The following is a 144179-nucleotide window of genomic DNA, read 5'->3' as shown; positions in this document are numbered from 1 at the left end:
TGTGCATTCATAACTGGACCATATTTTAAATAAATGGTTATGGAACTGATTATCATTTTATCATAAACAATATCCATTATGAGATAATAAATGTGAATTAGTGCCCTGCTTTCACAGAAACCATCATTATTGTTGGGAGCATGGCCAGCTGATCAGAGAATACCAAGGGCACTGACTGACACCCCTGAACACACCAATTCCAAACATACATTTTTAAAGTATCATACGAAATACTGTTTCCACAGACATGTTTTCATTAAATGTAGAGCTGTAATATTATGAAATGTTTATGCAGGGACACATGGAAAAGAGGTGAGATGATGTTGTTTGTCTTGAGGGCACCCTGATCCTGGTCTTGTGACTTCGGAATGTTCCATGGAAAGAACAATGTTGTGTGTGCTAATACAGTCCTTTGCACAACTTTAAAATACAATATTTTTGTCATTCCAAACAGCTTATTAAGTTTCTTTATCCCTCCACAGCTCAGTACTTTGTGACCTAATTTTACATTCCTGACTTCCGGCAATAAAAAAAAACAAACATCTGGGAGTCTTTCTGGGGAGTAGGGAGTAGAGAGAGAGGGAGAGAAAGATAGAGAGAGAGAGGGAGAGAGAGAGAGCATCCACATGCCACCCTCTGTCACTTCTTACTTCCATGAGCTGCATACTGCATAATCAACCAGCATTTTATTTCTCAGTAAATGGCTGAGAGACTACATTACATCAATCATATGCTGCCTCAAATTCTACATCAAGACTATTTACAGTACTTTTCTCCCAAAGCTACAACAGAGCCCTGGAACAGGCCAATCCTGCACCAAAGGGCACTAATACTGCACATGAGCAGTAACCTCCAGTAGTTCATTACAACATTGGGATTATTAACAGCAATCCTACTTATTCATGTGATTATCTAATGAGCCAATTATGTGGCAGCTATGGAATGCATACAATCATGCAGATACGGGTCAGGAGGGGGAGTATTTCTATAGCTCCTGGGGTTTTCATACATAGCAGTCTCTAGAGTATACCCAGAATTGTGTGAAAAACTAAAAACATCCAGTGAATGGCAGTTCTGCAGATGGAAACTCCTTGTTGATGAGAGAGATCAATAGGGAAGGGTTAGACTGGTTGAAGCTGACAGGAAGGTGACAGTAACGCAAATAACCACATATTACAGCAGTGGTATGCAGAAGAGCATCTCTGAATATACAATGTGTCAAACCTCTAAGAAGATTGAATAAGTCTAAAAAATAAGTCTAATAAATACCTAATAAAGTGCTCACTTAGTGTATTTATACATATGGCTTTTATGACTTGTGAACTTCGGAAAAACTATTGGCAAAATTATAGAAGCTTAACAAGCTTGGAGAAGAGGAATGACACAACAGTTCTTAATAATGAAAGTCACCATTTTATCATATACCCTGTAGTGCAGGGGTGTCAAACTGAATTCCCAGGGGGCTGCAGTGTCTGCGGGTTTTTGTGGTTGCCTTTCAATCAGCTGTCAATTAAGGCATTAAGAACAAGGTGTGTGGATTATTTAGCCAATTAAAGACTTAAATGAACCACAGGTGCCGGGAACAACCTGAAAACCAGCAGACACTGCGGCCCTCCAGGACTGGAGTTTGACACCTGTGCTGTAGTGTATTTGGAATTTTGCATCAATCGAAGATAAATAATGGATTGTAGTTGTTACATGGATTGTCAGCCTGCCTAGGGTGCATTTCTGCATGTCGCCCAATGTAAGCAGGTTAGATAATGGATGGACCTGGTTAACCATGGACTGATAAAATGATACAATCACTTGGTAATTAAGGAACTGTATACAATTAGTATTTTCATTGTTTTATATTTTATTCTAAACTGATTTACATACAGATTAATTATGTTGCTAAAATTCAACTTCAGGCAAATAATTCAAGTTTGTACTAATTACAGGTGTTAACTTAACTGTGAAACATTGATTGTTTGTTTGTCATTCATCTCTTCATAGTGCTATTTACACATTCTGTCTCATGCCTGACAGTGTATATAATTAAACGGGTTGCTTGCCTCCATAACATATGATTCTGTCTCTTTGTGTAATTTGTGAAACAGTTCATCTACGGTATTTTGATTGTAACAAACTTATTACAGATAAAGATGTCCATCTCTTACAGGCAGGAAAAAGAGGTGTTGGCCTACTGTCCACTGTAAGCCAGTGGCGACCGGTGAATGGGGGCACTTAGGGTGCCGCCCCACCCCTGATCTGCCAGCAGGAAAGACAGAAACCGGACAGAAAATGACGTCCATACATACACAATATTTAAAATCTAATAATGTTTTCTTCTTTCTCTCATTTCTGTCACTTCTGGCTGGGCACGCCTGTTGCTTCCCACCGTGTGCCCAGATGGGTGTTCAATTGCAGGGGCGTGTGTGTTGTCTCTTTCACATGATGTATTTGTGTATGTGGGGCACACATTTCGGCGCCCAAAGGCCATAGATATGCTATGCGCTGAGCCTTTACTCGAGCGGAGACTTCAAGCAGTTGGTCTCAAACTGTGCGTTTCTTCCAGTTTGACTGCTATTCTAAGATGCTCTGCCAGTATCTCTGGCAAAGAACATAAAGCTTCTCCATAGTCTCGGCACACTTCTGGACAGTCGGGGGAAGGAGGAAAGGTGGCGAGGAGTGAAGAGTATTTTGTTTACTGAAATTGCTTATAGAATTTTTCGGCCTTTTCCTTCGACATTGATTCTTATCTAACTTGTTTGCCGAGTAGGCTGACTCCAGTTATTTTGAGTGATTCCAGCTGGATTGCAAAATCCTTCCATCCGGACAGTAATTTGTCATTTTTCTGTGTTACGTTTCCTTTATTGCGTAGACGGTGACTCTGGGTGAATTTTAAATCTTTGTGGGTTTGGTTAGGCAGCCATTTAGAGATGTTTTTGGCAATTTCATTAGCCATTTCCGTTACCCATGTTGTTTTATTTCCATTTTCCTTATTTCCCGGTCAGTGGGTTCAGGATACCACGAAGCACTGGTTTTATAAGTTCACTGAGTAGACTACAACCCAGAACAGCTGTTTTTACTTCAGTCCATGTTCCAGTTTTGGAAAGGTTCGGGTTTTAGTCGGTGAACTTATCCAGCCTTTCCTTGGCTGATTCTTTTTATTTAAAGTGACAGCTGATTCGACTAAGGAGGGGGCAAATGCCCCTTGGAGCAATGTGGAGGTTAAAGGCCCAGCAGCCGCACAGACGTTACTGTGGCTACACCAGGGCTTGAACCACCGATGCTCCCGGTCACCTTAGCCACTAGGCTATAGCACAGTATTATCTTGTGGGGGTGTAGCATGAATAACATTACTCAGATTTCTCGCTAAATTGGGATCGTTCAATGAGGCCTGTGAGTTCTTGTCAATTTCATTCTGCAGCAGCATCTGTCTATTACAACATGTGCAACAGATTCACTGTATATGAGGTTACCGATCATATCTTCGATCATGACAATGATATGGAGAGGTAACACACACACACACACACACACACACACACACAAAACCCAGAAATTAGAAATGCACTGTATCACCATTATATTGATAATCACAACAAACAGTAAGTGCATTAGTAAAGCAACACTTCTCAGAAGCACTACCTTTAGGGTTGTTGTTACAAAGAGGCTGAAAAAATGAAAAGACTCCATCTGGCACAATGAAAATGTCCTTGTACATACTGTAAGCTTGTCTTGTTACCAAAGGGGAAAATGACACAAGATCATGAAAATAAGATGCACTCACTTGTTTTAGGTTATTCATACAAATATTTAAAAAATGATTAAAAACTGGCCAGAGTCATGTGCCCTTGATTCCACAAATCGCTCTCATTACCTGATGTTTTTGTCTGCCTTAATTAAGGGGTCAGTGCTCCTCATTGTCCCGTGCCATGATTCACACAGGCAAGGTGATCCTCTTATCTCTCAGAACATGTGCCACGGTATTATACATACAGTACTGTACCTTCTGCTCTGCTGAAACACAGTGAACCTTGACTCCCTGAACACATCACAAACATTTGCATTTGGCCAGTGACAGCCTGAATGTGTACATGCCCAGGCACTGGGGAACATTCAGTTTAGGCTCTGATGTCTTTCTTTTGGATTCACGCAGGTGATACGGCCACAGTAAAGAGTCTGTTCAGCATGCAGGGAAACGCTGCCACTTGAGATGACTCAGTAAGATTCATAAGCACAACCATGGTGTCACAAGCGGTGTCACAAGCGGGTCCAGAATACATGAAATTGAACACATCTGAATGAAAATATGATGCACACCAAACGGTCATATTACCCAAACCATTGCAGTTTCTATGTAAACCAAACAGCTTATTGTCTTCCATCTTGGCTTTAGGTAATGCTCATAACTCATGCTGTCTCTGTTTTTTGACTCATGGTGCCAATGATAGGTGGACTTGAAAACTGCCATGATTACATTATATCTTATTTGCACATCTGAAAGGCATTATATGATGTATGGCAGGTAGAATCAATTTTCCTCTGTCCATAGAGTTTGTCAGCTGTCGCCTGTTCTGTGTCTAGTTGCCGTATTTTACAGTCAAAACATATTGCTGTCATCGTCCTTGGTAATTCCAGACAGCAGCATCTCTCCTATAATTTTTTTATTTTGCCTCCAGTTTTATGTCAAATCATTTTTGTTTTGCACATCTCAGAGTTCACAGAGTAAACAGCAATATCTCTAGCAGCACGTAGAACGGCCCATCACATTTTACACAAACTCTTTTGTATTTATTCCGGTGTTATGTGGCGCATACATAGCTTATATAGCCTATATAAACAAAAGTAGGCTTATTAGCAACAAACTATGTTTAGATGTTAGTTTGGCACATCGCTTTATGTTTCTCCACCTGGACAATCAGCTTTTCCTCGTCCATTTCTGAACAGAATAAAAAATGAACAATAAAGCTGAGTTCACGTTTATTAGAAGATAACATCATGGCATAGAAGACGTTAACTCCTAAATAAGTTGTAATGTTCACTGTTACAAAGTAGCTGTAGCGCACATATAATAATAAAAAAATCAGATCATGTGTAGGCTACACAGCAAAAAGCAAAGTTTTTTTTTAATCCTTTCTCTGCCATCTCTTTAACTTGCCTGAATTTGAATTCCATGGTCCTTAGAAGGTAGTTTAGGGGGCATCAATATATGCCAATCATATGTTTTTTGCACACGCTTCTTGTTTATGTTTCATTGGTGGATGCAAAAAAAGCTGTATGCCTATTAGATAAATCCGGCTTAATATGTTCTAAAGAACGCAAATGTCATTTTGAATATTCATACCTAAAAAGTCTAAACCGGAAAATTACCTCAGCAGAAATCACAGAAAATAGCTATTTAATTTTCAAGGTAGTGCTTCTAGTGTTTGAGGAATGTACAGTGTAACAACTTACCCTGCTCTCCCCTACTGACCTTACATGGTAATATGGACTGAAAGTGCCAGGGGAGTCAAATTATTTTTTGTGTTTTTGAGGAGAGCATTTGTATTACTTTATCTGATTCTGACCATTGTTTATTTGAAGCCCAACCACGCAGAACCACTAACAAAAAGTATCACGCACAAACTTGTCAACACTATGAAGCGTACAGATCAGTCAAGCTAATTCGATTGCAACAATTCTCTGAATTTGTGGCCATTTCATGCATTTTCTAGCTGTGCATCGTGTACATTCTGACAATCGGAACCATATGCAACCACAGAGCAGGCCTGACAACAAGCATCATTATTTCCCTGGAGGAAAATATTCTGTCCATTAGTGTCCTTTGGCCTGGCGTTCAGAAACATACCATAGTATGTGCTCGCTTGCAAGTTACAGTGACTGAGAGTATATATTTGCATGCTTTTGGAGATGCCTAGTCATCTTATTGAGAAAAGCTGAATAAGAACACTCCAATCAGTTGTTTGACTAAGCTCCAGCCCTGGTGAGCTCCACCATCTCATTTTCTATTTTCAAGCAATTATTCCCCTTTCTCTTCGGCTTATTTGGAAGCACCCAGCATGTATCTCAAGTCAGTGCATTGCCACCTGATCCTGCCCAGCAAGAATTGCAGCATATTTACACCTCCAATGTTTTTTTCCTGTGCGAAGGTAACCATTTTCTACACTTTAAATCACTCAAAATAGCCAAGAGCACCGGTTTGAAGTGATTTGGGAGTTGCTAATGCAGTGTAGTTTTCTTTAAACAAACAAATTTTAAATGCATAGTTATCAAAACCAACTGGAGCATGTAAAACAAACATTAAACTGGACATTAACAGTTGTGCCTGTTAGATAATTCCCAAACCACACTTGCATGCAAAACATGAAAATCACCAGCCTCTTCGTTTCGCTGTTCTGGGACCAACATTCTTGAAAAATCTTTTGGTAAGGCAAATGCGTTATTCCAATGAATCCTGATGAATCTCATAAAAATATTTTTGGTAGTTTTTATTAAAAAGATGAGGTTTTTTTTGCACTCTTCTACAAACTTTTAAAAGTTTGCTGTGTCTCACCCAATTAGAACATGTCCTACTTTTAAACAGATGAGTGCCTTTTCCAAAAAGCCGGTTTCCGTGTGCTACGGTTGTTATTAAAATTTATATTCCTGAGAACGATGCCCTGTTGAAAATGAATGGTGAAAAGTCAGCTTGTCTGTTAGCCAGTGACTCTATAATGCAACTGCAAGCAGAACAGATGAGATTGCACATTGCCAGAGCCATATTGCCAGAGCCATATGGAGCCAAAATGGTGGAACGGAAGTGACGTCACTCCACAAAGAACTTAACGGCTCTGCTGCCTCCAGACATCCAGGAATAGCAGGCAGTGTTTTCCTTTTTTTATTTATTACCACCCACCTCTTGGGAGGTCAGGTTCTTTTTAATAATACAAAAACAAACATATTACATTGGTAATTTTGAGAGAGAGAGAGCGAGAGAGAGAGAGAGAGAGAGAGTGGAGGAAGAAACAGTATGAAGGGGACGGTAAAACAAAACAGAAAGAGTTACTCAAAATAACGATAAATGAAAATAAAAAAAATATTAAAAAATAAAAAGAATAATAAAGTGTGGAAAGAGTGACTTGTGTACACATATGGACACGCAGACCAACGGGCAGGAGGAGGAACAGACAAACAGACAGGTGGACACGTGGGTGGTTGTTGATTGGAGCCTTGAATGGATAGTATGGAAAAAGGGAGATAAGAGGAAAAGAGTAATAATAATAAAAGTAACGATGGGGAAAAAATGAAATAAAAAAAGAACATGATGAATATGAATAACACATTCTGAAATACAAAATAAAAAATATGTACAAAATAAATAAATGAAATAAAAAAATCAAATCAAAAAGCACAAAAAAAAGGAACAGTAAAAGGAAAATTTGCATGATTATGGATGGGCTGGATTGGGATATGGTATTGCATGGATAGTGTTTCTGGAATATGTGAGTATATGTTGGTTAGGGTGGGGTTGGGGGATTTGTCCACAGGCAAATTGGCAGTGTTTTCTAATCCCAGAATCCCAATGTCTCCAATGTGAACACCGTGTACTGTAATAGTTTTATGTTGTCGGCTTTTGTCAGTTGCATCTCACATACGATAATTCAGAAACATTTATGCAGTGAAATGTAGCCTATACTTGGCCCGGGAAGGTTGGTGGTTCAAGCCCCAGTGTAGGAGCAATAAGATTAGTGTGGCTAGTGTAGCTGTTGGGCCCTTGAGCAAGGCCCGTAGCCCACTGCTTAGTCTAATAAACTGTAAGTGCCAGCTAAATAACTGCAATGCCAAAGACCATGCAATACCATGTAATGTTTCGTGTTATTGTGAACACTGCATCGGATTTAATGCATTAGCAATGCAGTCACAATAGTGGACAGATTGAATGCTCACCCATATAATAGGGAAAAACACATTTGATGTCATTGGATTTCTGATTCTTCTGAGATAAATAAAATTTTCTCAGTCAAGGTTTGCTGAGCTGTCAGGAAATAACTGCTTTGAGTGTCCCATGTCTGTGCATGGACGATTTTGGGCATATTTGGTTGAATTCTCTGTGACTTTTCAATGTCACTTGTTTATTTTATGCTCTGGGAGGCTCCAGGAAAACATTAATTTAGAATGTACTGCCCTCCTCCCAATGCCTTAAGTGCACCCCAAAAACGAAGACAATGTATTTTTTGAAGAATGATTACACCTGTCGATATAAATGCTCCCTCAGTTGAACCATTGAGGTTATTGCTCTGTAAGTCTTTGACTTCAGCCATTCATTTTATTTTCAGAAATCCCTCAGCTAAAGACAGCCGGCACAACTACAGAGCTGATGGGCTGAAATGTAGAAATAATAGCTTACTACTTATTGGTCACAGATTTTGAAAGATAAATTTGTTAAATGGCAGTGCTTATTTTAAGATGACATTGAAACATTCAAAAAAACTATTATGTATTTAACAGTACTCACACTGGCTCAATTCTGCAAGTAGCAAACACTACCTGACATTATTAACATGCCAGTTAATAATAACCACAACCACTAACACTAATTGTTTTTAGATAATCAGTAACTTGACATGAAATTTTGATAGCTATATGGAAACAAATAACATGGAACCAAAGTCTGTCTGTCAAAATGAAGAAAAAAATGTTCCACATTCCATTCCATTGTGTTCATGAAATCTAGTTTAATCTAATTGATGAACTGAATGCAAGCAGTGCGAGAGAGCAGGGAGTGTTTACAGCAGCGTGGCATTCCTCAGAGTGAGCAGGGAGTGTTTACAGCAAGGTGGCATTCCTCAGAGCGAGCAGGGAGTTTTTACAGCAGGGTGGCAGCTCTCAGAGTGAGCAGGGAGTGTTTACAGCAAGGTGGCAGTCCTCAGAGTCAGTAGGGAGTGTTTACAGCAGGGTGGCAGCTCTCAGAGTGAGCTGGGAGTATTTACAGCAGGGTGGCAGCTCTCAGAGTGAGCAGGGAGTGTTTACAGTCATCTGAAAGTCCTCAGAGTGAGCTGGGAGTGTTTACAGTAGTGTGGCATTCTTCAGGGTGAGCAGGGAGTGTTTACAGTCGTCTGAAAGTCCTCAGAGTGAGCTGGGAGTGTTTACAGTAGTGTGGCATTCTTCAGGGTGAGCAGGGAGTGTTTACAGTCGTCTGAAAGTCCTCAGAGTGAGCAGGGAGTGTTTACAGCAGCGTGGCAGCTCTCAGAGTGAGCAGGGAGTGTATACAGCAGTGTGGCATTCCTCAGAGTGAGCAGGAAGTGTTAACAGTTGTCTGAAAGTCCTCAGAGTGAGCAGGGAGTGTTTACAGTAGTCTGGCATTCCTCAGAGTGAGCAGGGAGAGTTTATAGTAGTGTGACAGATTTCAGGGTGAGCAGGGAGTGTTTACAGCAGCATAGCAGCTCTCAGAGTGAGCAGGGAGCGTTTACAGTCGTCTGAAAGTCCTCAGAGTGAGCAGGGAGTGTATACAGCAGTGTGGCATTCCTCAGAGTGAGCAGGGAGTGTTTACAGTAGTGTGACAGCTCTCAGAGTGAGCAGGGCGTGTTTACAGTAGTGTGACAGCTTTCAGGGTGAGCTGGTAGTGTTTACAGTAGTGTGACAGCTTTCAGGGTGAGCTGGTAGTGTGTCCTCAGAGGAGTGATCACGCTATGTATACAGTCATAGCGTACGGGGTGTTTTCACAAAGCAAAAATATATTGGAGCTGCAAAATAGAGTGCCATCTGACAATGTATGGTAACAATTGTACCCTGTTCTGATGCAGTCATATGCATTACCATATCAAACAGTTTGACCCTGCTATTTTAATAATTATACCCCACTCAGGTACGCACTTCAGTTTGATTAATGTGCTTAGCTTTTTTTCCCCTTTGAAAAAAAAAATAAAACCCTCATAGGCGTGTACTTATCGTATGCATATATAGATTTCCAAGTGCAATATTCTGAAGAGGGATATTCCATGAGGGAATAGTGTGGGCTCGTTTTAGCATGTGTTTTAAGGCCTACAGTTTCGCTGTTGAGACTCTAGTGTTGTAGACCTGAACCAGGTAGGTGTATCTATTCTTCAAAAAAGGTTTAGTTTAGTGACACAAAGGCTAATGCCAGATAAGGGCATTCCAATTCATGGATTGCTTTTTCATTTAAATGTTACCACTTTTGTGTTGTTTCTTATGTGAAACAACTTGCATTCTCGAAAATTAGATACCGGTATTTACATATTCTGCAATACACACACTTGCAAACATTGATTGTAATCAGACCTGTTAGCGATCCTGTGTCTGCAGGAGGGCTGGACAGCGAGTCTGTCCACTATTTCCCTGAGGTGGCATGAATACAACAGAGCTGTTATCATTCATTTTGTATATTTAGTGGCGCTGCCAAACACTCAGAGAGATTTAAATGAGCCTTAATTGTCAGGGATTTACACAAGCTGATGATTCAGGAAATATCTTTGAAAGTTCTTATTGAGATCATTACTCTTAGGCTTTTCTTCATTGCATTCATTTTCTATGGTGCAAACAGCTGCAGAAAAGAGCAGAAAATAAGTCATCAAGTTAAAAGTTTTAACTGGTAAACATCTATTGCTTCAATCTAGGGTGAGCATGCTGGTTTCTGAAAATTTGGTCAGGATGAGCCACAGGGAACTTGCAGGAACCAATGAAACTTTCTGACAGTCAATCCTGCTTCCATGAGTCATTGCTGAGAACAACAAATGGAAGAAAACAGAAATGTTCTTGAAGAGGAAAATACTGAGTAAGATTATGAAATACAAAAATGATGAATAAATACACAAAACAATTGTAGTAACCCTGAGGTTACAAGAAAGCATTAAAACGGCACATACTGTAAGGAACCCAATTTTGTTGTCTTCAAAATTATGAAGACAACAACAAACCTCCATAAAACTACTATGTCCTTATTGTGAGCATAATCTTAACATTTTAGCAGATTAACTATCTCCAATTCAATGGAAATTAAAACAGGCTAGCCTTATTTAGCCGGACCCTGAGGTAGCTAAGGGGGAGAACACTCACCCAATTTTTACTTTATTACACCTACTTATTGATGTGATTATCTAATCAGCCAATTGTGTGGTAGCAGTGCAATGCATATATTTAATGTTCAAACATAGGGGAAAACTGGACACTTTTATTTAAATTTAATTTACTCTCATGTTTTTTATTAAGTAATTTATTTATTTATTTATTTATTTATTTATTTATTTATTTATTTATTTATTTATTTATTTATTTATTTATTTTCCTTAGGTGTCAAAATTATTGACACCCCAAACAGCAGGACACAGACTCCAAACATACATCGAAATCCACACAATAATGGTAAAGTGAAAACAACTTCCAAGTTCTGCAATGGCCATTTCAGTCTCCGGACATAATCAAAATGATCCCATCAAAACTCTTTGGTGGTGAATGGAGTGGGATCCATCAGCGCAAAACCCAAGAATATAAATTAATCTATGCTGTTCTGCATGGAGGCAGGGGCAGAGCTGAGGGTGGGACTGCCGGTGCAATTGCACTGGGGGTGGAGTGGGGAGGGCCCGTGCCTTATGTTTTGCGTCGATGACAAAAACACTACTGTTTTTAGAGATGATCTTTGCTCATGCTAAAAATACTACAGGAAATACTTCAGGAAAGAAATCACCACCTTGCATTAAACAAATATATATTTTTATCCTTCTGAGCCTGTCTTACAGAGATCACAAAGCAATGTTTTGGCTTGTGCTAATGCTTTCAATTGGAGACTCTCTCTGTATGCTCATAATCAGATCAATTTCTGTTGTGAAGTGAGCAAAGTTGGAAAGGCTCCTTGAAATTTTCAGTCATGTCCAGCTGTCATTTTCTCTCATTTGATTTCCAAAATGGGTCAATAAAGAGGTAAAATGAGATATAAAGAGCAATGGAGATGAAAGGCTGGCCTTGTTTGACCACTGTCGAGATTTGGAACACGATGAAGGCCTCGTAAATTAAGGTGACCACACCTTTGAGCCCCGTGAGCCAAAATTAAATGAGCTTCAGTCTTTCCGGAGACCCGGCAGGCTGTAAGAGCATGAAACCAGTTTTACAGGGAAACGGATGGGATTTAACACACAATAATTCCTCTTTTGGTAACCTCTCTCAGCACAGAAAGCAGTATTTATCTGAAAGCACCATAGCCAAGATCTGGCCCCAATCACACACATCTAGAAATACAAACAAAACAACAAAAACAACAGTAAAAACAGAACATATTTCAGATAAAAAGAGGAAGAGATTTGCAAAGATCCGAGAGGAAATAGACTTAGCCAGATGCTACGTACAAATTGATGATTAGCTTGTTATAAAATGAACATGCCAAACTTTAGCCTTTCGGCGAAGCTCGTGGCAGTGAAAACAGACGAGAAGGAGGAGATGATAGAGGATTGTTCACATGTGCAGACTGCATGATTGTTTGTTGCAGCTTCAGAACAGAAGTGGTCTGAACACCACAACCTGACTGATGAAAAGCACAGTTTCTGCCATCTTGCTGCGTTATGCCATCTGTTGAGATCGCTTTGCAATGTTTTCCAAAACCCAATGCGATTTTTATCCCTGGCAGTGGGATGAAATTAATTGCACAGTTTTAATAGAACATTAATTATGCGGTGTAAACGGATGCCAGCAGTGAGACCGTTTGTTTTGCTCCACATTTTCTGTCACAACCATAAAAATAACACATGTAAACAATGCGATTTACAGTTATGCCCTTCTATCTGCACAGCTGAGGACATAATGGCACTATAATTGGTTTGATTATGGGCACACACACACACACACACACAAGTCCATATAAACATGCAGTTATTATGAATATTATTATTTTAAGTCTCAAACATATTGAGTGAGAATGAACAGAGAGATTGTTCTCATGCAAATTTGTTGCTGATACTTAAGAATAAGCATTAAATCGGTAAGATTAAGTGCCCCTTTGGCATTCAGATTCTATTTAGTATTCCTTCCAACAGAAGTGCTTATAAGCTTTAAAAACAGCATTACTTCACTTATAATAATGGCATATATTTTCTTAGTTCTTCCTGTACTATGTCAAAGGTTGCTGTGATTGCAGTCCACCTTCTTGCTTATTTGTAAACTGAAGCATCATTTCGTTTTATTATAAGAGTTTAATTCTGTAGTTTTAGTTGTGATGTAAATTTCTGTGCAACCTTTTGAACTGTATGCTGTAAAAAGTCGTACACCAATTCAGGCAATCACTGAATAGCTAATATATTCACTCAGTGAGCACTTTATAAGGTATTAATTAGACTTATTTTTACTGTCACCTTTCTGTCAGCTTCGACCAGTCTGGCCCCCGGTCGACCAGGCTACATTTCCAGTCGACCAGGCTACATTTTTCCAGCTGTCTTCAGCTGTCCACCTGTGCCGACTGCAGCCTCAGCTTTCTGTTCTTGGCAGGCAGACGAGGAACTCGACATGGTCTTCTGCTGTTGTAGCCCATCCACCTCAAGGTTCGATGTGTTGTGCATTCTGAGATGCTTTTCAGTTCACCACAATTGTACAGTGAGTGGTTATCTGAGCTACTGTAGCCTTTCTGTCAGCTTGAATCAGTCTGGCCATTCTCTGTTGACCTCTCATTGACAATGCATTTCTGCCTACAGAACTGCTGCTCACAGGATTGTTTTCTCTGCTGTTGTGTGTGAAAATCCCAGATCAGCCGTTTCTTTTTTTGTGTGATTTTTTTTTTCCTTTTTAAAGAAACATCAACAAGGACGATGACATGAAATGAGAAAGAAAAGAACGATAATAATACAAATAGATAAGATTTAAAAAATGTATACATAAAAATAAAAAGAGTATATTAACTGCTATCTGGCAGATTATGTTGCTACATATACATTCCTTAATAAAAATAAATATATTGGTTGAAGCTCTGTTCAATTTTGCAGTGCTGTATTCCAAATTGACCATCTATTGATCTGTCTATCTATCTATCTATCTATCTATCTATCTATCTATCTATCATTGAGCAGCAGTTCTGCAGACAGAAACACCTTGTTAATAAAAGACGTCAAGGAGATTGGCCAGACTGGTCAAAGCTGACAGGAAGGTGTCAGTTACGCAAATAGCCACACAACAGTGGTATGCAAAAGAGCATCTCTGAACACACAACATGTCAAAACTCTTAAGTAGATAGGCTACAGTAGCAGAAGACCAAAATAAGTCTAATAAATACCTCACTGAGTGTATATTGAAAGACACACGTTTCACAGTTTCAAATATATGTCTGAAGTAGACTTGAGTCATTGTCAAACATAGTGCCTCCAGAGCTAATTATTGATTCAGGATTATCGATTAAATCATTATAGTGCAAAGTCATGCATTGACTGCCATTAAACTGAGTAATTAGGTGAGTTGTTAATAATGTCAGACACGTGCCACAACCCTGTACATGTGATACAGTCTCTTAAACTGAGTTGATCATCATGTGCTGAAATTAGCACACATTAACCAGACCTGGGGAGCTCTTGTAGGATTACAGACCAGGGGTGGGTTTCCAAATATTGATCGATCTTAGGTTCTATGGACATTTAATTACGTTTTTGTAAGTGAACCATTTCCAAATATTAGCAGAACTTAATGGTTTGACAGCTTCAATCTAAAAACTTTGAGACAACAGCGCAAAGGGCGCATATTATAACACTTTTCCAGTGTACACATACAGTCATCCGCATATGAAGAGTGAATATATGGAGTGACATGGCTCAGGCAGTAAGAGCAGTCGTCTGGCAGTCGGATGGTTGCCAGTTTGATCCCCCGCCCGGGCTGTGTAGAAGTGTCCCTGAGAAAGACACCTAACCCCTAAATGCTCCTGACGAGCTGGTCGGTGCCTTGAATGGCAGCCAATCGCCGTCGGTGTGTGAGTGTGTGTATGAATCGGTGAATGAGAAGCATCAATTGTACAGCGCTTTGGATAAAGGCGCTATATAAACGCCAGCCATTGGCGATAAATGCCAATCTGATGATAACATTGTCAAAACAACTATGCTTGATGGAGCTATCAGGCTCTGAATATACGTATAACATAATAAAGATATCCCACAGTCACAGGTACATGAATACAGTCTTTCATTACAAACCGTGATAAAGACCACTTTTGTTTTATTGCATAATGCCTTATATTTGTTTGGCCAAACTGTGATAATTAACCATTTCGACAGTATCCATTTCCGTTAACCAATTAAATTGTCCGTTGCTCATACTCGGAAGTGGGCGTGACGCAACCCGGAAGTGGTGTTGTTTAAACAGTCCCCAGTACCACATTGTGATTTGCAGTACATCGAAACAAAGACTTTCACCTGAAGCACAACTACTACAGTTTTGCACTCTGTTATGCAGGTAAAATCGCTATCAAATATTTATCTGGTTACTCTTAACATTAGTTAAAAACTGAAACCGTCTATATAAAATGACGTGTGTACGTGTGTGAATAATTTTACAAGGAACACCTTTGGCTGAGCCGCCTGCCCGTTCTTTTCAGAACTGTTGCCATTACGCTTGTCTCTTTAAACACACACCCACATTTTCTTAAAGCACTATACTCTTAAGCAACACATGCATCACAATTTGTTACAGAAACTAACTAATGCGGATAAAAAATCACTCAAATAACATACCGCTTCACTTTAAAAATGAGGCACAGCTTTGCTGATATTTTCCTTCAACAATAACAACAACATCTGAACATGGGTACAAAGACAGAACATTTTGCAACACTTCCACAGCACTGTCGGAAAATGCTATGGAGGATATATTTTGCATACTACCCATTTATTGAGCTAAACAGTGTGCATTGTGCTTCGTAGACAGCAGACACTGTAGACAGCAGACACTGTAGACAGCGCATAAGGGCACAGTAGTTAACAGGCTGATCCATGTGCGACCACCCATGGGCGATCTGGTGCCCATAGCCTGTTTGCATAAGCTATACATGAAGTGTCTTCCTCTGACTCATGTCTGTGCAAGCTCAGCTTGTGGATTCTGGTGTTAACAGAAGCAGCGCGACTGCATGTGCTTATTTGCTCATTCCTGGCAGCAGTTGGAGCAATGAGCGACACTGGTGAATAGCATCACACGTCGTTTTGACGTCCTTTGGTTCTGAAAACCCAGGTAGATACCATACAAAGATAATCGGTTGCTGATATTGTGTCAAATAAACAAATGGAAAAAAGCGGAACTATAGTCTTTTTGAGGACAGACCAGCTGAGAATGAGGAAGTCAGGCAAGCTCAACAAATGGCAGGATATTCTCCTGGGGAGCATTTGAGAGCACAATTTGTTCTCCCTGGCATGCCAGCTCCACAGGGCATGGTGTTGTATCACACTGATGTCTCTTTGTGGCAGATTTGCCTGTGAGCCCCAGCAGACACACTCGCACACACACACCTGTGATATCATGAGTCTCACTCAGTGAAACCCTCTCCTGTAACAGGCACTTCTTTTTTTTCCAATTCTGCCTGCCGCCAATGCTGCCCTCCTCTAATGGAAAATCCAGCACATTCATCCATTTGTTTGCGTCCCTTTGTCTATCTGTGGGCTTCCAGGAATTGTCTGTTTACCATTGCAGAGTGTTTCAGAGCAGCCCATTTTCCCTCTTATGAAGGTCATCCTGTTTTTCGTCACATCAGCTCAGTTATCTAAACTTCTTATTATGAAATTACCCATCAGGCATACATTCTTGAAACAATATTTAGATGGTAACTCTATTTTGATGCATGGCGTTTTCCTTGGTGCTTCCCATTTCTAATATGATTTCCTTTATTCCTCTGGAAGGTATTTCAAATAATGTTGATGGTTCCAAAATGGAATTAATCTTTCTCATCTCTTCACTCTGTTTTATATTTAGCCACAGCAATGAATAAAGTAATGAAGTAAAAGTTGTCACCTATAGTGGTTTCCTGTTTCATTTGGCACTACCCCCTCGGGAGATCCGCTGGGCAGTGGAAAATGTGCGCGCATATATATATATATATATATATAATTTTTCTCTTTTTTTCTTAATTTTTTTTTTTCCCCACAGTAATTGCTTGTTGTTTGCACAACCACAACCACATGGCAAATGTGAGCACTCTAATCCATAGCGGTCTGAAATACTTGCAGGTTCCGACAGTAGGGGAGCAGCAGTGCTAACACTGTGCCACCCTGAACCACAATGAACTCAGGTGGCATGGGCATGTTATTCGTATTCCTAGCCATAGAATCCCACGCAGTCCTCTATAGTCCTCTATAGCCAACGACTGTACATCATAGCCAGTGCACTCCTGGTGGCCAGAGGAAGCAGTTCATGGACGAAATGAAGACCACACGGAAGAGATACTGTCACTCCTCAGAGGGAGTGCAGTTTATGGAGAACCAGCATACACAGCATAGGCATGGTATAGACAATGTCCCTCACAGTGAGCAATCACCTAAAGTATAACTTCTACTCACCTTACAGCCAGTTAGGTATGTGATGACTGAGTAGCATTTTAGCTGACAAAATTATGTTTTCAATGGTTTATTGTTTGGGCTTGTATAAAACAGCACAGATTTTTTTCCCAGAGATTTTATTGAAACACACTCATTGTTTTTTTTTGTTACCAGATTACCCACAGCAACAGAAAAACACCTGGTTTTCCTTTCTTTTCAATTTGCATTGAGAAACAGAAAAATCAATGGCCCGTTCCTCACTTCGCTCTTGTGCATGTAAAGAGACTGTTGTGTGCACTTCCACTCGTGTATTAAGGATATAACTACTTAACTAGTATCCTGTCGTAGTGTGCGTTCAAGATCGCGAATGTAAGCAAACATATTCAACATTTTTCTGTTCACCACGAACGTTAACTATTTGAAAGAGTTGTGCGCCAGAAACAGAAATGGCTGCCGACTGGGAAGACGCAGAAAGAACAAAAGTTGACAATTATTTAGCTGCTATAATACACTTTAATCAATGTAATATTTGTTCTTACCTTAAGAAATAAATTACAGATGAGCAAAGAATCAGCTAGCTGGCATTGTTAGATTTAAGTTGCATCCATTTGTATTCAAAATGCGTTGGTGGCGAACTAAATGGAGTGTTCATTTAAAATCATTCAACAGTAACTGTTTGCTGCAAACATAGTTTGCTGTCTCGAATGCACCTCTGGACTATAGTCACTGGATGTTCCTGACCGAACCTTATCAGGTGTATGTTCCAGGTTTCTACCGATAGGTATATTATATAGACACACCACAAACATTTCAAAGCATGGATGGCGACACTTTGTATGGAGTGAGCTCTTTACCTGGGTCAGATTTACTGCATTGTCCAGTCAGGGTTGGAAATCATTTGTACTTGTAAGTACAATATTTTAATGATCATGTCAATTAATACATTAGCTCCTAAAATGGTGTAGTAGCTGAACTGAAATAAGCATGTTTATTGTAACCTTAGTGGTTGGTAGCCTCGCTTGCTACTTTAGGCTGACTGTACTGTAGTGTGGGTGATGGATAGACTTCACCCGATAGCAAGGTATAGGGCAGTTTTCTTCCAACGTTACTTATTTTGAAACATACCGATAATCCGATAATCAGTGTATCGAATGAGGTGTATTGCCTCTGTCACAGATTTATGTGAGAGTTAGTGGTCCGGGGATCTGGACGGGTGTTTGGTTGCTGGTTACACAAGTGTTTGTGATTTACGGTATGTTATTTGAGTGATTTTTTAGCTGCATTAGTTAGTTTCTGTAACAAATTGTGATGCATGTGTTGCTTAAGAGTATAGTGCTTTAAGAAAACGTGGGTGTGTTTAAAGAGACGAGTGTGATGGCAACGGTTCTGATAAGAACGGCGGCTCAGCCAAAGGTGTTCCTTGTAAAATTGTTCACGCATGTACACACATCATTTTATATAGACGGTTTCAGTTTTTAACTAATGTTAAGATTAACCAGATAAAGATTTAATAGAGATTTACCTGCACAACAGAGTGCAAAACTGTGGTAGTTGTGCTTAAAGTGAAAGTCTGTGTCAATGTACTGCAAATCACAATGTGGTACTGGGGACTGTTTAAACAAAACCACTTCCGGGTTATGTCATGTCCACTTCCAAGTACGAGTAGCCCGGATACCGCTAATTTAATTGGTTGAATGGATACGGATACAGATACAAGTGATGCTGTACTACACAAAACCACTGTACCATCCATTCACTATGCTGTATCTTTGTTACTTTCAGATGTACCCAACACATGTGTGACGTATAGCTTCTCAGTGCATTGGAAAGGAAGCAATGAAACTTTTAAGGACACCGAGAACATGGCAAAAGTATTGTCCTAAATAACAATTTAAACATACTTTATGACATGTTTATGTAAATGGTTCATCAATCAATCGTTTTCAGACCACAACACTAGTCCTTGGTGGTTTGATCCCCAGTGTAGCCACAATAACAGCCATTGGGCCCTTGAGCAAGGCCCTTAACCCTGCGTTGCCTACATTGCCAGGGGATGATTGTCTCCTGCTTAGTCTAATCAACTGTAAGTTGCTTTGGATAAAAGTGTCTGCAAAATGACATGTAAAAGATTGTTACTTGAATAACCTTCAGCTGGGCTCACAGTTATATTACGTGAATTTATGTGTTCATACATACTGGCAGCTAATCTTCTCAGAAACTGACTGATTTGGTTCCAACTGCAGCACATGTAAGTAATAATGCATAAGATCCATTAAGATTAGCAACACATTCATCAAAACTGTGGAAAATGGAACATATGAAAAATAACTTTTTTGTATTATTTTACCTACCAACACTTTTTCAGGGGGGAGGCTGACAGACCAGCATAAATTAAAATGACCTTCCATCTCCTTTGCTATTTACTTATTATTGGAGGGCTTTTTGAAGATTGCCATTGCTGAGAAGGGAGACCTGCACAGCCACTTCACATGCGTTTTTTATGTGAATATAAAGCGTGGTCTGTAAGTATTTGGACAGTGACATAATTTTAGTTTTTTTGGGTCTGTGCTCCAGCACATTGCATTTCAAATGAAATAATGAACATGTGCCGACTGGCAGAAATTTTTATATCCACTTTGGGTGATTCGTGTCAGAATTACTGCACTTTTTACAAACTTTTTATGCTTTTTTCCCTACAAGATTGAGGTTTATCAATATTTCACATTTTTTGATAAATAATTATTATCAACAGAATTAAAAATCATCAGGTGAAGAAAATCTATTAAAAACATGGTTCTGAAGCACACAATATTTGCCAGTGGGCCTAAAAGTGAGAATTTACACTGCCGACTGCAAAGGGGACATTTCTTGCTATTAAATGCCCTTCAGCTAAACAAAATGAGAATATACCAGTCTTGAAAGCAAGATAATTCTAAACGTGTATTATTGCTGTTTCACTTGAATCTTTATTTTTTTAATGTTTTTTAATGTCAATGTGATATTCACAGCAGTATAATGAAGCCCTCCACTGCAGATGTCATGCCTCATGGAGTTGGTCGGCAATGTTCAAAAATTAAGCCATAACTGTAATATTTTGCAGATCAGTTTTGAAGCAGGAGTAAGGAGGTGGTGACAATGAGTGACACTTTCTATTTTGGGGAACATTTCAGGGACTTCTAAATCGGAAAATCTGCTATAGGAGCAATCAGATGTGTAATATATCTTGCAATGATTACATTAATATGTGTATGCTTATTTTTCTATGTCTGCGTCTATGCTCAATATTTATGTCTTCACCCCATTGTTATCGGTTGAAGAGTTACCTCCTGAATTACTAAATTTATTCACATCCTTATGAAGCATTATAGAAATGTGATTTGCAGTAAATTCTATCGCTGCACCGCTGGAGTCCTGAAAATCATGGCAACCTTGCCCACAAGGTGAACAGCACTTCTACAGCCATTGCGGTTTATCCTACTTCAGTGCAGGCTTAGCTTAGGCAAAGGTGGAGCTTTAAATGAGAGGATTATTACATTGTTCCATTGTGTTATTTATTGATTCTGGCTTTGCTCTTTGGACCGTCATGAATCAATCTGATACGGTAAGTGGGAGGATAACCTTAATAAAATGCACCAGCCGTGGAATTTAATAACACATCCAGTTCCACTTTTGTGTGATGTTGTGAACTTATATCTGTTATCTTTCACTTTATTTCATCGTTGAACTAGAATACAAATCTCTCTCTCTCTCTCTCTCTCTCTCTCTCTCTCTCTCTCGCTGTGTGTGTGTGTGTGTGTGTGTCTGTCATAACCACATAACCATGCAGGCTCGAATTCTATGAGGGGTTTATTGTCACTGTCAATGAGACAGACCCTGTTCATAACACATTAATTGTCATACATTGCCTCAGGTGCCTAGGACTGTTATATCCTGCTGAACTGGGCAAAACCATGCAGCTGTGCTCTGCCTCAGTGTCAAGTTCCCCGAACTTCTACTGAAAGCTCCTATTTTTAACTCAAACAGAAGGCTCATGAAATTCAGCTATACAGTATATAACAACTAACCATGACAATGAAATGGGGTAATATGCATCAAAATATACTTTATGTATGTATTGATGTATTTATTTATTCATTGTAAAATTATATTACATGGCTACAATTTAATTTGATGCAGTTATATACCAGCATGTCAAAATAGTTGGGTCCAAAGAGTTTCTAAAATTGGCATATCGACTCACAGAAACAAATGGCAACAAGGCAAACCTGCATTGCATTATGTTTGAGGAAATTATTGTAGAGCTTAGACACATGTTTTCAATGATCATGATTTATCAAGGGATTTGTTATGACAAAAACAATCATAAGCAAAGTGTCCCCAGGACTGAGTTTGGGAGCATTGCTTCATCGTCCTCCTTCAAATAAAAACAGGAGGGTGGGGGACAAGTATGTATATAACTCACAAGATGGAGATGATCGACTGGATTTGCAGTCGTATGGCATGAACACCATTCATATGGTTAAGCGACTGAAAAGGAAAAAAATAATTACATTTTCTGTGAAAAAAATATATTGTGCAAGGTTATGATATATTAAATATTAAGGAACGGCTGTATGTTTACATTCAATATCGTGGGCAAAGATGTCACCTTGCAAAGCCAGGACTTCAATTACTTTTCCTGGAGACATATAGCCTAGTCTCATGTGGGCACGTCATCTGGCTATAAATTTTATGGGTTCTATAATGTGAGAAGTTACATTATAAATGTATAAATGAATACACTGTAGTAGTGCTGAGAAGTGACGCGGACACATTGTCCTGACCTTCAAGGTGCTAAATCCTGAATTTCAGGAAAGGAATAGCCTGGTTAACTTCTTTTTTTTATGTTTTATAATCATCCTATCCTGAAATGGAGTGCATTTGGTACTACTACTGTTTTGTAAAACCCTTGTTGTTAAACCCAGAAGTGTGCCTACTCCTGTACGTATGAGTGCGTGAGTGAATGGTGTGTGTGCCCTGTCCAGGGTGCCCTGTCCTGCCTCTTGCTGAATCCGTGTTAGAATAGGCTCCAGAAATCACAATTTGTGTGAAGCAAGGGTTAGGGAAGTAGCCCTGTAGAAAGGCATCACAAATCAAATCCATAGGGGCAAAATGGCTGGGATTTAATCAACATTTTTCCTTCAGCTTACATACAAAATCAAATTCAAGTTTTCTTCATGCTCTGTGTGTACGTTTTAACACCTAACAAAGCTAATGGAAGTTCTATTTGCATGAAAATACATTCATATTATTTGCTCATATTTGTGCAAGTTTATTATAAATATAAATGAGAGTCTGGGTCAGTGGATCATTGGTGCCATTGTGAGTAGTAGAGAGACAGTGTACCACAGTGAGAGTAGAAATAAAGTATCCAATTGTTGGTTTAAATATAGATGATCCCAGTCGATGGTACCTGTCCATGCCTGAAATTGGGTATTTCTATACCTAGTATGCATGTATGAATATTGTTTGTGTATTTTTATAAGCGAACTACCCGCTGGGTTTCTGCAAATATGCTGGTTCTGTGCATCATTTAACAATGCTGAAAAAAAATCCCTGAGAAGCACATTTCCAAGTGCCCCGGGGCATAATTCTTTCCCCAATTACCACAGTCATCGTTGTCACTGTCATTACAATATTGCACATTATTAACATAAGCTCAAATCACTTTTTGAGAGCACATAGATTAAGATGTATTTCCATAAGAAATACATTCATAGATTGAACATGCTATTAAAAACAATACCAATTATACAAAAACCTTAACCTTTTATTTCAATAGTAATGTTATGTTTTACAGTCTTTTATGGAAAACCCAAGATTAATTTCAGGGCTTCAATTAAATTCAGAAAGTGCATTGACACTACAACAAAACACTTGTGTATGTTATAGACCAGGGACGGGAACTCCTGGAGAGCCAGTGTGTATGCAGGATTTTGCTGGTAAATGCCTTAAATCAGACCACAATAAAATGCTAGAAGACAGGAACATTTATCAACTGATTATATATTGGAATGTGACTATAAATGACAGATCATATAAATGATTGGGATAATTCAATAATTAAGAGCAGAAGTTGGTCTGAAATCTAGAAACTGAGATGGCCCACCTTGACCATCCTTGTTTTAGACTGAGGAAAAAAGAAAATGGGCGTGAACTCTGTTATGCATATTTCTTCAGGAACAAAATTAACTTTCCAAGAAGTTGAGCATGCTGTGTGTGGATGGGGAGTCTGAGGGCGGGGGGGGGGGGGCGGGGGGGGGGGGGTATGGTATGAAATTGGGCTCATTTCGTCATGTCATACAACAGCTTTGTTTAATTCATTAGCACCTGGGTCAGACCAGGTTTCCTGAAATCCATCATGCCCTGCTTTAATTCTGCATGTGTTATCAATGATGGATATTCTTTGTCTTCCTAATGGTTATAAATGCATTACTGCCCTTAATCACCCGCACACTCTGATGGCCGCTGTGCCAGAAATTATTAGTCTAGAAGTCGAAAGGTCACCTCGTGCTTTCCGTTCCATTTCTGTGATTGAAAATCTAAATATCTTTCACCAAACAAAAGATGAATAAATGAAATCTCAATTCATACATGGTGCTTGTTTCATACATGGGGCTGTGCTGATAACAGCTCAGTTAGTCCAGGAGCCAGGGGGGTGGTAATGCCCACTTGGAGGGATGATGTCTCATTATGTTTTTTTGGATGGTGTATGTCCCCAGTATTGGAAAATGGATGATAGCATTGCCGCAAGTGTAGCTTCTATGTGCTATGTGCTATGTGCTTGTTTTGTCATCCCTCCATTGTTGTTTGTTATTTGATAATGTAACTACTGATAGCAGCAGCAGAATGAATTCTGAAGAGTGCAGAAGCATCTTCTCTGCTCAGGTTCAAAGGTTCAATCAAATGCCTCCAAACTCATGAACGGCACTTCATCCCACAGCAAGGCAATGAACCCAAACATGTAGCAGTGCTCTCTTTCTTCTTATTGATATTCCAAACAGTTTATTTTGGTAAGCCTATTGTTTGGACTACAGATATGTCTCAATGTTTTTTCTTATTTCTGTGTCTCATCATAGCTTCATTGACTTTCATGTGCACACCTATGGTCCTCATGTTGACAAACGGCAACAACAGACTCCAAAGGCAATCAAAAGCCTAGAATCAAGACTAGATAGTGAAAGATTTTTTTATACCTGCACTAAGGAAGCAATTGAATACACCTGACCAATCCAAAACAGCTGAGAAGCCAACTGTCCAGTTACTTTTGGTTTAAAAAAATGGGTCTGTAGAAAAGGCATGTACACTGTTTCTACACTGATCGCCCAATGTGGATGTAAATACCCTCAAATTAAAGATGACTGCCTGTCTTTAACCTCACATTAATTGTTTAATTTCAAATCAAACTTGCTGGAGTACAGCGCCAAAATAGCAGAAACTGTACCACTGTACCACACTGCTCTGTATATATATCATTTTACATAACATCCTAGCCTATGTACACTTTCATCAGCTGAAAAATGTATAATAGAAATAATAAGGACGCTTTAGTCAGTGATGAAACATAATAGTTCACCTCATAAACTGCTTGTAAAATGTTATCACTATGGGGGCATAAAATGTTACATGCAAACATGCATGCACTAACAATAAAGCTATAAAGCTATATATAAATGGCCACATTTGGAAAACAAAGGCTGGTTTTATGTGTGGTGCATAACCACCAGTCTGTTGAAGAACACAGATTCCTCTGTCATTATGTTTTATTATGGTGAAACCTAGAGGAAATTTCTTATAGAACCTGCAAAGAGCTTTACAGGACCTTGTAAATTAAGTTGCTCTCTCGATTACAGCAATCCGGCAGTCATGGCAGCTGTGACTGATACCGGATAGATTTTTCATTATGAACGTAATTACACCACAGGCATACGGATGAGGTCGGTGTTCTCTGTGCTCGCAAGCTTGTAAACCAGCGGGCAACTCATTCTGATTGTTTTCAGATGGAATGATCAAGAATTCATTTCATATTTTTATATTTATAAATACATACCTAGTTTGACTTATTAATTTGGTTGCTAATCTCACCTGGACTGTCGTGCAATACTGACATTGTCTCAGGAGCAAAAGAGACAACAGCTACGAGTGAAAAAGTGGTTAACACTGTGATACAGCAATCAAGCCGTTTTACAAGAAACGACTCTGTACCTTTTTACCTTCAGTCTGTGAAGAACTATGCCTGTCATTCTTGACTGACTCCACGGCTTAATCAGGTTCATTTGCAATGAGAGGAAAAGTGAAGTGGGAACAGATTGCTGCTGTTGCAGACTAATCAAGTCCTAGTGTCCACTGAGGCCTTCATGACAAAGAGGGGGGACCAGACTTGGCCCAAAAAGTTTCACCTCACCGCTTTCATCAGCCTAGTGGGGACCTGGTGGCTGTGTGTAACCTTCTGAGCACATGTCTTTTTTTCAATTAATTTGGTAGCAAATGAGCAGGCATTAGAAGGCTCTCAAATACTTTGAAGCAGAAGAAATATATGACATCTGTTAAAGGTCATAAACTTGTGAGCAGAACTTTTTTGTGGTCAGTAGATTCTGACTATGGGTGTTAAAAACTGACTAGAAAAAGCAGTCTATAGCACATTTTATTCAAAACAGCATTGTGCAGATTTTCACAAACGTAACAGGTGTCTAGGAATAAAGTCAGCTCTTGCATCCCTACTGTACATTGGCTTACTCGTGAAATAAAGGATAGATTTGGCATCTGGGTTTTGAAGCATTAGCACACCCTAGCCTCTACATTTTTGTAAGTAAGCCCAGGTTTTCAAATACAGACATAAGGACACAGACCATGGCTGTCCCTGAGACTAGAACTAACATAATGATGGATATGTTCTTGTTCTTGTCATCTCTGGAATACCATCTCCAATCGTTGAAAAATATCTAGTTTCCTTTGGCATCCATCTTGTTTTAGAAGCACTGAGCTTCATGATATGTAATATACTAATTTCATTGCTAACGCTTTTATTCTGCTTTCTTCTCTCCCCAAACTAAATAACTTGTCTCAGATTGTAAACTTTATTTCAATTAATTTCTCTGCACTGGCTGAGAAACACTTCCGCTGAAGATGCATTGTACCGGGTTATTTATTTGTATTCAGGCTTGTATTGTCCTTTCATGTTGTTGCATTCCAGCAATGGAAAGTGCTTTGTGATTATTGTACAATAGATTATACATGAATAACATATTTTATAATGCTGTACTTTGCAGCAAAATCATCCAATAATTTAACATTTATATTCAGCTACATTGGACATATTAAAGGTTATTTCCCTGGACTTTATAAAATAAGCTTTCTAAGAAGCCTCAAGGCACAAGTTTATGTTAACAAAAAAAAGGCAGAGAACAAAAAAAAAGTTGAGGTTAAAGGATACAATTATCTAAATGGGGACTCTTTTGAAGCGTTGTTAAAGAACCTTCTGAATATATTTTTCAGAAAGTAAATAAAGCATTTAGAAAAGGCATTAAGTGTAGTAAATGCTTGATAGAATCCCAGCACATTATCATTTCCCTCAAGGTGGAACACGGTGTAATTGCAATGGCTGATGGGTACCAGGGAATTGACTACAAAGCAGTTGAAAGAAACAAAATGTTTTTGTCAGTCAAATTATGGATCTATTAGTTCCTAGGCTGAATTAATGACTGTATTCTATCAAATGGATCAGGTTTCCTGAAAGTCCACAATGCATGTAAGACTACTGAAATTGTACAGTAGAGTAAGAGCATAAAAATCCAGTGTTGCACTTGAATCTGTATTTTATCATCAAGTAAAATAAAGTCTACCCTAGAATAAATTTAATTGAGCATAGGCTGAATAAAATATTCTATCATATTCTGGCTTGGATGCCAAATCACTCATGAGTCGATTTGTTAATTAAATGGCATGAATTGAAACATTACAAAATTGTATGTGTCAACATAGATATTGGGCCAGAAGGAAAATAATATCAGAATGTTCATTATGCAGATGAGGCTTTTTATTTGTGAAATTAATGTATTTTTCATTTTTATTGTTTAAAAAAACAAGAAGGGAATCTTCTTACCTCAAGCAATAAACATTGTTTCCTATCACAGAATAGGTGGGCAATAGCTGGCTAGTACAATGTTTGTAGGTTTAATGCTTATTGCACACTCAGTGACAGGTGTTAGGAAGCAAGGTCTCCTCTGTATTGACTTGTATTCTGATCGCTTGGAGAGTCTGAGTGTCTGCTTGTGTGCATTGTTCCGGAGCCCTTAGATGATTATTAGCAGGAAGTCAGGATTTAAGCTGGTTGTCACTGAGCTCTGACAGCAAATGAAGCAAACTTGTATTTGTATTCTCACCATACAGTATATTGCCATTAACATGATCTCACATTTGGTTGACAGCAATGCCTTCTCCCTGATATCTCATCTGTCACTTTTAATGTGAGCTGCCTGGGTTCTGCAAAAGCTACTGTTAGATGGAATTTAATATTCAAACACACACACACAGACACACAGACACAGACACACACAGACACACAGACACAGACACACACACACACACACACACACACACACACAGACACACACAGACACAGATACACAGAGACACACATACACACACAGACACACACACACACACACACACACACATACACACACAGACACACACACACACACACACACACACACACACACACACAGACACACACACAGACACATTATTATTATTAGGGGGCCCAGCACCCAGTATTATTTTTCTGCTGCTTCAGGCATAACTGTCCAGTCAATTTGTACAGAACTTGGCAGGACGGTCAGTCTAAATGGCCACAAAACAAAGATGACACTGATAAGCCAAAAGGTGGCGCTATAGCAATCGATTGAAATAGCAACATGATTTCAATCCTCTCGCGCTAGAGTCATGACATCGTGTTCCATATATGCCCCTCCTCACAAGCAATTTTGCCTCAAGAACCCATACTTAAATTTTCCACCATTTAGAATTTTCTGAAAAACACTCGAAATCCTACTCCTCCTAGACAATGTGTTGGATATGCATGAAACGTGGTATATGTAATCTCTGGATCAATATCTAAAATCTTTATGCAGGAATTGTTGCATCGTCAAAAGATGGCCGAAGGACGGGCCAATATATTTTTGGGGGGCGTGGCCAATTTGATTAAAACAGCAGGAGTGCTTTGTTCAATCCTTTTTTTTATTTTTATTTTTCAGATTTTTCCCCCCAATTCGGTAGCCAATTGTACCCCATCTAATTCAATTACAGCTAGTATTAGATACTCCGCCCACACCCCGTCCCTTGGTGGCCCTACAAGAGCGACACACCTTCTTAAAGCCATGTCGCCACATGCTGGTAACCATGATTCCGAGGCACCCGAGGTGCTTTTTGTGCGGCAATCTACTAACCCTGCCAAGTCCCTCCCCCTGGAGCAGTGAGCCAATTATGCTGCTCCACGTGAGCCGGCCAAACTTGGCTTTTGGCAGGACTGAGAATCGAACTGCAGCGAACTGCAACCGCAAGTCTGCTGCGTCTTAGCCTGTTGCGCCACCACGGCCCTTGCTTTGTTCAATCCTAACAAAATGTGGTCTGGTTTCTGTGGAAGCCCTCAAAATATGGCAACATTGGGTCCATAGGTGGCACCTATGTATAACAATCAAAAATGCCTAAGTGACTCTCGAACCATTTGACCAATCATGTTGAAATTCTGTGTACTCCATCTGTGCACTACCCACGCACACACACTGCCCTGAGTGGAATGAGCTCACCACGGCAATCAAAACAGCACTGTCTGTGTTCTGCTACAGGCAAGATACACTGATTTAATACTGTCACCAACTGCGGACCTGTGGATGTTTCCATGGCTTTACTAGTGTCACATCTAAAACTATGTCCTAGATTCAGTCAACATTTATCTTTTACTTAACAAAACTATTTACTCAAACCCCTTTGGCCCTATGGCACTAACCATGTTGTTTATATTTGTATGCATGACTTCTACAGAAAGTTATGTATTGGTTGTGACCCTAAGGACTCAGCATTCTGAACTTTTTTGGCTGAATCTTTTCTGTGCACTTATGTACAAGTGGATAAGAGTGTCGGCAAAATGCAAAAATGCAAATAATATGCATATTTTCTCAAATGTATTTTTGTTTATCGAGATTTCTCCCTGTATCTCACAATTTGTAGGGGTTCATTGAGTGGCTTTTAAAGGTGCAGGGAATATAAGTTTCCCCCTTAACCTTTGAGAGACAAATGTCCTGTGGGTTTGGGATCATTTTGAATAAATTACATTTTGTACAATGTTCACAACAAGATGTCAATTGTCTTTGAAAATCTGTCAGAGATCTGCAAGTGTGCAAGTGTTCGCATTTCTTTGGCATTAATGAGATAAAGTATATTTCAAGAAACCAGTCTGACCTAGGTGTGATCTTAACAAGCACCAGAGCCAAATATTAAAGAGTAAAACTACAGGGCTTCTGTAAAGCAGCATTTTTTTATTCTGCATATTCAACGAAGAGATTTGCATTTGCAGATTCATGCCATTTCCAGATTCACGCCTCGATTCAATGAAGAGTTAATTTAATTGAAGTATTCAGAAAGGTTTGGCAAGTTCAGCTATCGCCATTAAATGAACTTCCCAGACTTGAGTTTGCAAATTAAAAGTAAAACCATTGCTTCTAACTCTTGCATCTAGCTAAGCCAAAGTTAAGAACACATGTTGATTGAATCTAAGCCTGAGCATCCCTGAGGTGCATTCTACTAAAAATGGGGAGATAGGAAGATGAATGAGACGTTGCAGAATGTTTAACGAAGTTGCAGAATTCATTTACTTGCATTTACTTGCACAAATTGCTGTTGTTAACAGCCTGCTGCGATTTGCCATCAGAACACTGTCAGTCACAGGTACGTGCAATGAGAGTCTGGATTCAGATTGCCAGAGTTAGTGCGTGTGGTGCTCTGTAGAGAATTAGAAATGAAGGACTCCAAAAAGTCATCCTTTGTAGTATGTTTCAGCTTCCTCTGCGGTTTCAGTTATAGTACTTTTCACAACTGAGATTTTAAACGATTGACTTATTCCTACACATCTGATAGCCATGGAAAAAGAGAACGTTTAACAGTAAACATTCTCTCTCTCTCTCTCTGTCTGTTTCTCTCTCTCTCCCGCTCTCTGCGGTCCCAGAGGTTTAGTGATTAAGGAGGTCGGAAAACAAAGGAAACTGCAGTGACTGGCGAGGGAGAGAGAAAGAAATGTTCATGTCTCACGCTGTTCTGCTGTGTTTGGATGAGAAAGCTGACAACCCGTTTTACAATTTTTTTTTTCTGTGGATTTGCTCTTGTTTGTGACTAGAATCCAAGGTCTACATGAGCGCCAAATTTACAGAACACACACATGCATGCACACACGCACACATACACACACATACAAGTGTGTTTGTGTGTGCATGTGATCATATCATGTGTGTGATTATGTGTATCAAAGGCCTGTACATTTATTTTGCATAAAATGTCTATTTCCACTGTAACTGTTCCCCTTTTACATTGGACTTGCAATGAAATGAGATCTATTACCCTGGTCAGTGCGTGAGTTTGAGTCCTAGTCTTCTTGTTTCCTGCATGTTTCCCTCCAGAATGCACAGTATGCATTTCTGGAGCCTCCCGCTTGCCAGATTAATTTCATCAAACGTAAAACATATTTTCTTTATCCAGTTAGAAACAATCCAATGGAAACATTGATTCAGTAACAGATCATTATAGTGTCATTTGCACAAAATCCATTCTGCTATGAGCCGAGTACATTTTTGCTCTTACCCAAAGCAACAAAAACACAAATAAACATCCATCTCATGTATAGTTAATATAAAGGAAATCGCCTCAATGTTTCAAAGCTCACATATATTCCAGATAATGAAATATTTAGATTTCTTAGGAGGTTATAATGATCTCTACTATACCGTCACTCCAATAGTTTGGTTTTCTTTCAGGCAAAGATAATAGCATTGTGTAGCAATGACTGCACAATAATTTAGTAAACTACAGAATAACCTGACATGTTCCAGTGCTTGCAGTCAAAAGCAATGATAACAGAGAGACATGTAATTGCATTTGTAGAGTGCAGAACACAGTGAATATAATTAATTGTGTTTAATAACTTATAATAATTCCATCATATGAGGACAGAGTATATTGTAACTTTATAATTAAATTTGCGGACCATGACCACCAACGGTACAGTAAAAAATAAACTCCATTATGAAAGGGATATTGCATTAAAGTACTACTGCATGATTCAAACACAAACAGGATTCAGAACGATGGTCTATTGTGCACTGATGATGAAGATGGCAGTTATCAATCCTGTCTTCTGTTCTGTTCCTCAGAATAGAACAAAACTTAGTATGTGTGCATGCATGCACACACACACACACACACACACACACACACACACACACACACACACACACACACACAAGCACACACACGTGCACACACACACAAGCACACACACGTGCACACACACACACACACACACACACACAAAACATATGGAAACATATGGAAGTAATCTCTTTGTATTATAATATGGTATTTTTATAAGTGATATGTGAGGTCTGTTATGTCCAATGCATATAGCTATGTGATGTAAAACACAGCAGGCCAAAAATAATGACACTGACATTTTTAGGCTTGTATTGTAATGTGCCACCTGACTGTCCAAACATCTGAAACACATTTTTAACATTCCAAAGTTCATTCAATCATCTGCTAAACACACAATCAAAAGGAAGTTGCCATTCTATTCTGGGCTCAATGTTCATAGGGAGTTCTTTCTGTCATTCAAGTAACTTGCGCAATGAACTCTATACAGTTGCATTGCCTAAATAGCTGGTATTGGACTGCGGAACTGAACACAGCTTGCACGGTGATGCAGACCACGAAGCTACCAAACCTGGTAAAGGTGCAAAATATTTTGTTCGCACTTGTAATTCCACTTGCATTCAGGTGTGTTTGGGCTTGTGGTTTCACCAAAATCTGACCCTTTATGTGTTTTACATTATTTTCAGTTATGATGGCCATCAATATGTGATGATTGTCTCTGTAAAAATATTATATTTAGTATTCACAGAACAATAGAAACATTGTGTTAAGTGAAGATGCACCAGCTGAGCGAATAATACAAATGGGTGTGTTGAGGCATGTTTCTGAAAATTTGAATTGTGTGGCTATAATTACTTTGCGGTGATACCCATTCCCTGCTGTATAAATCATTTAAAACACAGTTTTTGATGGTGACAAGCTGGCATTTTCAAATTTGTTTGTGGCAATGTGATGAGATTAGAGCTAATATGTTGGAACAAATTGCGTTTCCTGCAATAGATTAAGTGAGCATGTGCTTTATACATCTCTGATACAGAACTGTGCAGTGTTATAAACAGAATCATACTCCCTCTTTAAGCATTCACACACATACACACACACACAGACATACACATGCTGGTTAGGGTAAACAGAGTCTAAATTCCCTCCAGGTGTAAGCAAATGATGCATATGCCCTGCGATGGGTTAGCGGCCTGTTCAGGGTGCATCCCTACCTCTCACCAAATGCATGCTGGTATAGGCTCCAGTAACCCCCGTGACCCTGAATAGGAATAAGCAGATTTGATAATGGACGGATGGACATAATCTATATGCATCAGCAAATATACTTACAGATTGAATGTACATTCGCTCAATTACTCAAAGTGTAATTTGCATCATGTGAATGATGTATTTCTTATAATCACTGTCACCCTGAATGTGATATGATGCAAAGCAAATTATTATTATAGAAACATGAAAAGCTAATCTTTACATCCCACGTATCTCTGCATTATTTTCTATGGGAAACCTCAGTTCAGATTGGTTCAAAATATATCTTTGTATTCACTGACAATTTATTTCTTCACACATATTGAGTAGGTATAGGGGTTTAGGTCTGAGACCAGCTGGTCTCTACTTGAGTTCACAGACCTGCCATTATACACTTGAGTAAAGGACAATGTCTGATTAAAGGATGCATTTTTTGTTTTGCATTCTGTTCTCTTGGTGAGGAGCTTCATCCTTGTCAAGAAACCCTCTGCTCTTTCTTTTTCACTGCAGTGGTGCTTACAGCCCAGAAAGCACTTCACAGTGTGACTGCAAATGTCACATTGTTCAAACCTACTGTGATTTGTATGGTGTGCAATCAGTCTCTTACCTATCGCAAGTGTCATTTTGACAAGCATTTTTTAAACAGGCTCTTTCCTGACCTCTTGCTCCCTTCTCCACAGACAGAAAAATACATTTTACCCACTGATTTCTATCAAGAAATGACGTATGTGTGGTTGTCTGCAAGTAAAGGCCGAATTCAGGTTTGTGTCTAGCTAACAGCTCAGAGAAAGTATACTGTATCAATGAAGAGCAGTTGGGTTGAATGTAGACAGGGCATAATTCATATGATAGAGCAAAAATAAATAAAAAATACATTGTACCCTCAGTGAATAAAACAAACTCTACTTTTGGAAAAAATAAGAAGTGAAGTTTGTGGAAGTTGTGCATATTGTTGTAATATGCCTTTGGCATAACATTTGAATGCCAGATCATGATGCGGTTGCACATTTCTGACTGAAAAATCTGCAGGGTAGAGGCTAAAGGATACAGTGTGTCTGTTCCGAATATGTACTGTGCATATAGTTATTTTAGCCATTAGCAATAGAACATTTTCCATCAAGGTCACCATTCAAAGTAAATGTTTACAGTGAAAGGAAACATGCTGCTTTTTTCCTGTCTATAAACAATCTTTGATTCGTTTGAAAAATAAAAAATTAAATTACATTTAAATGAAGACCAGTATAGAATACTATAATGTTGGTGTGAACAAATAAACCAAAAAAGGGCGTGGCGAAGGGCACTAAAATAAAGAAGGAAGCTTTGTGAACCAGGTTAACAATAACGACGTCCTACAGTATCAACCAGGCAAAGTAACATGGCTGGTCCTGTGCATCCTCACCATTGACCTGGTCCAATTAACTCTATAAAGTCACGGGGTGGAGCAAAGCCTGAGAAACAATCAAAGAGGACCACCAGGGACAGACTCTGTCTAGCGAATCAAGGAGGGCCTGCAGAACAGAAAGTTAATTAATTGTACGTACATTCCTGCTGGACCAGGGCTGCTGTCCATTTGGCTAAATGTCTTTGCAAACTTCGCTTGGGAGTTTATGACACAACAGAACACACTCATTAATCAATGAAAAAAGGAGGGAGTGCACTTATTTGAATTGGGCTGCTCTTTGCACTGGGAAATGAGTCCTAATCTCGAAACGATGGAGATGCCTGTTGCAGTTTCATGTGTTTGCCGACACACAGGTACACGTGTATGCGTGCACACAGGCACACACACATACACATGCACCTTTGTTTAGTTTAAGGGTACAAAATATAACTCTTTGTGTGTTTGCTTTACAGTATCTAGTTTACATCAACTGCAACATGCTGGAGTTTCTAGTCTCAAATAATGTAAAACAGATTTTGAAGTATCATTTTGTCATATCATATTCTTCGGCAGTCCATTTTAAAATGGATTCCAGCCACAAAATCAAACTTTGTGTTTTCTTAATTAATAATATTTGAATAATTTTTGCTTTGGCAAATTCATTTTCACAGGTTTTTACAAATATAGTATTAACTTCCAAACGGGAACTAGCAATTTCAAAGAAGCAGGGGGATGTAGGGGCTCATTTCACACATGTCCTTTGACTGTGAAAGGACAGAACTGCACTCAATATGGACTCACCTTCCAGTAAACGGATTCCCTCAAGTGCAAGTGGCGTGTAAATGCGCCAGGGTGTCTTTTAGCAGATTGGACTGCAGCCCAGGAAGGTAATTAAATGTTTTTTCAACCAGTCAATACAAGGTTGTTGTGCCAAAAAGGAGAAGAAATAATAGACATAACAAAATGTCTTCTAATCTTCCATATAATTAATGGACAATGAGAACAGTTCTTTAGAGAAAAGATGACAACTGTTTTATACCAGCAACAGATGTACTTTGTGTAGGTAAAGTATGATTGCTTTTGGTGCAGCATCATGATATCTGAGAATTTGAGTCTAACCACGTTTTCAAGGACCTTCATTGAGCAAGTAACTACTGCCCTTAAAAATACAAATAGGTAGGTGTATTTCTTTAAATGAAGAATAATCAAAATACAAAATATAGCCCTATAGAAGGTGATAACTCTTGGTGCATTGTTCAGTTGTGTACCTACCGCTGGGTTATGTCTTGCTGGTTATTAGCTTGGGGAGAAACAAAACACTTCATACAGTAGATTCACTTTACTGTTTATTGAACACATATGTTAGTAATGCATGCCTTGAGTTTCATTTTACTTTCAGATAATCCTTTTCTCATTAAACATGGTTTCCTTTTTCAATAAATTCTAAAAACCAGCATAAGATATGATGCTTGGAAGAGCATTTCCTTTTTAAAACGTTTCTAGCATGTAGAGAAGGAGCTCTCTGCTATTACTGCATATTTCATCATAAACAGCTGCAGACATAATTCTGCCTCAGCCAAAGGCATATAAATAGTTCAATCTCTACTTGAGCACTTTGGACATAATTAGAGAGGAGCAATTTGGAGTAGAAATAATTCAAATCAGAAATATTTTCTTTGCAGAAGGTTAACTAAATCATCAGGAGCAACTGTCCAGAAGCTGGTCAGCCTGCTCCTCAATTTAATCTCCTCAACAGGACCAACGCTGTTATGCCATCATCAGTCTGCTGCTCCTCAACTTAATCTGCTCTACAGGATCAACGCTGTTATGCCATCATGAGTCTGCTGCTCCTCAACTTAATCTCCTCAACAGGACCAACGCTGTTACGCCATCATCAGTCTGCTGCTCCTCAACTTAATCTGCTCTACAGGATCAACGCTGTTATGCCATCATGAGTCTGCTGCTCCTCAACTTAATCTCCTCAACAGGACCAACGCTGTTACGCCATCATCAGTCTGCTGCTCCTCAACTTAATCTCCTCAACAGGACCAACGCTGTTATGCCATCATGTGTCTGCCCCCTAGCACAGGCCCTAAAGTCTATGGCCCCAGCTCACCATGTGTCAAAAGGCAACCCAATCAGCCAATGTCTCCTCACCCAATCTCATGGGCTCATGAAGGAATCTATGTTCTGGTTGTGACTGCATAGCACTTACAGTACATTATCTATTCATATTTACAAATATATACGTACAAACCATGTAATAACAATTTCAGTTAACAGTCATTCTCCAAACACTTTCTTGCTGTGTATCACACTTCCTTCATCCCCATGCCTGGTCTTTCCTTATCACTTCCTTATCATTAGCATAGCACCATCATATCTGCGAACCTGTTCAATAATGGCTGGACAGTTACAATTAATTCATAAAAAAATATGTAATAGCTAAGATGAGGATATAATTGTCAGGGTTGCAGACGGAAGAACCAATAGCAGACTCAAGGATGAAGTGGAAATAGCAGGCTTTAATACAGGTAATAGACTAATTCAGAATTGAGTCTGGTACCGGCAAAACAAGGCAATACATGTAAGAATTTGCAGAGTGCGTAGTAAAGTCCAAGCAACAGCTCATGAGTCAAACAAACGGAGGACGTTTCGGGGCTGAGAAGGAGGTCCAGGGTGAGCGAGGGTCAGATCCGGGGTAGGGCAGAGGAGCAGGCAGGTGGCAGGACGGGAAACAAAAAATCAAGCAGGGCAAGAACATGCAGGGTACCAGGACAGGGAAGCAGAGGCTAGAGCTACGGAGGAACAAGCGTAAACGCAAGAAACAAGAACGAACTAGCAACAAACACGGACACAGGCAGGCTAAAAAGCTACACTAGTGAAAGACAACAAGAAACAGGTGAGACAACTGCCAGGAAGGAAATACATATATAGAGGGTGGAGACACGTCATGGGAGAGAAAGAAAACAAGGACCGGAGCATGAAGACAGGAAAGACATAGAAAATGGGGAAACAAAGTAAAAGGGACTGAAACGCGACAGCCTTATGATTTAGTAAAGCTATAATTACAACATGTTATAAATATGATAATGACGGCTTACAGTATTTTGGCATTAGCAAAAGTTCACTGGTCAGCAGGGAGGTGTTATCCCCTTCTCTGCCAAGCCCTTTTGAAGCTTTAACTAAATGTGTAAATGTCTGCTGCAGTCATCGACGGCTCGGGACAGTGGAGGTTTGGGTGCTCCAGCCATTTTGAGCGGGGCAGAGGGGACATGGTAAGAAAGGGCAGCTGGTAGACGGGTCCTAAACCTGCGAATCCAATATACGCACGTGTACCCTGCGGACATGACATCACACACCTGCTGGAGTCACAAGCCCCCACAATTAGGGTGGTGGCCACCAGGCAATCAAAAATCAAAGTGTGTATGTATATTGGGGGGGGGGGGGGGGGGGTCTCTTCTTATCTCCTCTGAAATGAAAGATGTGATTAAACCGGGCTTTGAGATAGAGAGAAAGGCAGAACGAAATAAACCCATGAACAAGAAAGCGAGCTGCCTGCTTCTGTGACGTTTCCAAATGAATCAAGAGCTCAGATGGTCCGGTGCTGCATCTCCCATGTGTTCCTGAGCTTTCATCAGCATTGCCAGCTGTTTGCAGAAATGGCGAGCCTGACAGACCTGGACCAGCTGCTCCCAGTCGCTCTGGGGAAACTCTCAGCTGTGCATATATGTTTTGTTTGCTAAGCAAATAGCAAGTTTTCTTTGTACCTTTCCTTCCTTTCCTATGAGCATTGCAAAGAGGTGCAATGGGCACAGAACATTCCCACAATCAGCTGGACTTTCCTCTGTAATTAATCCCCATATGGTACTATATGTCCCAGCAAGCTTGTCCTGACATTATTGAACGGGTTAGCATATATGATGCAGCTACGCTGATCGATGCAGAGTATTAAGGAAAGACCATGCATGGGGACCAAGAAAGTGTGATACATAGCAAGAAAGACAATGATTGATATACTCACCAAACAGGACATACATAGGAAAGACTTGTTTGCGACTGAAATCAAGACTAATTTCCAAATGAAGCAAATATTCTGTGAAAAATGTGTGAATCGTAATTATAATTGCAAATAAAATACAATTATGAATTATCAGTGACAGTAACATATGAGTGCATAAATATTTGGGTTGAAAACCAATTTATTTAAATGACATAATTTGATGATGATGATGGTGATGATGATGGACATGGAGGCAGAGATCTGAGTTTTTGGTCCCTGCCAATTAACATTTTTCCAGAGGATCTGAGGGCATCAGAGTCTGTTAAATAAAATGTTAAGACCCTCTGAAGACCCTCATTCTTCGCCCGGCTTTTGCATAAGGGTGTTTTTAGTCTAACTAAATCTACCAATATAGTGATTTATTTTTTTCAGTTATTATTATTGACTTGCACAAAAGGTGCTGTATAAATAATGGTTGGTTTGATTTATTTGCTGTTTATGTTGGAGATATTTGGATAATCTTTGTGAGGCTTCATGAGATCTGTAAGAACATGCAACGCATTCAAAATAACAGCCATACATTTAGGCTAAAAGTCATTTTTTGCCCTTTATAAATGATCACTTAACCCTGAATGAATATGGGTCTCAGTGCAGCTGATTTTCTGTGTGATATGAGTCTAAATGTGCCATTTAAAATTCTTGGTCGAGCTGCATGTTTTACAATGTGTCAGACTGACCTTCAACTGAAACTGAAATTATTAGAGTATTTGATCGTTTTAATGAATGTATAAAACCATGCATTATCACTTCCATTGATACGTACTTCATCTGTACAAAGTTATCTCCTTTGAGGTCAGAATTGATGATAGCAGAAGAATTAAAGCAAGGGTAAAAGCTGTGAGATGAGTGACAGGTTAACAAAGGCCACAAACAAATCAGAATATGAAAGTAAGCTTGGACATTTACATTTTGTCCGGTAAATTGTCTCTACATGCGTAAACTAACTGTTAAACTGAGGTTTGTTTAAATATTTTCTGTGAGCTCTGGTGAAACATTCAGTGTGGAAAGAAACAAGAAACAGTGACCTTTGTTCCCACTGATAGATATTCACACATGTCACTTACAGTATAGCGTGGTCCCACTCTCATATAGTTTGTTAAAAGTATCCAATAACTTTGTGCAGCTTTGAAACACCACTTGACTAACAAGTTGCGACAACCTTCATCCGATTGATTGACGGTTATGGTTGATTACTGTACATGTCCTTGCATAGAGGTTTTAAAGGATTTTGACCAAAGTGCTGGAGTGTATTTACTACAGCTCTGCGTATTTAAGTGTTGCCAAAAAGTCAATAGGCTACAACTTTCACTGTCAACTCTGCAGTGCCTCCAAGAAGAGTTTTGTTTCTCCTGTATTGTCTTCTGAATGTTGAAACAATTCAGAGGATGCTGGCTTTGACTGGCTTGTCCATCTGTGCAAAGAGAGGCTTTAATTTGCAGGAAACGCCTGCTTGTTAGGCAGTCACTCTATAGAGTGAAAAACTATGCGTTCCAAAGGCATTAGAAAGTGCAGAGCACAAAGCAAAAATCAATATGGTGGACACATTGCTCAGAGCTGATAATGAGCTATACAAATCTCTGTTTAACCCAAAGCAAAGTCCGAAGGTCAACGATCCAATCTCAGACAAAGTACTTTGAACAGTAGAGCAGGAAGAAACAAAACAAAAAGTGTGTGTGTCTGTGTGTGTGTGTGTTTGTGTGTGTGTGTGTGTGTGTGTGTGTGTGTGTGTGAATCTGCAGTATTGTCTGTATTTTGTCATGTCAACATCGCAATTCAGGTGCACTGCAGTATACTTCATGCATGTATCATATACATGATAACACATTGCAAGTGCAAGTACCAAGCCTTTAAAAGTAACTTTGGCAATAAATATCTCAGTGTGTGTAGCTCATTTTAAAACTGGCATATTATAGTAAAGGTCACAGACAGTGTACATTCTGTTCAGCATCTTCCAGGCAAAGATAAGCCAGAGTATATCTGTGTAGAAATATGACTGCAGGTGTCACACTATGCAAGTGCTTGGAAAACAGGACAAGGTTGAACAATGTTGCTGATTGAATCCTAAAGAAATACACTGAATCATGGTTTGAAACACAATGAAAAAGAAGTGATTATCATAAGGTTGTTGACATTTGCTTGTTTATTTATTTTGACACTAACATATTTTGTTTATTTTTGTTCTGTTTTCTACAGATTTTCTATTTGTATTCTATTCATTTCGTTCAGGTTCATTGCACAGAACTTGGTATACATCCTTGCTAATGTATTGCACTTAATGATCCTGAGATTTCTTCTGAAGATGCTTCATAAATCCCACGTTGACAATAATTTTGGAGTCATAGTTGCATATAATCAGAACAAAATTAAACAAGTGCACTTGCAGTAAAGGTGATCATTTTGAAGTTCTGTTTATGTCATAATGTGTTTGTTTTTTTCATGGGAAAGAAAACCAAATTATTTTGTGGACCAGTATGTTGTAGGTAGTTTTTTTTTTTAGTACCAAGCTTAAGAAAAGCAGGACCATTTTCGGAATATCTTTCCTCAGCTATTTCTACAACTATGTATGCACGATGCAAGGGGATTGGCTATGAAGGATAGCATGCAGCTGAAACGAAATGGGAAGAACTGGCAATCATATCCAGAGTGTACCTTATCTGGCCTTAATTCCACTCCCTCTGATGTGTCTATCTGCTTGCCCAAGATAAGCCCTGAGTACTTCATGGACGCTACGAGAAACAAGGCATTGACGCTCATCCTTGTGTTGTACATGAAGAGGGTGTGTGAATTAATCAGCCTATTTCAAATAAAACATTGAAATCCCCCATAAAAAAGAAGATATTTGTTCATTTTATATCACACATTTATATCTGTGATTAGCCTCAGCATACTCTATACTGTGCAAGTATGATCAACTGAAGAGTGCAGGCCATGGGGATGGATTTTACCCCTTAGATGACATGCACACACACACACACACACACACATACACACACACACACACACACACACGCACACACACACAAGGACACATGCAGGCACACGCAGGCACACAGACACATACATACCACACACACATTCTCCAGCATGCACTTGCAGTGCACATCTTCAGAGCCTATGCCCTTGTAAATGGTTGGCATTTATATCGCGCCTTTATCCAAAGTGCTGTACAATTGATGCTTCTCATTCACCCATTCATACATACACTGACACACCGACGGCGATTGGCTGCCATGCAAGGCACCGACCAGCTGGTCAGGAGCATTTAAGGGTTAGGCGTCTTGCTCAGGGACACTTCGACACAGCCCGGGCGGGGGATCGAACCGGCAACCCTCCGACTGCCAGACGACTGCTCTCACTGCCTGAGCCATGTCGCCCCCTTGTAAAATCGCTTTGGATTAAAAGCGTCTGCCAAATGACCAAAATGTAAATATAAATCATTACATTACATTACATTATTGGCATTTGGCAGACGCTCTTATCCAGAGCGACGTACAACAAAGTGCATACCCATAACCAGGGATAAGTTCGCTGAAAGACCCTAGAGGTAAGTACAATTTCAACTGCTACCTGTACAACAAAGATAAGGACAAGGGCCATATTTTTTTTTTTTTTTTTTTTTGAACAAACAAACAAACAGAGCAAAAGTCACCAAAGTTAACTATCCAAACACTGCTTACCTAGCCAACTAAAATACTGATACACAAGTCACAGAGACAACAATTAAGGTTCACAGGGAGGTAGGGAGGGATGGGGAGAGGTGCTGTTTGAAGAGGTGTGTCTTCAGCTTGCGCTTGAAGGTGGGGAGGGATTCTATAGTTCTGACCTCAACGGGGAGTTCGTTCCACCACCGTGGAGCCAGAACAGACAGTAGTCGTGAGCGTGAGGTGGAGGTTCTGAGAGGGGGAGGTGCCAAGTGGCCTGTGGAGGCTGAACGAAGAGGTCTGGCAGGGGTGTAGGGTCTAATGATTTTTTGCAGATAAGCTGGGGAAGACCCTTTAACTGCTTGGAAGGCTAGCACCAATGTTTTGAATTTGATGCGAGCCATGACAGGCAGCCAGTGGAGGGAAGTAAGCAGGGGGGTGACGTGTGAGTATTTGGGAAGGTTGAAGACCAGACGAGCTGCTGCATTCTGGATGAGTTGGAGGGGTCTGATGGCAGACGCTGGGAGGCCAGCCAAGAGGGAATTGCAGTAGTCCAGGCGGGACAGAACCATCGCTTGGACCAGGAGCTGGGTCGAGTAGGGGGTGAGAAAGGGGCGGATTCTCCGTATGTTGTATAGGAAGAACCTGCAAGACCGGGTCACCGCCGCAATGTTCTCGGAAAGGGACAGTCTGCTGTCCATCACCACGCCGAGGTTCCTTGCACTGGGTGACGGCGTGAGTGTGGTATCCCCGAGGGAAATGGAGAGATCCAGATGGGGAGAGGTATTAGCAGGGATGAATATCATTTCAGTTTTACCTGGGTTGAGCTTTAGATGGTGGTTGTCCATCCAGCTCTGGATGTCCCTCAGGCAAGCAGAGATACGGGCTGAAACCTGCGTATCAGACGGCGGGAACGAGACGAAGAGTTGGGTATCGTCCGCATAGCAGTGGTAGGATAGCCCATGTGCAGTGATCACAGGGCCAAGGGAGCGAGTGTAGAGAGAAAAAAGAAGCGGGCCAAGGACTGAGCCCTGGGGAACTCCTGTGGCGAGGGGCCGAGGTGTCGATACCGAACCAGCCCAAGCAACCTGGAAGGAGCGACCAGAGAGGTAGGACTCAATCCAGTCCAGGGCTGTGCCACAGATGCCCGTTGCTGACAGGGCAGACAGGAGGATGGAGTGATCCACAGTGTCGAAGGCAGCAGAGAGATCTAGAAGAATGAGGACAGAGGAGAGGGAGGCTGCTCGTGCGGCATGAAGTGACTCACTGACGGAGAGGAGCGCAGTCTCTGTCGAGTGGCCCGATCTGAAGCCAGACTGATGGGGGTCTAGCAGGTTGTTGTTAGAAAAGAAGGAAGAAAGTTGAGTAGAAGCGGCTCGTTCTATAGTTTTAGAAAGGAAAGGAAGAAGAGATACCGGGCGGTAGTTCTGGATGATGGAGGGATCCAGGGTAGGCTTTTTTAGCAGCGGAGTGATGTGGGCCCTCTTGGAGGATGCTGGAAAACAGCCGGAAGACAGGGAGGAGTTGACAAGGGAGGTGACAAATGGGAGAATGTCAGGTGTGATAGTTTGGAGAAGAGAAGAGGGGATAGGGTCAAGGGCACAGGTTGTAGGACGGTGGCAGAGCAGGAGTTGAGAAACATCAGAGTCTGTAAGGGGGGAGAAAGTGGAAAAGGAAGGGATGGGCCTACAGGGGGGGAAGGGCACGGTGAGGGGGGCGGCGGTTGTAAAGGATCTGCGGATGACTGCGACCTTCTCATCGAAGAAATCAGCAAAGTCATCAGCAGCGAAGGAGGACTGAGGAGGAGGAGGCGGTGCGTTGAGGAGAGAGGAGAAAATGGAGAAAAGTTTCCGGGGGTTAGAAGCAGAGTTCTGAATTTGCGTTTGATAGTATTTTGCTTTGGCGGCAGTGACATCGGAAGAGAATGCCGCCAGGAGAGACCGGTAAGTCATGAGGTCGGAAGCGTCTCTGGATTTCCCCCACTTCCTCTCCGCTGCGCGGAGGCTGGCCCTGGAGGTACGGAGGGTGTCAGATATCCAAGGACTGGGAGGGGATGTGCGAGGTGGCTTTGAGACAGGGGGACAGAGAGAGTCAAAGGCGGAGGAGAGAGATGAAAGGAGGGTGGCAGATGCAGAGTCAGCGGGGAGTTTGGAGAAGGATTCGAGAGGGGGGAGTGAGGCGGTGACGGTGCTGGCAAAGGAAGAGGGTGAGAGGGAGCGGAGGTTACGGCGGGCTGAGGAAGTGTGGGAGGGAGGAGGGAGAGGAGGATGGGGAGGAAGAGGGAGGGAGAATGAGATGAAGTGGTGATCAGATGTATGCAGAGGGGTAACCGTGAAATCGGAGCATGAGCAGTTCCTTACAAAGACAAGGTCTAGGACATTGCCCGCCTTGTGGGTTGGAGGAGAGTGTTGCAGGGAGAGGCCGAAGGAGTGGATTAGCGGTAGGAAGGCGGCAGACTGGGAGGCTTCTAGGTGGATGTTGAAGTCTCCAAGGAGAATCAGTGGGGTGCCATCCTCAGGGAAGGAGCTGAGAAGGGTGTCTAGCTCATCAAGGAAGTTTCCCAGAGGCCCTGGAGGACGGTAGATAACTGCAATGAAAAGGTTAGTAGGGTAGGATACTGCAACAGAATGGAATTCAAAAGTGGATATGGACAGGTCAGAGAGGGGGAGAACAGAGAATTTCCACGAGGGGGAAATTAAAAGACCAGTACCACCGCCACGGCCGGAAGGCCGGGGAGTGTGCGAGAAGGAGAAGGAGGATGAGAGGGCAGCGGGAGTGGCGGTGTTGTCAGGTGTGATCCAGGTCTCAGTTAGGGCAAGGAATTGTAGGGACTGGAGGGAGGCATACGCAGGGATGAAGTCAGCCTTCCGAGTACATATAAATCTTTGGCTACACTGCCCCGCTCAGCTCATGCTCAGATAGACAGGACGCCAGGATTGTGACGGACAAGAGGCAGGACACAGTGAACTGCACAGAGAATGGCCCATTAGAATGGCCACAGTATCGTATCAGGTTAAGATGTCATAGAGATATGACATCACTGGACGCTATGCTGCAAATGTATGCTTCACATTTGAAAATGATATACAGATTTTCATCGATAGTCGACTGTTCACCAGTGTCATTCCCAGGCCAGTATTTCATTTTTCATTTTCTATTGACACTTTCTGTCCCAGTCACTCTTCAGAGAACATGGGTAGCACTCAGCCTATGAAGACAGAAAAAGTATCTTGTTTTTGCCCAAAAAAGGAGTCTTCTCATTTACATACCCTTAAGGTCCATTTCTGAGCCTGCGGTGCAGAATTAAGAATTCATAAAATCTCGAAACAACACACCAATGTCTCCCAAGGAAATGTGTGGTTGAAAAAAGAAAAAAAGAAAAAAAAGTACAAACTTGCAAAAACTGTTTCTGTGTAGTTCTCTGTAGTGTGCCTTCACACAAAGAGTGTTTTATGTATCCTGCTGCTTTATAGTGTCAGTTAAAACAAGGATTGGAAAAGACCAGCGTGTCTTCAGTGTGTCGTCAGCACTGTCTGAAAAACCGTGCTATCAACAAATCAAAGCTGAAGTTAGAATTGCAAGCCATGGTGGGGATGGTGGGATTAGTGTTGATTTGTTGAAAAAAAATGTGGATGTAGATATTGATTTGTAGTGAAATATACAAATATGTATTGCTACATGAATATATATTTCTAAAGTATACAAAAAGGATACAGGGCAGTGTACAATGTAATGGGGTCCTGGCCTCTATTGCCACTATGTTAAAGTAAGAAAATAATAGTAATAATAACTAAATAATGAACATTACCCACCCTAGGCATCATCTGTGAAGTGCTCTACTGGTTTAAAATCTATCCTGATTATTTAGCATTGGGATGCTACAGTATCCTCTACATATTCTTATGCAATGTCTTTTCTGCAGCTTTGGTCAAACACATTTGATTTTCTGAAAAACAGCCATGACAATTTAGATCTTATTTATACAATTATACTTTTATTAATGGAGGTAGAGCAGATGTTTTGGGAACTGTACTTCCGCTATTCTGTTCCCTATTAAATAGAGCGGCAGAAGCTAAATATAAGCAAACGATGTAGCGCTGAAGCCTGGGTTCAGAGTATGTGTGTCATGGTTTAAATGCATAGCTATATGCTGAATACGATGGGATTGCAATTAATAAGTCCTGTTTTGCATTTTTAGGTCGCCGAGGTGTGCCAAAACCTTGCGGTGGAGAGACGGCGTTCATGCATTTTCAATGGGAGGCGGGGCACGTAGAGATAACTTGCGGTGCAGGGCTAGGTGGTGAAGTGGCTGGGGAGCCGGGGAAAGTTTACGATCGAAAACAAAGCGGGAATGTAACCTGGCTGATATAAAAATGAATAAAGTTCATGAATAAAATAGGCTACCCCTTTCTTTCAGAACACATAAAAATAGGGAAATAATATAGCCGGCTCAAACCACATACCACATTCAATCTTACATTTTCCTCTATTTTTTTAGATTTTATTAAAAACTGGACAATGACAACATAACATTGAGCCCGGCTTAAATTTAACAAGTTCTGCCAATCAAAAAAGGCATGAAACGCCCACAAGCGGCCGATTGAGGGAGGCGGGGTGTGGTGCCAGAGGGGCTTTGCTGCGAACAGGTTATTACTGTTAAGAGGCTTTCTGGAAACCCACCCCTTATCAGGCAAAATGATCATATTTTACCAAAACAATTATGATTATTAAAATTTATTGAACAGGGCACGCTGAAAAAAGAAATCATGTTTCAATTTTAAAAAGTTAGCGTCCGTGCTGTGTTACAATTTAAGTAGATAATTAGAGTAAGCAATTGGTCTTCTCAAGTTCACTGAACTTAAAATGCTAATGCAGCAAGGACACCGACTTTGTAAAATTGAAACACATTCTTTACAGCTTAGATAGTTAGCCAGCAAGATCATTTAAAAGCATTATTTAGCTGTCAATCCATAAGCCCTCTCGTATAAACATTCAGTCTCATAAGAGGCACGCTGAAGTATAGTGACATGGATTACCCCCTTTGGGAAAGATTATATTGATGACTACAAAGAATGCTGTCTCTCGATACCTGGCAAATAGACAGTAGGAAGCTTTGTTCTGTGTTTTCTGATATTCCTTTTATTTTAAGCTGAACCCAAAATAGTGAAAGTACCCGGCATCACTGCACTCTCACTTGGCATGCAGGCATCCCCTCGGTGTGCAATCACCACATGTGCAAATTGAAGAGTCCTTTTCAATATCTTGTTTTGTTCCAATGCTTTTATTCATGGTGAAACCAATGTAGTAGGAGGAAAATCAAAAAAAAGGCAGTGGAAAGTTCAAAGTTTGGAGCTGATTTGCTTGGCTTAAGCGCTCTGCAGCTAAGTAGTCATATGCTAATGCATCTCTGAGCACACAAAAGCAGCAAAGTCCATCAGCAGCCCTCCCTTATGCTCCTCTGCCAGATGTCTCCATAGATGACTGCTCAGTTTAGGAAAGCGTGGTGGAAATCAAACATTTGAGCAGTTGGTCTACAAAAAGAGACTACTGGTGTAATCAGCTTACTGACTGAGATCTCAACACTGATGAACATCCTCGCTTCTATCACAGAGAAATTTCACTTTTTTAAAATCTTGGAGCGGTAAAGTATCATTAATGCGCACTGTGAACACCTACAGTAAGTAAGTGGCTGTTTTGATGAATTAATACACACATAACAGACGGAACCTTTTATGCTTTGGTAATATTTATTTCATATTCTGGGAGATGCATTCATAATTCTTCCCACGTTGAGAAATAAATATAACTCGTATCTGCAGTGCTCAGGCAAGTGAAGGTTATTTTAATGCTTTCTGATGTTTTCAGAATTTAATAACGTATTAAGCTGGCAACTGTTTTTTTATGTCGACAGTGAATTGGTAGAGAGAACCAGCAATGTTGGCTCGTCAGATCAATATGTTTCAAATGACCAATTTGTGATTGTCACATCTGTCCATTTGGCATTAAGGTGTGAAGTGTAGATGTGTAATCTTGATCAAGCTAACGTCAGTACAAGCATGTATATGACACGATATGAAGAGTGTAAGGTACATGCAAGGGATGAGCATTGACATAACCACAACTAACAAAATGCAAAGTGTGACCCTCTGAAATGGAAATTACAGTTCACAGTGAAACAGTGAAAAAAAGACTTTAAAAAAGAAAAACATTTTATTGTGGTCAAAATTGCTGGAGAAACATTTAGCCTTCACCAAGACCATTATCTGCAGTTGAACCATTTAGGAAGTACACGGTGTGCCTGGTGCTGGGACTTTATGTAATTTTATGATGATCAAATGTTTCAGCCTAGCCTTAAATGAACCATGGGCGAGCCGTTCATCCACATCGTTTTATTTATATCTTTAAAGGAGATAAAAGCCTCTAGTTGTAAAGTGTGCTTTGCTATTTGTCAGTGTTATTTGGCAATACTTCTGTCTGAAGCTCAGTAAGGAGCCTTTTCTATGCTGAAAATAACTGTGAAATGCTTTACTCAGAACTCTCTTTTATAACCGCAGTGCAGGAGAACAGACGTGAAGCATACTCCCTGCCAGTCGGAGTAACCACATACTGTACACCGGTGGTGCAAGAGGACACTAAACAGGGCTTCCTCACTGTGTGACCTAAAGGAGCACATCAGTAAACACTGGCCACGCCCACACGTCTAGGCCCCCCGGATGCCCCACCAACACTAACACAGACACAGAACAGAGTATCTCAGACATGATCATCCGCTGTGATGACTTCCACCAGCAAGAGCTTCCAGCCTTCAGTGTTAATGCAGCTGTTCTATGGCTATTATGATTGGGTGTGAAACTTTGGAGTGAAGTTCGGAGGGAAGTTTACTGAAATTCTATCAGCACATCAATTGCCCAATGCAGGGTGTATACATACTGGATAATGTTTACATTCCATTCTGGACCGGGGAATGTTGCCTCATCTTTATACTCTAGTGAAACAGAAAGTGATGAACAGGCGTTCCGGACCTGTCTTTGAACAGCATTACATTACATTACATTACATTACATTAATGGCATTTGGCAGACGCTCTTATCCAGAGCGACGTACAACAAAGTGCATACCCATAACCAGGGATAAGTGCACTGAAAGACCCTAGAGGGAAGTACAATTTCAACTGCTACCTGCACAACAAAGATAAGGATCAGGGCCTATTTTTTATTTTTATTTTTATTTTTTAAACAAACAAACAAACAAACAAATGCTAAAGTATGACCAAACCCCTTAACTAGCCAAAAACTTTTTACTTAGCCAAACTAAAAATACTGATACACAAAAAAGGAAATCATAGAAAGACAACAATTAAGGTTCACAGGGAGGTAGGGAGGGACGGGGAGAGGAGCTGCTTGAAGAGGTGCATCTTCAGTTTGCGCTTGAAGGTGGGAAAAGATTCTACAGTTCTGACCTAACAGCACTGCGAGTCACCTCAATCAGAGAACACACATGCATGTGCTATGAAACATATGGTATCCAGGCATCCTGTGTAATCATCACATACAATGCAAAGGGTACGGCTAGTTGGCAAAGGTCCCATTCATTTACAATGCTGTGCATGGCTAACAAAGCCAACAGGTCCCCTGTTTTTCTAACCGGTGGTTTATGAACACAATTTTAGAATAAGAAGAAAAAAACACATTTAATGCATCTTTTTAATTGTTTGGTTGCAGATATATGTTCATAAACAAATATGCATCAGCTCAAGCTTAAAATGATCTTTATATTGCATTTTCCTGTATTCACATACCGTATATGGTCCTGGCCCAAAATGCTAAATAATATCTGTACTATATTATTGATATGTGATAGCATATGAGTATTTTACATAAATGGTACAACCTACCATCCTCAACCTACAATTTGGCAGTTAGTATAGCATTACTTAAACAGATATACATTTTGTACCATTTGAAGAATGATTAAACAATTATATTTAGAATATAAATATTTTAATATCCCATTTCATAGTTTCATAAACAATCAGGTCTGATGTGAACCCAGGGCTGTTGCTCATGGGATGAAAGGTGGTGAGGAGTCTGGGGGCCTACAAAATTGGAGAGAATGGAGAGGGGCCACAAAATTCCAGTAGGATGGGGGGCCCAGAGCAATATTATTTCAAGGGGCCAAGAATTCCTAGCTACCCCTGTGTGTACCCATGTAAATTCATTGCATTTTGTCTTTCAACTTTTGTAGACAAAATAAATACAAAATAATAATCAATGCTAATTGTTTTTGACATTTTATATGTATGCAGTAAAATGCAAGTTATCCTATGGCATTAAATAAACAGATTTAAGGTCATTGAAGTTTGTCTACGTTCAAATTTAAGCGTTATGAGAACCCGTATATCGTGGATATTGGCACAGCTAGCAGAGTAGTTACACCCCCTAGCTGTGCCAATATCCACTATATACCACAGGTTTGAGTTCCATAATGCTTTTATACAATGGTTACCGCATTTGAATATATTTTTAAAGGAACTATGTTTCATGGTACATGTATTCTTCTGCTGAACATTTGTTTATTAGTTGCTAAGCAACGGTATTGCATTTGGACACTGCCAGATAACGTGCAGTTATTAAAATAACTCATAGCTTCATTATGAGTCATCATTCTCTTCGCCAGGGTTTGGTGGTCTTGCTGGTATTTCGATTCAACCCAGATAGCAAGTGACTCCGGACTAGGGTTGCCACACGTTCTGGTTTTCCCTGGATTGTTCCCTTTTTTGAGCGACTGCCCCGGAAAATGACTATTCTTTTCCGGGGAAGTTTATGTACTTCTAAATGTCAAAGTTCCAAATAAAACCGGATTCTTCTGCTGCTATTCTGTTTTTCCCTCTTTACGTTTAGACATCCAATCCTGCATCTGTAAACAGGTAAAAATGAGTAAAACACAGCAACGATTGGCCATATGCCTATACTCCTTTTTAATTGGTAGCAGAAATACCTAATCAGGTAGCAACTGCTGCATGGGCTGTCAGTCTGGCGCGTGCATTCATTTCGACAACCCCACCATGTGAAAGTTCAGCTAACTACTAGCCTAGAGGTAATCGCCTAATACTTCTGATTTATTTTTTATTTATTGTGTTGGTTGTATAAAATGGGGGGGAGAGACGGACGAGGAGGATGAGAGAACAAAATCAGACAAGCAACCAACAGCAAAAAAAAAAACATATACAACTGGGCAAAAAGAGAGCACTTTTCTGAATGAATAAGGCCAACCCAACTGTTAACATAGGATATTTGCAAATATGGTTTAATGCCCCGCGTTGTGCGTCAAATGTCCTGGTTTTTCACAAATCAAATGTGGCAACCCAACTAACAGTGATCTAGAAACGCAGAGTAATATTCAAACATGTGTGAACATTCCAATTAGCCGTGCGTATATCGTGGATTTTGGAACGGCTGGAACGCAAACTGACCAACAGAGACAATGGCCCGGGTCTATCCATTGTACAATATGCTTTATAATGCATTACATGGTACACTATCCCAAAATGAAACAGTTCCAATCCACTGCTATGCTGTCACTCAGGTTGGCTTAGGTATCATATTCAGACATCAGTCATAACGCTAATGTAAATCTCAAAGCTCATTTTTACTCTAACCCAACAACTACATCAATTCCTTCCATCAATGCTAAGGTTGTGTACATGGACATCATTAAGTACCATTTTTCTAATAAAAAAAACCTAGAGAATTTGAACTGTTAGCTATGGGAAAAGAAAATAACCACACCTCACACATACATCCAAGGCAATTAGAAGTGGTAGGTCTGGGAAGAGTGGGGAGTAACTTTGCATGGAGGTGCAGGGCTTGTTCCTCCTCCACAGCAGCTGTTTTCCAATCACGGCACCCCGCTCTAATTAAATCAGAGAGTCGGGAAGCAGAAAGGCTGTATCTGCTCCATCAGCATCCAGAGCACTCCTCGACCTCTCAAGTCACACCTACTTATTAAGAGAGCTGGAAGGATATATGTTTTAATTAGGAACGGCTCTGGTGAATTAGACCTGTGAGACAATAACATTAAGTCAAATTTTAATTAAAGAAGGGGGAGGGGTGGGTGGGGGGGGCTACCCTAATTGTTTTCCCACCAGCACTCGGCTTTCCATCACCGTGTGCATCAGGTTGGCCTACAAAAGCGACCTTCCACCGCCAGACAGTCAGGGCACACGGTGCTGCTTTCCGTTTCCACGCAAATTAAAGGTTTTCTGGCATGAGACTGGGTGAGAATGAGCTGCCAGCCTGGAGAGTTGGCCAGAATTTTGATTAAAGTCGAGAAGGCTGCTCACAGCGAAATTGAACAAGTAGTCATGTGACTACTCTTTACAGATGTCGAAACGAAATATTCACTATGCACTTTGTTAATCTCTGACCCCAGTCAAATCTAAATTGAGTTATCTTCGCTGGCTTGTGATATACAATAATAATCAGAAATAAGTAGTTGTTGTATTGATATAATTTACATATTGTGTTGATATTGGACATTAAGTTCTTTCTCAAGTTTATTTGTATAGCTTTTTGAAACTGATGCCGTTTTAGCTGCACTTCAAATAGCTGTCATTTTATAGACGCTCACAGCCTGTTGATAGAAAGTCAGCGATTGCGAGAATCTTTTAGTTCTGAAAACTGAACTGAGACAGCCTTAATTTAATTATTTATTAGAGCACAAACATTAATTTCCTCCAAGGTGAGGATTCATTTATTCTTGTGTTTTGTCCAAAAAAAAGCTGTGTATCACATCATGCAAATCATTTTCTGCATGAGTATATACGTAAGTAAAGAAATAAATCCAGAATGCTTCAAATATTTTAAATCCAGACACAATGCACTTCCATTATATCCTGTATAAGGTTTATTGAGCAGTAGTGGTGTTAAGGCCTTTAAACTATATTGTAGACACAGAAAATATGACATTTTGAGGAAAAAAGCGTTCAACTGAGTCTATTGAAAGAAAGTCAAATGAATGTTTAAAAATGCATTACATAGTTTACATGTGGATGACAGGTCATATTTTATGCCACAGAATAATTGCTGAATACTGCTAAACATTAAAAGGCAACTGATGAGCCACATACTGTTAGCAAATATTGCTTAATTTTTTTATAGACAACCATATTTCTGATTCCAGAATGAACATAATCTAACAGTCACATTTAATCTGTAAAATATTGCATTACAGTGCATGGGGTAGATATGAAAATCTTCAAAATGGCAAGCGAAAACATCTCATCTGTAGCTTTCCAAGCAGAATGTTGACTAAATTGCCTGTGTGTTACAGGGAAATTTCAAATCAGATACAATCATGGTCAAGCCTTCTGAGCCAGTCAGCCTGGAAGACCCGATAATTAATCATTCCCTGGAAACTGATAAGAGACTGAAATATCCTTCTGCTGTAAGCCGTGACTGGAATTATTCCCATGTCATTATGTTAATACTATAGGACAACAGATAAGTTTACTTACCAGGAGGAGCTGGGGTATCCGATATATGCATTTATTACAGTACACAAAGGCAGTCAATAAGATGCCCGTTTGTCTCCAGCAAACATTTTTTACCCAGGGACTCAATGTGTCTGCCCGGATATGACCTCTGATAATGTCAGCTAATTCATCCTCAAGCTCAACACTGACCATGGATCCTATTATGTGTGTGTGTGTGTGTGTGGCTAAAAGATGGGAAAACCTTAGCTGCAATCACTAATCAAGCAAAGCACCAGACATTGGGTGAAGTGTAATAGAGATGTGTGGTACAGTACACTCATTGGGATACAATATACAATACAATAAAGATTATACTCAATTTAGTTCACATCGAAACACAAATCTATAACTGCTATGCTTGGTAAAAGAAATCAGCTGACAAAGTAGCATTCAGGGGGTACATCACAAAGCAGGATTACTGACTTAGCTAGATAATTGTACTGCATAAACACCTTATCCCTACTAAATCAGGAACATGGAAGTAAAAATTCAGTGGAGTTATCCACCTAGCCTAAAAATACAAATGTTATGCTGTGCTGTATGTGGATATAGCTAGCAAGAATAGCAATAAGTTTAGCGTTTGGTGGCTTGGTATAAGAACCACATTTAAACGGGCAAAGTTTAGAGTTCAAGGGATTAAAAGGGGACACCATGTCACTCAGAAACTATCAGATAACATGACCTAGATGCAGTGAAGCAGAACTGAATTTGTTACGTGACATATACTGTGGTCAATAGGACCAATAGGACCAACCATGTGATTATGTGAATCAATGGCACCATCCTTTAACAAGCCTGGACCAAAAATTGAGGCATTGAGTAGTTAAACCTAGTGTGGCCAGCCAGAATGAATCACAATGATTTTAAGTCATCCTCGCACATTAAAGTGTGTTCAGACGACAGGTAATCTAACCAGAAAAATCGGTATGACATAACTAGCAGCAAGCTCACTATTTCTAGCAAGTTTTATGTTAACATGACAGTGATCCAGAAAATTTCACAATAAACTAAACATCTAACAAACAAGCAGATGGCTTCCCTGCTGAAAAAAAAAACAGCTCAAGCTAGGTTTTGCAAACAGTCATACAACTTTGAACTTTTTCATCCTGGATGTCAACAAATCTCATGTGTTAGCTCTGTACTATAACTTGTTTGAAGCACATGGCTGTTTGTTTACAACATAAGCTATTGGAAAGAAAAAGGTGGGGTTGCAGTTATTTTTATACAGTCTATGGTCTACAAACACCCACACAGACACACACACAAACGTATATTAATCTAATGAGTAAGTTTAAGTTTAAAGGCATGATTTTGCTGTGTTTCGCTAACGTTAGACTCATCTTGTTAAAAAGGTCATTTGTCCACAGCGTAGGGGTCAACCCCTCCAGTAAGATTCATGTTTTCTTTGTATCTTCTCTTTGCTTATTTACATGTTCCATATTGTTTAGTTAGCCTAGCTAAATGGCTTCAGGCTAGTAACACAATGTCTCTTTGTCAGCAAAATGGCAACAGTTAACTAGTACTTCCGGGTTTTGTGAACACTATCAGCCTAAAGAAAAGGTGTGATGAATGGCTTTGTTCTTTAAATGTTGTAAAGTTCCACTGTTCTAATGTGAACTCATCTTCTGCCTCCAACATACCAGTTTTGGTGGGTCCCTGCTTTGCTCTGAACTCCTCCTTCCTTTAAAAAAGAAGGAGACAATGGACCCCCTGAATGACCTTCCAAAACATACTCTCGTCGCTGGATGACAGTGAGTGTTCAATTGTCTTCATTCCTCCAGTGGCATGATGGGATAAAGTTGGCTGGGCTTCTTGGATTAGCACTACGTTCCCACCTCCACATGATGTGCCGGGTGCCCACTGGGTTCTCGGCTGTTGTCAGTGGAATGTGCCCATTTTTTAACTAGAATGTGCTGTCCTGTACCACTGGATATCCTGCAGTGTGGAAAATTGTAGCTTGCAGGCGACTGTATCAGAGGGATGCATACTCTTTGGCTCCAGAACTCCTCGCAAAGGGTGAGAGCAGCACAGCGGTGACTCGAGAGGCTGAAATGGCAATTCCAAATGAGGGATGAAAAGAGTGAAACTGTAATATGATAAATAAAAAAGCAGTAAAAAAACCTGAAGCAGTACTATTGCACCCAGAGAATGTGCTTTGTTCTAGCCCTCTGTGGAGAGCCTTCTTTGTTTAAACAGAATGAATGCCAACTGGCAAAAGCCTCCTCTGTTCTCTGCTTGAAACCAGCAACATCTATCAAGTGACAGATCTCTGGGCCTCTTGCTTTGGCGCGGGAGAAAATAACGGTACAGCATGACCCAGTATGGAAGTTTCGAAAAAACTCCTTGACACTAAGCCCAATTTCTAGCTGTTTCGAGCTTTGTGAAGCTGCTGTTCAAATAGGTAAGACCACGTTTACATTGTAGGTATTAGGACACTTTTAGCCAATGGTACTTATATAAGGTGCATTCAACATGGCTGTGAAATCACAAAAGCACAAGTAGAGCTTGAGATCTACAGTCAAGCTACAATCAAGTCAGTTCCAACATTAAGATACCTGCCACGGGACTTGTAAAACAAAGAGAGAATGTATTTTAAAGAAAAAAAATAAAACATTAATTGAGTGGAATGAAAAATGTAGCTCTGATGACTTAATGCAAATGTGAACCCACTTTGAAGTGAACAACAACAACTGACTTTCAAAACAGTATCTCCTGGGTGGGCTATCCACCTGAGGGTTCTGCTCTTAATGCAGTGATGTTCCCTGTGGTCTAGAACCAATCATGACCGCACCAGTGCCGATTGTATCTTGATGTCCCACAGAGCAATGAATAATTGACCACAGCATTGCCTGGGTAGGGGGTACTGGTTCTGCTCCTGTTTGTTTGAGAGCAAGAGTGAAAAACACAAATTCTGAATGGTTTAGGTGGTTCCATAATTTTTCACTATTTATAACAGTATATTGCTACTGGACTTTAATAACCAGACTTTGATAATGAAAAAAACTGGCCCTAGCATTTAATAATAGTCTGGAGTGACATCAAACATGATGTTTTCAAATGATTTGCTTTTGCTTATTCACAGGCAAGAATGCCTGTTAACGGGTAGAAAGAAACTTTTCTGCTTTGGCAGCCTGTGTCTTTTAGAATTGATTTTCATTGTCCTTGGTATTTAAAGCACTTACTGGTTTAGCATCTAAATGCCAGAGGTGGAAAGTCCATGGGTCAGAAGTCCTGCCATGTGTTTCTTCCACCCATGAACAAGGCCAGCTGATTTAATTCAGTAGTTCAACTTCCTGGTTGAAGAATTGTGCTAATTAGCAAATCCAGGTGATTGGAACTAAACTCTTACTTTCTGAACTTGGGATCTGTCAGTTTCAGTGACTGTCCACTCTACACAACTAACAATTCCTACTGTTAAACATAGAAACTTTTGTTTTTTTATGCACACTAATTAAATTCTAGCTTTTACTCACTGTTTATCATTGCATTTATATAATAATCCTATATATAATTTTATTTAACTTCTTCTTCTATATTATTAATCCAGTTGTTCCCAACCATATTCCAGGAGACCTGCTTGTCCAGTGGGTTTCCACTTCAATCGTAACATAGCACCCCTCATTCAACAGCCTGAGAGCTCACTGAGCCATTCACTGGGCCAGGAGAATCATCCATCCATCCATCCATTATCTCAACCCACTTATCCTGAACAGGGTCGCAGGGGGGCTGGAGCCTATCCCAGCATTCATTGGGCGAAAGGCAGGAATACACCCTGGACAGGTCGCCAGTCCATCGCAGGTCACACACACTCATACCTATGGGCAATTTAGACTCTCCAATCAGCCTAACCTGCATGTCGTTGGACTGTGGGAGGAAACCGGAGTACCCGGAGGAAACCCACACAAACACGGGGAGAACATGCAAACTCCGCACAGAGAGGCCCGGCCGACAGGGATTCGAACCCAGGACCTCCTTGCTGTGAGGTGGCAGTGCTACCCACTGCACCATCCATGCCGCCACCCCGTAGAATCAGGTGTCCCAAATTAGAATTGAAATGAAAACCTACAGGATAGAAGATCCCCAGAAACAGGATTGGGAACCACTGTCTTACAGTAAATTCTTATTCAGAAGAAACTAGTTTCTCCAGAGGAATTTAGTTAATTTTCACACAGACTATTTGAGATTATTTTGCTACTTGACATCTTTTCAATTTATTTACCTGTTTGACTCACCTTTTATTACAATCACAAATGTAAAAAAAGTTAAAGGGCCATGAGTACTTTTATTGTTCAAAACAATATAAACAAATGTACCTTCATCGATTATTAGGATGAGAGCAAGTGATTGCCATGTTGAATGGCTGTTAGGATGTGGTTGCTTTTTGCATGCTTTTCTACCTATGAAGAGGGTGCAAAATGCAGGTGAAAAGTCAGAAATGGGTTAATAAATGTATTTATTGATTACAGTGCTTTAATTATTTATATTTTAAAGGTAAATACCTTTTAATTGAGTTAGCACTCAACTTGGGCCTGACCTGCCTAGCAGCCGAACCACTGCACATTTATTCAGCATTGGCCTAACTAGCATCACTCATATTCATCTTCATAAGTCTAGACTATATATATTAATTCAGTTGCAGTGTTTACCAAGAAATAAATGAAGAGAGAGAAGGGGGGAAGAGACAGAGAGAGAGAAGAAGAGAGATGTGCACGCGTGTGTACGTGCCTGCACATGTTTTTATGTTTTATAATGCCACATATTAATTCAGTCGCACTGTTTTCCTAGACAGAGAGAATAAAAGAGAGAGGCTCAGATTCAATGTAAGCAATTGAAATAAAACAGGCCTCTTTTTTCTGCTTCCACAATAAATGCATCTTGTGCCAATTCTTTTTTCTAAGGCCAAAAGAGAATGCGGCTTGAATGGTATATTTGAGGTCATTTCACAAAATGTTCCCTTAGCTCTCCAACTGCATAATTACATTTTCCTTGATATTAATTGAATTTGCCATCCCTGAATTAAATTTTCATTGTGGTTCATTACGTTCCAACATTATTTATTTGATTAACACATGTCCTTGTCCTGGACAACTTTCGTAGCTTACCTTTCATGCACTGTCCAATTATAGAGCTGGATATTGTGCTGATACAATTCAAGCAAAATCCCCTGCTTGAGTATGCATTAGCTACACAGAAAAATGGCCAGTGTTAATTAAAGTCCAACAGTGTTTATTCAAGTTCAAACAGGAAAATACTGTGTAACCTAGATTGATTTAACATTGAAAATGTTGCTGTGCATGTCAAAAATTTGGATGTGAACTTATGCTTAGAAAGCAAAAGGTTACATTTACTGAGTACCATCCTTCCATAGCATCTCCTTGCTGCTATTGTGTTATTGTATTTGAATGTATCCATGTCAGTGATGTTACGTCGGTTTTCGCAGGTCCCAAGCTCGATAAACACTACGATCGCCCAAATGACATCAGAAAAACGCGTGCGGACGATCGTTGCTACGGTTACGATGACCTGTGACATCACGCTCCGTCCCTCTCTCGTACGATGCACTGCTCTCCGCACCCCTTTGCTTTGAGCGCGTGGCACAGGTGGGGCGATGTTTCGCACCGCTGCAGCCGGTGAAGGATTTACACCCCTGTTTTCCAGAGTGAGGGACACGGACAAGGAAAGCAACGGTGCCCCCAAAGCTTTCAGAGGGACCGCGTGTGAATTATGGAGGCCACCTCTTGGCTATTTACAGCCGACATGCCATACATCACAAGATGAGTCTTTTTTTTTTTTTTTTTTACTATTTTCCTCCCTTTTTCCTCCAGCATTCTCAACACCAGCAGCGGAAGGATAATAGGGTGCGCAGAGACACGAGACTCGTCTTGTGCAAAACCTCTGTGTAGCCTCACGAGTCCTTGAGCCCCCCACACTTGTCCCTGAACCTCCACAATGCTGCTGCTGACGCAGGCCTTTCTAAAAGCCATGGCATTTTCAGATCTGTTACTCTCCGGCTTTCATTTGATCAGCATTTGTCCTTCACTTTGACACACGTTTATATTATAGCCGTGACATTTTTTCCTCGGTTTGGAGCACCCAGAAATCAAGTTAACTCGGCAAAGTGCGTCTGGAAAGAAAATGGTTCGACTTCAGTGTGCTTGTAAATCAAAGTTGAGGACACATTCTGATTGAATCCAGACCTTAATTTAATGTTATGCAGTTTGGTCAGGGATCCTGACCATGATAGCGCTAATTGTAGCCCTTTTGGCTGGCTGTGGTGCTGCTCTGGGAGAGATGGTTTCAGAGCGATCGTTCCAGGTTTTGGAGGCTAGAGTCTGTACTTTTCTGGTCAAATAACTGCACAGGTCAGCCGATGGACTGTAGAGTAGACGTGGAGATAGCCTGTTGAATGCACACATGTGTTTGTCTGTGTTTTTCTGAACTGACAAAGAATGGTGTATGGATGAAACATACACTACCATTGAATATGAATTGGGGGTAAAAAAAGAAAAGCATGAGAACCATCAGCCGGTTGAAAAATAGTATTACAAAATTAAAGAGTATTTAATAGTGCTCTTTTGAACATTTGACTCTTTCATGTTAGTTCATCAGTTATGCAATTGAATATCAATAAAGTTGAATTTGGACATTTTGCTCAGAATTGCATGATGCAGTAGGGTTTGTTCAGCGTTTCAGATTCATGAACACAAAATAAAGGCTAATGTGGTGACTAATGAATCAGAAATCCTACTCTAAGTAGTCATATTTAATTTACTGACTGAACGCACGGTATATATATTAATATTGTTTTCTGTAAAATAGGATTGGACAGCCTGTGAGAAAAGCAGAAGTCAGGATGTGTGTGTGTGTGTGTGCGTGCGTGCATGCGTGCGTGTGTGTATGTGCCTGTGCATGTGTGTGTGTGTGTGCATGTGTGTGCGTGTGTGTGTCTGTGTGCATGCGTGCATGCGTGTGTGTGTGTATGTGCCTGTGCATGCGTGTGTGTGTGCATGTGTGTGTGTGTGTGTGTCTGTGTATGTGCATGTGCGCGTGTGTGTGTGTGCATGTGCATGTGCATGTGTATGTGCGTGTGTGTGTGTGTGTGTGTGTGTGTGTGTGTGTGCATGTGCATGTGTATGTGCGTGTGTGTGTGTGTGTGTATGTGCGTGTGTGTGTGTGTGTGCGTGTGTGTGTGTGCATGTGCATGTGTATGTGCGTGTGTGTGTGTGTGTGTGTGTGTGTGTGTGTGTGTGCATTTCTCTCTTTTTTGTCTCATGGCTGCCAGGCGTTACTGACCCATCAACCTCGAGTTCTTGTCCTCAAATAACATTCTAAATAGCTTCTTCATAACTAATATCCTATTATTTTTGATATTTCATATAGACTACAAAACACATTGTTGCTAAATGTATTTGCAACAATGGAGAACAGCCTTACACCAAGCGCGATGGCTCACCAACAAACTAAGTATTATTAACTGAGTGTCAAAACTGAAAGCCACAATTATGTTACAAATTGTGATGAAGAAGGCTCCCTACTAGGTTTAATAAGGACATGTATGGTATTTAAATTGTGGGCTTTGCTGTTGCAGATAACATTGAGGTAATAATGGCTTGGTCTTCCACTCATGAGATGACAATTGGCGTTTTTATGCTGTTCCTGAACAATGCCATCTCTACTCAACAGCTAAACAAGATGACATTAAGCATCCATCAATATCCATCATGGCTGATGAAGGAAGCCTTTTATTTTATTGTCATTATTTTAGGTGCTCTCGAAGATGCCAATGGCTGACTATCCCAACTCTTATGAGACACAGTAGCACAGTAGCACTTCGTGTAGCTTACTGCAATGGATGAACATTTGGTCATCAGATAAATTACAGTAAGTAATGCTGCCATACAGTATTTTTCTGGTATATACTGTACTGTCAAACGAGAAAAAGAGAAAAATGCAAAAAAAAAGAAAAAGGCAAATATGTGGAGATTTTTTGCAACAATGGATACTATTTTGCACGTCTGAATTCTTACCCTTGAAGATTTGATATCAGTATCACATTAATGTTTAATTGAGAGCTGCATTATGCAAGTAAGGCTTCTCTATTTAATCAAACTTGAAAGCTATCAAACAAGGTCACTCTTCACACTAACCTTAATATAACCCTGATATCTAAATATGTACATTTTTATTTATTTATTTTCGGTCAATAGCCAGTGGACATTGAAAGGTGGTCATACAAAAACATTTGTAAGCGTTGAAAGGAAGAAAATCTACTTCTATTTAATTATGATGAGTTTTTTATGATGACTCCTTTACCAATGACATTGAAATGAAGACACTAACTATTGTTGTGGAGGCTGTTAGCTTGCCTCTTTTCTAGTTAACTGCATTGAATATTGATTCACACCAATCCTGCACAATGAGTAGCACCAAAATGTCACGTTATAAACTGTGCTGATTTATTCTGTTTTAATCGCCCCATTCCTACCATTCAGGCTTATTCCAGACTTATGGAAATAATGTTCTGGAAAAAAAAGGTGAGGTGAAAAATTTGATTGGCATGAGAAGCTAATTAGCAATATGCCCTGAAGCTGCAATATGCACAATTATCAATAAGCCGACAAATGTTGATTATTTGGTTTTAATTTATAATAAGGAGCAAGCTGTGTAATGACCCATTTTTCTCTTGTTTTATAGCCTACCGGCTTGGCTTAGCAGTGGCAACAGAGAGAGGTGATGCCTTATGGAAAAAAAAAGAAACAACAACAGACAATCGCCTTTTTTTTTTTTGAAACCTAAGGGTTTTCCAATGATAGCATGTGATGAATATGATCCAATTACAAGCATCAGTTAGCTGGAGTCGTTTGTGACTTGATCGAGTTTTGTGTCCCCGTCGTGCTTCCTCTGCATAATTTACAGCACAAATCGCACGCCAGCACACAGCGAAATGGCGAGATAAATGTCCTTCTGCCACTCGGTCCTGCAGGGATCCTAACCGGGATTCAGCCGAAACGAGCAGCAGCCATCGGTGTGGAAAGTGCTTTTAGGAACCCAGCTACTCCCCCGCTAGTTCTCCATCCCCCTCCCTGAAAAAAACAGAGTGAAGACTCACTATGTACACATACTTCTTACATGCAGGTAAATGTGCGTAAACCACTACACAACCTGTCCCACCAGGACTACACTCCCTGGCCCTCCGCCAGCACTGTGTCCCCTGGCTTCTGCATGACATTGGGGGCTGTCGGCTAGGAAATATCAATTCAAGCTCCCAGAGCAGATTCTGACAGTTCCTTTTACAGATGAAGGAGGAGGGAGACAGCCTGTAGTCTACGGGACTGCCCTGCTGAAGACTGGGTCCTGGGGTAGGCATGGGGAAACACCCTTTGGGGGCCCAGTTATCCTTCCCCCGCTCAGTTGTGTGAATAGAAACGGGGAACATCCTCATGCTTAGTAGACAAGCCCACCTAGGGCCGGCTGGCAAAGTAGGCTAACCACGGTGGGACCACCCTGTGACACAATGACAGGGAAGACTGGAGTGGAACCGACTTACTTGCACTGCAATTACAGTGTAATGCAACTAAATTGCTGCATAGTTTTATATTGCTGCATGAGGAGTACAATTACAAAAAATGTTCAGGCTCATTTGTGGTCGAGCTAAGTATATGGGTCTTACTTGGAGTAATACACAGACTCAAGTATGGAGTCAGGGTGACAATTAAGGGTAATTGCGCAAACTCTACAAATCCATGTTTCTCTGTGGTCCTGATGTAATAGTTCCAATGATAATATGCTACATTGTTACACTGGAATAAGGTCACACAAAATACCGTGTTACTTCTGGATCTCATACAATCAGCTTTCACAGTATGATGGCAACACCTACAGCTATTATGCGTGGTGAGCAGTTTTTTAACGGAGGCATCTATGGAGGCTGATCTACACGGATACACCTACATGCGCAGTGGGCTGTGAACACGCTCATGCACTCCAAGTTTAAATAAATTGACCTTTAACAAGATCAAGTCACTGAAGTCCCAGGGCAAGCAGGTTTATAGTGGGTGGTTCGTTGTTCCTTGTAAAATAGAGATTCCCAGAGCTCTACAGAAAGAGCCTTACACATTGTAAAGGAAGGATTTTCCTGTGAAAATGTCAGTGAGTTGCCAGTTCCCTTGAGTTTAATCAGAGCAGGTCATAGTGAATAAGCATTGTGATTGATTTGCAAGAGGATACCATTAAGTTAGCAAGTGGCAGGCAAAACGGATAGGCTAACAATAAACTGTTTGATTGTGGGAAACAAATCCTATCAGCATCAATGTTCTCTGAATCCAGGCCTGTTACTGCTTATGCACGGATATTCCAACTTTCCATTCTTCAGAACTAGAATCATTTTCGAATAATAGCAGGAAAGACCCCATTTATCAAAAAATCCTATCCAAAAGAAAAGCAATCCACATTTCTGTGGTGAGCTTCAAAACTCTATTCATTAGATTTGTATAATCTCCTTTTAGTTTATTGGCAGTGCTGCAGGACCTGATCCAGTCATAGCCTGATCCAGTCAAATAAATACCCATTTGTAAAAGAATTTGATCCATCTTCTTTTATATCCCCACTGCTCTGTAGTGGTTATTATATGGTGCTCTACTTTTGGGAGTCCACTCTTACTTCTTACTTTTTTCTCTCTGTCGGTCTCACACCATCTATCTCTCTCTCTCTCTCTCTCTCTCCCTCTCTCCACCCACATACGGTAGATCTGTCAGCCCCAAGTAGGTAGGTGGTGCATTAAGCTACATCAGAGAGTCTGTGAACTCAAAACCTCATTTTAAAAAGATAATCAGTCTCTTTTTGCAGAAGGTAAAGACAGAGCACTGATTAGCAGGTGTGGGAAAATAAACGATGGTCGCAGGTCTGCTGGCCTGAAGAGCAAACAATTTCATTCAGTGGAGATAGCTCAGATGTGTAAACATCCCAGCTCCAGCCCACCACTTGCTCCATTTTCAGATTAGTCTCCCGTCCTCTTGATTTTGACATCAGCATGAGACTGGAGTGGGGGAGACATTTTGTGCTGCTGTCTTAAATATCGATATGCTTGATGTATTTTAGAATGTCTTATTTTTACGAAAGGCAAAATTACGGTAGCCGACGTGTGAAAATCACAATAGCGAATCGGGAAACAACAAAAAAAAATGGAACAACAAATCAGAAACGACAATTGCAAATCAGAAAACACAACGCAAAATTACAAAACACAACCACAAGTTAGGAAGCAAAATACCAAATAAGAAACACATCGACAAAAACCATAAAACGCAACAGAAATTTGTCAACCAGAAAGGGGCAATACAATTCACCATACCGGCTATGTAACACCACCATAGCCACGCAACTTCTCGGGGGCAGGCATAACACACCAGGAGTACGGTATTTGACTTAGCTGTATCTTTTCATAGCAATATCCAATATGTGTTTGTAATTATATTTCCAACAAGCTGAAAGTCTTTTGACATTTCCCATGCAAAGTAGACATTTTTACGATTAGAAAGAGAGCTCTGTGTGATACCAGCACCAGTATGCATCTGCTCTATCACCCTGTCGCCAAGTCCAGACGTACACTGACGTTACGTTAAATCACTTCAACACATTCTCACCAGATTGATTGATAGGCAGACAGCAGTGGATAGATGACGCGTCGCTGGTCTGGTGTATTGACACTATATCTGCTTAATCAACAACAGATGCTCTGATTCAATAAGTCATTTCCTTTCCATTTGACACATTTCTGTTGCACTTTATGGTTTTTGTCGATATGTTCCTAATTTGGTATTTTGCTTCCTAACTACCTAACTCGTTGTGTTTTCTAACTTGTCGTTGTGTTTCCTGATTCATTATAAAAAACTGCTGAATGTCACCAAAACAAAATAACTGTTTTTCAAACCCTCCACTACTACGCCCGACCACACCCTCAGCCCCACCATCATACATGGAGTGACAGTGGTGCCATCAAATATCTCTGCATCACTCTGGACGATAACCTCAATTTCAAACTACACACCACGAACACTCAAAAATGCTGCCAACAAACATTCTCAGCCATCCAAAAAGCTATTCGTCAAACCCCATCTTCTTCTCCTCCTATATCCTATCATCACCAGACCCCTTCTCCTATATCTGTTTTTTCACAATACTCGCAGTCAAAGACCAAAACAAACTCCTCAAAATCACACAAAGATCATCAAAGATAATTGATCTTCCCCCTCCCAACCTATCCAACCTCATCACCACAGCAGTCAAACACAAGGCACACACAATAGCACACGATCCAGACCACCCACTCCATCCCCACTTCACACTGGCTGTAGATATAGAACCCCCAAATGCAGAAACCCTTCTCAACAAATCCCCCCCCCCCATAATAACTCCCACCCTGGACTCCTGCCCTGTCTGATGTCCCCCCCCCCCCCCCCCCCCCCCGTATGTACATGTGTATGTTCCCTGCGTATGTGTTACTCTCTGACCTCATGTTTCCTTGTACAATTGTTTGTACTACTAAGTATAAATTAATTACGTCTCTATGTCATTCGCACTGGCTGTGGAAATGAACTGAAGGACAATACAACTATCTATCCATCCATCAATTCTGATTTGCACGCCTCGGCCACCGTACAAAATAGCTGACATTTTTCTAACTCAGCGGTGGAGAGTGATTTCTTTCCGTCTGCCTCTATCCACCGGACAGATTCCAGCTCTGTCCCCTTCCACCTCCTCCCTTTAAAAGTGCACGGTGACCTTAAGCCACGAGTAAAATCCACAGAGAAAGTGAATGGGTTTCTCACAGGAAAGGAGTCATCAAAAGGCTAACCGCTGAGCTAATGCCATTCCACGCAGCCCTGTACGGACACCGCAGCTCGCAAGGCGCTATACAGCAGAGGGGAACGCGCTGTGCCACTCAAACAGAGCACTACCATCAGTCTTTTTATAAAAAGCATTTATTTAAAAGATTTCCGCTTCTTAGACTGAAGCACGTAGTAAAGCGACGGTACAATGTTGATAAAATATGAGTGATGTGACATTTTCTCACATGAAATACTGATATCTGCATGTATACTAAAATAAGAACCTTTAAAATTGTACAAATAGATACCGTAAATTGACATAGAAATTAGGCATCTTCCACTGCGACAGGACATAGATTGGTATTTACGGAAAGAGAATACAATTTGCCAATAAAGAAAATAAGAAAGGAGAACCCAAAATAACAATAATAATAATCATAATAATAATAATAATAATCATATAATACTAAAAAAAGTATAAAGAATAAGACGGCGCAAGTTTTGATCCTCAAGAGACATATTTGCACATTGTACTGTACATACGTTAAATGGATTTTAGCTTGCTTTACGATATATATTTTTTCAAGTTACAAAAAAATGCACTGCGTCTCAAGAGTGTCCATTATTTAAGGCCATTTTTAGCTCACAGCTTGTTTTTTTGTGATTGATACTTCATTTGGCGGAAGTTGGAATTTCTTTGAGTCTGAAAAAAACACAGAAAAGTCTCTGCCATTTTTTTATCTAGAAAAAAAAATCCTAGTCAGGGCAAAACATTTGCAAGATGGACGTGCTCTAGAAGCGTTCAATCTCAGTTTGATGTTATTTTGTCTTTTTTTTGTTTTTTTGTTCTTTTTTTAATAAGGCAACGGTTTTTTTTTTTTGTTTTGTTTTTGTTTTTTTCATGGTGAGCATTTTCACAGTATCAGTAGTCCCAGGTTCATGTATTTTCCTGTCCTGGAAAACTGCTGTAAAGTCAAAGCTGTACTAGCTGTCCGGCAGGCAAAAGCGAATGTTTTTTCAACTCGTTCATTGCCATGTCACGTATGCGTTTGTTTGATACACTGCTAAATCCCATCGAGGTGTCTGTATTTCAGCTTTCTCCTCATTTCTTCACTTGGTCCAGGTTCAACCCTGCGACTGAGACTGATCACACTCTATGTATACTTTAAAACAAACAAGCAGAAAAGTTTACTATAAATAGATGGTCTTCTTTACGTGGAATGAAATTCTTATAGTAAACTTCACACACTAAATGTCGGTAGAGGGGGGGCAAGGTGGAGGCGGGAGGGTGGTGTGGAGGGCGGGGGGTTTTGGGGGAAGGGTCGGGGGGGCTTTGAATGGAGAATCTCTCGGGTGTTAGGAGTTGTCATCGCCGGAGTCTTTGGTGCCGTAGAGGTCGGCCAGCTTCTTGAAGCGCGGGCCCCAGCTTTGGAGGTAGTCGTAGTCCAGGTCTGAGTCCGTGGTGACCGTCTCCAGGGAGCTGAGCGAGCCGGCGATGGAGCCCCGGCCCTCGTAGCCGTAGATCTGGATGGAGTCGTACGGCGGCGCGGTGGGGTCGTTGTCGGCGTCTATCACGCGTGTCTTGATGAAGTCGTCCACGTCCACGCTGCTGGCGACGGGGCGCACGCCCGGGTGGTGCGCGTACTGGAGCTCCGGCTTCATGTCCTTGCGCGGCAGGAAGCCGTTGGCGCCGTCGGGGTTCTGCAGCGTGGCGATGTCGAAGGCCTCCGTGTCCTCCTCGCCCCCGCCCTCGTCGTCGTAGGTGATGATGTTCTCCCGGATGTCCTCCTCCTCGAACACGATGAGGGGCTCCTTCTTCTGCCTCCGCAAGGCCACGAACAGCACCACGATCGCTGCACAGGGGAGACACACTTCTGTTAGGACTGAGAACAGCACCACGACTGCTGAACAGGGGAGACACACTTCTGTTAGGACTGAGAACAGCACCACGATCGCTGGACAGGGGAGACACACTTCTGTTCGGACTGAGAACAGCACCACGATCGCTGCACAGGTAAGAAACACTTCTGTAAGGCCCACAAACAGCACCACGATCGCTGCACAGGGGAGACACACTTCTGTAAGGCCCACAAACAGCACCACGATCGCTGCACAGGGGAGACACACTTCTGTTAGGACTGCTGAACCTCAAACTTGCTGTTACTTTATTGTGTAACCAAATGCCATTTTCTCACCGACTCCTGTAAAAACACTTATTTCACCAAAAAAACAAACAGTAATTAGTGTATTATGGCCGAGATTTAATCATTGTCTGTCCTTGACTGACTTGCAATTAAAATTTATTTTGTGTTTAATGTTTTTTTGTAAACACTAATTTAGAGGAGTTTAGCAATTGCTGTAATGAAGTAACATTACCCTCCATGGATGTTAAGTATCTAAGGTAATAAAAATAAGCATAGTGCCTGATTTCAAGTAGATCCTGCTGCCAACAAAAGTTGGATTTGTAGGCTGTTATTGGAGACCTGTATTTTCTTTAGGCTTTGGTTTCACCCATGAACTGAGATTCATCCTGATCAGTGGTGATTATTAATCAGCTGTAATGGAGTTTCGGAATTGACGAGAGTCAAACTGAATTAAGATTTCCGATTCATTAGGGAAGTTGGGAAATTCCATGGACCACAGACCAGAAATGAGATAGCTAGGAGACAGACAGCAAACTGGACTAGAAAACACGGGGAAGGAGTCAGGAGGTACAGTGAGACAGGGACAAACAGAGAGAGAGAGAGAGAGAGAAAGACAGAGAGAGAGAGAGAGAGAGAGAGAGAGAGCCGGGCGACACAGGGAGGAGGCTGGGAGAAACACGGACATTTGAGAGAGAGAGAGAGCGAGAGAAAGACAGAGAGAGAGAGAGAGAGAGAGAGAGAGAGAGAGAGAGAGAGAGAGATTGTGGACTCTCACCCAGAAGGATGATGATGCAGGCCAGGATGGCGATGAGGGCCCCGGTGCTGAGGCCGGCGGGCAGGACATAGGGCTCCACGTTGCAGGACAGGATGGTGTCCTTGCTGTCGCAGCTGCACACGCGGATGGTCAGCGTGTTGGTGCTGCTCATGGGCGGGCTGCCGCTGTCGTTTATCTCGATGGGCAGGAGGTAGATGTCCTGAGTCATCCGGCTGAACCCCTTCCGGGTCACGTAGATACCGGCCGTGCTGTCTGCAGAGAGAAAAGTGGCTCTGTTATAAAGACACACAAAGGCGGACATGTTGCATGTTTTCAATACCTGTTCAAGGGCAAGAGGCCAATACATTGCTGATTTTTTGTGTAATTTTAAGGAAAACAGTTGTGATATATGGGTTGTGTATAAGGGGCACATACAAATCATTGCTTGTCACGAATGCAAATTGTTGTTTGAATTGTTTTCTTTGTTGACAGAACCATATAACAATATTCTGTTCAAAAAAGAGACTGAAGCTTAATGCATCAATTTGAGAACATCTTTCAACTGTAATATTCACCTCCAACTCCACCTGAAAATATATACATTTCCATGTCCTGTTATATGAGAAAGATTGCTGGTAACTCAAAGAAACACTGGTAACTCAAAACAACTTGATTTTCTAAATACATCATCTTAAACTGAAATGAACACAATTGCCTCATTCTCATGAGGCATCACTTGCCTGTAATGTATTCCAAGTCCAATGTGAATTTTTAGAACATACTTTCCTTCGATGCCTGCTAAAAGACTGTATGTTCTGTACTTACCAGACTAACAATGACGCCGTCTAAATCCTCTCAGTGGCAGTTAATAGTGGCAATTAATTGCCTCAGTCACTTTTCGAGAGAACAGAAGAGCATTCATCCCGGAAATTGATGAAGAATTCTGTCTGGATTCCGCACCAATTATGCGGGGTCTTTATAAAATACCTCAAACAATTTAATGAATTTTCTCCCAAATGGGAACGCCTGCCTCCCCGGGACACATGTAATCCCGTTCATGCATAAGATCACACAGCCTCCAGTATTAATACAAACAATGATTTCTTGACAGTAATCTCTAATCACTGTGTATAGCCAGAGGCGATTCCTACTGGTACGCCATCCAAAACACTGAGCAAATGAATGGAGACCCACAAAATAAGTTACAATATAATAGACGTGCCCTTGTTCATTCCTAAAATACAGACGTTGGCCTGAATGCAATCAATATTTGTCCTTTACTTTGATTTGTAGGCAATAATAAAGGCAATCGTTCTTTTTTTCTCCTTCACATCGTCTGTAATGCTCAATGCTTCAGTCACTCACTAAAATGTACAGAGAAAGCACTCGTATTGATTTGTGCGGTAACTTAAGGATATCTTTTCTATTGAATCAGAGCCAGCATTCAATTATTTGGTGAGCTTATACTGCACTTTCATTTACAGAAAGGATTAAATTGGAGGTAATCGTCATCATCTCCCAGAATAATCCTAGAAATGTTGTTGTTGTTTCTTGATGAATATTCATGTATTCAATCATGCGATATCCATCATCTGTAAGCAGCTTCTTTCAATCATAACCGATCACTGAGACAGATTACCTTGACTGAGCCACACTTACGGGAGGACACTGCTGCTGTACCCTTGAGCAAAGTCCTTAATTAGTACATTAAATGCAACCTTAATTAGTTCTGTAATTATCTGGTCACATAAATGGTTAATATGTGAAATGTATGCCGTGTAACTCTCCTGGGGTAAAGGTGTCTTCTAACAAAATAAGCAGAAAATAGAGTCATTAATATGAAAGAAAGTCTATTGAATTCAGTCAGCTGCCTATTATTTAAGACTGACAGCGGAATTTACAATTACACGCTCGAGGACATTGCAGAACAAGCATTACGATTTGAGGCAGGGGAGAAGTACCAAGACAGGAGAGACTCAAACAATGGATTTAAGGGAAACTGCGGATGGCAGTCTTCAAAGGTTGTGTCTAGTAATAATGATTCTTGAACTGGACGGAGAGGGTTGCATTCAGGTGACAATCACTATCACCCACTTCTTTGAACACTGCACAAGGGGCATGTTCACGGCCATCAAACCCTTATGTGAATGTGTTTAAAGAAAAAAACGAGACTGGGCTGAACTCAAGCCGTAGAATCTTGCAGGTATGGTGAGCCAGTGAATCTATTGCCCCGCAAACTGCCTTATAGAGACAATTTTCCTGTCCACAACACTTCTGTCCCGAGTAGGGTTCTGTGTCACAAAACATAGCAAACAATTTGGAGTGAACTTCCCATTCAACATTTGAAACATAACGTGAAGTTCTACATATTGAATAAGCCATAGGTTCTGTTCACCACAGTGAAAACCTAATGATTGGCACGGGTCAGTGAGTCACTAATAAACAGCATAGGGTAGCTGTTCCAACTTTGGGGTCCATGAAGCCTTGCCTCCCGTAATTTGTGGTTCTACTGTGCCGCCCTCTGCATGTATGACTTGTAGCGTAGGGTGGCCTGTAGCATAGTGGTTAAGGTAAATGCCTGGGACAGGCAAGGTCGGTGGTTCTAATCCCAGTGTAGCTACAATAAGATCCGCTCAGCCGTTGGGCCCTTGAGCAAGGCCATTAACCCTGCATTGCTCCAGGGGAGGATTGTCTCCTGCTTAGTCTAATCAACTGTACATCGCTCTGGATAAGAGCGTCTGCCAAAAACCAATAATGTAATGTACTGTAATGTAATGTAGACTGCGGTAAAGCGGGTTTGTCTGGGTTTGTCTGGGTTTGTCTGGGCTTGTCTGGGGCCCGCTCACCTCTGTTGTCCTTGAGGGAGAAATTGTGGTTGTTAGCGACCTCGGGGGCGAGGCTGAAGCGGAAGTGTTGGCGGTGGGCCATCTCGTCCTTGTCGACTGCGCTGACCGTCTCGATGAGCTGAGTCACAGGACAGGAGAGGTGTTACAGACGGCCATAGCATCCACACAAGAACCACACGGGTTTTGCACTCACGTAGAAACAAAAATCTTTACAAAATAAACAAAACTTATTTGTTGTAACTTTTTAATTCTTTTGGGATTAATCTGGGTTGGTACAAGGTTGAATTCCTTTTTTAAAGTGGTTATTTGTAATCTGCTTTTGTGAGATTGCCTGTGCATAAGCATCTGTTCAAATAACCTTGACAAAAAAAAGACATTTTTTTTAAGAACTGTATTTTTCCTTGCTGTAGTGGTTAAGAACAGATTACACATACCGCCCTTTCACATTACTTGTAGTTGAAAACAAACAGAAAAAAGCATAACAAGAAACCTTTGGCTTCTCAAAAGTATTCCTTTAGTTTGTAGTCAGTATTCAGTCTTTTTTCTATACAAACACAGTTTGTCAAGTTAGTTTTGCAGATTTGTCTGAATTGTCAAACTGTGTTAACAGTCGAGAGAGAGAGATAATAAACCATGAGTAAACATGAAGGACAGATGCAGATTAAATCCAGACTTAAAGTGATCTGAATTTAGCTAAAATGAGTACTGTCTGGAATAAATCTACATTATATTACTTGATTATATGAAACCCTTGGACTGTATATTGTACAAGACCTTGGAATGTATGTATTACCAAATTGTATGACTAGATTTTCAGTGAAGTAATTTGTTTGGAACCTACATTTCAAAACCGTACCTATAAAAGCAACAACAGTTCCCTGTATGGGATTTGAATGTGCAGCCTTCAGGCATGTCAGTTTCCAACATCTTGACAGTGGACTGCAGTGAACTCACGGAGACCTACCTTGCCATGTGCAACGTTTTCACACACCAGTACTTCGTTTTGAGTGGCGAATTCCGGGGCGTTATCGTTCACATCTTTAACTTTGACGTTGACACGAGCTTTCGCATCTTGGTGATGTCCACCTGTAGAGGAGAGCAGAAAACAGGCGTATCCCAATGAGCAATAGTTTCAACACCATGTTTATTCCAGCCACAACCTACATTGCCTTGAACCATGAACAAAAAAGCGAGGGAGCTAACTGTCAGTTCCTATTAGTGTGTGATTATGATTAGGTACATATGTTGTAGAGTACTTATGTCAGATTATAGCTGTGTGCTTACTAAGCTAGCACTTCAGTTTTATGTTCATCTACTGTGCTGCTGTTGTATCTATACTGTGCCTCATGTCTCCTCAAGTGATATGACGTTAATCCATTGTGACATGCTAGCCAAGGGTCGGAAAGGAAAGGCAGCATTTTCTCATCACCAACGAATTCCTGGCAAATAACAACATAAAATGCACAATATACACAATATAAATGCACTATATAGTGGTAATGCTGCTCATTTAGAACACCTAGTACTAAGACTAGATAAATGCAATCCCAGGGGAACGCATAGTCTCTGTTGTACAGGACTAAAAAATCAATCTTGATTTTTACACAGAAATGGAATCTGTCCAGTAGTGTACTATGGGATACTTGACTGGGCCTTTGAAAAAGGTACCTTAGCATTCATCCTTTTTCAGTTATAGTTCAGAATATTGATTAATATTATGCCAACTGTTTCTATAGCCCATTGGTAAGCATAGTCTCTTGTCATGACACATTATAAATCTAAATAATCAATAAAACTCAATCATTTCCAAGAGCAGTGTATAGTACGCTAGCTCAGAGCTTCAGTTCAGTGAAGACTACAGGTTTTTCATCTGTACTAAACTCTTTGATCTTCCAATATCAAATTGATGGATATTACTTTTTTTCCAGTGAATATTTCATTAATAGAACAATGAGAAGGCTATATTTATCCATACATGCCGTTGATTTGACAATCCGTGGAAAATGCAAGACAATTCTGTGGTGTAGATAAAATGTAATCACACACATATGTGATATACCTCCTAGCATTTCTTATTCTGCTAATGAGCTATTTTATAGATAATTCAGGATGGTAAACAGAAACCAGTTGTGAGTATCACCTGTGTGAATGTAATGTTACCAAATGCCAGGGTACACTACTGGTTGTGCTCCCTGTGCGGGCTGAGAGAGTGAGTCGGGCCTTACTGATCTCTGTGGCGCTGACGGAGATGTTGTGCCAGGCCTGGGTCTCCCTGTCCAGCGGCCGGGTGGTTCTGATGATCCCGTCCTCCGGGCCGATGCTGAAGAACTGCTCCACGTCTGTGTAGCGAGGAATCATGTACCTGGACCCAAAACAGGCACTCATGAAGGGCCCCCTTAAAAATACTCAATACAAACCTAATCAAATTATGCATATAAACATGTTTCATGGGGTTGGGGCCGCAATTTTAAGTCAAACTTTGAATGTATAGTATTGTGATGGGAAAAAATTGTGCATGCTTCTCTATACAATCTTTTATAATTTTATTATATTATCATATTTATTTTTATGCATTCTATATAAATTTCAGATACGTACAACAACACATTTGCACACTTTCCTTTCACTTAAATAAACAGTGGTGGATCATCTCTTCATGAGAATACGCTCAGACTGAAAGTCTGCAGGTCTGATTGGGCAGAGGGTCAGCGGACAAAGGTCTGGACATGAAAGCAATAATAAGGGAGACGGCATCTGACAGAACCCTCCCGCAGGTGTCGATCCCCTAGTTGTCATGGTTTCTTCACCACAGACACAGACAGCGCGTACGGGAGCCGGGCTTCAGGACGTCAGTGTCGGGTCGGGGGTTCCGCACGCACCTGATGGGGCTGTTGGCCACGTCCGTGTCCTTGGCGTGCACCCGGCCCACGGACGTGCCCTCTGGGGCGTTCTCCTCCACCTCGAAGCTGTAGCCGGACGCCGTGAAGGCGGGCGGCTCGTCGGCGTCCTCCACCGCGATCTTCACGGCGGCTGTGTCCCTGTAGGGCCCCCACGCGATGAAGCGCGGGTCCACCAGCGCGTTCGACGCCTCCACCTTCAGCGTGTAGGCGCGCTTCGTCTCAAAGTCGACCGTCTGCGGACGGATCGACGTCGGGTTAGCCAGCGGAAGTGTATCCCTGCGGTAACTTTACCCTCATCCGTGAGTGTATACGTTTTGTCATTTACCAAACTCTTTTGAAAAAAACCTCATGGAAAATGAACTGAATAGACTTTAGTCTTGGCAGCAACAGGCGTATGACTGTAGGACTGTGTTACCAGCTGCATTGGCGAGATATAGAAAGTGCCATAATACTATGCTCAAAAATATGCATGCCAATTTAAAATAAATGACATTAAGGTTTCTGGGGCAAACTATTTTTTGTGTCCAATAACCAAAAGACTTCAGTAATTCTATCCATTAATGAACCATATAATAGAGTAAGTCTGTTAGCATTTCCTTTTCATGCCCTGAAGAGAACGTAATGTTATTAAAAATGACAGGTGTGGGCAATTTGTGTGTCATCCTGATTTTGCTCCCAGACATGCTAATAAACATTACAGGGTTCAGACACATCTTCCACAGCACGCGCTGTAAAGAAATATGAAACAGCTGCAGTGACAGTGAAGCGTGGACTTCTTCATTCATGCGACATTATCCATCTGATTTCCTGTTAATACACGTATTACAAAGGCAACAGCTAGAGGGCACTGTTGCTGCAGATATGAGGATGCGGCCAGACGCAGCAAACGTGACCAACACAAACACATCCTCTGCAGTGTGGCCGCTCTAGAGATCGGTGCAACGATAATTGCTTTTAACATCAATAGTCCCATTGTTCATTTCAGTCTTTGGGCTCCTTGTCTTGCAATAAGCAGAAGAAAAACAAAAAAAGGGGGGAGGAGGTATTTTGAAATTCTACCAAGTCTGGTTGTCAAAAAGACTTTACAACATCCATCCGATTTTTGAAAACTGGTTTATATGCAGGGAGGAAAACACACTAGATAAAACAAAAATAGCTGTGTTCAGATATAAAGAACAGACTTTTTGAGTGAAGGAAACCTCTACCCACGTAGCAAGGTTTCCGTGATAGCCGGCTTAAAGCACCGTCTCTCCTCACGCCTCTCACTCCGCAAATTACAACACGCACAATTCCGCTTTTAAGAGGGAGAGGAGCAGGGGAGGGGGGGGAACCATCCTTTATGATTGTTTTGAATTTTATTCCTTCCTTCAGCTTGTTTTTTTTTTCATTTATAGTCTGTGAAATGAAGCTGCCAACGGGAGAAAAACAAGTGTGAGCGAACTGTTTTCTGCAGTCGCACTGTGTGTCTTCCCCTGACATGGGTCCCCTCACCTGTCCTTTACCCTGGCACCTAATAACTCTGCAGCTGAAACTAATCAGCGGCAGATAATACTCACAATGACGCCGCGGCCGGCTCTTAGCACGCAGCCGGTGGTGCCTGCCCACATTTGAAACGGAATACTTGATTAAAATCACGGCATTTCTGTCAGCGATTTCAACTTTCATTTTCAACAGGCTTTGAAGAGCAAAAGGTGATTACTTCCCCAGAGGTGTATCAGGGAGGTGTTAGGATACTGAGTGAAACACACCGTCATCAAAGTGATCGTTGCCAATATCCAAGGCTCCTCTCTGTTGGTTTTATCCCATTTCCCCCGAGGAATTCCCAGATTTTTTAAAAAGAACAGTTCGAATTAAACAGATTTTGACCCGGATTTTGATGTTTCTCTGCCTTTGAAATGTTTTTTGGAATTCAAATCTATTATGAATTTGGTTCTCTAGACCATAGCCGTTGTTGGTGAATGAGGGTGTGCAGCGTTAAGAGTGGGAATCCGGTGATTGGTCTGTGTGGGTATGTGAGGCCACTGGGAACGTTGACAGAGTGAGTGGAGTTCTGTGCCCGTTGTGTGTGCTTTTGAATGAGAGAAAAGACGGTAGTACAAGGGAGTTAATGTAATTAATGTAAATAGTTTAATTGCCGCCCACCCCCCCACCACATGCACACACGCTCACGAGCACACACACTTACACGCAAACCTCATCGATGGAGCAGGGCAGTGACATCTACGAGGGCAGTGACATCTGACAATATCTGAGCCCCTTCTTGCCTTCGGAGTCAGAATCCCAGCCTGTATTTTTCCATACATAATTTGTAATCTCCGCGAGAATTGCCGCCATTTTGCCGGCCTTTATTGGGAACCACAGGGGAGCATGCAACACACGGCCCTGCTCAAGTCTGCTAGGTCCGAAATGGGAGGCCCAATTTCCGCTTTCCACAAAGCCCCTCCTGCTCCTTCAGTCTTGCCAGTGCAGACAACAGCTCTATCTTTCATCACGCTGTCCGTTACAGATCGACCGGGCGGCCTGCTCCATTAACAGAACTGTGCCTGGTGCAGCAGAGATGGAGGGGGCAGGAATGTGTTCCAGGTCTCTGGTCCTTCAGCTCAGGACCGGAAAAGGGGATTGCTGTGGGGGATGGACTGTGGGGGGGGGGGGGGGGGTTCACTGTTCACTGTAATGAAACAGCTCCACCAGGGGGGACTGCATCAGCCGGAGTCGGCCTGCTGGGTCCGGGGGTGGAGGGGGAGCGGGCGTAATCTTCACACTCAGCAGGTTAACAACTGTCAATCACTAAAAGCCCCCGAGCCAAGTCGTGACTCGAAGTCACCGAGGTGGGTGGGGGGCGGGGAGGGGTGGAGGAGCTTCAGGAAATCTGGCTACAGACCGGACCACCAGGGCGACAGCACACTCTAGGACAGAGAGCCGCAGAGTCCACGCTCATGCCACGCACAATAAGAAAGACAGAATCACTCGAAAACACAAAAACAGCACACACACATACACGCAAACACACACACACACACACACACACACACACCTAACCCAAATTAGAGACGTGACAGCATCATTCACACACACACATGGAGATGGCATTAGGTATACGGCTGGTCTATTTCATCCTCTCTGCTTTTTCAGGGAAACACTACCGCAAAAGAGGTGGTTCGCTATCGTTTTTAACGACACAAGCACGGTGTCAGGAGTTTATTCCTCCATAGGATTATCTTTGCCAGGCGCCAACGCCGAAAAAAGGGAAACAAACAATTAAAACTACAGTTAGAATATTATTTATTTGGCAGCACAACACAGCCCTGTGATAATCAGTGAAGCACAAAGAGGGAGAGGACGAGAGTACATTCGTGGGCTCTGGGGCCGGGACTATCGCATGCAGGGACGTTTCCACCCACTAATCAGCGTGGTGGAGATATGTGCCTGGAGAAAGCAAAGGCAGACTAACTCCCATTGTGTACTTTAATCAATGATGCCAGTGTTGATTATATTTTAATTGTTATCATTAGGAAAATGTGTTCCGTCTTTCTCAGTTGGAGGTTTGTGTGTACACAAATGTCATTTTTCTGTTGTTTGATGCCAATTACACGCAGCCATGAAACACAAAATGTTCCTGGGTGAAAAACAACTTTAAAAAAATGGAGCAGGTTCACCACACTTTAAATGTATGCTGGATGACATTTATTAATTTACTTACTTACTAACTGAATGATGATATTGGATATGGGTTGATATTTTCTGAAGCACAAATAAATTGCTAAATTAAACCCGACCCAAGAGAGCACCAAACGGCCCTTGTCATGCCAGGAAAAACCCTGAGTGTCTGAGTGACTGCAACCTGCATGTATCATATAACCGGCCTCCATTTTAAACGTTAGCCAAGTCGCGCCCTCCTCACCTTTTTGAGCTTGATGACACCCTCGCGGGTGTGCGAGTCCGTGTGTATCTCGAACACGGCCATGCCATCCCCCTCCAGGAGCCGGTACGTCACCAGGCCGTTCTCCCCCAGGTCCGGATCCCGCGCCTTCAGCCGGCCCACCTCCTCACCCACCGCCTTGTCCTCTGCCACCGACATGCTGTAGGTGCCTATGGGAGGAAGACGGGTCAGCGGCAGCCAATCAGAGGTGGTCTATCAGAGTGGGCCAATCAGAGGTGGTCTATCAGAGTGGGCCAATCAGAGGTGGTCTATCATGCTGCTTTCAACAGCCCACTGCCATGAAATCTTCAGTTACATTGTTATTTTGGGCATTTCTTATAATGATTTATTATTTTTATTATGATTAGTAGTACTAATAGTAGTAGTAGTTCTAGCAGTAGTACTAAGATTATTTGAATTAATATTAATTATTGAATTAATAGTATTATTGTAATTGACTTCATTTTATATTTCAGTTCACAGTGAGTAAGAACATATGGTTATGCTAAGGACAGTCTGCTCAGTGGCCTTTCCAGCAAAGTTCAGCTGAGAGAACAGCACAGATCTGTGGGCAAGCTAGAACATCACTGGCAGGTTGCGGACAGCCCACTACAAGCCCCAACACCCCCCCCAACACCACCACCCAACACCCCTCCACCCCCCTGTCGGCTCGGCTAATCAGGAACGCCCGACAGCTCGGAGCCTCATCAGTTCAGCCTATCGCAGATGCTTACAGCCAAGGGTTTGGGCCTCATTTACAAACAACTTCTGACATGGGCACGGGAGCATTTTCAAAAGGTCAGCCAGTGTGCGCGGCCTGCTGATTCAGTCAGACAGGGCATGAGCGGTGCATTTTTAACACGGGAAATTCAGAGTACACTTTCCTTCTGTCATGTCCGTTTCCGATACATTTCTGGAGTTTCTGCTGCTGTATATGCTGAGTAAAGGTCACCTGTGACACTCACTTTTAATATATTTTATTCAACAGTTTCTTACATTCATACTCACTTACGGTAAAGTAAGATTTCAAAACATTTTAAGACTCTTGCTTTTCATAGAAAGTTTTTTTTTTTTTTTTTTTTACAACACTCTTTCCTCACTCTTAAAAAACTACAACAAGCATCTTTAAAAAAAATAATAAATATGACAGTCATATTTATGACAGGGAACAGAGCTCTGTTCCTCTGTGTATCTCTGAGCTGACAGATCTGTATACAGGGAGAGAGAGGGGCAGGACCTGTGTCAGTGGTCTCATGCCAGGGTGGGATTACACAGTTCACAGCCTCAGCCAATCGCTGTCTCTCTCCTGTCATTGTGAGTTGTTTACCTGAGCTATCTCGCGTCCTGGGGGTGTCGTGCCGCATCTTTTAAAAAGGCGACGCCTTCATTCATATTCAATTTAAAATGAGGAGCTGACTAGGCCTAACCTGGAAAAGCCAAGCGCTGCCGGTGATGAAATATCTGCTGGAGCACCTCCCCTGTGGCTCGGCGTAAAGGCCCTAGCTCTGAGGGGGCTGAATCGTGCCTAGACTCGGGGAATCGCTGGGGGTCCACAGCAGGGGACTGCAGTTGGATACTTCCCGCCCAGGAAAGGTGAGGGTAATTCAGCCCGAGATCCTGGGGTTACAGCCGAATAGGCACCAGACTTCTATCAGAGGTGACACATTTGCCTGTCCTCCAATTAATGGCGGCTCTCCTGTGGTACACCGCGTGGCGCGTAGCGTGTACGACAGTCACCGGTGTGTGGGAGAATGCGTCAGGGGAGTGCTAAGCGGCAGTCTGCCATGCACAGGCGGCGGGCAGCGATGTTAGAAAACAGTGTCATTTCTGATAAAAGGACATATTACAAAAAAAGAGCTCCTTCCCAGCAGACTACTTATTTTCATGGTCTATAGGAGAACGGGCGTCACACGTCTTTTATCTCTTCCCAAAAATGACACGGCGCTTGAGTGGGGGAGCGTTTGACAGTGATAATGAAGTGATTGGTGCATCTGAGAAGTACAGGGGCCTTGAAATGGAGGTGACTCGATAGACGCAGGAGATACCCAAATGGGAGGGTTACTGGAATAACCGCGCCGCTCGCAGGAGATATGATGATGACAAAGAGTTTATGAACAGTCATGTTTCTGGAAGGCTGCAGAGTGATTAATCCTCCCTCACAACATCACAAGATGAATCATGCTCATATAACATAAGAATCTGACACGGCATTACGGCAGCATTGCTCCAGTGCCCTTTCCACCTGCCGGCTTTGGGCTCAGATACATGTCTGGTGTGCACGCCGCACTTTGGGGAGCGGGAGACAAGTGTCCCCCAGGCTGCCCGTAAAATTTCATCCTCTAATAAACCTGCTGCGCTGCTCAAACCACATTTTCTCTTGTTCAATTTCTGCTGAAATGGCGGAAAGAAGAGGCCTCGCTGGAGCTCAGATCACTGTTCAAATATGGGGGGGGGAGAGAGATGAAACTGACCAATGCTCTTATACCTCAGAGGGAGGGCCTGACTCTCAGGGCTGATTGTGCTGTTTAACTGCAGGGATGGAAACAGTCACACACAGGTGCACACAAATATGCGCATATGCACTGGCCTGTAAAGACATACACATTTACATACAGCACACCCACGCCTTTATGTAGGCAGACACATGCGCGCATACACACACACACACACACACACACACACACACACACACACACACACACACACAGGTATACACAACCATGTATATGCCTCTCCTAATATGCAAGTACTCACCCATGGACACTAACACCAGCACCTTCAGCTTACAGATGCTCACATATATGCCCCAACACACACACACACACACACACGTTCACACATTTCTACACTTTTTATAAAGCCATTTTTTCAGAAATTTTGGCACTAAGGGAGAATTCTCTGCCAACGCAATACTGATGATTCAGCATAAATACACTGAATAATTCAGCTTTTAAAAGATCTTTCCCTTAAAAAGATATTAAGAGAAAATGACAGTACTTTGCAAGGTCCCTGAAGAGAAGGCCTGACTTAAGAGAGGGCTGGATAGCCAGAAGCAGATTCCGTCCCAGGACATGCGTGCAGAGAGGTGTGTGTGTGTGTGTGTGTGTGGTGTGTGAGTGTGTGTGTGCGTGCGGTGGGGGGGACTGGACTGTGTTATTTATGCGACCGGAGGAGGGCCAGTGAGCCAGAATGGACGCTCTGCTCCAGTACTCACTCTGAGGGAACTTGGGAGGGTTGTCGTTGACATCCGTCAGGGTGATCTTCACCTCCGTTGTCCCAGACAGCCCGCCCATGTGGCCCCCCATGTCCTTGGCCTGGATGACCACGTTGTACTCCTGCCGTGCCTCCCTGTCCATGTTGGGCAGGGCCGTTCGGATGATCCCTGCAGAGGCAAGGTATTACATCAGACGGACAATGCCCCACATGACCTTAAAACCCACACCCCCTTCAACTTTTTACATTTTTCATTAATATTTTCTGAAACACAACTGGATGTACTGTAAAACAACTGTGTATAATGGGCTTTTATCTCAACCCCCTCCAGGGCCAGCCAGTGGGTTTAAGGCAGACCGATTGATGTGTCCGACCACAATGTATGTTCACAAATGTACACAGCCCCAATCCCTCAACCACCCACCCGTCTCATGCCTAACCACACTGCTTAGCCGTGACTGTATTGCCGATATGTCAACACCTATTGCGCCTTATTGCTTTATTATAGTTTGGCTTTCGTGATAACAAAACCTACCTTAAACGAATAACCATGAGGATGGACACGGACCACCGGGGCTAACTGTCCAAATGTGGGGGGACAGCCCCGCAGTAGGAGCCAACTCAGTGGTGCAAGAAAAGCCACCTTACGCCACAGTTCTCCATTGGCACATAAATGAATAAATAAATAAAAAATGGCCTCTCTAACAGAGATCTAAAAAGTGCTTAAGACTGCAGCGGACCACTGGTGCCTTTCCAGGCGCATGATTAGAACCGCTCTTGCGCTGAAACCACCTATCAGGTCTGAGCGTCTCTTCCTTTCAGAGGAGCTGGCTGGAAAGTGAATGCTGGGAAGACAGTCGCCGGGCAGCGATATTTAACCGGCCGTTTGCACGGGAATCGCAGATGAGCCAAAAAGGAATTAGCGCTGGCATTTCCTGGACGCTCTCCAGCCCCCGGTTTATTAGAAGCACCCGCTTCCCTCTGCCACCAGCTCCCTTCCAGCACCAATCCGGAAAGCTGGCATTGGAAGGCGTCTGTCTCCAGCCTATGACAACGCTTCACTAATCTGGTGGCAAGTAAAGCCTGTTTGGCAGGGGATAGGTGCACTCAGGCTTTAACGAGAAGCAGGTACTCTTTGCAGGGAAGGATCAGCTTGGCAATGCCTCTATAAAGAGGAAGTATGAAGCACTTTATATGAATGCGACAGCAAGATATACTGCGCTATACCCAGTATCATATCATACCATCAATAAATTATGGCACTAATGTGCTTATTTAGTTTTACCAGTACATCCCGTTATGAATTTTCTTAACATGAATTCTCCTAACCAAGTTTCACAGCTTACATTTGAAGCACAGTCTACTGAAAGAGTCATCTGAAGACTGTCTCATATGCCCTGCCTGGGATTCAAACCGGACCTTACAGTCCTCTAATCAGGAAGTCACATGACCACCCACAGCAGGATGTGTTGTTTTATATGAAATTAATACACCACAGAAACCAAAAAAATAAGCCTCTTATTTCGTCTTCAAATATTATTAATATACTATTTTGCTGGGCAAGATGAAAATAAATAAATTTGAGGACAGACAAAAGGTTACTTAGAACAAGCAAATATTTTCTACCTGAGAGAGAAAAATAAAATTGTAAGTCTCCTTGCTGGTCAAACCATGTTGAGTATGGAGCTGGTCTTAACTGGTCATCCAACTACCAGATGTTTCAAAACCTAGCTTCAGCTGTTTTCTCAGCAGGGTAAAACACGAAATGAAAAAAATGAAAAGAATCATCAGCCTTCATGGCACACTGTAGGCTGAGCCACTGGCAGGGAGGTTCATGCGATGTGTGTTCCATACCTGTCTGTGACTCCACGGAGAAGTAGGGCTGGCCCTGCAGGATGCTGTACACCAGCCGGGCGCTGTTTCCGTACGTGGGGTCGTCTGCATCTGTGGCCGTCACCTGGATCACCGACGTACCTGCGCACCGAAGCACCGGCAGACGTTAGGACAAAGTCTGGATCCCAGCGGCGAGCTGCTCCAGCTGGCTGCTCAGACGCCTGCGGGGAGCGTGGCCATCCAGCCTTGATCATCAACAAATCCGCCGCATCGAGAACTGGATTATCGACAGCGAGTGAAATCTGCCGCCCGCTCTGAGCCAAAGTCTCTTAATTCGTCCACATTGTACTCTGGGAGCCTGGGAGCAAAATAAAACAGCTGAAATCGCGGGCGGTGAAGGTGTAACTGTCACTGGCAAAACTCACGGCAATGTAGCCCCTTCGTCGGCGGAGTTAGCTGCCGCGCGGCAAACCGTTTATCCGCTGTCAGTCAATGACAAGAGGCTGGAATTTCAAGGAGCAGAGCTAATTCTCAGAGTCTGACTGATTCAAATCAATTTGCTGACAGTGTTTACTATGGGAGTTGTAAGCATTTGAAATGAGGCTCTTCCTAGAGTCCTGTCCTGCATCCAGCCCGCATCGTTTATGCTGTCAGCCAGCGGAATCGCCCGGTAACAGATCGTTACCCAATGACAGCTCTGCATTACAGATGATGAATCGGGGGGGGGGGGGGGGTGTCTGGCCCATACTCATGCACACAGGATGGGTGTGACCATGATGAGCTTCTGAAATTCACCACGCTAACACTCTGTGTTTGCTTCCCTTCCTGATTCAAGCCACATCAAGCACCATTTCAGAGGATAACAACATCCATCCATCCATTATCTGAACCCGCTTATCCTGAACAGGGTCGCAGGGGGGCTGGAGCCTATCCCAGCATACATTGGGCGAAAGGCAGGAATACACCCTGGACAGGTCGCCAGTCCATCGCAGGGCACACACACCATTCACTCACACACTCACACACTCACACACTCACACACTCACACACTCATGCCTATGGGCAATTTAGACTCTCCAATCAGCCTAACCTGCATGTCTTTGGACTGTGGGAGGAAACCGGAGTACCCGGAGGAAACCCACACAGACACGGGGAGAACATGCAAACTCCACACAGAGAGGCCCCGGCCGACGGGGATTCGAACCCAGGACCTCCTTGCTGTGAGGCGGCAGTGCTACCCACTGCGCCATCCGTGCCGCCTATAGGATAACAACAAAAAAAGTGAAATAAAAGAAAGTTCCTCTGCTAATTTAACTATTGATTGTGCTTTACCAATCTGAAACAGAACTACAAATTATCTTGCAGTCAAACTCAAACTAGGCAAACTGCATTTTATTTTTCTGTGTTTGGACATTGCTTTCCACTATCCTGATGAAGGCACATGAAGACACATCTAGCCGAGAGTGCATCTTTCTATTGCTTAAATAGATGCTGTCAATCTGCACTTCCCTGTCTTGCCATGCGCATTCCTTAAGACGTTGTGGAAGAGAGCTGAAGCCCGGGACGGGCCGTACTCACCCACGCTGGACATCTCGGGCACCCTGGCGTAGTAGGGGCCGTGCAGGAACTCGGGCGGGTTGTCGTTGATGTCCTGCACCTTCACGATGAACTCGGACGGGGGCTCCAGGGGCTTGTTGGTGTCGCGGGCGACGGCCTGCGCCGTGAGCGTGTACTGCGCCTGCTCCTCGCGGTCCAGCGTCTTGGTGGCGTGGATGTTCCCCGTTTTGTCGTCGATGACGAAGATGGTGCCCGCGCCCTCCCCCGACAGGATGTACTTGATGTTGCCGTTGCCGGAGTCCACGTCGGAATGGAGCTGGGGAACGCGGAGCGGGGAGCGTGAGAGGGGGCGCGGAGGGGGAATCGCATTTCAAAACACACGCTGGAACGCACTAACCATGCGCCGTGGGACACGGGCACTGAGTCGCGGAGGAGAAGAAAAAAAACCAAGTGAGAGTAATTGGCTTCCGGGAGAAAGAAACGGCGGACGCAGCACGCTGTCTTATAGAGCCTGTCGCCACCGCTTATGAGGTCGGGAAACAGAAAATGCCAGAGCGCACAATTACTCCCAAATCGATTCATCATGCCCCAGAGCGGCAAAATAAAAAAAAACTATTCAATTTGTCAATTAATGGAGAACGTGGCATATACAACTCATTCTTCAGCCCGTGCTTATTATTGTTTATTGATCGGTGCCCAGGACTGCTCATGAACTTTTAAGATGCAATAAAAGCGCTGGAACTTTTGACCCGGGGTATTTTCATCCAATAACTAGCGGTGCCAACTTGCTCCTGGAGGACTCAAGGAAACAAATGTACAGTGGAGCCATGTTCATAAGTGTCATTTCTCAGGACTCATAAGTCACCCAGCTCCCAGTGTCCAGTGGCTCTGGGAGATGTGCCGTAGCATTATTAAAAAGGGAATCTAATTCATAACCTTTAATCAACTGGGAGTCTGACTGAATTCAGCAAAAAAATGAATGAATGATACTGCAAGGACTTCCATTCCGTCATGAGAAGTAAGGGTTATTTATGAGACGTTCGTTGCGAAAAAGCATTAAATGGAATGAAAAAGAATGAGCGGAATGAAAAGCGTACTCACCCGGCCCACCAGCACGGGGTCCGGCCCGGTGTACTCCTCTATGACGAAGAACTGGTTCCAGACCCAGCCCCTCTTGGACCGGTGCAGCACCTGGCCCTCCTTGCCCCGTTCCCGGTGCCGGTGCGGCGAGAGCCTCCTCCGGTGGGCATGGTCCTGGAGAGAGGGGGGGTGGCTGCACAGGGCCACGCCCAAACACAGGAAGATCACCTGCAGCACGAGTCCCTCCCACATCCTGCGTGCTCCGCCTGGCCTGTGACCGCTCGAGCGCCCGGGCCTCCCTGCCTGCTCCTTCGCTCTGGCCCCTGGACGTATCCCTCCGCCGCAGCCCTCCGATCGCCTCCTGACGCCTCCCTTGACGATTTCCCGGTGCGCCGGCCTTTGACCCTTGACCTCTCACCCCCGGATTCTGCCGTTGGCTCTGTGCACCATGTCAGCCCTCGCTCTCTCTCGCTCGCTCGGCCGTCAGGCTCCCAGGTTCTGAAATGCGGAGAAAACAGGAAATGCTCGGTCACAGAGAAACAGCAGAGGAAAACGGGTCATTTTATGAAATCCAAATTTTTATTGATTTCATACAATATCAACACACAAATCCATTTCATCCGTAGCACAATCCTCTAATTAAAAGACCAAGGTTATGAGCTCTTATTGTTATTTAATCTGACATCACAACAGTTAAGCCCCGGCATGTGAACTGACCTATTCCCAGTACTGTACCCACAAAAGCACTTCCCTGTATTCATAACTAAAAGCTGAAAAAATAGAAGCTTGTCTTTTCTTTAGCAATCATTCCTCAACCTGGACGTACTGACCACATTATTCTGAAGACATCACCACAAGCTCCATATGATCCCCTGATATTTTTCTTATGGAAAATCTTCTGAATAACTGAATTTCAAAAACACCTGCAAGGTTTCATCTCCCATTTTTACGGATACAATTTAAAAGCACTGGGGCCTGTACCAGTGACTCCTGAAGACAATGCAACAGATACTGTATTCCTCATGTAGTCTGCATCATCTCAATCAGCATGCATGGCTACCCAAACATATGGCGTAATGCAGATTATACAGGTGGTTAAACATCAAATAACCACTCAGGAGTCAAATTATCCTTACTGATATTACAAGTGCTATCCTGTGTGAACGGATATCGTGTTACACATCACAAATTAACGCAATGAGCTAACGATACCAACCCGATGATATCTTCTTTTTTTTTTTCATTCACATTCTGCTTGACCAATCACCAATGGACAGAAGAACAAATTAGCCTGCTGGGAATTTTATTATCCAATGAGCTCTCCCCGGGCCAGCTGAACGCGCTGGCGGGAGAAGCATAACAATCCGAAGCTCTATCATGCGCTACAAGAGCTGTAAATACCGGCGGAATAAAAGGAGACTGGCAGTGAGGCAGGGAAATGACGGCCCTAACTCAGCCGGTCGGCCACTCTGTCAGCGCTCATAATGAAGCCCCGATAATGCTTCGCGCGTTCCAAGTCCCTGGCTGTAAATTGGCAGCTGTTTTGAAAAGAAGACATTTCTCCCTTCTTGCGTTATCGACTCGGCCACCAAAACGTCAAATGTGGGGCCTGGCGTGGGAGTGTTTTTTATAGCCGCTGGCCCACATCTTGAGTGGTGCATTTCCTCTGGAAGAAAATAAAAGCTTCACAAAGGCTAATGTTGTTTTGCTTATGACATCTGGCTGTGTGGATCGAGGCCCCTCTAAGCAGATGCTCATTCAAGCAAACGGCAAAATGAAAAAGGAAAGGCGAGTTCATTTCAAAGCAAGACAAATGAAAAAAAACAGGATGGCATCAAACCCCACAGAGAGCACTTCCTGGTCTGAGGTCACTGCAAGCTAGCAAGCTATTTGGCATCTGCTGAGCAAGGAAGCCCCATGATTCAGAGATCAACAATCTGGAGCCTGACTCATCCATCCTAAAATGTCCGCTTATGGAATTTAAACATCCTTCTTTGCTTCAGAAACAAAAATAAAATAATTCAACCCTTACAACATTCATTATTTCCTCATGAAGGTCTAGGGAAGGAGTTCCAGATCTGATGAAAAAAATATATATTTACTGAATGTATGTACCTTAAGTTATTACCACATAATGTCAAGACTCTATTAAATGGGTTATCCCATCCTCTTGTTCAAGGAAACAAGAAAAACAAGAAAAAAAGGAACAAAGAGCAAGAACATTTGTTTCCGCTAGTTCTTTTCTAATTCCAGTCTGTAACTGGATTTGTCACTGGAAGAAGAGTGGTCTGTGGGTGAATATCCGTAGCAAACTGACAACTGGGAACAATTAAAAGGGTCTCTCTGGTGGCTTGAGCCTGCAGCCCAGCACTCTGGGCCCTGATAACCCTTCACCCAGCCGGCCTGAGTGCTGAGATTGTGTGGGAAGAGGAAAATACAGAAATGGAAAAATACTGTTTGCCATATGGCAGGATCATTTGGCCTCTTGTGCCTTCTATTGGCCATGCCCGCATATTTTCATTTGTTGCACACAAGACGATAAAGTGTGCAAATGCTTTAAAGTGGTTTCTAAAAGACTGCGGGGGTTTATGGGGGTCTGGGGGACGGGCGGGACTGCGGGGTGTTCAACAGGACACTCATCAGTATGCTAACGTTATGAGTAATCCCCTCCATACATTGTACATTTTTTATCCATGCACATAAATCACGGTGAGAGCGAGAGTCTCGGTGGACAGGAGCTCTGCGATACTCTCACCAATCAAACTTTCCACAAACGGCATCATTAAGCGGCATCGAAGGGCTCCAATATGCACTGGTGTAAGAGCTCATTAAAATTCTGACAATCATCTTGTTTTTTTAATTATATTTTCCCACAGCCAAGTGGGGCAGGCTATAAAAAAGATAAAACAAAGTTCTACTGCTGCTCTGGAGGTGATTACAGAATGAGAAAATCCTGAACACACATGTGGAACACACATTTTAACATTTTATTTCTTCCATTCTTCCCCTGGCAGCTGCTACAGAGATTCATGCATTGATAGAAAGAGAAAAAGAAAGAGAAAGAAACAATGAGGACAGATCTGTGACTACGGCTTTGCAAGTCTCTCTCTCTCTCTCTCTCTCTCTCTCTCTCTCTCCCCCCTTTCTCTCCCCCACTGCCTCCTTCCCTCCTTTCTTCCACCATCAACACTCCTGCTGGCTTGTTGCTTTGCAATCAGAAGAGGTGCTGGACACAGCCTGTTCCAGCCAATAAACTTGATTCATATCGGCGTAAATATGATATACGTCTCTGTCACTCAGGACCCCCGTGGCGCACAAGAGGGCTCTGCCTTCTGCTGTGGCAGGTTTGCCCACGCACTTCCTGCCCCTGCAGATGGGCATGCTGGCAGGCGTGCCACAGAAGCCAAATGAATTTTCCATGAGACAAATTCTGCTCTCTTGGCTTCCTAACCAGGTTTAGAGTGTGGCGATGGCACCAAGGAGGAGCCCACTGAGAAGGTTCTGCAGCAACAGTGCGCCCCTGTTTATCAAATGTTTTTCACTCCTATATTGACCCTGTTTATCTAATGTTTTTCACTCCTATATTGACTTGTGAACAGTCTCTTTCGCGAGGAGTCATGAAAAGAGATTTTACCTTTGATTCTTCCACATTGCTTTTGGGTGTGTAGTCGCAAGTAATTACGCTCATATACAGTACGGTTCCAAAATCTCAGCTGAAAATATACAGCTATGAGAATTCCTCAGTGAGACATTAATGCCCCAGTTTATACACTGTTAAAGTCAGACTATAAACACTCATCATTTTGCCATTGTTTTTTCTTTTTAATTATGCGTTGACTTATATAAGAAACCTTCCTGAATGAACTATCTATGAAATTGCTTTTGCATGACAGGGAACTGGAAAATATTATTTATCCTCCTGTGTTTTTTTTCACACATTTTCAAGTTTTGGCCTTTAATAGATAATTATGTCTTCAGTTTCCTCTACTTGCTGAAAACTGAGTGGCTAAGTAAACTGGTTTGTAATATAGTGTTTTTTCGTATTATTTGTATTGTTGTTCAATATAATGAGGGAAATACAAATTCCATTTGCTTCTCTGTCCTGGTATTTCAATTGACTTTCCATAGTAGCTGTTTAAGAAAGACAGCAATGCTGTGGATAATAATGTGAATCTAGCACTATGAATCAAATTCATAAAATCAAATCAAAATGTATTTATAAAGTGCATTTCACAAACAACCGTTTCCTGTATCCACACAGCTTTTCAGATTCAGCAGAAACACAGATCAGATGAATGTTGAATTCAATGTAATACGTGCATGGACTATTTCCCAATGCAGATCATCGATTGTCATAATTCTGTTGAGTTAGGGCAGCAATCTTTCAGTACTTAGTTAGATTTTACAATGGTTGGAAAAAGACGAAGAGACGCAGAGCATGCTTTGGATCATCTTTCAGAAAAGATGCAGCTGCAGCCAGCCTTGACAGGGACCCTTTGTCTTCCGCAACATTTGAGAGTGAAATCAGTTGTGCTTTTCAGCGGCTGTGTTACAAAACAATTTTTGAGGAAGTTTTGTGCATTTGCACTTCCTCAATGATCCTTCCTCGTGACCAGAGGGCAGATTTGTTCTTTCACATTGTCTGCCTCCTCTACCTCTGCACGCAGTAATCGCTACGTCCGTATAAATACATTAATGAAACTGCAGCCACATCCCTGTTACGTGCAGTCGAGCAAATTGGGGTGAAGCGATCAAAGCGTCGAGCGACAATCTTCTGACCTCTGCCACAGTTCTGTGGTTTGACAGGTAATTGCACTCGTTCCTGAAAAAAGCCTCTTCTGAGAGATGAAAGCTCTTTGTACTGTGGTTTTCTCTCCTCAAATCCAGAACCCAGTGGGCAAAAAAGGGAGAGAAAAAACAAAAAACAAATCACAGCTCTACTCTTGAAAAACAATGTATTCTCTGCATGAATTATGCTGTCAAGAGATGCCAACTTAGCACAGACGAGTTTGAATAATTTTGGGCGTGCCACGTTTGAGTCGTAATTAAAAGCTCTGAGCGTTAGACGCATAAAAGAAGCTATTTCGCGTAACGCACAGCTACGAAGAGATGACACTATGGTGTTACCGGGCTGTAGGGTAGTGGTGAAGGTAAATGACTGGGACACATAAGGTCGGTGGTTCTAATCCTAGTGCAGCCACAATAAGATCAGCACAGCCGTTGGGCCCTTGAGCAAGGCCCTTAACCCTGCATTGCTCCAGCGGAGGATTGTCTCCTGCTTAGTCTAATCAACTGTACGTCGCTCTGGATAAGAGCGTCTGCCAAATGCCAATAATATAATGTAATCGTTACCGGGTGACAGGCTGTACAGGGGTGGCAGTGTGGCACAGTGGGTAGGGAAGTGGCTTGTCATTCTGAAGTTATACCCAGGTGCTGTTACTCTGAATTGGTTTAGTAAATCTAACTGTACAAAATGGAAACAAAAATGTGTGTAATGAATGTAAGCTGTGCAAGTCGCTCTGGATGAGAGCATCTGCTAAATGCTTGAACTGTAATGTGAAGGTTTCCCTTGTGACGTAACCTGGAATTGGCCTTAGTGGCAGGATTTCAACCCCACTGATGGGAAAGGATTGCTCATTACCATACTCCGCTTCCTGCTCTCCTTAACGGAAAGCTGAGAACCATGCGATCTCTCACAGGATGCCGCATGATGCTTAATTGCCTTTCAATTAGAGACACTAATCGGTATAGGTGTTTTTCGCTTTTTGCATGCACTGCAAGCGCAGAGACGCCGATCGTCTTTCGACTGGGCAGATTTCATATTCCGACGGGTGACTGACAGGAGCGCTTTTCTCCCCCGGGCTGCAGGGGCGGAGGAGGAATCGGGGATATGCTAACGACCTTCGGAGCTGCGGCGGAGCGGTGACAGGTTAAGCGACGGAGTGGCTTTCGGAGTGGCGAAAGCGGCCGAACAAGCTGAGGCCTGATTCACGAGGCCAGGGGAAACAGCAGCGGTGTAGTTACAGCGCCGGGCGCGCCAGCGCGGACGGGAACGGCAGCGGAGCGCGACCGCTCCCTCTCTCCTCTTAATAGCCTTGAGCTAGGCTCATCCGCAGCAGTACGCCGTTGACACCTTAATGGAGCATAGTGGGGCTTTTTTTTTCTTCTTCGACCGAACACGGTTTTAAGGTGCTGGACAAAGCTCAGCAAAATGGCCGGGTTACCCTGAATGACCCGCCAGATGCCAATTTCTGGCAATTTTTTGTCAACGCGCCTCAATGCAGGATCCGACTTTCAGTGAAGGACAGTGAAGCGAAAGAGAAAGTCAGGGTGAGAAACAGACCAACGTCCCACAGAGTGACAGCAGTAAGCAGCGGGGTAATGCAGTGGAGCTGAACTTGTGACCAGGAGGTCAAAATCTCAGACCATTACCTGTTACTCGATCAAGGTAGTTGAACTGGACTGTTTCACATACTGAGCTATTATCCATGTCATACATTTGCCCTGAATCAGAGTTGGCTAATCAAATGTTTAATATAACTTTATAATATCAGAATACACGCTCAGGACACAGCATCTTTTCTCAGGCTTCTGTGGGGCCTAACAGCAATGGGACAGTGCTTTTCTTTAAGTTTTAGTTATGAGTGAGCGTGTCATTTGGTAATAAAGACATGTCGACTCATCACTTAATCTTATGAAGTCTGAATCATCGGAGCGTTAAATAAAGTACAAAAAGAGGCAGAGGTGAAGTGTTGCATGCAGTATCTATATGCAAACTCGTAAACAAAAAATCCATTTAAAATGGCGATTGTCTTGTACCCCATTTTTTTACTTGTCTGCAAGCAGAAATGCAGTTACATTACAATGAATGTTCCCCTTCTCATTTTTCACATTTGTTAATGCAAATGTCTATATCTGCAGAGTAACACAGTAAATGACTCTCATGCTGTGCGATTATAGCATTTGTTTATCTCAGGATAATATATAACAGATGGATATTGAATCCATGAGATGGTAAAATAACAGTTTTGACTAAAAAGGATATTGATTTGACAATGCAGCAGGCCATAAAATGTAAGCTACCATACATTTTATAGGCCAGCTACTAAACAATATATCAAAATGAATGATTTATAGACATGAATTGATATTTTTTATGCTTCCTGGGTTTATTAATTTGGTCCTCTTCTGGTGAAATCTATAACTGTTTGTGCAATGGGGAATTAGAGGGGAGCAGAAGTGATCAGGCATCAATGCAAAATGTTCAATGTAGCACATTATAAAAAGGTCAAATTGAATTAAAATAAGGAATTGCACTTTCATTCCAAGCAATAACAGCATTACCCAAAATCTTTATTTATAGTACAAAAAGGTCTGCTTAACGTGAAATAAGAGCCCCAAAGACATCCAGTGCTTCATATTCGGCAGTAATTTTGCTTACGAAAATGCTAGGGTGCCACCGTTTTGCAAAGATGGATTTTTGAACGCATCAATAACGTCATAATTAGGGCTGTAATTATTATACCATTCTAATTACCATTTCAGAGTTTTGATGTGTATCCAAGAATGTTAATGACCCAGCAATAAAAAAAGTCATTGAAGACATCTGCGTCTGCAGCTTCTCCATCAGCAGCAAGGAGCTTCATCTATAATTAAACACGGGAGGTTAATAAATGCCACGTCTCTTCCTTTTCTGTCCAATACAAAGGCTAAGAATATTCCTTTCACACAAGGGGGAAGTGACTCCAGCTATTTTCCAGCTGTACAAAGACTCCAAACCGCCAAATCCCCCCACCCCCACTCCCCGCCCTCTCCAAACCTTTTCAGGTCCCTGTCAAGAGCGCACAGAAGGAGCGGCCCCCAGTTTGAGACGGCTCCGTCCCGTTGGGACGCAGGGGGGGGCGGGTAGGGGGGCTGGATACCGCCGCGTCTGGGACTGATTTTAGGAAAAATGAGGGAAAAATAAAGTGCTTGGGATTCATAGGACCGGGGAACTGGAGACAAACGAGCACAGACTGCAGCCATGAGAGAGAAGGAAGGATGGAAGTTAAACCCACAGATAGGAGAGACATTGGAACCTGATGGAAAGTTGACCTACATTGCTTAAATTCTCCAATTATACATATTCTAAACTGTAATTAAATAATACAGTCTATGTGTGTGTATGTGTGCGTGTAAATGTGTGTGTGTGTGTGTGTGTGTGTGTGTGTGTGTGTGTGTGAATGTGCGTGTGTGTATGCTTGTCTCTGTATGTGTGTATGTCCGAGTGTGTGTCTATGCTTGTCTGTTTAGTATGTGTGTGTGTGTGTAGTGAGTGAGATTTCTGTTCAGTTTGAATCTGGCCACCCTGAATGACTGACACTTTCTTTGTTCAATTTATTATTTTTTCTTCCAGGAATGGGCCAGAGACAACATCTCACAATAAAACAGATAGATGTCTTTCTGACAGCCATTCAGCCAGACCGTCTCCGGGGCAGACCACACTTACACATTATGAAAACCTTGCTAAATGAAATCCAAGGTACAATTTTAATATGATGACTGTCATGGTGAAAATTCGAAAGCTTAAAATATTAAAAGCCAGCTTCTGACAACACCGTTCTTAAAATTACATTTCAGTGCTTGAAGTTTTCAGTTTCTTCCCAATTCTCGTCTGAATTATATGTTATTAACAGTGAATTAATGTTGCATACAGTATTACCATTCAAAGGTAAGGCCAAAGTGTGACAAAAGACTCAATCTCGTCATTGGAACAGACAGTGCCACAGTGTCAGGCTTATATATAATATCTACTATCTGAAAAGCATTGATGAAATATAATAATTGTTCAGATTATGCAAAAGGTATCTCCAGTGAAGCTGTGTTGCACAGCAGCAAAATGACCAGGAACCAAATTCTGTTCCTGAAAGAGAATGCTTTTATTAGGCTCAACAGAGAACCTCCGGTGACCATCCTGCACATACACTGCAAGGGGAGACAACAGAACTAAACCGATCTGTCGGTTCATCTTGCTTCTCCAGTAGTATATTAGGAATACGCTAAACTTGCAATTTCATAGTCACTGAACTCATCTCGCTCATGGTTGAGTGGAACAGGCTCAAAACCTTGATCGTTAAGCAAACAAAGAGGATGTCAAGGCAAGGAGAGAGAGAGAGAGGGAGAAAGAGTGAGACAGACAGAGTGGGTGTAGCAGAAAAACACACAAAGCACACATTTCCAAAGATCATGTCTCCTTATGCAATGTGTAAGTCAGCCAATTGTGCTCTTCCTTATGCATCGAATGCTCCCCACAGCGGAAAGCAGAGTTCCACTCCCGTCTCTTAGAAAAAACTGCTTTCAAATTGCTGCAGGCCGCCATCACACATCAAATAAAGCAAATTACCGTGCTGTTGGTGAGGAATAAAAACCTGCAATTTGCTCCACAAGACTGGTAAAGGAAGGAACATTTCACACTCTCCCGATAGAGACTGAAGCTGCTTTCAGAAAATTTCATTGGAAGGCCTGCATCTCCCAGCAAGGCAATTTTTCAAATGATCTTCCACCTTGCTAAGGCTTAAAAGCCCATTGAGAGGTTTCTCTGAACAGGGTGTGGATTGTTCTAACCTTGCCTGGAAGGCTGCAGGCTCAACAGAGACACTCTGTCTGAGCCCTAACATCTGTTGACAAGTTGACCCTCCGAAGATGCTATCGACTGCAGGGTGATGGAAGGCTTTTTGAGATGGCTGCGGTTTTGATGCACAGCTCCGGAGCGCGGCGCGCTTTGATGGCGGGACGGCGGGTTAAACACGAGGCGACAGAGATGCGGCGAGAAGTGGTCGAGATGACAGAGCGGAGACGAACGCAGCGCCGTTGCCGTTCCCGACGTCTCCGGATGCCACAGTTAATAAGCCGCTCTCCTAATTCTCACACGAGTGGCTCGAGTGCCTGTTACTGCGAACAGGAATTCTACGAATCGCACACCAACAACTCAACAAATGCGTCTTGATGAGCCTCATTACAAAGTCTACCGCGTCCACCTTAGAGCCTCCGCAATTCCCCGGAGGGAGCACTGCCCATCACTCCGTGCTTTGTAGTGCGTTATTGTGGTTACTAATTGGAAGCAAAATGGGAAGATGGGGTATTACATGCTGGGTCTCCAAAGGTTCCTGAAAGGAATACTGGAGTGATTGTTACTCCTTTGTGTGGAGATGTTATGAGAGGTTTTCATCTACCTCAAGCTCTGGCCCGCCAATAAATGCGGTGCTCTTGCGAGCTTCTGGAAAGGTAATAACGCCTGTTTCTATGCATTAAAGAAGTACTGCTATTTGCTGTTACCCTCGCGGGATCAAAGCATACGCTCACAATCTCAGTGGGTTCCCACAGTGCGCTACACTTGTAATAGCCATAATCAATAAAATAAAGTGCTGTTTAAGAATCGTTGAAAGACAGCACCATGCGCAGTGGTACATAGCATCGTTAGTGCAAATTTACACAGGATTGCGTTCTTATGGCTATAATTATCCAACAATAAATACGACACAAGCAGGTTGTAGAAGAAGCACAATGGGTGCTAGTGTGGAGACGTGGGCTCAGAATCAAAGGCTGCAGGTTCAATTCCCCGCTGAGGAATTACCACTGTAACCTTTGGCAGGCTACTTGATCTAAATTTCATCAGTAAATCTCTGGATGTTTAAATTGATAATGCCTGAGCTATGTAAGTCACACTGGATCACGCTGGATGAGGCTTCCTGCCAAGCTAATAAACAATGTTGTTTTTATAACCATGAAAATGCCGGTAATTTCGCAGACTTATGACAGCAGTAACCTTTGGCTCACAGACTCGAACGGCAGAGGAGGGACCCTGGCCTATCACCGGGCTTGTCTCCTGATGCCGGTGAGCCTTGGGCTAGCTCTTCTCTGGGTCTAATCCAACAGTTAATGCAGCATTACTGTGGGTGCATCTTCGCCGTGGGCCTTTACCTCTCTCCCTTAATATACAGTACATATAATGGTCTTTTCTTAGACTTGGGGGAAGTGGATGGGCGGCGGGGGGGGGGGGGGGGGGGGGGGGGCATTTGTGTCCGCCACAGCTTTCAGCCATCGCGAGTCCAATCCGCCATTTCAGGAACACACAAAGAGCGGCGGGATAAGAGAGCGGCAGCAGGCTCGATTCCGACAGTACGCACTCAAGCGCCCCGCACACGGAGGTTCACACAGAAAGCCTCAGAAATTAATAAGATATTAATGTGACAGATATGAAAGGAGGCCGGGAGGGGAGGGGAAATCCTCTTTTGTGTTCTCGTGGGTGGAGAAATGAGATTGTTAATCCTCATGGGATTACATTTGTTTTCTGTATCTTCCAATTTGATTCTTTTGGAGGTTTATGGGCCACGGTAATCCTGCTGAAAGAGACTTTTTATTTCTTTGCAGGTTTTAGGCCTGTTGTATACGGCTGGGACCTGCATCGGGATTGCGGTCTGTTTCAGGTCTACTTTTGCAATTGTAATACGCCCATCTTTTGAACACAAATCCATAAAGAGGGAAAACTCAATTTTATGCTTCACCCCAGCATTTGTTTTCTGTTTTTTCTTGTCACCCTTGCAATATTACATTACAAGAATAGAAAGGACAGTCAAACACACTAGCACAATAAGACAAAGAGAATAACAAATATGCTTGAGTCATGAGTAAATAAACTCTGTATTGATTTTAAACAGAAAGTCTTCCCACGAGTGTATATATGTGTATGTATGTATGCATACAAGATATAAACCATGACACACCAGCTGTGCTGAGACAGTCAGCAGTATAAAGCTCAGGGCTATTAACAAGCCCTGGAGTGACATCTATTCTTTATGTTTTCCTCAGTCTGTCAAGGTATCCATTACAGAACTTACAATGTGTTTGAATTAGTCATCGAAAACAGAGAACATGGCAATGAATAAAGCATAGTGCAGCATTGGTTATACTAGTTAAAATGGCAAATGGCAGCCTTTTTGAAACATCTGGGCTCTTCATTGATGCTTGGGGATCGGTGAAATGCATGCTGAAGGCAACCCTAACTTTCACTGTACCCAAATTAAGAAAAAATACTTAAACACACCCAGAATCTGAGCTTTTGTATCTCTAGTTCTGTCTACCATCCTAACTTTTGATGAACCAGATCCCTTGGTACCAGGAAAAGGCGGTTTGTCTATTTCCAGTGACAACCTAAGTACTGTGCAAGCAGAAACATCGGCCCTCTACCATGGCAACCTGACCATAAATCTAGAGATTCCACGACATCTCTCGTGGTAGACCTGTGATCTGGAGCTGAACAACATTAACTGCTATGTTTGTGGCCAATCTCAAAGCTACACGCTTTGATTAAATCGACAAAAGGGTCGTTTGCCCATGTGAGAGGTTACTTCCTCCTTTAACGTCGCCATTACACTGTGATTTATTAAGCTAAATGGCTAGGTCAGAGATCACCAGCAAGATGGACTCTCTCTCTCTCTCTCTCTCTCTCTCTCTCTCTCTCACTCTCTCTCTCTCTCATTTGTGCTGATATTTTTCTCTCCCTCTCTCTGTAAGAAAAGCAGAGTAGAATGTGATTGACAGATTAAATGGAAATGAGCAGCTCCCTGTTTGTGTTGGAATGTGCCCTTTGAGTGCACGGTGCGCATATTCTCTCTGCTTCGACTGCACGCCCGGGGAGCAAGGCAGGGAGCTTTACGTCTTCTCTGATTTCCACCACACACAAAAAAAAATCTAGAGAGCAGTTTGCCAGGAACAATTTACAGACTGCTTGATTTAAAAATGCAAAAAAGAAAGAGATCTCAAAGCCCAATTCTCCACTGTAAAGCCATTACACAAATCTCTTATAACTCATCTTCCTTTAACATTTCTCTTTGTCAAACAAAGTGACACTTACAAAGTGTTCCAGCATGCCACAAGATAAAGTTCTGAGCAGGTCATTGAACATAGATTATATTATTATATATATTTTTTTAATTATTATTATCATTTTGATTCCAATAAATCATGATTTTGATTTATTTAAGTCCACGAACTTAAGTAAAACTTTTCAGTGACAGAGGAATAAAAAGAATCCTAAAATGGTTTGCGTGTCTAGTTATTTTACCTTCCGTTACCTTCACAGATATTCTATTTGAAGTCTGCACCACACGCGGCTGTCAGTTCATGCCTAATTCCTCTTGTTTAATGAGAGCCTATTGACTTATTTGCTTTCAGCCTTGCCTTCTCCAGTGCAGCAGAAGAAATATTTCCTTCCCAGGAGTTCAGGGACGCATGTCACAGTTTATCACGTAAAAAATCTGGGAATAAGGCCCTCATGCAAATAAGCGTTCAAGCAAAGAATAATACACACATCTAGAAGCACTGTGGTGTTCTTTCTGTTCATCAATCGCAGCCAGTCTTTGCAGAAGCAATCACAGCCTCGCATGCCAAGATGACACACCAGCAGGGCGAAGGGGCGTCTGCAGTCCTGCTCTCTCAGACTCTCTGAGACTCTCTGAGACTCACGGGGGCTCACGCCAATTAGGGGACACAGGCTGTCTGCTCACTCAACTTCCCCCCGTTGCGTAACCTCTATCTCACGTTCAAGCACAAAATCGAATTACACCACGTGAAAAACAGCCATGTTTAAGTGGGAGAGGTTACATAATGTCGGTATTTTCTTCTCTCGCTGATTTGACATCCGGTCGTCCACTGTTCCCTTAGTGAAAGCCCTCGCAGCTGTATTGTGCTGCTCCCCCCGGGTGATGACGTCTTGTCACTGGACAGTGAAGGGAAATTACATTAGGAATTACTGCCATAATGACAAAAGCACTTACCTTTGACATTGAATGAGTCCGGCCTAATGCAATATTATGCCGATATACTGTGAGTAATCCTTTTTTGTTTGTCCTTTTGCTTTGCAATCACCATAGTGTTGGTGGAAATGAAAAGAGTACAGCAAACACAGGCAGCGGATGAAAGCACGAGGAGCAGAGATGCGTTGCCTTTCACATAAATGAGCACATTCGTCAGACGTATCAATCGTGCAGCAATATCTGGCCGCTGTTGCACCCAGTTCTGCTAATTAGGACAATTCCCCCGGGGACTGTTATGAATATGAAGAACGGGAGTGTTGGCTTGAGAATTCACCAAGGACTACCATCCCCAATGAAAACTGAGCTTCGGAGTGACTGTGCCCCCTATGCAGCAAGCAACAGAGGAGCAGAAGGAGAAGGCACGTGTATGGAGGGGAGGTGAGGAAAAGGGAGGTGTTCCTTTCCTCAATAATTACCCCGCACCACACGCTCATGATGCCTCATAATTCACACAAAACATATATAAATATGATATAAATTGTACTCTCGCATTTCTGCTCCTATAACATCCCAGAAAACCAGTTTAGCTGAAGGCAGACATGATTTCACGACTCAGAGCAAAACAGCCTGCCTGGAGAACAATAGGAAACTGGAAGGCCAGAAGAATGGCTGTCCTGTTTTCTGCAATTCATTCCACAGCAACAAAAAAAAAAATTCCACTCTTCTCAAAGGCGTCTATTGCCAGCTCTACCTTGACAATTCTATTATCTTCTCTCCTTCAACTCCTGAAAATTCAGCAGGTTCATTTCTCTCTCCATTCCCGCAACCCTTGATGCATGTAAGTTAGCCCTGTCTTGCGTGACCAGCATACTGTATTACTGGGGTGGTTCTCTGAGAGAGCTGTTGTATTTACTGGTATGTTCATGATTTACATCTGAGGCTGTTATTATGACTGCACTCGAGTGCATGATCTCAAAAGATATTTCACAACAGATAAATCTCCATGCTGTGATAATTGCAAAGCAGTAATACATGTGAAATGTAGTGCTGCTACTACAACTGGTCACTAATGTTTACACACACACACACACACACACACACACATACACGTGCATGCACGTGCACATGGACACACACATACACACATACATAAATGCAAGCACGCACACGCACACACATGCAAGCATGCTCACAGTGCCTATAATTCTGGAGCTGACAGTATTATATGGGTGATTATGCAAATGTGGGAACTTTTATGTCCTTTGTGTATATTTCCAGAAAGAATGTTCTTTCATTTGTTTTCTCCCTGATATGTTAAGTTCACACTAAAAGCACTAATGTATATACTGTATATATAGTAATAAAAGTCACTTTTGTGTGTGATCAAACTCCTCTCAGTGACCTCATTTTTGCACACCTGCAGTATCTCCTGGATGCATTCACCCTAATTTACAGTGCAATGACTTTTTCCTTCACTTCATTCCTACGAAAAAGTATTGTTGACCCAAGAAATATACTTAGTACAGGTGCTTTTTTGTTTATTCATTTATTTCATTTTTATATTTAAAGACAAGTGTTTACACGTGTGGAATAGGAATAAGCTCACTTAAAGTGAAAAAAAAAACAGCAGTGGCTACCATTGTATATACTACAATATACTGCACATGTGTGCATGCTTCTTAAATACAGAGTTATGGAGTCTTAAAGAGTTGCAAAATATATTGTATTAAAATTCCAATTAAAGGCACGCAGTAAATGCAACGGGTAGGATCAAGAAGAGCATGAGTGAAAAATGGGATGGTTTAATAGGTCCCACTGTGGTTCCCGTAGAATTCAGAATGTGGTTCAGCCATGGTACGTGTTTATTACAAGAGTGTATTCTCTTCAGTTGTAATGGCGTCTCAAATGCTAATGAAAAGCAGATGCTTCTAGCTGGGTAGAGTGAAATAGACCCATTTCTTGCCATAATTACTGTGGGAGGACCCTGGAGTCAGGCTAAGCATTTAACGTTCCAGCTTCTGTTTAGATAAAGAGTGTTCCCTGCCCACCCTTGAGACTGCTTTAAGAAAAAAAGCAACACAGAATAAACTGTGGCCAATGAATGAATAAATTAATTGCATTTACAGCCCTTCACAACAAAGGGTTGTGTGTGTGCACATTTGTGTGCACTTGTCTACCTATCTAACAGGGGACCATGGTGTCATTACAAATCCACCAAGAGGGGACATGTGTGTGTGTGCGTGCCTGTGTGGGGGTTGGGGGGTAATAGTAGTGGATCACATCTCAAAATACCACCGATGTGTAGCACCCAACGGGGTGATAAACGGCAGCCATTTTGCACCAGAATACTCAACACACATCAGCATACAGAATTTATGGAGCCAATTAAACGGGATGATTAGATAGTCAGTCTGGGAATTTGGCCAGGGTGCCCAGGGAACCCCCTCCACTTCTTTCATTAAATGGCATGTGACCCTAGTGAGTGAGTACTTCAGGGCTCACAATAGTGAATGCGAAATATGACCAGCTACATGATGCCTCCAGCTATTTCCTCAGAAAATCAGTTCAGCAAGCTCGCATGCGCCTGTCCAATTTCATTTTTTGTAGCTTTAGTTGAAAAGCAAAAATTCCTAAAGACCAGTAATGGATTATCATTGAAAAACAAAATGTGATTATCCAATGCTCAGAACGGTCACACTGGAACAAACTGTACCTTCTGTATATGAATCGTAATGAAATATGCAATCTTTTATTTGGAGCTGTAAACAAACAAAAAGAGCATGTAGGAAACCATCCATTAGCATCTTGCTTTGTGTAGCTCAATGTCACTTACAGCATAGTAAGTCTCCATCTTTATTTCAAGTTATTTTGAAATATCAGTACAAGTCTCTGAAACCTACATACTTAAAAACAAAGCTTAAAATGCAGGCTTTATTATAGTCATAATGAGTTTGTTATGATTATTAATAAAACACGGCCCCTGAACTCGATGTAGATAGTGTACTGCACCAGGCACTCAAAATGCTACAATAATTGTTGTCTCAAACAACTTCCAGCTATTATTCAATTTCAGACAAGTCATGAAATTTTGTTGAGATGTCAGACTTCATAAACCAAGGGTTGCCAAGACCCAATGAAAATTTAAATTCAGTATAGTGTGCCAGCAGCGTTTTTGGCAAGCAGTTTCCTGGAGAACCACAGCAACGAGCAGGACTATGGAATAAGAAAGACACAATGGCAACACTGTGAGTGCTAAGGCAATGAATGTGGTGCAGTGGTGAGAGTAGTTTTTTCTCAACCATCTGCAGAGACTGACTACACCAAATAATAGAAGCACGATAAATGGGAGCCACATTCCAAGGGAAAAACAGCAGGTGATTTTGCACATCCCCTGAGTTATGTTCTGCAGCTTAATCTCTCTGAGAAAGTTAACAAGAAAAAAGCCAGCTCAGCAGTACCTGCAGTGGTAATTTCGACCGAATCCCTTGGTTGTGGCATACTCATGTTCTCATGCGCTCATGTTCAAAACCCATGCAGCATTCCAGCTCCAACTTTGATATTTCTGCACACTCACATACAATTTTCTAAAATATATTGTGTGTTATAGGTGTTGAACTACCTATGTTCGCAGGAGAAGAGGCAGTATTTCACCACCTCACAGCAAACCAGCAAGCGATCTGGAGAACCAGTGTCTGTCTGCCTTACTGAACATTTGTACTCATATACAAACCAGTTTGTATAATGCACAATTCCCCCTTTTTTTACCAAAAGGTCCAGTAGAACATGTGATTTAATGTGTAGTTAAGCACACCGGTCTAGGCTCACAGCACCTCATGATGGATGGAGAGATAGAAAAGAACCAGGAACAAGAGCTGTTTGAGGAAACTGTCCCTTGCTCGTATCAGCCGGGGGATGTATTTGGGGTGAGGAGAGGTATTTGGGGAAACAGGGGAGAGAGAACTAGGGCTCCTAATTTGGCCAGCTCACTGGATGAAATAAGTGGGTCATAGCTGGCCAACACAAACTGCCCATGGAGACGGAACACCTTCCTCCCCACCACATGCCCACCAAGTAAGCCAGAACGGGGGATGCAGGGAGGCTGACCGGGGCGCTGTTTGGTTAGTGAGTTAGTGATATCCCAGCAATACCCAACCAAAATGGCAGACCAATCTTCCATTGGGAGCCCAATCCGAAACATCTTCAGGCCACCAGGCCAAAGGACCGTCACCTCTTTACCTACCGATGGGCAGTGATCCAGTGCGCTGTAATATTTTATTGATAAAAGATAATATTCTATGAATACAACAGAACTGCAAAAAATGCATTGTATGTTTTTTCTTGTTTTTAAGCACTACATCTGAAATGTATTTCTTGGAATATAACAGTTTTGGAATATAACATGTCTTATCGCAGTCTAACCTTTTGTTTGGCTTGAGTGCGGAAAATGCATAGTTCTCAAAAAGATTACAGGCAGAAAGGAACCCTGCCAGAATAAAATATATTATTAATGCATATTGTTTTATTCAAAGCCAACCTACACACTGTCTGGGTTAGGGTCCATGGGAGAATATGTAGAATGTACATTTAAGATATTAAAGGCATTAAAATACCCAAGTCAATACCCAGTCTAAATAATGTAATAACGTGTATCTTGACTGTAACAGTGTAAACTCCCAGTGGATGCAAATGCGTAGGACAGCCACCGACAGCTTTACTGATGTCTGAAACGTTCTGCTTCCACTGAAATATAAGCAAACAATCTGAAGGGGCGGACATCCACACAGGGCCCCAGCACTGGCACAGGCAAAAGAAAGGCAATAAAAAGACACGTGAATGACGGCCTCCTGAAGGAAGTGTGAAAGCCATGATGACACTAATGCCTTCCACCATCCAACAGCAGTGCTTCTCTGCCAGGTGAGAACCTCAGTCCGACACTGCTGGCTTACACACTGGAGATCATGCACTTTGCCTACTGCAACGTTATGGAGAAAAAAGTAATAACGCAAGCGCAAAGACCCGTAGCACATTCTGAGATCGCCAGCCAGCCCCAGAACGAAACCCTCACAATGCGGAGAAAAGAATGGAAAGGTCACACGACAGCAATCCAAATGGCTGCTTTGACAAACACCGACCAGGCCGCCGTCTCCTTTCAGAAACCGTTGGCTCTGTCAGCGGACGACCCCTTCCCTGCCCTCTTTAATACATTCATTGAGTTGTTGATAAAAAAGAAATGAGATTATTCAAGTCTTTTCCTTCCATCTCCCCTTTCTTCACACCCCCCACCCCCCAACCACTCTAAAGAGCGTTTAACGTTTGAGATGGGGGACGGAAAATGAAAGGCCGCTCCTTTTTTCCAGTGGCTAAGCATCTTTTTTAGATGAATCTTGGGAAAGGGTGTGCACCGAGTAATGAGTTTCTTTCCCCCCCCTTTCTTTGCCTTATCGGGGACACTCAGCATTTTTTTTTTTTTTCGGCGAGAAGATTACCAAGCCAGGGTGGGTGAGGCACCTGTGTAATTCTGCAATAGGAGAGGTTGAGCGAGATTGCGCGGCTAATAAATTTGGGTGTACGGGGATGGGGGAGGAAGCTATGGGGAAAGGGGGCTTTAAAATCCCACTCCCCTACCCCCCAATCCCTCCCCCGAAATCCCCCCGCCCCCGAACCCCAATTTCATTTTTTCTGTATTTATATTCCAAGCAATGGCTCCTTCCTCCCCTGAGTGATGTTTATGGATAAGCTTTTGCATATGTATCAGAGAGATTATGAGCGACTGTCCTTCACTCCCCTGGATAGAGGTCAGAGGGCCCTCCCCTGGCACACGAGCACCCAGCCAGTCCCGGGGAGAATCCGCTCAGCCCAGTCTCCCACACTGCCACTCAAATCCAAGCAGGAGCATCGTGTTACTGGCGTGAAAAGCAACCGTTGGGGGGAAATTCAGTACGCTTTCAACATGCATTTAGCCCCGATGGCATGGGTGTCAGATTCTCTATGATTTATACCCAATATAAACAATGTTCCACTTGAGGACAGAAGGAAAAAAAAAAAAAAACACAGCGGTATATATTCTTAGCCTCTCAGCACAAATTATTTGGTTCGCATTACAGAATTGTACTGTAGTTGGATTGATATTGCTGAAACTCCATTTTATTAATTTATTGCCAAGGTCTGCGAAACTCAGCAGGCATGAGAACAAGCCATAAAGATTATACAGTGGTGCTTAAATGGAGCTTTATTTTGGTTCTCAGGTCTGTGTTTGGTAGAGAATGTGCACTGTGATACACTACTTTACGGAGTGCAGGCACGGAGCAGATTCACATGGGCCAATAATCAAGGCTTTCTTTAAGAAAAAGATGGCTCATTTTAAAAGGCCCGACCAGCCTCTTAACCTGTGACAGATTTAACGTCCAGGAACTCTTTTGCACCTGATTGTCACCATGAATATATAGCTTGGGCATAATTAGCATCGACCCAGCAGAGATTCTCCCCCTTGAAAGCCAAAGGGGTTTGTTCTGAGGAGATAGGGATCTCCATCTACACATGATAAGTGCCATTTCTTCACTTTTCCCTCATTGGAAGTGACCTATCGTGGTGTTATTTATTTACCTATTTATGTATTTACTTACAAAGGTATGTGTTAACTTATTTATTTCAGCAGTCTAAAGAACCGGAGTGCCAAATTGTGATCTTGATAAGAAGTACAGAGTGTAGGCGGGTGCTGTCCAATGAATAAGTCTCACCATTAGCCTTGCTTTCCACATTTAAACAGACACGACTGTCCATTACCCTGAAGGGAGGGTACCTGAAACACAGTCCCCCTCTTCCCTTCACCCTTTCCCACGGATTAAACATTCATAATCTAACTGTGCACAGGTATTGCTTCAAATTTATGAAGGAAAAAAAAATTTGAACCTGAAGTCGTCTGGAAAGAATTGAACAGTTTATTCATGGGTGATGGTATAAACTGAGCACTGTGATGAGCAAATGAGGCTTCAAGAGCCCCACGGTGTACAGTAAGGAGCAGCCATCCGTTACAGGGCACTGATGCTGATCAGAAGAATTTGTTCCCTCTAAATGAACACTGCGCTTGGTTCAATTCAAGTCATGTGATTACACACACTCGACAACTCCTATTCCGGGGTTTCTGAAGCCTCACTCACCTATCACTGTCATTGTGCTCCTAAAGTACTGACCTGTCAGTCTGTCTTAAACTGAGACTTGATAAACTATCATCAACATCATTTACATTTCCTGTAACGCACATTCTACATGCACAGCTATATTAGTCTGTTCCTTTTACTTTTGACTGGACTTTTTATTACTCAATTTTTTCATCATAGTATCCATGGCTTTGTGAGCCCCCTGCAACTACCAATCATTTCGCTGTTCAGGTCAGTTCACCCAGACTGCCTCCTGAACAGGCGCCCGTACACCCCTGTACGTGCAGCCACACCCACCCCCTGGCTGGGAGAGCCAGGGCTCTGCTCTCCGCACACCATTCCACTGCTAATGGCTAAATCTGTCAACTTCAACACTGCGAATGTTCCTCGCCAGGGCAACTCACAGCTCTATCGCGGCTGGTTAGTTCCGCTGCGATACGTCTACTGTGAAATGAGTGTCTCGCTTTCAACCTCCACCTACAATCTTAGAGCTCCTCACACTCTTGTACTTTCTCACTCGCCATTTTCCTCTCTCTGTTTTACCCCCCCCCCCCCCCCCTCCCCGCCTCCTCCCTCCCTTCCCGACTTGGCCTCCGCGTTGATTACTCATCTTTCATACGCACGACTTGTGATTGATGGAGCAGGCATCGCCGCAAAATGATTTCTAAAACAGCCTGATCTTACAAGCCACTTCCTTCTGAAACGATAATGCATGATCCAATCCCCTTAATGTTCGGAGTCCTCGGGTTTCAGATTAATGCCCCCTGAAACCGGACGGCCCCGTCGCGCGCTAAATTGAGGAAATGCACTTCCAAACATTATCTCATTAATAATTTCGATGACTCTGAGAAATAATTGCCAATCTTGCCTTCCGTTCTGAGGGCCAACTAATTGGATGTGGCCAACACCTACAAGAAAATTGAGCTTCAAAAGTACATTATTTAATATTATATTTATAAATATATCTATATGTTATATTTTTTTATATATATATATATATCTTTCTTCATGACAGGCCAGTGCTTCTGTCAATGAAAAGTAATACATTAATCCTACGAGTCAAACCATGAAAACCACGCACAAATACAAAAAAATAAGTCTTGAGTTCATACACAGACCACCCTTTAGAGTGATCAATGGGATTAATTATATAATCAATGTTGATGAGTTGCTACCCGCGCAAGCACCCCCCCCCCACACACACACACACACATGCACACACACGTAAACACACAGACATATGCACACATGGACACATGCACGCACACACACACACATGCATGCACACACGCGTAAACACACACAGACATACAGACACGCGGACACACAGATACACACACACTTTCTCTCTCTCTCTTCAAGTTCTGATTCTTTAATGACATTTCTGAAACTTTCAGGGCCAACCATTCATACAGACTGCGCGCAAATCTTTTATTTCTGACTTTCCAACACGTGGATTTAGTGATCTGCCACCGGCTAGCCGTAATCTGTTATTGTTTCCCTGAAACCATGTGCGATTAATTTCTCTTTTAAATTGACTGTCCAGCTGGCTCTAGCAATGGGAGCTATGATGGAGCTGGAGTACAAATGCTTTATGTCACAGCTTTTGTCAAGCGGCCTTTCCCTGCAGCCCCGGTATGTAATTGAAAAGCCGTCTCAGAGTAAAATAGGGGTTACCGGCTCGGTTTTTGGGGTTGGGAGGGGCGGCGTTATCCTTGAGAGGTGAAGGCCAGCTCCATTTAACTCCTTTCCGAGCCCGGGGACCAAACTCAAACCCACTCACAATCGGCCCTATTGGACAGTTTTGCCCCGTTGAACCCATTCAGTCGCCTGCCGTCTTTGGAGAGCGGGCCAGGAAGGGTGAGTGTGCGGCAGATTCACTGGGATGTGTTGTGATGAGTTTGGAAATTTGCCACAGACAGGCCAGTAGAAGGGGAGGGAAGGGAGAAAGGGGGGTTAGGTCAGAAATGCTCTTTGTGCCTGAGCAATTCTACTGTGTAATATTAGTTTAAAGCCAAACCCCCCCCAAAACCACCAACAACCCAAACCCCCCACCGCTCAAATAACCTGGCCCCACTTCTCTTTACGCTATACCTCTCTCCCCCCTCCCCAGTCCCCCAAACCCCCCACCCGTCAAAAAACCTCCTCCGACTTCTCTTTACTCTATACCTCTCTCCCCCTCTCCAGTTCCTCCCTCCATCTCCTCTGGTGCAGCCTCCAGGTGCTGATTTGCTTTCAAGCCAAAGGCCCGTGATAAATAGCCACATCTGCCTGCTATCACCGGGCTTCACTGCTTAAATTTCCCCTGCAAAGCCTGCAGATTGTTTCCACGGGAACTCTAAAACCAGGAACCAGTCCTGTGGAGCATGCATCTGATTCATTTACACACCCGGCTGCAAGACCTTGGCAAGGACAGCATGGGAAATTAAAACACAAAAGATTTACAGTATGTGTTATTATCCACAAGTAACTCTGGGTCTATCACCACCAGGCATGCTCTTTGGCTGAAAACAAAAAATGTATTTACAAATCTCAGAATCCATGTGCAGTAACATCTAGCATCGAAACCGGGTAATGTTTTACAGTAACCTAGTGTCTGTCTCCAGCCTTGTTCCTCAAATGAGGCTCTCAAAGGATGAGAACTGCTGGTTTTACACCCTCCCTTTACCTGGGAGTCAGGTGTGAAGACACTGATTGTTCAGTTAATTGCATGGGAGGAAAGAAATTCAGGGCCAGATTTGAGCAGAACGAATTGTTCCTTCTGTGAGAATATTTTCGTATTTGCACACATTGTCATGACCTAATCACTTGATTTTTCACTGCTGATCCGATCCTGACTCGACCACCCTCCTCTGTCCCTCCCCCCCCTCTCATTTTTTCTTTCAGTGGGAGAACGAACGATGCATGTTTGCAACACGGTTTGACAGCATGTCCAGTGAGCGAGTCTCACATCACAGCATGATTGGTTTTCTCTTTTAGCGTAGAAATTCATTCATTGATTTCAAGCGTCGTGCTTGAAAGGGTGACATGGCTCAGGCAGTAAGAGCAGTCGTCTGGCAGTCGGAGGATTGCCGGTTTGATCCCCCGCCCGGGCTGTGTCGAAGTGTCCCTGACCAAGACACCTAACCCCCAAATGCTCCTGACGAGCTGGTTGGCTGCCTTGCATGGCAGCCAATCGCCGTTGGTGTGCGAGTGTGTGTATGAATGGGTGAATGAGAAGCATCAATTGTACAGTGCTTTGGATAAAGGCGCTATATAAATGCCAACCATTTACCAGGATGTGAAGAGACCATTTCAGCTACACTCAGTGGTGCAGTGACAGTGCACTGTGGTAAGTACAAAACTGAAAAAATTTGTGTTGCTCTTCAACTTTTCTTTTTTCTGCACCCAAAGTAGCCAGCAGCCAGCTAAATCTGAGAACTTAGCTGAAATCAAAATTCACTTTTTCCTCAATCTAGTCAATTCTTCAAAACACTTTAAATGTTTTAATAACATTTAAAGCATATACTGCATATTGTCGTGGACATGTTTTAAAGCTTATACTCCATGAATTAATAAAATTCCATTAGCTGTGTATTTTCATACCAAAGTTTTTTTTTTTCATCAACTTCCTGGAAAATATATCTTTTTTATCACAATATGGAACATCTATAAGGAACTCACTGGTAGGAAAAAATGCAGAAGCTATGCTTCTTGTTTTGTAGTGTGTCACTGACTGACTGGCAATATTGAAGGGCAGTAATTACTTAATGTTCAACACACTGACATTTACTTAGGTCAATGTAAAATTGATTTACAATGTTAATAATGTTAACAAGAAAATCTTTTTAAATAAAAGTATTAATTCTAAGGAAGCAGCCTTATGAGTACCTTTGCATAGTTCGTGCAAGATTCAAGGAAAAAGGTCAACTTTCATCCCAGGTGAAAAATTCAGCTGGGATGAAATCAGCTGCCATATCGGTAATCAGTGAATCTTTCCCCTGTGAAATCGGCATTGGACCCAAAAATCCCATATTGGTCATGTTCTAATTAGTACCACGTGAACCACTTTCTCACACAGTCCTTCCAACAGATAAAGAGGAGCGGTATATGCTATTACTGGACAACTCGATGCAAATCTTTTTTTTTTTTGGTTTCCTATTACGCACTTGCCCTAACATTCCTCACTGGGAGCACATTCGCATCGACGGCTTACGGAGAATTGTACTTGGGATGTTTACCTCTCCAGCAGCGTGAGGCTCGAGTGTTTCATTACTGCTTAAAAAAGAGAGAGCGATAGAAAAGTCCAATTCATCTATCCTTTGGCAGTTACCACGGCAACCTGCCGAGCCCAAACAGGAGATGGCCGCGGATAAGGGACTCCAAGGACGAGGGTACACGACATGTCAGCGCTTCCACCCAGCACAAATCACAGCGCCCGCACTCGGGCTCTCCCTTCCCCGAGCCTAATAAGAGCACAAGCCGGTCCAGTCCGGTCGTTTGTTCGCTGACAGAACACTTAGTCTGCTCGAAACTCGGGAGGGAGGGAGGGAGACTGAAAGAGAAACACCTTCCCCTCAAAGATTGGCGGCGGACAGAGGCCCGTAATTGTTATAAACAACCACACGGACTCGCCTCGTTCGTTTCACTATGATGTGAAGGTGAGGCCTCGGCATAATTAGCGGGGCAGGAAGACTTGCGCTACGCTTTTAAGTGAGAATATAGGAATATGATGTAGAATTTGGCCTTTAGTCCTGCTGTCAGGGTATTGCTCATACGCAGAGGGAAATGACCTGGTTCTCTGCATAGCTGACTGGTGGGAAGATAAGGGCAGGGAGCGGACCAGCTTCGACCTCACACATAACATCATCAACATCCACTTGAATTTTGCACTGACCACTTGTTTTACAAGTGAGACCTAGCCAAGACTGTGCAGGTATACTGTGAGTGTAATTTCACAACTATATGCACCACCACACTGTCACCACCACTGAAACTTGGTTTGACAACCAGCTGACATAAATTACAAATCCTGCTGTCCTGCAAGCCAATGAATGCATTAGCTCCATTTGTTCAAGACCCCGTAATGCACACACCTTTAATTTCAATAGCATATCTATTGCATATAGTGGCTGTAACTCAGATCTTAAACTTGATTTATGAGCATTACATGTTTATTGAATACATATTTTGAAACTTACAAGGACATTATGAAAGACAGGAGCCTGCTAATGCATTATCTTCACTGCCCCGCTAAAGAGATGAACTGTGTTTTTCCAACTGGTGATTTGAAAGGTGGCAGCTGCCAGGCCTGAGTTGATGGATCTGGGTTTTCAGAGTCAAGTAGGAGTTGTAATGGATGGGTAAAAAAAAAGAAACAGATCACATGGAAAGGGGGCACACAGGGACTGACTAGGCACCCACAAACGGACAACACAACACAACACAACAATAACAGGAGCCGGATACCATTACATCCTCTTGAGTATCTCTCTCTCTCTCTCTCTTTCTCTCTCTCTCTATACAAACATAGACACACATATGCAGTACAATGTAAATACAACTGTATCTCAGCTGCACATTTTAAGTACATTAAAAAAACCTCAACGAATGCAATTTCTGAACTCTGAATTTCTGAAGAGGAAAAATCCCCCATGTGCTGAATAATGAAAAGCCATCTCAGTTCCAATAAGACGAACAACACTGTTGCCAAAATCAAGATGGCTCTCAACAGGAACAGCGGTGAAGATCAATGCCATTTTAATGGTTCCCCATTTCAGAGGCATGAATGGGCTCAGTGTGGCAAAGTGACTTTGACAGTTCACACTAAACAAACTTTGCCAAAGCAGACGCAGGGATAGACTCTGAAGCATTTTGTCTCCCCTCCCCACACACACACCACCCAACGCCAAGTGCCCTTCAGAGCCTCTGCCTTCCTTTAACAGCGTCTACCGGCTTTCAAAAGGGGCCCATGTATGAGTTTCTGAAAGCATTGCTTACTTGTTTGTCATAGTCAGCGATCAACGGTGGTTGGAAGTTCTTGTCCGCTCCCACTGCCCATTTCACCCCTAGAAGAGTCCACCCCCTCCCCCAGAGCCCCCAGCCTGCCCCAATCTTGCACACTAAAAGACAGGCCTTGGAGAAGCAGAGCTGTGTTAAATTCCTCATTGTTGGTGACTGATAAAGAGCTTAAGGCCTATGAAAGGAGGCTGGACACAATCTCACAGCCTGTGAGGCTCTTGGCTGAAAAGCTTGCCGTACCAACATCATGCTTATTGCCTTCTCCGGGCACTTGACAACTAAAACAGCACACAATAGAATTCTTGTGTCAAACAAAACGGCCCTTGTCTCCTCAAAGGTTTATTGCCAACCCCCTGTTTGCACATGCATGCCCAATACCACCCCATTATAGAAACTACTACAAGCAGAACTAAATACGATTTTCTGCCTTTCTTGATGGTCTTATGTTAAAGCCTTCATTCATGAGCTCAACTGTATGCGACAAAGGCACAGAAACCAAAATGTTAAAAAGAAAACATTGTCACACAATTCCTTTGACATGCAGAAAACAAATAAGCAGTGCAAAATAATGTCAGTTTGCTGTCGCGTTCAGCTAGACAAGAGGGTGCTGCGTAGTTATGATTTGCATGTCAAAACAATTAGAGTGGGCAACCAGATGTTCTATCACAATAAAGTTTGTTCATATTTAGTATGCATTCACTGGTTTTGTTGATTTTGTGTGATCAAAATGGCAAACAGTCAATTGTTCCAGCCAGTTGTGGTCAGCATTTGAATGCCACAATACAGTTCAACCAACCTGATTTTCTTCAGGTAGAGATGCTACGGGATGATAACAAGCAGGAACATTTGGATCTGTGTAAGGGCTATTGGCAGGGTCCCTTGGAGGGAAGTCCAATTAATAAACTGAACTGTGTGGATGCCACTGGGCTTGATCAAGTTCACGGTTATGCCATTTGGTTTGCATGAAGCACCGGCAACTTATCAATGACTAATGGAGCAGGTCTCATGGGGCTGTGGGGACTTTAGCTCCACTCATCTGGGAGACCCACCTCCAGCATGTGAGCATGGTGCTGGGGAAGATTCAAGGAGCCGCACTTACCCTGAACTGCCAGAGGGAGCTAAGGAAGAGTTCCAGTAACCTGGGCTACCAATTGAGGAAAGGATTGATCCAGCCGCAGTTCGAAGTTCGAAGCTGTGAAGAATAGCCCTTGTCCACACACCGAGAAGCAAGTACAATCCATTCTGGGCCTGGTCGGCTGGTATCAGCATTTCATTCCTCTGTGTGGTACTACAGTTGACCTGACCTTCCAGTAACCCCGTGAAAAGGACAGCAGACTGGAAGCAGGCTTTCACCACCCTGAGGGGCCATTTTTTGTTCCACCCTATCCTCCAAAGTCTGGACTTTGATGCCCAATTCCTGGTGCAGGTGGATGTCTCAGCTGTGGGAATCAAGTGCAGTATTGGCACAAGGTGAAGAGAGGGAGGCACATCCAGCGCTCTGCCTCAGTCACAAGCTGCTGCAAGATGGAGGTCAGGTACTCAGCTATTAGGAAAGAGTGCCTGGCAATGAAAGGGGCCCTGGATAGTTGCCCTACTATCCCCTAAGAAGAGACACACCATCAAGCCTTGACATGGATATAAAACACGAAGTACCAAAACTCCACAGTCACCCGATGGTAGGGCTGCACGACACAGCGTATATTCATCGTCATCGCGATATGAACACGTGAGATAAACACATCGCAAAAGGCTGCAGTATTTATTTAAAGTTCTGTTAAATCAACTGGCGGTTCATGGGCAATTTGTTCAATACATGCATGTTGGAAATAATGTATGTATTGGGCACAGGCTATTCATTGTCTGGGGTCTTAGTGTTAGCAGTGTACCTAAAGCAGAAAATGCACACTTTCAAAATTGTGCATACGTCAATATTTGTTCATTCATAGCAAGTCATATCGTCATCACAATATTCAGCAACGTTATCGCATATCGCATACTCTCCTTATATCGTGCAGCCCTACCCAATGGTATCGGGCTCTGCAGGCCTTCACTTTCAACATTAGGTACAGGGCAGGGAAACCCAATGTGACTACAGGCCACCAAATGGGTTGTGTCAGCGCTGACTGCCATGGCCTTGGACAGCATTAAGGCTGTGCCACACACTCCAATGGAAAACCCACTGGTAGGCCAGTAAGCTGGGACATTTACCTGTTTACATGAGCTTGTGGAGTTTGTATGGGTGATTTGATTCAATGGTTGTGCTAGCCCATTTAGCTAGCACTACCATCATGAACATAACATACATACAATAACCATTTATCGGGTAAACCAAACTAAGTTTGTAATTGGTCTGCCTACCATGCTGCTGCATTTCTGCCCCTCTGCAGCTCTGAGAATGAGTTTGACTTCTGGGTTTAGAAGGAAGGACCCGAGGACAGGTTGATAGGCTGTTTTTATCATACCGGTCTAATTCAGTGCAACTTTGCTGCATAGGTGATGGTAAAAATCATTGTAGTATATATATATATATTTGAGCAATGTACTGTTATTGTTGACTCATGTTATCTCATGTGGGGAAATGGCTATCGGTAATTATTACAAATTGATTGTATGTTTCATATTATAATGAATGTGTGAAATGGACCAGATTTATGTTTCCCCCCTGTCCAGTTATGATGGGAGTTTTCAGTGGGGCGAGCTTCCCCTAAATATGGGGGGTAAACCTGGAGGGGAGTGGGGGTGAGCAGTGGAGCGAGAAGGATTACTTACCATGGTAAAAGCTCCTGTGCTGTAAATATTTATTGTTCGTTATTTTTGTTTGTCTGCACTATAAATATTAAGCACTTTCTGCACACCGGATTGGGGAACAATGAACACCATTGCACTGCATGTGCTGTTGCGTCTTGCCATTTTTATGAATGTATTGACAGTAGCCCTGGTGGCAGACCTACCCTCTCCCAGGTCTACAGTGTAACAAGCATACATCATGCATGTGGCCATTTGGCCATGATAGCTTTTTCTTTCTTGACTTTTTACATTTATAAAGCAGATTATAAGTGCCAGAATGCTTGTTATTTAAAATCCCAAATTAAGGCATTCCCTTGACCTTTTAGTATCAGCGGATAATAAAAGCACAAAATGAGTTTAGTCTGCTTTACTCACACATGATTATGTCAGCCGCAGGGTGTGCAAAATGCATTAGTATACCTGGCCTAATCCTGACTGATCAGTCTCAGCAGCTGCAGCTGTCCAGTGATAAGAGCCAATGCCTGTTTGTATGTCTGTATGATCTTCTTTATGAGTGCTAGAGTCTTCATCTGCTTTCTCATTTCAACCTGGCAATGTTTTACATGTAAAATAATGTAACGTAATCTAATCGGAACCTTAGGTGATCTAATACAGTACATTATTACTATGCAGAGTTGCAATTTGATGAATTTGATATTCATATACTGTACAGCTTGTTCAAATAATGTAGCCATTTGATATCTTTTTTTTTCCTCAAGCACTTTACAAAACTCCACTTCTTTCTCTGAAAATAATTTATTGCAGGGATTTTCAACCCTTCTTTGCTGCCCAAAAAATAATAATATCATTGAGCCTCATGCAAGAACATTTTGGTAGTCTTATCATGAATGTATCTTACTTTGACTCTGGCACGTAGGGCTCATACGAGTGCCATGTTGGATTCAACAAACACACCTAACTTCAGACAACTGTCCTAAATGAAGATTAATACAATATGGTGGTGGGTTCAGTCCGATAGATGGCCAATGGCATTACCAAGGGATGACTGATACCTGATTGGGTAGACTGCAGTTCATTTGTTTTGGCAAAACATAACACTATGGCAGACCATTGATAAGCATACTCTTTTTTTCCTCCGAAACACTCCACTAAAATATGTTTCTGAAAACATTTGAGGCGAGAAATAAACAATGCAGTTTCTGAATCTTGATCTGCGAGGCCTAGTTTGAAAGTTTGATCAGAGTTCTCTGTGCCAGGCGGGCTGCCCTGACTTGACTGCAAGGCTTTTGTTTACATGACTCGTACGACAGGTCAGGACCACTTGTAAATAATATTCCTTCCTAGCTTTTCTTGGGGAATAATGATGTGAAAGAAAAAGGCTTTTGATTGATTCAACAAATCAATCAGCGGCTGACTACTGAATAATTTATCATTTGGTCTCATCAATCCACACATTTATAGTAAATTATTAAATGTAGCTCTGTGGCTAAGGCACCTGACTTTAACCCAGCAGGTGCACACACACAGGAAGAAATGTACATCACTTGTTGGATTAAAAAGAGGGGTGAATTTGACATCTCTATCAGGCAGTTAGGGAACTGGGCTGGTAACCCAGCAGTTGTGGGTTTGGTTGCCAGCTGGTGTGCTGCCGTTGCATCCTTGGGCAAGGTACTGAATTTGGGCAAGGAATCCCGAATTACTTCCTTACAATACCTGGCTGTGTAATTGACTTGTATGCACAAGTGAAACTGAATAAGAACATCTGCTCAATGCCGAAATTAAATGAATGACATGACAGCAATAAGGCTGCTAAGAAATTCCAACAAATGTTCAGTATTTTTCAACACAGTCCCATTGAGCATTTTCACTCTGGCTCTGGTGCTGGGTCACCACTCTTGACCTGCACTTCCTTACAAGCACTGCCAACCCTCAGCACACTCATGCTAAAAATGTAAACATGAAGCTGCTGAATGTCTGTTGACTCACAAGGACTGCTCTCAAACTATGCCCACCAATCCATAAGGCTTTTCATTTCACTCATTTCATCTTATATCAGCTGACTACCGTGCAAATAGAAATTAGACAATCAGCTGATTTCCACTGTACAATTATAGGCCTGTGTGCAGTCCAGTATTACCTATATATTATTTTTACTACACAGAGGAAGAAAACTAACATCTAAATGCTGATTTAATGTAGGCAACAGGGAGGCGTATTTCATGCAGATACACAGGTAATTAACGGGTATGATCCATGCTGGTAAAGTGGCAAACCACCAGCTAGATATAAAGTAATGGAACTGTAAAGATTAAGATGCAGCAAAGGCACCAAACTGTGTTTCAGATGCTGTAAAGCTGTGGTATTTTGCTTTCCAATCCCTTTCTCATTCAGCCAATCTGCTGAGCTGCAAAGCCAGTGATTAAATATTTGAAGACAGAACATTACCACACAGCTAAGATCAGCTCTTTCATATTTTCATCGTTTGAAACGCACCCCAATCCAAATTGTGACAGCAAACAGGTTGTGATTTGTCGTGTTTACCCCGCCATTTTTTATTATCCTCTGACTCTTCATTAGATCGCTGAATACGACCGCACAAATCTATCCCAAGAAGTTTAATTGCGGCAAATCTTAAAACCGTCAATAGCACGTCGAGGATAAAGAGGAGAGAGTTGAAATAAGCATTAGCTGATTATGCAAATGTGCAGTTCCACCATATGCCACCTGATAACGAACAAACCATGTGCGTTTAACAGCTCAGTTGCAGGGTAAGGATGATCTGTAAGTGAAAAGACATTGGTTGTGGATTACAGCCTGGGGATGGATGTGGGGATTCTGCAGGGCTATGTAGTGAGGAAGGTATGTACAAAACTGTCCTGTTTGACTGTGTGTGTGTGTGTGTGTGTATGTGTGCATGTATGCGGGGGGTGGGGGTTGGGGGGTACATATGGGGGGTTGGCACAGTGGAGGGGTTGACGTCTGCAGTTTAGGATGACTGCAGATGTAGGGAACACATGGTGCATGTTACTGTTAATCAATTATTTTTGCTTGCTACTCCCTCCTAATCCCAAAGAGAGGGGCAAGTGCATCCAGGTCAAATGGCAGGACCTATCCAGCAAACGCATGACATGCTAATGATGCTGTACTTCCTGAGATATTGCGGTTCAAAGTCACATCTCTGCAACATCAGGTTTAGGTTCCAGAATCAGAAAGAAAGCCATTGGTAAGGGTTTGGTGCTATTTCATGTGTCTCAGTTGATCTACACAGCAGCAACTGGTCTACAATTAAAGACCTGGGGCCTCATTTATATTTAAAAAAACTTATACATAATCTTAAAATAAGTTGTGCTTACACATCATTCATAAAAAAATAATAATAATAACAGACCAAAAATGTTGGTTTGATCACAAGACCATTTTTATCAAGACCACTGGTGCTATAATACTATGGTAATACTATTGGGCAGAAGTTACAGAAGATAACAGCAATAGCTCAAACTAAACTACAGGCTGTAGGATGAGCTCTCATTCAGAGACAGACCAGAGCCATGTAGGAGGTGTGAAGAGATCCTAGCTTCTTTTCTGCAGACAACTAGGTTCAGCCCCAGAACTTGTCTGTCTGTACTTGTTCATGTGTGTGTGTGTGTGTGTATGTGTGTATGTGTTTGTGTATGTGTTTGTGCTTGTGTGTGTGCGTGTGTGCGTGCTTGCATGTGTGTATGCATGCGGGCGTGTGTGTTGCTTTGTGGGACTAGGGTTGTGCATAGAAATTTCAGCATCTGAGAGCTGTATCACCACAGGAACATTTATCTGACAGTCATAAGCTTGGCAGGTCAGAACCATCATCGCAGGAACAAATCCCGAATTAACATGTTTCCGCCAAAGCTGACGTCGCACACAAAGGCGCCGGGCATCATTTGAAGCTTGGCTCTTTGACACTGAACCAAACTGTGAATGAGGAATGAAGACATACCCGGCTAGAAATCCCCATCAGAATTGTCATGTTTGCACTGCTATTTCCAGGGGAATATGCAGATCCATAAATAAGTAAAATAAATCTCAGACTATGCTGCGTAAGATCTCCTTGCCTGTTTATTTGGCAAGCAAACAGCAAGTATTTAGCCATCAGATGAGGAGCAGGTTTCAGTTCGAGTTAAAGGATGAAGCCTAACACGGCTCAATAAGACTTGATCTTAAGACAGTTACATGCCTGCCCTATATACTCACTCAACACATTATTTTATTATTAGATATGGGAAAGATACAATGTACAATAAAACACACAACATGTCTACAAGACAGTAACTGCTAAAGCATGTCTGAATGTGTTGAGTAAAGTAAAGGCACTTCAAATCTCAATGGTAATATGTATAATTTCTTCCAGGCTAAAAATACCATAAAGATCTGAACCTTTCACCTAAAATGCAAAAGAACAAAAAAACGAATAAAAATCAAAATAAGTCTAATAAGATGCTGAACATTCAGTTCAGGACACTGCAGAATATGTCACCACTAAAGGCTCCACACGAATTCAGGAGCCATACTGTGCCATGTCTGGACAGTGGGGCCAATCACACTAAATGTTCAGAAAATTGCCTGGGAGAAAAAAAAAGAAAAAAGAAATATGGCCAGATTTGGATTTGAAGGCTGGATTTGAGAATCCATGCACTAGTCCCCGATGCTGCACTACAGTGTAAAGCACTTAGTAATTAGTAAAGCTGAAATAAAGCTGAAATAAAGCTGAAATATGCTGAAATATGGCCCACTGGGCTGGTAGTGCTGCTGGTTTTCATTCCTCCCCTCTAATCAGGATTTATTTTAACCTGGGACATGAGGGGATTTAACTCCCTGGCCATTATGTGGCACTAACCCATCAGTGAACCATCGGGTAGAAAAGAGAACTAGCAGTACAACAGGCCTCCAGGGCCAGATGAGAATCCCTGCAGGATGTACAAAATCACTGGCTATGTTCCTCTGTCCTGTCATTTATTTCCACTTGGTGTTTCCAGACTTAGTAGTACCTATAGCTGCCACAGCTCAGTGCCCTCTTTACTGCACAGAGTGCATTTTCCCTTGATCTTTATTATTCTGTGGCTCCCTCACTGTTTTTACTGCGGTTCGGCAACTAACACTAAGAGCAGAAACCAGCTTGCGTTTTCCTGTGGGCACATTATGTTATTAAACAGTTATTTTTCACCGGCCGTTGAGTGCCCCTCGCTGTTACTGAAACCCAACAAGGAAAAAGGCATCGGCGAATCTGCTCAATATCCCCTCGCTGATCAGAAAGGCTTTCACAAGAGCAATTATTGGGTTATTATTAGTGAGCCCTGACATGATGCAGGAGCTACAGCGTTGAACCGAGGGAGATTAATAGAACTGAACGAACCAGACCAATAATGTGCATTTCAAGCTACGGCGAGGGGAGGCAGTTGAGGTCGTCGATTTTCAATGGCAATTTATTTCTTTATGTATTTTATAATACACTGATTATTGAATGTCACTCATCTGAAAGGTTTAGGAGGTAGACACTGTGACAGAAATGGCACCAGTATAACAGCATTATGATGCCTTAATTACACACAGATCCTTGTCACGGCTTTGTGAGATCCATATTCATGACTATTCTGAAACGCTCCAGCTTAACGGGCTCAGCAGGTTCATAAGCCGCTCTGGGAACAGAGACAGCCCGTTCATACTCTCTCAGAGCAGTAATCCACATACTGTAGACAACGAGTTAGAGTTTTGGTAAATCACCATACCCTGCCCACGCAGCTCAAAGAAAAGCGCTCCGTTATCAACGCACACGCACGGGCCGATCAAAGTGCAGATGTGACAGGGATATGAAGACAAAGGCTGCCCCCACTAGACCCATGTCAGCATGCATTGCTATTCAGTCTGGCACGCTCCTTCAACTGCACAAATGGGACAGAGTGGGAAAGGTTTATTATTATTAAACAAAAAATGGAAATGTGCACTTTGATAAACCCCAGTGGAACGATCCCTGCATCTTCAAGTGAAAACATCGATGATGCAGTTTAATCTGTGGAGACAGCGGTCCCTTTCTGCAGTGAGACAGACACGATGTGCTATGGCAGAGAGCGGAAGGTGGCAGTGGTGGCCTGTAGCGTAGTGGTTAGGGTAAAGGACTGGTACCCACAAGGTCGGTGGTTCTAATCCCGGTGTAGCCACAGCAAGATCTGCACAGCCATTGGGCCATTGGGCCATTGAGCAAGGCCCTTCACCCTGCATTGCTCCAGGGGAGGATTGTCTCCTGCTTAGTCCATCACTCTGGATAAGAGTGTCTGCCAAATGCCAGTAATGTAAAAATAATGAGGTGGAATCTCAATGTAACTGAGATTATAGCTTTATATTTTGTTTGTGCAGACTACTCGCTTTATGCCATATTTTTGTCTCTGTATGAGGCCATTTGGCCATTTGGCCAATGCCCACGCTGTGATTAGTGCCTTGGTTCTCTCAAGGTCGCACCTGACAAAACTATTCCCCATTCCTGGGGGTCAACTGCAGCATTCATTTTCTTTCTGTCGAAAAGAATGGAACAAATCATTCCATTCACTGCCATCCTGCAGTACAACAAAACGAGTTGTATTGCCTAAAAGTAATTAAATTAATATAGAAATGGAATTTCTTCACTTTGTTACTTTTATGGACAAACCACTTCAGTTTTTTCAACAATAAACCACATATTCCCTATTTGGACCAATCTTTACATAGCTTGCCAAAATGTTGAGTCTTCCTCTTGCCCACTGCTTAACATATTCTGCCAATATTGTAATGCCTACACTGTGAGAACATTAGCCTGAAATGGGTTTGTTGCAGGCCTGAAAAGAGCAACAATGCCTGACCTCCCACAACTGCCACTGTTACTGGACGGAGTTGGTGACCATGGAATACCACCCTGTTAACCTCAGACTAGCCACTGAATTTACCACTATACAGAGATCAGGGCTACAGCAACCCTGCTATGCTCGGGTATTAACTAACTGCTGAACTGAGGTATAACTTACCACTAGACCATGGACTGGTCCTCAAGGGTTGTTTTTCCACCCTCCTTATACCTGGGAGTCAGGTGTGAAGTCAGTCTGCCCCATCAGTAACACTAATTATTCAGCAAATTACTCAGGAGAAAATAAAACCAGGGCTGGATTTGGGTTTGAGTGCCTGATTTGATGACTTAATCAATACACTAGATCAGGACTAAAGCCATCTTGAACAGGAACAGGGGCGGCCTGTAGCGTAGTGGTTAAATGACTGGGACACACAAGGTCGGTGGGTCTAATCCTGGTGTAGCCACATCCGCACAGCCGTTGGGCCCTTGAGCAAGGCCCTTAACCCTGCATTGCTCCAGGGGAGGATTGTCTCCTGCTTAGTCTAATCAACTGTATGTCGCTCTGGATAAGAGCGTCTGCCAAATGACAATAATGTAATCTTTTTGCTTGGGTTCATGTTACAGTTTTTAGTATTTTTTTCTTTTCGGGTGTTGGTGGTTGGTGGGTTTAGGGTTTTCCTGCTTTGTGGAACAGGCCCCAAAACTAATGTCATCCTGTTATGAGCAGGCATAGATTACCACTAACCTGAGATCACGATGTATGCTAATTTAGTAGCCGGTGTATCACGCCACAGTGTTTAGGCAGTCACTGAACAGAGATCAAGACAAATGGCAATCCACAATCCATTATATACAGGCACTGAACTGAAATCAGGGCTAATGCCATTCAGGTATACCAGAAACAAGCCAATTTGTTGCCCTTCAGTTATTTGTATTTCTCTTTCATCCCTGTGCCAGACGGCTGCAATTTATCTCCCCACCCAAACATGGAGGTTTGCCCACTGACAGAAAAATCACAAATTAATTCCATATACTGGGCAGCAAAGGGATCCATTTAAAAATTCTGTGAAGAGGCTTGATATATCATGTAACCAGCTAAATGTTTTGTACATTCTATGTAATTACTTGAGTAGACAGTATTTTCCTGAGCCATAACATATTGAAGAAACATAAATGCATTGAGCAGATTAAAATTAGCAACAGTGCCAGATCTTGCAAACAACATTCCCAGACCAGCTAGAAAAGATACAAAATTGCTGAACCACTAAAATGAACTCTGCTAACCAAGAACCGAATTACAAAGCATGAATGCATAGCTATGTTGGCCTATACACAAAAAATAACAATTAAAAGGCAATAACCTTAATTAGTTTAAAAAAAAAAAAAAAAAATGTATATATATATACATATATATATATATATATATATATAAATACAAATAAAAAGAGGGAGTTCTATAATGTGGGAATGTGAGGGGAACCTAGATTCAGTCTGAAGAGGTGTGAGATTTGAGGACTGTGCTGAAAAGGTGAATATGAAAACTGTCATTCACATAGTGCATGATCAAATTCACTGGATGTATGAAGCAATAAAACACGCACAGGTCATTCAAATAGAGATGGATAATTAATCATAAAATGACAAAGCAGAGTAAAACAAATGAGCTGTTACCAGTAGTTGCGAGAAGTGGTGGTGGCTTACAAATAAAAAATATTTTTTGTAATGTATTCACTTTTTACATAATCGGTTTGTCGAATTCAGCAAACGAGAAGATATTTTGTAAACTTTTGTTTCCGTTACGATGATGTGTTAGTTGGCTAACAGTGAAAGAGTTCACTACATTATCCCTGCATCCACATTAGCACATTTCTGTAAGGCCACTTCAAAGAAACTATGGAGGGAGCTGAACCCAACAGTGCATAGCATAGCAGCACTGTGTGATACTATAAATAGTGGTCGCTGGACCGACAGGCGAACTGGAACTTGCGCTGCACCATTGACTACTTAGCAAGAGCCCAATTCCTTCAATATCGAAGTGAATAATAGCAAGATATACAGTACACTGAGTGCATAAAGGCAACACCACTATATTTTCTGACACAATGTGTGCCTGCTAAGCAATCCTATAGGTTTCTGCGGGTGAAATAGTTTAAACCTGTCCAACAATGCTATGAATCCACCTTTTTTCAAAGTAGTTTTTGTGTGTTCCTGTATTTTTAATCCAGAGGGGGGACAATCTCCTCTGAAAAATCCAGCAGTGAAATAACAAATGCTTTTATTTGTCGAAAATGATTGATCCATTCTATCGACCCACAGCAACGTGCAAATTGGAAGAGCGCAACACGGAGCAAGAAACGAGAGCTCTATTCTTTTTCACTTTCTCGAACTCCAAGGTGGTAATGTGACACCGATGGTAACAGAAGCCACTGACTAGAAAGATGTTAATCCTGACAAAGTGACATAGCATTAACCGGAGCCGCAGCGAGATTGAATTCTGCGTCCCCGGGGATCGTGGGTAACACCGGTGGTGGCGCTCCATCTTTTTGAATGCCCCTTAGAGACGCTGCCCTGCTTGCAAACAGAGCTCCCCATCCTCCAAAAGTACAACAGCACCCTCTATTGAAATGCAGCACATAGTCCGGGGGATTTCTATACCCCTTTTCGCCTCGACGTTTTCCATTGGTTTGGCATGAGAGATTTGTTTTTGTCCCGTCGGCAAGTACATCGGTTAATGCTGCAGAGTAGCCTACTCAGAAATGATCTTTTTTTTTTTTTCATAGTATAAATGTTTGTATATCTCGGCATACATTGTTACTGTTATTGCAAACATATGTCAATTAATTTAAATAAATTAATGATGTATCGGCGATTATATTCTTACAGTACAGGGGATGCAAGTTAGGCTAACACAACCGAATGCTTTGGCCTAGTCTGCAATAGTTTACTAACATAAACAGCGGTGAAAGCAGCAATTTTGAATGAAGCATCAATTGCCTATTTAACTGTCAATGATCCATGTGTATGCCCCATTAACAACAGCTGAAGTGAAAAGGCTATATATGACAAGCTTCTTATGTTTATATTATGATAGAAAATATTAAAAGTCCACCACTGTTCATGGTGACTTTTTTTTGTGTGTATGTCATACGTAAACGGTAGGCCTACAAATGTTACAATAACGAAATCTGACTGGAAATTAACTCACTATATTCTATGCGGGAAAATAATTTGTTAGTCACAAAAAAAGGCGAACACTAAAAGTTGACCAACGACTCACTCTCCAATAAAAGTTGTGTTATGCTTATGAATGTGAGTTATATTTTTCATCCTAGAATTTCTCAGCATACAATAAAATAAACAATTTAATATAACCATTATTCACAAGGAGGAAAAAATAACTAAGGGGTTGGTTCTTTCCCGGTTTCATTCCCCAAGGTCCCCTATAACTGTACCTTGAAGATAGGAGACGGAGCCGAGAATCTCCACTAGCTTGACATCTTCAGCTATGGGCATGAATACTGAAAGCGTTTACTCGAAACGATAGTCGCACTATGGGCACTTGTGTCTTATTGATGCAATGTTTGGAAAAACACGTAAAAATGCAGCTTATGCCTCGCTTAAAACCACAAGATTTACACAACCCTAATAGAGCGAATAAGCTAAATTATTTTTTGTTGTTGTTGTTATTTTTTAAAGTCGATGTTGCCGAATGCTTTATGTTATTAAACATATGGCTATTGCCATGTGTTAATAGTCGACAACAACAACGCACAGTAATCACACGTTGTCTACGGACCCTTTATTCACATGGTTGTAAATATAATGTTGTAATTTTACATTTTACCAAATATAAATAAGACCTTAAACGTGTGTATGTTCAATCAAATGTAATATAGTCTACAGGTAATCGAGATATGTATTAAAGTGAAATAAAAATGCGATTACATGCACCGGCATAAATGTAAATCGCCATCTGACCAATAGCTGAAATAACCGACTTGAATGGAAGAACGAACATGAAAGAACGGCGAAATCACTCTCTGCATAGCAATGATTAGTGGACTGCTCTATCGCTAGGGATCCCGTTCACCAATCTTGTATTCTAATCAGCTGTATTTTCAGTTCGTGTTTTCACCCCCCCATAAGTTTGGACACATCGATGCCTCCCCAGCTAATTTGCATAATGTTCTGACGAAAAACATTTTCTCTATCGAAAACTAAGTGAATTAATAAATATGTTCATTAAATTAGATAAACATAATAAAGCAAAATTACCAACCTAGTTGAAATAGAGGGAGGCTCAGCAATGTGCAGTGGTTGAAGGCGCGTGTTATGACACGTTATTCCAGTTTGATAGTCTAATATTTGCGCGTTCCATCCTATCGGACAGAAGTAAGATAGAAATTAAAGACAGGTAAAAGCAAGTATAAGTCACAATTGTGTTAGCAGTTGTAGCCTTCAAACACAAGCCACTTTTATCTCTAAGACAGCCTCTTCTTGTTTAGTAGCTTAGGATTTGTGACAAAGTGTCTCCTCGAATAGGCTACGTTATAACGTAATATAATTCAAGTGACATTTAAAGTTGCTAACAATTACAGATCCGTTCGTGTTCCAATGCATTTTTGGGGTAGCAAGCCTGTTATCCTCGTTGAGTTTGCGATATAAGTCCCATTTTTATAGGACCCAAAACTCCGCTCGTTCCATCTCAAGATTGTAGCCTATTTGTTCAGGTAGTGGTAAATCATAATTTCTGATTTCAGCGTAAACAGTGACCGATATTCGGACATAACGCGCATAGCATTTTTTAAATTATTTATACGATTAATGCAAACGCACACAGCCCTTACCTTTACCAGACTGCCAGATATGCGTCCGTCACCTCAGTGTTCCAACGAACGGTCCCATTAGCGTCTATACTGCGTATGTTTCTCTATGACATGGGAACATTCCACACCATCTGTCTTTACGAACACTCCAAATGAAGGCTTCTCTTCCGCTTGAGTTAAGTAGCAAAATGAGACTGATACGGAGTTGGGTGAAATAAAGACAAGGCGACCAAGCGCTTGAAGCGAGTCTATATAGAAGAATAAAATTGTAGCATCCCCCACAATCAATCCGGTGCAGCCGCTCTGGAGCGCACGTCCTCTCTCCCTCCTCAGCGAAACGAAATGACGCTCATTGCCATGCTGGGCAGGCGCTTCTTCTTCGCCGCTGGTGACTAACTAGAGTCTGCCCCGTTTTTTTTACGTTTCTTGATGGAAGCAGTTTCTCATTTGTCACACGGCCCCAGCAAGTGCAAAGTAATATGAATGGTTAAACTGGGTTCAGAAAACGCTGGCCAATCAAAATAGGAGAGTAGACGCTGCACCGCTCGGGACCCAGCTCGTCTCCTGGGGAGAAATTGTCACAAAATCCTGCATCCTTCTCTAAAGGCGTCCATAGGAAGCAATTGCTCTCCATTTGTGGAGTTATGTCAATAAAATCGCACCCACTTACGTCAGAAGATAACTGAATGCGCTCGCACTTATATCATAAGTGGGTATTATCCACTTACTACTTAAAGCAAACCCACTTCATCGTATTCTACAAATAGGCTTATCGCAAGCAGTTAATATGGAATGAGCTGGAATATTGTTAATTTTGACATCAAATGGTGGCTGCCGTATGCTTCACAAATTGCCAAGTGAAATATCTGTTGAATACGCCAGTGAAAAAGTAGGCCTATCCTTCACTAATCTTCACCGATTCATCAACTGCTTTATATTCCCACTAGTGAATACCTGACAGTCTCATTGACTTTACTCGAGACGCCATCCTACATGTTTTTAGCTTCTAATTCCCCAGAGCTATCGGGTACATTTTAAGAAAACTAATATCGAGGTCACCTCAGTGAACCATATCAGACTGGTCTTTGTGTGGTGTGCTAATTACGGTTCCAAATGCGGCAGAAGCAATTATGATGTGAACCTGTCAACGAGCATAATTATGCTTTGCAGACAACAAACCCGTTTTTCTATTTTTGAGTGATCCTGGAACGTAAAAAAATAACAGCTTCCTGCTGTTGATGGCCATGCAAATATCCAGTGCATTAACCTGAAGTTGTAACATAGTACACTCTCACAATCATATCGACTGGCTCGTTTGTGAATCATATTGGAATTGAAAAAATAAATAAATCAACAAAACGATAATGTATGATATTTGTTTTTCAAGTAGCAGATTCTTTAAGCATATTTAGTATTTGTGTGTGGTCTGACGCTGCACGTTTACAGCAGGATAGCGTGCCACGTATTAATTTCAGTCCAATTGCCGTTCAGCCAGAACAGGCATGTGTCCAGGCTTGCCAAAATTAACATTTAATCCCTGTGGGATATCGCTGTCATAAAGCCAGATAATCTTGTACAGGATCCACCACTAATTGTCCGTTTGGCAGGTGAAAAATGGAATAATCAATTCCAACTGATTATTATCCAATTCAATATCTGAATAATACTGTAGCTGGGGTAATGGATTTACTGATATTAGCTTAACAGCAGTGGCCTATAATAAAGAAATAAATATAAGGCCCTCTATCTGAGGTGACAGAGAATGACTGTGCTGCAATCAATATGGGGCAAAGTTTTAATCAGCTCAATTTAAGGCACGAATTAGGCGTCGGGCGAAGACAACTGATTTAAGATTTGTCCACACTGCTGACCCCAGGCCTTTTCTTTCCAATTTTCTGTTGCCTAGATATAGGCCCCAGGGCATATAGGCTGAACAGTAAAGACAACTGAACACTGGCAGCTGGCAGTGCAGTCCATGGGTGGTTGAACAAAATAATGCACCTTGGCCCTCATAGCCAATTGTATGCAGAAAGGCCTCTGGCTTTGAAGCCCAGTAACTGCGAATGTCAGTAAATACCACGGTTGTTTGGCATTCATTCCCATTGCTTCTTGTGTCTTGAATAATACAGGCGAGATGTTTTAGGAGACACCGAAATGTCTGACTGTTTTGGAGCACCACAGACATGCGGAGGCCAACTGATGTAATATCAAAGAATGTCTGCCCCCAGCATCCCCATGTCAGTGGGGTTAGTGATGAGCTGGCTGCATGTAGACTGACCCATGTAGCAGAGGGAAACAATATCAGCTTCAGGTGATGAATCATATTTGACTTTTCATTGTATCCTCAAATAAGCAATGGTAGGCTCCCTTGCTCAGGAGTTGGGGGGGGAGAGGGGGGCCCAAACAACAAAACGATGTGTAGAGATAAAAGAGTTTTTATAAAACTGCATGTATTTTTTTATTTTTTTGAACCAGAGCAATTTCAAGTCCCATGTTAAACTGATTGCATGAGATAATGTCCCTTTATATCTCTTACGCAGTACGCAATCACAGCTAGTGTTTCTCTTGTAGAATGCCATAGATATTCATTTACATTTTGCTGTTAAGTTCCAACTGCTACCAACTTCGGCAACTCTGTCTTTGCATATGACTATTCAAAGGCAATGGAGAAAAATGTGTCCAAGGAAATGCAAGACGGTAATGTATCTATTAAACAGTTTTATTGGAGACGTTGGTTTCCTTGGGGTAGTATGATTAATATATTTGTTTGAATCTTATTTTTAGTCAGTATCAGCTTTTTATATTTGCTACCTGAGTGTACCAATGATTTACTTATAAAATCATTGGTACCCTTACAGTAATGGAAGATCAACTGTACATACTCTAAAAGCAGATTCATAAAATACCATGTTGGTCATATACAGTACACATATTTGTTAATTTCTCTGACATCAGAATGGCATGAAAGAAATTTGAAATTTGCTATATGACTGGTAATCCTTGACGTGAATTTATAAGTAAGACAAGGATTGTCATTTTTTAAATAGATCAATGAGGCAAACATTATTAATTGAGAAATATAATGCAGCGACAGTGTATATGCTGATATTATTTTACCAGAGATATACTGATTAAACGGATTCAAAACAATGACACGACACATCCTGCAAACAAAGTGTCACACAATTGCATCACAAAACAGGTAAACAAAAACAGTCTGTTGCTGGAACACAACATTCCTTTTATGTTACAAATACCAAGATTGGGCATCTTGGATTTTGGGTGCTGCTGTAGGCAACGGTGTCGGTGAGCCAGGCAGGCGAGGAGCAGCCATGGTGCTGGGGGATGCTTGCAGCCACTGGCAGGTACAGAGGGTGTAATCGAATGAACACAGAGGTGCACCGTGCCGGCTAATGGAAAGGAAACAGGCTGCTGGGCTGAAATGTGAATCTCGCTGCCCATATGGAGGGGCTTGCTGTGACCGTGATATCCCGTAAATAGGATTGGGCCCTGCGGGGATCTATCGGCCCAGGGAAGGGGGCCCAGGCGAGTCCCGAAAATTATTCCTTTGAAAGGATACCCACCTAATTCCTCTCCTCCTATTGGCCAAAAGCGATGTGATAATCCAGTCTGATGGGGAAAAAATAAATCAGTTTAAAGTGGTACAAAGGGCAAAGGTGACAACTATTATGGATAAACAAAAACATAGAGTGTAATGTACACAAATGTTTTTAAACGCATGTACACTGACTCATATAAATGAAAAAAAATGTAAATATATACAGTGAAGCCTGTCTAAGGCAGCCACCCAGGGGATTGATGAAAAATGGCAGCCATTTGCAGGTGACTGCAAGGCACATTTCACTGTTACAAGTAAAAAAAGGAAAAAGAAAACACATACAGTACATACACACATACGCACACATACACACACACAGACAAACACACACATACACACACACATGCGCAAACCCAGAGCATAGAAGAAGATAACGCAATTCATTGAAAAGAAGCTGTCATGTGCATGGATAAAGCCCCTGTGGGAGAGCAGCAGTGTGGCCGATGCTGTCCGTGCTGTGCAGGGGACTGTGACGCAAAGTTAATATAAAGAGAACTGAGAGTTAGCACCAGAACCTGCCCTTCATGGAAAGCGGGCTGCCATACACAGGTGGCCGCCAAGGCACATTTCACGCATTGGACAAACCAACTGAACCACCAAACAATGGCATAATATAAAACAACGAAAAATGTGTAGGGCCACCCTTTGCCTTCAGAATGGCTTCGATCTTAGTCAGGCGGCCTGTAGCGTAGTGGTTAAGGTACATGACTGGGACATGCGGGGCCGGTGGTTCGATCCCTGGTGTAGCCACAATAAGATCTGCACAGCCATTGGGCCCTTGAGCAAGGCCCTTAACCCTGCATTGCTCCAGGGGAGGAATGTCTCCTGCTTAGTCTAATCAACTGTACGTCGCTCTGGATTGGAGCGTCTGCCAAATGCCATTAATGTAATGTAATGTAGTTCCTTTTTGGAATGGTGTTATACAAGATAACTTTACTGTGTTGTCCAACACCCCATTACACACTTCCTGGACTGAATTTCGAGAAGGAAGGCCTCCATTTCTTCCAGGGATAATGGAGGAAATGTATTTCACACGATGCACTTCAGTACTTCAGGTTGAATGATGTCTAGATCTCGTGATTGTGGAGGCTATGGCAGTAATTTGTTGATTTTGTTTACCAGTGTGTGTGGGGTGTCATCATTGGAATTTGGGGACATCAGAAGGGAATGTATTTGCACCTGGTCTTGTAAAATCATTGGGATGATGAGATGGCTCCCGATGCCATTTGGCTACAGACATTGTGCGTTGAAGATCTCTTTTGATATTGCTTTCTCCAGGTGTGTGTGCACATGGGTGTGTGTGTGTGTGTGTGTGGACCCATACTTAACCTACTTAAAATAAACATTTTCCCACCAATATTCCACACACATGTATAATTACGTTTTTGTTTTTTTCACCAGCATCTAAAGGGTTAACATATTTCAAATATGTATTTGTGCCAAGTCTGGTGTAGACACATGCACATTTGTTAAACTTTTTTCTACTGCTATTTTTTCACCCAACAGAAGAGGCTATTAGTAATGAAATCTGAATCAATATGTGAATTTGCATATAGCTGAAAGTAAGCAATAATTGCATTCTTGCTTACTCTCCACCTTTTAAAAACTGAAGGATCTGCTTTTGAACTCTGTAGTTTACACCATCTGCCGGTATCACCTTGTGCTGTGGGGTTCTGGTGCTGGCAAAGAAACAGCATGAAAATCAATCAGATATATAATTAAAAAGGGGGAAAAATGATTCGCATTCAGTCAACCTCATCTAGACCCTGTGGTAAAGCAATACATCAACACGGATGTTAATTTTCTCCATGAAAAAAGAAGAAGAAAAAAAGTTTCAACAGTTCTCCTAGTCTCTCAAATAAGGGCAAAGTGGAATTTCAGTCAACTAACTACCGAAATCAAATTATAATGAAGCATTAATTCTTACTAATAACTACATATTTCACAGCTATTTAAGTATATTCAATACATATTCAAATATAATCAAATCCAATCAAATTCCATATAATTTCATAAGTTGTTCAGCTTTAGTGAATTTTATTCAATGAGAAAACAACAGTAAAAAAGTAAACCCGATAATATGTAGCCTTCATTGAAATGTCAACATAATTCCATGGAGTAGAGAACATTCCTTCTTTTTAGAAAGCTGGTATTTTAATATAGTTTTGGTACAGAATGTAACAGTGAAATATTCTCAGGCACGTAAACAGAACCCTTGCCTCCTCAGCCTGTTTTACTGTAAGGTTGCCATGGTTACCTCATCCTGCCTGTCAATCAATGTTGCTTTGCCACTTTTTGTTGGATTTTTTTTTCCCTAGCCAAAGCTTTTTTTTTTCTTCGTATTTCAACATAATGAGAATGACAGTTTTTTTCAAACATAATTTCAAGACTTGTGCTCAAGGCCCAATTTATGCTAAGTGCAATAAATTGTTTTATGAACATAGTACTTACAGGCATAGTATTGTGAAGTTGCAGTATTGTTTTATAGTTCTGTGGTTTCTGCTTAAATGGACACTTGATGCTTAATAAATTAATTAATTTCCTGAAGGGCAGCTTTATGTAATGGGTCAATTATTAAAGTGCTATTTTGCTAGGCTTCTAATTATATATATTGTCTGTTCCAAAGGAGGTAAAACTTATTATTATTATTATTATTATTATTATTATTATTATTATTATTACTATTATTACTATTATTATTTAACTATTATTTAACTATTATTTAACCAGGACCAGAATTTGAAATCTCCTTTGTAAAGGATACCTGACATGAAACACAATAATATTCATAATTTGAAAAACAATCCTTGCATTCCTTGCATATTGTGCTTTACAGCGATGAGGTAGAAACTCTGCTTAACCATCTCCAACGTGTAGTAGTGACTTACCACCAATGTGTAGTACTCAGTACTGATGCAAGGCAGCACAATTGTACCAGACAACTCAGCAGGCCCAGCTTCAGCTGTCTGAGTCAGGGTGAGCCAAGTCGCATTTTGTGGATTTAAATACCTTATTATTTAATCACGGGTCAATCACGGAGACGTAGGACTGCTACGCAATTGCACCATCAGCGAATCACCAGCATTTACATGGTATTTAAAAGCCCCTTCTCTGCTTCTATCTGCATTCCAGAGCATCACAGCACCCACCACCACCGCACCACCACCAGCTTTTGGCTCTGTCCCAGGTCAGCCCCTCGAACTTGCCATTGATTCATCGACATGATGGCCCTTCCTTGAAGGGGGAAGGTTCATCACTCTGTAGCCAGATCGCCTTCCCCTCCTTGCCTTTTCTACTGTATAAAACATTTTGTTATTAAATCTATAAAAAACTTTCATTCTGGAGTCTCTGTGATTAAAATACAAATAGCCCAGGGCCGTGTTTCATGTATGTGGCTCACTCAGTTAAGTGGATTAGTGTGTTGACATTTTGGGGTCAAGTCAGGATTTTCGGTTTCGCAAAGCAAGCTCGCAATTGAAGCCGACTTGTTACCAGGGCAACAGTGAATTAAACCCAAACCTGCAAAACCTTAAGTTTAATGTGCAGTTAGTAGGATAACATGCAACCTGGTTGTTTCCACGATAGGGAAAACAAAAGCATGCATCTTTCTGCATGGAGTATTTAAGGCAGGTCTGGACAGATACCAACTGGATTGACAGCATCTCTTGTTAGCTAGAGAGCAAGCTATCCAAAGATTAGTTAGGTCCACTGAGTTTCTTCTTGGCTAGCTGTGTATAGTAGAGCTAATGCTAATTTTGATGTTACTTAGCCAGCAAGTAAGCTCTAAATAAATATCACAAGCATACAGGGCTTACATAGCTTAGCTAGCAATGATAAATTATTGGAAATATGGTATACCTTACATCTAGCTAGCTATAATTTAGAGATTAAGTAGCACTTAGGTGCTAGCTACCTAAAAGGCAAATCTTGGGACACAAGCACAAACTGACAGGACAGATGCACCCAACTCCACCAAACCGTAGCAACAGCCTGCTGATTCTAGTCACTGAATGTCAGCTAGTTCATAACCTTACCAATGTTTGCCTATAAATGAGAGCTAGGACCTTGTTCATTATCGATCATAAAGATCAAGCGCATAATGAGGTGAACAAAATGAACCATAATTCCTTCAGAAAAGCATTTGCGTGGGAAATAACACAGGATTTATCCTTCCCTCACAGCTTGTTGAACTAGTAAACTAATTGCGATGGGTTTAGCAAAATAGCCAACAGTAACATAGATACATTTAATAAAAATACATTAAAGAAATGCTGCCTGTGGAGTAATAATATGTAGCTACAAATAATCTGTGGGTGGCAGAGTTGAAGCTGCTACCTTCCAGGCTTCACAGGGGGAAGGAAAGTGCCACCCTTTTTGCCTCCTGTTTAATGTCAAAACATTTACTTGTTACCTGCTGCATAGCGTGCTACCTGAGAAAGAGTTTACAACAGCTAGGCTTTATATTGGCAGGCTTTACATATACTACAAAATAAAATATGTTTTTGACTCGTGCTTCGTTAAGAGAATTTCAATCTACGCTTCAGAGAAGATTTTTTTTTTTTTTTTTTTCAAATTTTGTGAACGCACCCTTGATGTACGATTACATAGTATTTATCAACATACACAATTTGTTAGTTGTGTTCTGATCACACATACATTTGTATACATTTGAAAATATTGATAAATGAGGCCCAGTGTGTCTACTCATGCAACTTCTGAATGGTTTATTTTTTGAACATGTTTTCTTTGATGTAGATAAATGGTATCAATGATTGTTAGAGTATGCCTGGCAAGTAAGGTAAGCAAGTCAACATAATGTTGCCTGCTTTGTGGATTGTGTTAATGTGCGTTTTTATGTCACTGTTGGATGGCAGCTTTCAATCTTTGAGACGTGGGGAACATCTCCACCGGGAGAAAAGCTTTTCAATCACTCTCCCAGCATGCTGACAGGGGTCGCCACCTCCAACCTCCCACTTACCCCGTCTTGGAATGCCGTGTTGAACCATTCAAGGTCCAAACTGTGCACTCTTAGCAGTGGCCATCAGTCAGACTGATTTACACAAAGAAACAAACGTGTCCGGTTTCCACGGCATGAACCCCCCCTCCCCAAAGTCCTGCCCACAGCATGCAGCCGAGGGCAAGGATGGAAGATGATTCATTTGCTTTGGGACTGGGCTACTGGGTTGCAAATCAAAACCCATCGGGCACAAGATCGCGGGCGCGTTTAATGACCTCTTTGTAAATATTTATTCATGGCGATAGCCGGGGACATGCATCTTCTAAAAAAAACGAAGGCACGCTACCGAGAGGCTAGCTCAGCAGCGGGGCCATGGCATACGTTTTCTCTAAATGTGTTATTTTTAATTTCTGATTTATCTGTTAATTTATTCATTTTTGTTCTGATGCTTTATTCCATGCTTCAGTTAACAATAACGTAGATTCTGGAGGCTGGCACTCGCGTGGGCCTGAGTCCCAAACTGAACCCCTGGTGGGGGTTGGCAGCCAGCTGGCTCCTGGTGACGTCCCCCTGCCTTTGCCAGCGAGGAGCAGAGAGCACATGGTGAATGATGGGCAGCTCCATCACAGCACCGAGTCGCAGCGCCATGGGCTAATCATCAGTTTGGGGTTCCAGCGTCAGACACAGGGTGAAGCCCTCCTCCCAACCCCTCTGGCAGGAACCTGCACTTCCCACCCCTTCTGAAAACATGCCACTCCTCCAAGCCATTGGGAATGCAGGGGCAGGCACGGGGAGCAGCCATTTCGCTGGTGACGAGAGAATGACGCTTTTCCCTTCAGAGCTTTTACTCCCCTTGACTCTCAATCGATAATGTCTGAATGCAGCCTGTTTTCCAGTTTCCAGGGGAGAAAAAAAAGTGATTTATTTGCCACAAGGTAGCCTTACAAGTGCCTTGTGCAGTCCGTGTTCCCGTGCAACTCCAGTCTGCGAGCAGGTTTCTGCTCGGACATTGTTTCATTTGTAGGGGCTCATTAAACCTCAGCTCATATACTGCCGGATCCCAATGGGCGCCCAGAGTGGAAATGTCACTTGGCAAGCATGTAGGATTACAGGGATGAAAAAGATTGCTGGAAGGAAATATTGTTGACTGATTGGCAGAGACAAGAGAATGAGCAACAACAGGCTTGTTCCTCTTGCAAACTGTCCTCCCTTGTTCTTTCATCTAGGGATTAGAGACTAAGAGAGAGAGAGTGGGAGAGAATCAATCTTATATATTCCTGAAGTGGTCAAAAAGAGTGCACTTTTGCAGTGTATAGTATCTCGACAGATAGGATATAGCAAGCCAAGATAATAAACCACGATATATTTGATACTAATACAAAATAACAAGATATCTCTTAGTTTCTCCCTTCCAACCACTCAATAAAGATTAGAGGACAGTGAAATGCGAATCCAAATAATAAGAAGTCCAAACTGTCAGTCGGCAGTAAGGAAGCAAAAAAAGAAAAATGCCTGCCGGGTTCTGGAATGCTGAGAGTTTGCATAGTGTTGCTGGATCCCAGCGCACACAATCACCACAATTATTAAATAATTCATGGACGATGATCATCGTTTGGGGCCTTGTTAACAATTCAGGCGCCCTCTTTGCATGGCAATGCACAGGACTACAGCTGCTGCATTACAAATTCAATTTCTTAAATGCCTACATTGCCACAATACATTGCAGAGTTGCACAAAAGGGATGTCAATATACTGAATAATAACATAACTGGAATAAAGAGTTCTTTCTCTATGGCGATGTTTTCAAGAATGTACAGCTATAGTTGTGAGGATTTTAATACAGACAGTTGCCTTGTGGGAGTGTTAAATTCAGAATAATTTGGTCATCCAAGATAGCTTTATACAGTATGAAAGCTCTGAAAAGTTTACAGAATATATTTTAAGAGTTCCACTCTCTTTCTGATTTTTCAGTTATGTCTGTGCACAGCATTTTAGTAGAGTTGTAAACAACTGCGACCTGTTCTCCCACTCCACTACAGAGACATAAGGTATCGTTGAAAGGTCCTGTAACATAAACCAGATGGCAAAATAAAAGCAAAACCTAATGACACGAGCAATCGCAAAAAAATGCAGCTCAACACACAGCATCAGTTCTCCCAGAGTACATCAAAGTCAAGAGCTGTGTAATTGTTTACCGGCATTTGCAGTTGTATTTCATCAAAGAGGTCAATCCATGCATGAGTTAAACGGTCTTACTGGGGAGGCAAGCGGATTTTCTTTCTGAGATTTCTACTCTTCAATGGTCACCTGCTATACAGATCCTGTAATCACAATAAGTTATGAATGAGCGTTTGAAGCTTACATTCGATTATTTGCTCGTAATTATCGTTTGATGAAAGGCTTGAAAGTATGCACGGCTCATTTACTCATGTACCATTTGAACCTTGTACAAGTCTATCAGGAATGTTTCCAAAACCAGACAATTTTGCCAATGGCAGGAAGTAGCTGTGCAGTGATGTAATACATTCTGCAGCTTAAGCCACGGCATGTGGTGTCAGCAGCGGCACTGCTTGTCCTGCAGGTGAAGATCGGGTCAGAGTTCACTGCGTTAATAGCCACTCGTGCAGACATCTGATGAGACACCTGAAGTACCAAACAGTGCCAAAAACAGCTCTACCATACAGCTCTGAATTATTGCAGCACTAAAACAACTGGTGCAGGCAGGTACAGCATCCTAAGTGACTGGAAGCAGCAACATCGTGGGAGGACAGAGAAGATGGCCTTCTGCTGAGAGAGTGGCTTAAACTGAGTCACGGTTTTGCACAGAACATAGTATGCCCCCCGTAGTATTCTCAGGAGACACGCAAGGCCTTTGAATACACAACATCACAAAGCCTGTGAATCAATCGCAGTTGTTCTTAACTGTAAATAATTCATGAATGTTTTGATTATGATTTGTTTTTGGAATTTTTATGTTAGCAAATAGGCTTACGGTTTGCTGACTTAATCTGAGTGATTGCTGAACTCAACAAACATTGTTTGCTTGTGAGCTAAAAAAAAAGTGAAGACTTGCATTTATTTGTAAGTTGAAACTAAGGGCCAAAGGTTCAATTTCATGATTCAGCATTCCACATGTCGCCAAGGACCCACCGGACACCGTTCATATTTTTTGCGCAATGTAGATCTCTTTATGTAAACTCCTACCCTTTGGCACACAGGTTGAGCTGGCCACAAACAGTGTTTTTCTCCTCCTTCTGAGCTCGGTCTTAAGGCCCCCAAAACAAGCAACTGGATCATTCAATTACTTTCAGGGAGGCTTAAATCAATCCAATCTATCAGACTTGCCAGGCTGTTTGTGACCTCCTAATGTTGCTCTGTCTCATGATGCAAGCAGCTGACTTGAAATGCACCACGGCCAAGTTAAATTGGCCATTGATCTCTGACTTGAACTTGTAAATAACCAATTTTGAAACTCAGGAGAAGCTACGCAAATCCAAAGCAAAAATTCACTCTGAAGAAAATGCTCAATGCTTGATATGTAACACCATTTTAAGCAAATTTGCTTAGACCTAGCATTGAAATAAGGGGTCCGTAATGGTGAATATATCAAAAGACATACCATTTGAAGGTGGGCTGGCCAAATGAGGATTGGTCAGACCTATTTGCATGGACAGGTAAAAAATGCAAACTTCACATTTACTGGATGAGGGTATACTTATATGGAACTTCATTTAGACTGCCCACACAGTGAATAAAGAGAGAGAGAAATTAGCCAGAACAGACATTGTCAAGTAAGTCTAATCTTTTCATTGTGTTCCACTGGCAATAATTATCTAATGTATTTAATTACAGGTGAATGAAAATGATATGTGTCATTCAGAACAATAATTCTTGTGATAATGAAATTCTGAATACCACTGGCTTTGTTATTGGTTATTACCTTGAACTACCTTTTCAAGGTAAATCATGATAGTCACTACATTAAATAAGTATTATAATCAATAAAGAGTGTAAATCCTTAAAATTGGTGTATTATTAAATCACCATCAAATATTATAAACAGTCTCCACTCCTAATGTGCTTGTATCTAGTATATCTGCCATTCAAATGTACTTACAAAATTGGTATTGATCTGTCTTATCCCTAAATAATTCTAGCATGAATCAGGTGGCACAAAGAGGGCCTTTACCGAGCACAATAAACAAACCCAAACCTCCAGATTTTATGAAACATAATTGGAATTATGACTGGAAGAGTGATTTGGTCTGATGAGACCAAAATATAATGTTTTGGCCATATACACAAATGACTGTTACACATTTAAAACAAGTAACTTCACCAATTCACAGCAGGACCTCTTTCTCTAATTAATACAGTATGTATTATGGCTGTAAATATTAATTGGATGTGGATTCATACTGTATTTCCCATCACAGTTCATGCTGCAGAAGCAATGAACTCTTACATTTATACAAAATGGTGGATTGGTAGCACTGAAAGAGTCCTACCGATGGCTGTGAGGGTTTGATCCAAGGCTGCTGATGCCCGAAGCGGCTGAGACTGTTAGGCTAATGACCGTCTCACACACAGAAGTGGAGCAGTAACACTGCCCTGTCATTGCAGCCGGGACGATCTTGTCCATTTTGTGTGAAGTTCCACACAGTGGCAGCGCACCCTCCAGTCAGAGAGCTGGAAGGCCGTATCACCAGGGACGGGTCTGAATGGGGCTTGTGTTTGGTGGTCTTGATTCCACAGACTCAATCTGCGATAGACCTTCTGGAAAGCATTAAGTTTCCTGGCCCGGGCTTCCTGCAATCGGACTCGCGCCAACAGATTTTTCGTAATGGTTTTTGTTGGATCCGGCGGTTTGTTTTATTCCACCCACCTACAGTACACTGATACTCTGGGCCCAGCCCTCCCCATGTATGCTAATACACAGCATACATGTGTATTAATTGCCACTTGGCATAAATAGCATCAGAGGACAATAGTAACCTTACGCTTTGATAGTGGAGGTTGGATGAATTATTCTTTTTTGCAATGTTTAAGGTTTACAATTTTACTCTGGAGTGGCTTTGTTGCTGTCGCTTCAAATCTAGGCTCTTGCTCGCCTGCCAATGGGACAGTGTGTGAAAACTGTGATCTATTAAGCCTGGCCTATGGTAAGCAGTTAGGTAATTATGCAGTAATGCCCAGAGAATGCTATCATTTGAGTGACATACTCATTATCTCCTCATACTGAGGAGCGAGTGAAATGGGAAAGAGAGAGGGTTTCAGCTGAAAAATGGAGAGAAGTGTAGCAGACCCGAGTGTTTCTGCAGCGTTTGGATGGGATGGCTATGGATATTCACACAGTGGGTGAGAAGTAAGTCTCATTTGATTAAACAGTTAGCCAGCATTCTTTGTTCTCTGTGAGCTGAGTAATCCTTCAGCCTTTGTCATGTGAAATGTGTTGGTGGCTAGATCGACATATACCCTATGGGGGGTGTGGTTGGGGGTTGGTTGTTGGTGTAGTTAGGATGATTCCAAGGGCCCTGATTGAAATTGACAGGGACCCTCAGAAAATATTACAACATAGGAATTTCTGGGGTGGTATGGCCCTAAGTGAAATCTTTACAGAGGACCTAAAATCCATGGTAGTGCCCCTGCATGAACCCAAAAAGTATGTACAGTGCATAATTTACTGAGGCACCACCAGAGAATGTTCCGGCTTTGAATCACCGCCAGCAGTTGGAATCCTGCCTTCCTCAGGAACAGTAGCTGTCTTTTGGTTGGGTTGTACCTCATTGGAGAGAGAGACAACTCATAGCTATGAGCCTGACAAGAGAGGCGAGTGTCTTGGTAAATACATTTCATGAACTGCACAATCTATGAATTCTCTATGAAGTCCCTTTCAGTGGTGTGCCCTGGTCTTAATCATTGTCATGTGCTCTCCCTGAGCATGAGAAGGGCTCTGTCTGCTAAGAGGAACTGTCCACTCATCATCTGAGCTATGTCTGCCCCGAGGTAAAACACCATATGGATCTTATTTGCAAGGTGGAAGTAAAGGTTACTTGCTTTTATGAGGAAATTGAATTTAGGACAGCAGACCCTATAGATAGAACATAGAAATAAAACAATAGTAAATTACAGAGCCAAGCTTTGCACAACACTGCTAAATTAATTCTGCTTATAAGACAAGTAATACTATTACAACGACTACTACTACTACTACTACTACTACTACTATGACAATGCTTTATATTATATTACCTTTCCTAACATAACCTAAACAAATGGATGGCACTGAAGATGACATGAAGTGTTTCATTTTCATTAAATGAGTCCAACAGTGAGGATCTTTTGTTTATCCAGTTTCATCTTTTATGTAAAAAAAAAAAAAAGGTTGAACAGAAAAATATGTTATTTATTATGCAGGGGAAACAAAACTGTATTTCTATATATTTCTGTATTTTGTTTTACTACGCTTAATTGAATTTGCATATGATTAACCTAAGATGGTGAAGTATGTTTACCAACTGTGAGTTTTTAAGTGGCTTTCACACCTAGTTAATTTGTTTAAGTGCAAATCACAGTTCATTTTTAGAATTTTTTTTTCCTTGTGGCTTCATACTGGTACAAATGGAAGATTATATATAAAATGACACAACAATGACACACCAGATGTGATATAGCTGTCACGGCAGGGGGGACAGAGGAACCAAAAGCAGACACAGGGGTGCAGAAAAAATGGCAGGTTTTAGACAGAGCCAAAACAAAAGGGCTCAGGAATAAGTGGGCTAGAACTGGGGTAGAAGAATAAAGGGCTCAGGACTCGGAAAGCAGGAAATGAAGAATTAGCAACGTGCAAGAGAGAAGGTCAGGTATAAATACGCAGGGAAATTAGACAACCTAGGCAGGGCATGGGAGTGAGGGCGGTCTAATAAATAAACATCAGGTGAGAAACATGAGGGCAATAATACAATAATGAGGGGGAAATGAAAATGCGGACTGGATTCACAAAGACATAAATGAAATACAAATGGCTCCGGGCTAGGGAGTAGACAATTGCACAGAGTTAAGGAAGGTAGTGATAGGGGAGAGCAGGTGAGAACATTTAGCTGAATCAAGGCAAGCAATTTAGGGATAGAACAAGGGGGGCAGAGTTATCGAGCAGTATTGAAGTAGAGGTAAAGTTAGTCTGTTAGTTCCATGATCAAGTTACAAATACCCAAAACTAGTGAATGTTAGTTTGTCAGTTAGACGAACATATTAGTGTTTTAATATATTTAGTACTGTACAAATTCTATGTCAGTTGGGATTAGTATATTAGTGCTATCTACAAACATGAAATAGAGAGAAAGCAGGAAGTAAGAACAACGAGACGGA

The 144179-nt window shown here is 42.0% G+C and overlaps 1 protein-coding gene across 2 annotated transcripts; it reads right to left on the bottom strand.

Annotated features, from left to right (window-relative positions):
• Window positions 1-66753: 66753 nt before the first annotated feature.
• LOC133130227 (cadherin-11-like) lies at window positions 66754-128562 on the bottom strand. Of its 2 annotated transcripts, XM_061244636.1 has the most exons (13): window positions 128257-128562; window positions 127689-127788; window positions 86886-87362; window positions 85806-86100; window positions 84249-84368; window positions 82396-82563; window positions 79164-79351; window positions 75242-75495; window positions 74588-74724; window positions 73327-73448; window positions 72363-72480; window positions 69538-69789; window positions 66754-68471 (listed from the first exon to the last, which is right to left on the bottom strand). In XM_061244636.1, exons 3-13 carry the CDS (start codon window positions 87114-87116, stop codon window positions 67975-67977), a joined length of 2382 nt encoding a protein of 793 aa, XP_061100620.1. In that variant the 5' UTR covers window positions 87117-87362; window positions 127689-127788; window positions 128257-128562; the 3' UTR covers window positions 66754-67974. The 2 variants fall into 2 exon arrangements, with proteins under 2 accessions (XP_061100620.1, XP_061100619.1); XM_061244635.1 differs by lacking the exon at window positions 127689-127788.
• Window positions 128563-144179: the final 15617 nt, after the last annotated feature.

The sequence above is a fragment of the Conger conger genome, chromosome 6 (genome assembly GCF_963514075.1).
Source record: "Conger conger chromosome 6, fConCon1.1, whole genome shotgun sequence".
NCBI classification, from domain to species: domain Eukaryota; kingdom Metazoa; phylum Chordata; class Actinopteri; order Anguilliformes; family Congridae; genus Conger; species Conger conger.
The sequence above is the reverse complement of the archived record's forward strand: the minus strand, read 5'-3'. Positions and strand labels throughout refer to the sequence as shown.

Excerpts from the sequence above, each read along its gene's own strand:
- LOC133130227 (XM_061244636.1), bottom strand. The coding sequence starts at position 87,116 with ATGTGGGAGGGACTCGTGCTGCAGGTGATCTTCCTGTGTTTGGGCGTG. Across the intron at positions 82,564-84,248 it reads CTCCGTGGAGTCACAGACAG|GGATCATCCGAACGGCCCTG; the intron begins GTATGGAACACA and ends TTGCCTCTGCAG. Across the intron at positions 72,481-73,326 it reads AAAACGTTGCACATGGCAAG|CTCATCGAGACGGTCAGCGC; the intron begins GTAGGTCTCCGT and ends CCTGTGACTCAG.